The 144,179-nt window shown below is 43.2% G+C and overlaps 5 protein-coding genes across 12 annotated transcripts in view; 2 read left to right on the forward strand and 3 right to left on the reverse strand.

The window, feature by feature from the left end:
- Positions 1-6,886, forward strand: part of si:dkey-21e13.3 (uncharacterized protein LOC100150043 homolog) — a 7,282-nt gene extending 396 nt beyond the window's left edge. The window contains exons 1-5 of one of the 2 annotated variants that reach the window (XM_064321039.1): positions 1-160; positions 2,722-2,826; positions 3,876-3,911; positions 4,141-4,715; positions 5,437-6,886. The exon at positions 1-160 is cut by the window's left edge and continues 396 nt beyond it. In XM_064321039.1, coding sequence (XP_064177109.1) covers positions 4,505-4,715; positions 5,437-5,909 — 684 coding nt within the window. In that variant the 5' untranslated portion in view covers positions 1-160; positions 2,722-2,826; positions 3,876-3,911; positions 4,141-4,504 and the 3' untranslated portion in view covers positions 5,910-6,886. Of the gene's footprint in view, positions 373-2,721; positions 2,827-3,875; positions 3,912-4,140; positions 4,716-5,436 lie in introns of both variants that reach the window. The other variant, XM_064321038.1, reaches the window with a different exon arrangement.
- A 741-nt stretch (positions 6,887-7,627) lies between these two features.
- On the reverse strand, positions 7,628-12,512 carry syt15 (synaptotagmin XV). The gene is made up of 7 exons (XM_064321037.1): positions 12,274-12,512; positions 11,466-11,590; positions 10,861-11,153; positions 10,294-10,464; positions 9,601-9,712; positions 8,892-9,074; positions 7,628-7,825 (listed from the first exon to the last, which is right to left on the reverse strand). The coding sequence occupies exons 1-7, from the start codon at positions 12,486-12,488 to the stop codon at positions 7,677-7,679; spliced, it is 1,248 nt and encodes a 415-aa protein (XP_064177107.1). The 5' UTR covers positions 12,489-12,512; the 3' UTR covers positions 7,628-7,676.
- Positions 12,513-18,852: 6,340 nt separating this feature from the next.
- LOC135247514 (G protein-regulated inducer of neurite outgrowth 2) lies at positions 18,853-25,614 on the forward strand. Of its 4 annotated transcripts, none has more exons than XM_064321042.1 (3): positions 18,853-19,479; positions 22,126-23,537; positions 24,847-25,614. In XM_064321042.1, exon 2 carries the CDS (start codon positions 22,139-22,141, stop codon positions 23,531-23,533), a length of 1,395 nt encoding a protein of 464 aa, XP_064177112.1. In that variant the 5' UTR covers positions 18,853-19,479; positions 22,126-22,138; the 3' UTR covers positions 23,534-23,537; positions 24,847-25,614. The 4 variants fall into 4 exon arrangements, with proteins under 4 accessions (XP_064177112.1, XP_064177111.1, XP_064177113.1 ...); XM_064321041.1 differs by having other exon boundaries at positions 18,854-19,479; positions 22,129-23,537; XM_064321043.1 differs by lacking the exon at positions 18,853-19,479 and adding an exon at positions 19,571-19,808.
- A 715-nt stretch (positions 25,615-26,329) lies between these two features.
- Positions 26,330-31,644, reverse strand: timm23a (translocase of inner mitochondrial membrane 23 homolog a (yeast)). Its single transcript, XM_064321045.1, has 7 exons — positions 31,077-31,644; positions 30,570-30,628; positions 29,588-29,681; positions 29,112-29,196; positions 28,414-28,472; positions 27,372-27,482; positions 26,330-27,143 (listed from the first exon to the last, which is right to left on the reverse strand). The coding sequence occupies exons 1-7, from the start codon at positions 31,180-31,182 to the stop codon at positions 27,031-27,033; spliced, it is 627 nt and encodes a 208-aa protein (XP_064177115.1). The 5' UTR covers positions 31,183-31,644; the 3' UTR covers positions 26,330-27,030.
- An 11,365-nt stretch (positions 31,645-43,009) lies between these two features.
- On the reverse strand, positions 43,010-110,505 carry qki2 (QKI, KH domain containing, RNA binding 2). 4 transcript variants are annotated; one of them, XR_010328227.1, is made up of 8 exons: positions 109,693-110,504; positions 95,434-95,576; positions 79,469-79,585; positions 69,884-70,027; positions 55,317-55,404; positions 52,204-52,503; positions 49,605-50,781; positions 43,010-45,971 (listed from the first exon to the last, which is right to left on the reverse strand). XR_010328227.1 is itself a non-coding variant. In XM_064321047.1 (8 exons), exons 1-8 carry the CDS (start codon positions 109,832-109,834, stop codon positions 45,955-45,957), a joined length of 1,026 nt encoding a protein of 341 aa, XP_064177117.1. In that variant the 5' UTR covers positions 109,835-110,505; the 3' UTR covers positions 43,010-45,954. The 4 variants fall into 4 exon arrangements, 3 of the variants coding, with proteins under 3 accessions (XP_064177117.1, XP_064177116.1, XP_064177118.1); XM_064321047.1 differs by having other exon boundaries at positions 49,605-49,679; positions 109,693-110,505; XM_064321046.1 differs by having other exon boundaries at positions 49,605-49,682; positions 109,693-110,505.
- Between the last annotated feature and the right edge of the window lie 33,674 nt (positions 110,506-144,179).

A 144,179-nucleotide genomic window follows, 5' to 3' on the forward strand; every position in this document is an offset into this window, starting at 1 on the left:
TGAAGAGCTTTGAGGAGATTTAGGATTTGGAGTGTATTAGCGAAGATTGAGGGAGAGGGAGAATCTGCAGGAGGGAGTCGCAAAAGAAAGAAAGAAAGCAAAAAAAAACAATGCACATGAAAAAGAAAGAGGGACAGCGTGAGAACAAAGGAACAAAGAGGTAAGGGAGATATACGTGAATAAAATATATCAATGCTGTAGAGCGATAGCAAAAGAATGAGTGTAAAGTGGATCGGCAGAAACTGGGTCGAAGGAGATACTGTTACTGAGTAGAACGTGGGGGGTTCTGAGAGTCTGCTGGATCAAAATGCCACTCATCCCCCTCTCCGGGACACAACACACCAACGGGGAGCCTGGTGACAACAGCCATGGGTGAGTTGAAGACCCTCCCCCTGTTTCTCTGTTCCGCCGGTGGCTCGAAAATTTCTGCTGAACCTGCGGGGTGAAGAACTAGTCAATGGGGAGCACACCCCTGTAACGAAGCGCGTCAGTTTGGCTTTTCCAGTTTATGCTCAAGGCTGTCATGTCTTTCTGAGTGTGTGCACGCGCTGTTTGGCATAAACGTCTGGGACCGTTGCCAAGGCAGTGGTTCTTGTGACGGGGAGGGCACTGAGTTTGCTGTACACGTGATAACAGAAGATCAGGAGCAGGAGCCGCCCTGACACGCAGGTGCGCCCGTGCGTGTGCGCACGTACGCCTCGCAGGCAGATGCAGAGACTGGCAATCTGCGTCTCTGAAACGGGAACTGCTGGCAGCGAGACAACGTGCAAGTGCCAATCACACTGAAAAAAAACAACAACAATAGCTAATAAATACGATGCATTAAGGATTATTTGATGGGCTGTTCTGTCTTTGCATACACTCTTCCCCATCCCCAACCTCATCAAAATATACAATAAATAAAGAGCACAAAATAGTCGTGATATCCAACGCAAATACGAAACCACAGTGACCCCTCACAGACCTGATTTCCTGGTACTTATGAGGGATTAGCTCAGTGTTTACTGGGTGCCAGGCATCTGTCAGGGGGACATATGCACATATGCTAAGCCCCCCTGTTAACTCTACAAGCTTTGTGTTTCCCTGATAATACCCCTCCTGTGTTAATAAAGGCCATGAACAGACTGAAGAAGCCAAAGGAAAATGTGCTGATGCAAGGGGGGTCTACAAAGCGCGGTGAAACGGAAATCTTGGAACTAGGATAGGACAGTAGAGCATCACAAATTAAAACAATAGATAACATTAGTGCTTTGTTTGTCACTGACTGGTATGAACCAATCAAAGACTTTGCCCTCTCTCTGTAGCAAAATGCTATTATTGGTGCAAGTCAATGTATCAGTGATAACACATGATAGCTCCTCCAATTTGATGACTGGTGAAGCCTCACAGTTACACTCTTTCCTGTCTGTTCACTAGTCACAATTCTGAGGTAATTTCAGGCATACGGTTGTTTACTTACTTAGCAGGCACCTTTATGCAGGGAATTTGACATTCCTTCAGCTGGACACTTCAGTGAGAAGAGCTAGAGGACAAGGTCCTGAATCTCTTACTGCACATGGCTGCAAGATATATGCTATGCCCTTCCTGAGATTTGAGCCTGCACCCCTCATATAGAGCATTGCTAATTTCTTGGCTGGAAACACATCTCTATAAATGTTCATTACAACATGTGTGAAATTATTTTAGTTGTTTGTACAGTACACCTAGAGCTCTGGTAAATATGAAGAGACCACATCACAGTTTCAGTTTCATAATTTATGTGACGCATCTGTGAAATGTAATTTTTTTTTGATATTTTTTTCATGAACTACTTACCACATTTCAATTTAACTAAACAAAAAAATGGTCATTCAGAAAATGCCAACTGGTCAAAATACTAAAAATACAGAGTTCTACAATACATTGAATAATGCAAACAAAACAAGTTTATACCCATAAATAAAGAATAAAAAAATGTCTTTGCTTAGGAAGGGTTCAACGTTCAATATTTGGTGGAGTAACCCAGATTCTTCTTTAAAAAAATAAAATTCCTGGACTGTATTTTCTAGTATTCTTCTCTATTGTATTCCTCACACTGTAAGGGTGAACTTAACATATTATGTCAATTACAGCAAGACACCATCAGAACTGAGGACTATATACTGCATTTGGATGGATGCACAGATTCAGACATTTGCTTGTGTACCAGGGCTGCCTGGCTTATTTTAAAATCCCAAACCAAAGTTATTTAATCCATTTGCCAATGGAGTTGAAATCATCAACAGTGAAAATGTATGCCAATGCCCACAACACTGTTTGTGCTGCAAAATTCCCACAAAAAATGACCAAAACTGCTTATTGGCTGCTTAAAGAAAACAAATTGCCAAGAAAAAACACAGATATGACCGTTTCACCTCAGAAATTAATCCGTCTCGCCCTTATAACTCAAAGTGGTTTATTTCATTATGTGAACATGATTATGAGTCAAAAGAAAAATTATATATATTATAAATGGCACTAAAAATTACATCAAAACGTCTATAAATACTGTGTCTGCTTTCAGAACATGGCAGAGCTAGCAGAACAAGAAGAGACACATGAACGCAGGCACACACATTTATATAGATATGTCGAGTGAAATTGTGTGTTCAGTATGTACAGTTCAGCTGTTTCATTACTTAGAGTTTGCGTGCAAAGGCTAAATGGGTGTCTTTGTCTGTCTTGTTTGTCTGTTTGTTAAAGACCCTTTCAGTGATGCTTTGGTGGCCATCAGCGTGAGCACAGAACTCATTGAAGAGGAGCTGAGGCCCCATTTGGACACTCTGCTGAGCGCTCTACAGGAAAAACGTGAGTGTCACATCCTGAGTGCTGCTTCATGCGTAAATGATCAGGCTTCAAAGCCTGTAAGTGTATCATGTGGTTCAGTTTTAGGCTTTGAAGCCAGAACTGCAGTAACCACATTGTTTTTCCTGTCATTTAAAGCTTTCGATTCATAATGACTATGAGCACCGTAGGGGTGTTTGCTACTGGGCCTCTTATGAAAAGCACCAGGCAATGATTTGACATAGTAAGTAATTTAGGAATAAACTAACAAGCCTGTTCCAATCACTTGAGTTTGTTTTAATCAGTAGAGCTCACTTGTTGGAGTAGAGAAAACAAAACATGCAATAGAAAAAGAGATTTATAAACAGGCTGCATCTTTTTACGCAAGAAACAGATCATGGGGAGATCCCTTCCCAGGGTGGTGTGCAATTAGATGCGGAAACACATGAATTAGAGTGTGTTAGTACTGGCTTGCAGAACCTCAGCCCTGAAGAACTATTTGAATGACTGAAGATTGTTTTCAGATGTCATATTCACCGACTCAATGTAAAAAGACCAATACAATTATGCAGTCACATGCAAAATGGTATGTGCACCTTCTGTAAATGTTGTCTCATTGATATTGCTAGATATGAACATGTGTGTGTGTAGACATACATTAAGATCACCCAGCTTCATGTTTTAAACTGTTAAATGAATTATTAACATAAAAATGTGCATTTAAATAGAAATTCAAAAAAATAATTATTTCAAAAAATTATAAGTACTCACTGATATAAAGATAAATTACACTGACTGGCATTCTAACTTCCATCATCTGACCTGCAAAAATGGGTCTGATTCATGAAAGGCTCTTGTCCTTTGCCTTTTATCCTTAAAAAGGTTGGCACCTTGACCAGGTTGTTATTGTACTCCAAGCTGACAGGGCCTAATTCAAAATGACTTCCCTCTCCTGTGTGTTGGGGGAAGCTTGTATGTCAGATTTGCACCCCATGCAATAAATTTCCCTACTGTATGCTTTTGATAGGACTAGCGGTCGAAGTAGTGGCTGGTTCCGTGGCTTGTCTCCACAGGGGAATCCTTTTTAGTTCTTTAAGGACCACTCTGTGGTAGGTGTGAAAAGTGTGAAACCTCCCTGATAGAACCATCTTTCCTGACAACAAATAAAAATAAAACCTTGAACTAGATAGGGTTCTGCTACAGAGACACAGAGGAACCTTCTGGAACCCTTCTGAGTGTGCAGTGTACAGCAGTGTACAGTATGAATTTAAAAGTGTGTACAAGAGAACAGATGTGTATGCTGGTGTCATCCGCATCTCATGGGCATGTTTTTCCCAGAGGAAGGGGCTGCCAGGCAGATCGCAGACAGTGGGATTCTGCCCTCACTGGCTCACATTCTGAGAAGGACCAACCTGAAGCTGAAGGCCATCCTGATAGTGTCCGAGCTGGCTGGAGATGGTGAGAGAGGGGGTCTAAGATGACGATGAGGGGCCGATATGCATATGTGTGTGTGTGTGTATGTTGTGTGTGTATGTGTGTGTGTGTGTGTATGTGTATCTATGTGTATTGGCCAGTATTGCTATTCTAAATATGGTCTCAAAAGGGAAGGGGTGAATGTCAGTGCTGTGGTGTTATATGTCCATAGTCCTCTCAACAGTTAGGGATGTGAAACATATCTTGCACTGATGCAGTGTGGTGTCAAATGCCATGTGCCACAGTTACGTTCATTCAGTGTGGCGAATGTGTCAGTGGTCTCTTGGCAGCGATCTGCTGTGCTGTGTTTCCAGCCTCAGAAAGGGGGCGCTGTGTGGAAGCAGGCCTGGGCACCGCCCTGCTGTCCCTGTTGATTAGCACAGACCAGGACCTGCTGCTGCACACCTGCCGGGCCATCGGCAGGATCTGCTACGATAACAGTGAGTCTGTCAGTGCCCAGGAACTCATTGGATTTTTTTTCAGGTTCATCCAGTTTGGAACGGCCAATCACAACAGCTTAGCCCATTCTATTAATACAACCCCTCCATTAATTCTTCTCACTCTGCTGTCTAAAGACTGGGCGAGTCACTAATGTGCATCGAGGGAAGTGGTGGTGGTAACCTGTCGAGTGAAATCGCCCCTCCCTGCGAGAAGGTGCAGCCAATTTTCAATTATGCACTGCCCAATTGAGCTGCCAGCCACAGTTGGCACTGGCCTGCCACATTGGGTGAAAATGGCATGTCTTGGAGAATGATCTTCTGGTCTTTTAGGCTAGATTCTGAAACAGTCTTAAAAGGAAAATAGATTGGAACTGGAGAATTTATCTAGAATTTAAGGAGCACACACCATGCATATGACCCTCACAAGGTTTATCAAAATGAAAACCAGCTCACCTTCCAATCTGGATGTCCTGCCCCTTAGGAAATGTGTAGTAATGGTATAAAAGGTGCGAGAGATTTATTTTTAAAGATGTTTTGGCACCAGTCTGTGATTGCACTTGGCTATTTTTGATCATCTTCCGGTGGTTTTTTCCATGAGATTTCAGCTAAACAGTAGGTGTGTACCTATGTCTTCGCAAGGCCCCGGGAGTAATCACATACCAAGCATACTTGTGCGATTGCTTCTGTCTGACCCTCCATCTCTCCTCTTTGACTGTCTCAGGCCTCCTGCAGGACCAGCTGATCCGGAATGGGGCCGTACCATCACTGGCGGCCATCTTGCAGAATTACTCCCAGAACGAGGCCCTGGTGAGCGCATGCCTGTTCGCCCTCTGCGGCCTGGCTGACATGAGCGAGGAGGACAGCTCGGGGCTGACCTGGGAGGAGCTGGGCCGCGTCAGCCAGGGGGAGCTGGCCTACCGGGGCGCCCACAGGCACCCCTTCGGCTTCTCCTCCAAGGTGACCGTGGTGAGGCTCATCCAGCGGTCGGGCAACCAGCACTTGGTCACGGTCGAGGTGGTGCACCGCTGCTCCCGGGCCCTGTGGGGCGCCTACGTCGCACAGCGGACCGGCAGGCGCTTCAGGCCTGCCCCGTTCGAGGCCTGTCCCCAGTTTCACCGGATCATAAAGTTCGGGGTCCGGAACGTTCCGAAAACCCAAAGCCTGAAGTCCAGGATGTTCCACACTTTCTTATGAAGCAGCACCGAAAGGCTGAGTGCCAGGTCACAGGAAGGGGTGGACCTGACAGGGGTAGTTGGAGGATTGGAGGGATGACTTCAAGGGGACAAGAGAACTACCCATCTTTTGATTTCTTTCCAGCCTGGATTTATCACAGTTCCAAATGATAGAAAAGCCATCAGAGAAAATTCAGTGTTTTGCAGTGTACCAACTATTCAATTTAACACCTCAGTAAGGAAAAAATAGGATGAACACTGGCATAAAACCCTAACCTAACACTATAACCTAAGGTTGTTTGCCTAGACTGTTCAGATACCATGAAAAGTAGATTCACCGGCTAGAAACAGATCCTACTGCAGGCTATGTAATTTTCCCATTCCAGTAAAGACATTGAGAGAAAAAAAAACAAACAATAAATTAAAGTGAATATAAAGGACAAAAGTGTTTGAGACAAAATTATGTCCTTGCCAAATGTAGGCCTGTTACAGTATAACACAATAATTTTAAATGTGCACTACCTGTATACAGCATTCGAGATTTGCTATCCATGTTCTGTATTAGCATCATGTGCCCATTAGCACCACCTATTGGGAAGTATTATTGATTACCGAGTACAACATCCTAGAGTGGAAAAGATTTTTCTCATCAGTTAAAGTTCTCATGTGCATCTTGACATCACGATGAATGGACATTTGTTTATTTTTATTATTTCCCTAGAACAGATTTCTGCTGGCTGTGTCAGGAGGCCTTTTCAAAGAAACGGTTTGCTTTCGATTTTGAGAAAGTTTTCGCAACTCTTTGCTGAAAGGGGATCCACACCCTACTCCAGTGCCAGTACCAAGTCTTGCATTGTAAATTAACTTGATTCATCAAGTTAAAATCGGGCAACCAAACTGTTTTCAAACTGTTACACAAGCTTATTAATAGTAATGCATTCATGTCCTTACTGAGGTCAGTAGAAATAATCACTTTATTCAATGAAAGTGTTTAATATTCATGTTTATAATAGTGTGTGCGGTTGTGTGTGTGCACATGCGTTTGTGTACTTACAAAGAACAATTAATGTATTGGTTCAAGGGGGTTGTTTTGTCTGCTTTTCCTCTCTGTAATGCACTGACCTGTTTAAGCAAACCCAGGGGAAATCAGAGCTTGTTCCCACATGTCATTAAGACAGGAGCATACAACTTTCCACCACCAGCTCCTTTGTGCCTGGTATACCAATAACCCTTTCAGACTGACCCACATTGCCACTGTTTGCTGTTTGCACAGCAGTGCTTTGTCCATGTGGAAATCACACTACAGGTTATTACTGTGACATGAGTTGAGAGTGGAATATCAGTTAGTTTTGAAATAGTCACAGAATCCTCTGCTCATTAGTGGATTTCATGAGCACTGAGGGACTGGGAACAGCCAATGGAAAATGAGCATTCATGTAAATAAAGAAGCTGTTTTATACCATGATACTGGGTTTAACCACAAGACTCCTAGCAGACACATTGGGTCAATTACAGTGTGCTTAGCTGGAGTTGAAACCTCAGGTTTAAACCTGAAGACCACAGAACTGCATTACAACTGGAACAGGTATCCAAAGCTGTGGAATAAGGATCAACTGTTCCAGTTGTAATTCAGTTCTGTGGTCCAGAGGTTTAAACCTGAGGTTTAAACTCCAGCTAAGCGCACTGCAATTGACCCATTAAATTCCCATTTGATTTATGGCGAGTAAGCACTGTGTTTCAGCCGGGCAGTAGCCTACGCTGTGTTCCATCTCATTTGCCGGGCCCTTGGTCAGGGCGGGACTTGCGATTCAGATACACGCCCAAGGCAGTGCCATTGCTTGACCAGCTCCTGGGGCTTGTTGACCATCTCATCCCAGTGGTCCAGTTCCCGGCCACGGGCATACATGAAGGGTCCAATCACCACCTGACCAAGGGATCCTAAATGGGAAAGAAACAACAGAGGTCAGAGGTCAAAGGTCAACTGTTATTCAGACAACAGCTCTGTGCTTGAATGCTGATGCTCTGATGGATGCCTATCAACATGACCCTGTGAGCAAAAATGATGGAATGCTGAAAATTGACTATTAGGCTTACAATTAATCCTGAAGCCATTTTTGTATTTTTTTTCTTATAATTAACAAGCTTTCCAAATGTTAACAGTAATCACCCCCGAGTTGCTGAATACATTCGCTCCTTTTTTATTTGGTTCATAAAATAAATGAATTCATTAATTTGCATTTCTGATTTTCTAACTAATTTGCATTTCTTGCAAATGTATTTCTGCTTTGCACAGAATAATTTTGAAATTTCCTGAAAAGTGTGCATCCTACAGCCTCTTTTTTTCCACTCTGCAGCCCTCTAGGTGATTAGCACAGTGACCACAGTGGAGGAATGCACTATATACACAGCTGGTGCAGGCAGACTGCAGACACCTTGGAGTGCACCAGGGAGAGAGATGGCCGCTACAGCCAATTGCTGCATGTGCTGACTAGCAGTGCTGATGGCCACAGGTGCCACTTGCAAGGTTAGGATTCAGCTTCTGATCGCTAGATAAGCTATAGTTCTGAGAACGGCTGCTTTAGCTGGGGACACCAACCAACAACATAATATTACTTGGTTCATGGAAATAGTGATTCAATAAGCAAGCTATGAGAAAGGATATTGAAACATGGGGCCCTATTTTAATGACAGCAGTAGTGCAAATGTGCATGGGCGCAAGTGGAATTGCTGATTTCTGCCTGTGCAAATGCAGTACTTTTAGGCAGATCTGTGGCCTGCAATAAACACATTTGAGTCCACATGGGTTGGGAGGCACAATATGGGGCATTTGAAAACATTCAATGCTATGAAAGTTTTATTTTGAATAATTTGTTTGCACCTAAATCAGGCAATCACAATACTGTCTTGGCACATGTCAAATTGTCAAAGGTATGCATTTGTTCAATAACAGTTTGCATTAGTGATGGGCAGGCTGGTGATGAACATTTTGAGGAGCGATGCTCACGTGGGTCTCCTGGTGTGGTCTGGAGCAGCTCCAGGCAGAGGCAGGACTCATCCAGTTGTGGGGGGCGGAGCCTGAAGATCAGACGCTTGTTGAAGGTGGGGTTGGCCCCGCCCCTCACCACTGCTGACTTCTTACTCTTCACAACCTGAGTGTGGAGCTGTAGGGTGACCTGGACGCACACACCTGTCCCAACACATGGCCAGCATTCAGAAGCCACAACCACCCAACAGCACTGTTACCAGAAGTGTGTGTGTATGTAAGTGAGAGACAGAGAGAGAGAGAGAGAGAGAGTGTGTGTGTTTTCATGCAAGAAGGTGTGCAAATGTGAGTAGCAGAGGCTAATGGCTATGCGCCATTTGTTCTGGAAGGATTCCTACCAAATGACTCTTTTATCCTGTTCTGTAAGTACTGATTGTGTGTGAAACAATACAATTCATACAGTATGCTATTTCAGATCATTAGTCATCAGCCACTTTTGATTCAGAAGAGATCCTTGTGCATGTAGTGGTTTATACGTGCAATTATGGAGGTTATTTAACAGGCAGGGCATTTTTCTGCCCCAATACAATGATTGCTTTTAAAAATAAAATGAAAAACTTTTGTACAGCTAAGCTCTCAAATTGCCAGGGAGGGGGTGATTTTCAGAAATTTATTGGGTTGAGGTACGTTGTGCTACCTTTTCCCATAGAGCCCCGTGCCTGCTGCCTACCTGCATCTGAGGAAGTCTGCAGCCCGCGTGCCCTCAGCACTACCACTGTGAGGCGCTGCAGAGGCACACTGTAGTTAAGAGACACCTGGAGGTCACCATGCTGTGAGCCAAACTGAAGGAGAGACAGAGTAAGAAATGTCAAGAGAGGGAATGAAAATAAGAGGAAAACGGTTTTGCTTATTCTGTCATACTGAAGTGGTTGAAACAGAGCTACACAGCTGTCGAGGAAAAAAGTATAATGAGAGATAGAGAGAGCTAGAAAGGATAAAAGGCTCCCCTGTCACTATGTGGAGCATACCCACCCATGAACTCATGAACACGCAGGCAGGCACACACACACAGGCACGCATGCATGCATGCATGCACGCACGCACATGCACATGCATAATGTAAATGCCAATGCTAGGCTATAGGAAGGGTATTATTATTAGTGTTAATTTCTGATGTGGGCACCATCATTCGCTGTTTTATTTCTATAGGCTTCTCCTGCCTATAGTTGACCACTCTTGGTAACTGGCATACCTGAACTTTACCTGACCGCTCTTGGTCATCTCACTATGAGAATACATACATACGTGAGATAACCAAGCGTTAGTTGGCATCTCGCTAAGATGATATACCTGGTCGCTCCTGGTCATCTCTCATAGATAATACAACTGCCTGTTATTGGCCATGTTCTTTATGGGACAATACCTGTCCATTGTCTGTCTCCAGATCTCTCCACACCACCATCCCCTCTGCCCCCTCAAGGTCCAGCTCTCTCAGGGGAAACAGAGCCCTGCCCTCCAGCTGGTGTTTCTTCTGCCGGTCAACACTGAACACCGACAGGGACAGAGCGGCCTGAGCCAGGCTCTTACTGGACACCTGCAGAGAGAGAGAGAAAAATAGAGAGTGAGAGGGATGGAGAGAGAAAGGGGGATGTACAGACAGACAAAAGAAAAATAATTCCTGTACCTACTTGATTATGAATGATTATTTGTGATCATTTCTAACTACCCCTTCCCTAATAATATTAAATGAGCGGGCACCGTGGGTGCTATACTATATGATATTAATTAGGTAATATTTTTCAGAATTGTTTTTGAAAATGAAACTTAATTGTTTCACTGATTATTTATTTATTTATTTACCATTTTCTGGAGAGGTCGTCTGAGCAAGACAGAGAATGAGAAAGTAAGTACTACTTGTGCAGTGCATATGTGTTCGATAAAGTGATCACCTGACCACTCCCCCATTCACCACGGGGCCCTCACTGAGCACCTGGAAGATGAAGCTGTCGTTGAACTGCGGGTTCCGTCCCTTGCGCCGGGCCTTGGCCTGCCGACGGCGGCGGTCGTCGGGGAGAAGCTGCAGTTTGACCAGCGCGGCGCTGGACCGGCAGTGTGGCGGTAGGCTGGTGGCGTGGAGCGGGGACACCAGGAGCTCCTCCCTGTCCTGCCGGTACTGCACGCTGAACTGCAGGCGCGGCGTGCTGCCACAGGGGGGCGCCCAGTCACCCGGCTCCTCTGGGATGCGGTACAGGTCCGGCCTCAGACAACCCAGGGGGAAGGAAGCTCCAAGAGAGAGGGGGACAGTGAAGTAGGGATGGAGAATGCAAGAGAGGAAAGGAAGCATAAAATTATTACAGAAGGAGCATTAGTAAAGGAAAGAGAAAAGATGGGGGGAAGAAGGACAGCAGGAAGGAGGTGAAGAGAGAGGCAGAGAAAGACTGTTAAAATTAGGATTTTATGCCTCACTTCAAATGTGACAATAAGTTTGATGGCAATCATTTTCAGAACAAGGTAAATAGCCCTGCATTCTTCCAGGGTCAGAGGCAGACACAAGTGATTACCCAGCCTGGTATTCATCTTTTCCCCGAAGGATACCTCCAATGCTCAGGGATCCACGATGGCAGGCCATGGCTTGCTGGCCTTCCTCTTCCTCCTCTTCCAGGCTGTCATGGGGCCTGGTACTGTGGCGTGGGGGTAGGAAGAAGGGGATGTCCCCTGGTCTGCAAAGGATTTAAACACAGACACCCAGTCAGTGGCCACCGGCACATTCCACATTTTAACACCTGGATGTGGTACATGACCCTGTATTCACAGCTGTCACATAGTTTAGTTATAACTGAATGCTGATGCAATGGAGCATCTGCAAAGCTGATAATTATGCTTTATGGAAGTTCTCTAAGTGGGCCATGTGTTAACCAGAGGACTTCTTCATTGACAGGGCATCTGTAACATTCACCAGATGTCACAGAACATTGACACAAGCTGAATCTGCTCCAGGCTTTTAATTCAGCCCTAACTGAAGATAGATAAGATCTCTGAATATTTCAGTATTTCACTGAGATCACTCTTACTTTATTTTACTTTTACCACTAATTAAACACTTGTAAATTAACCAAGAACAAATTAAAAAGAAAGAAAATGTTATTCAAAACTGGACATAGAATGTTTTTAATATCTAATGTTTAATAATTAATATTCATGGTTGACTATGTGCAACATATGTTTTGGAAGGGTGGCTGCTGGAACAGAATACCACATAAAATCTCATATTTAATTGGCCATGTTGAATTTACCACCAGACTTTAAGAGAGTCACTTTTTATAAAAACGAAAGGAAAGATTCATTTGCAAGGACTCCTGGATGAGGATGGAGGAAAAGGTGAAGACAAGGCCAGGAAACATACCTGTAACCAGAGGAATTCACTCCCACAAGGACTGGAGAGGTGCATGCCGGGAGAATTGGAATGCAGGGGAACAGGTCCCGATACTGACCCTGAACGTATCTCCTCTTAAAAAGGAAGTAGGCAGCAGCTCCAATCAGCAGTAAGAATAGCACTCCTGCAGCCACACCCCCAACCACAGCCCACACCATCACTGTGAGATGGCACAGAGAGATCATGAATCATAAATCAGTCATTCAAATTTGATCTATGGTTTAACAGTTTTTTTAAATGTATACATATGAAGATAAATAGAAATAGAAATACTGTCTATACAAATGACTGATTTATTGAGTGATTGATTGAGTGGCTCTGTCCTTACTCCCAAGGATCCATATCGGAAGCTGTACCAAAGACTCAAATGGCTTGACAGAAACAAAAAGGCTATGTTGCAGGGGCACAGTGTGTCGCACCCAGCCAAGAGTGGGATGTTTTTGAGGCAATCTGATTTTACAGTTGCATTACACGCTGAATTAATTTCTCCCAGAAGTGTTTTAGGCTCCCAGAAGCAACCAGATGTTACCAATAAGAGAGACACTTATCCAGTGAGTACTAGCTCTCTCTTGTAGAACATTTGGCTGTGGAATGAAAAATAGTTACTGGGTGAGCTGTCGGATGAGTGAACACACATTTCTGTGAGTGCAGGCAGCACATACGTAACTAGAGAAGTGCAATTGGAAACACCATTTTGAGTTGAGAAGTAAGAAGCAAGAAAGTTGGTGTCTTTGAGTCTTTAAGTATTCTCTGTTGAAAATGCCTGTTGCTTCATTTACCGGAAGAAATAATCTGAATCGAGCATCTTTCCATTTCTGAGAAATCTGAGTTTTCATTGTGCGATACACTGGTTCCCCTTTGTAGCTGGTGAAATAATAAGCTTGGCTGAAATGGATGAGCTTAACTGGCAAGAATCATTCATGGGTCCAATAGATCTGCTGTAGATGTGCAACTGTGTTAATACATTTTTGGAAGCAGAAATAAATCCAGTTTTAACACATAATAACATTTGTATGATATACTTATTGTCCATTTTCCATGGATATGATCATGCAAGACTTGAACACTGAATAAATGAATGCTATAAATGAGAGAGTACAAAAACTGATATGTTTAGAACTACACCCTGTCATTTCATCATTATCAATAAGCAATAAGGTCATCTAACACTGAAATTTAAATGAGACTAAAATACCATAATAGCAGTAGTTTAACATAATATTGAAATAATACAAGAATAAAATATACCAGTGAAAACAACACAGTTCATTCATTATTAAAAACTGTCAGTGATTTGGGAGTTTTATGTCAATAGGCACTGAGTATTTCAGTAAGGAAGACCATCTGGGGGTCAAATTATTTTAAGAACATCATTTAATTGAAAAAAATAAAAGTAAAAATCAGGTAGCACACCCTCACATCTAAAATAAAAATTATAGTCTGCTTCAGTGTTCATTAAAGTAACTGATGAACAGTGAGCCTGTTTAATAATGCAAATTATCTGACAATGTACTTCCTCTGTAATGAACACACAAGAATTAATAGAAACATTATGACTTTTCTGCAATGCCAGAGCAACGTTTTTGGTAGCCTTTCATTTAGCTAGGTGGACTTATATTGCAGTCTGATAGCATTCAATTGCATTATCAAAATGTTCTCATTGGGTCTCAGTCATAAAACGTGTACAATCACATTTCATAGTAATCAGTGTGTAAGAAGGTTTTTTCTAACATTTCGGCATTCATCATTTTTATTATCTGCATTTGTCCATGGCTGTTTCCTTATGCTAATCACATGAACAGGATTGTGCATAAAATTTACAAACAGCCAGCATTCATCATCTCATACACCTGGGATATGAACAGAAACAAAGGTCTGCATATGTGTCATGAATCCTATATTGGGTTTTCGTGGGAACATTTTTAAGAACAGAAGTAAGAATAATTTAAGAAAGGTTTTGTGAATGAGGCTCATTGCTACAATTTTTTGTCATTTGGCCTACGGAGTAATGCAGTGAGTGACTAGCTTTAGACATGCTAACTTTATATTTAATCATACGCTGTATATGCTCATACTTAATGAGGGGGCCATCAAAAATGCATGTGTTTGTATACAGTAAGCTCCACAGCATTTGGGACAAAGACATATTTTCTTTTTGATTTGGCTCCTTACTCCACAATTTAAAATTTAGAAACTAACATGTGGTTTAAGTGGAGATTCTCAGCTTTTAATAAAGGGCATTTGTATACATTTTGGTTTTATCATGTAGACATTATAGCATTTACACATAGTGCCCCATTTCAGGGCACAATAATGTCTGGCATATATTAATGCTATGTAAATGAAAGTAGTCATATTTGGTATTTTGTTGCATATTCTTTGCAGGCAATGACTGATCGAAGTCTGTGAACCATAGACATCACCAGGTGGTGAATATCTTCTCTGGTGAAACTCTGCCAGGTCTGTCTTCAGCTTTTGCTTATTTTGTGGGCTAGGTACCTTAAGTTTTCTCTTCAACATATGAAAGGCATGTTAAATTGAATTCAGATCAGGTTAACAAGAGAATCCTTGTTTTTGGCTTTGAAAAACTCATTTTTTGCTTGAGCAGTGTTAGGGATCGTTGTCTTGCAATAGGATGAAGTGTCATCCAATGAGTTTGGAGGGATTGGTTTGAACTTGAGCAGTATACGATGCTTCTGTAAACTTCAGAATTAATTCTGCTGCTGCTATGAGCAGTTACATCTTCAGTGAAGGCAAGTCAGCCTGTGGCAGCCGTACATGTCCAAACCATAACACTCCCACTGCCATATTTCACAGAGAAGGGGGGTGCTTTGGATCTCAATTCCTTTTTGCCTCCACACTTTGCTTTTGCCATCACTGTGATACAAGTGAATCTTAATGTCATCTGTCCACAATACATTTCCCTTCAGGCTCTTTTAGGTGCTTCTTAGCAAACTGTAACCTAGCCACCCTGTTTTTGCGGATAACTAGTGGCTTGCTTTTTGTAGTGTAGCCTCTGTAGTGCTGTTTGTGAAGTCTTCTGACAGCAGTTGCAGACACATCCACGCCTGCCTCCTGAAGGGTGTTTCTGATTTGTTGGCCAGGTGTTTGGGGTTTTTGTTCATTATGGTGAGAATTCTTTGATCATCAACTGGAGAGGCTGTCCTTGGCCAACCAGACCATTTGTGATTACTGAGCTCATCACTGATTACTGTGATTTCTTTCTTCTTACTGATGTTTCAAATAGTTGATTTTTTAACCTAATGTTTGACATATATCTAACAAGTCTTTAGCATATTTTCTTTTCGTATTTCTCAGCGTCATGACGGCTTCCCTGACTTTCATTAGTTCAACACTGGTCCTCAGACACCAATAACTGACTCCAAAGGCAATTAAAAGCCTAGAACAGAGGCAATGAGGGCTGTATCTGTTTTTGGTTTTCATTCCAACTTCTGGTCTTAATTACTTAATTAGCCCTAACATTTATGCCATCTTATATTTTAGCTACATTTCTTGATACGCACGTGAATGACAACCAAAGACTCTTGTGCCCCTTTATAAAATGTTTTACTATGATCTAATCTGTGAGTTAAATAGTGTTTATGTATACAGCCAATTAGGTCTTTTATCCAGGATAAATGGTGGAAACAAAAACCTGCATACACAACGGCCCTCCAGGACTGGAATTCCCAACCTATGGCCTAGAATCAAGACTAGATATTTAAAGATCTTTCATACCTACACAGAGGACGCAACTGAACACACCTGACTAATCAGGAACACCCGTGAAGTCATTTGTCCCAAATATTATGGTGCGCTATAATGGGGTAACTACTGTAAAAACTTCTACATGATGAAACCAAAATGTATAAAAATTAAATGTCCATTAATTTATTATGTGTAAATTTTTTATTGTAAATAAATTAAAGAAGCCATAGCTTATAAAATGATTTTGGAAAAACATTTTTTGGTCCCACATGTATATGTGCATGCACACACACACACACACACACACACACACAGATAGGTCAGCTTCAATTCAATGTTGTTCCAAATAGCAGGCAACAAACTTTTGAAAGCTATTATGCCATAAAAAGGTTGATCCCACAAAAAGAGGCACACACTGATGAACATGAATGAATAAAGGAGAAGGAACTTGCAGTAGGATGTGCAAACTGCTACTGTATAACAGGGGGAGGGTATCCACATTGAGTTCACTGCTGGAAAGAATACATTTTTAAGCTAAAGTGCGAAAAGGGTGTAAAACAGTGCAAATACTCTAGTCTTTGTGAGGACATTATCTTCGCTCTAAAAGAGAACATTGATAAGAAATTTGGTGACACTGCGAGACAAGATTACACACTTAATAGGCACCCGAAATACATGTTTGTCCAGTGAGTTTGACGCCTCGGCACCTTTGTGCTTCTTTCAGAACACTCAACATACTGATACTCAACAGAGACCATTTGAACTGAACGGAATATGGCAGTGGTGTCATGGTTGCATAGATTTGTATGTGCGGCTCTGGACTGACCTGCCATGGGGGGGGGGGGCTGGGCTACACCTTTTCTCGTCTTCCCACCGACAGCGTCGCTCAAAGAGGTGTAGCCTCTCTCCTGTCCCCCTGTCCTCTCCGTGCTCCGCCCTGTCCTCCTGTCCCAGTCACGTTGAGCTGATTCGGGCAGCTCGCCGCCTGCTCCCCGTGGCACAGTAACGCCTAATTTCCTCGTGACCGCAGCGCGTTCCCCTGTTAATGAACACTGAACCATGAGGTGGGCTACTGGGGTTTTTCTGACGTTTTAGTGTGTGTTGCCTCCCCACCACCCCACCCATCCACCTGCTGTCAATTCCACCTGTGCCTTTCCCACCAGACAGCGGCCTCCTAGGCCTCACCTGGTGATAACGAGCTCGCCTACTGGCCATACCAGTCTCAGACCATCGAGTGGGGGGCTGGGAGGAACTGGGCATCATAGGTGGGGTAAATACAGAGGGGTATGCACTTATTGTACAATAAAGCAGTGTGCTTAAATGAGGCTGTAATTATAACATAGTCTGTGATAGCCCTTCTTCAGCCAAAGAGAGCTTTTTCTGGTAACAGCAGTCTGAAGGCATGCTCTTCAAAAGTCTCAGCTGACAGGAATTCCCTGGCTGTGTTGTCAGTTTTGGATGGAATCCATTTGCCTATGAGTTACTTGTTTCAATAATTGTTGTTGACTATTGTGCTCACAAACAAAATAGTAATAGTAATATATTTTTTAAAATGTATTTGTTATGACAAAGCGGTAAAGAAGCGTAAGTATGACCATTAATTCCCTGAAAAATCATGACACCAATGAAAATTGAAATGCTTTTGTGCACGTTTATGTTAGTTTGATATTGTTCTTGATATTGATATTGTTCATACTTATCTTTATTAATTGTGATAAAATATGAATTCCTGCTATCAAAACTAGCAAAGCTTTGAGCTAATTTTGAGCACCATTGTTTTGCTTAATGCCCTTGTGCCTGTAGAATATTTATATCAATATTTTTACACGAATATGTATGTATATATATATTTCTATATACACAGCTGTACAAAATTATCTAGCTGACTGAAATCCTGCCTTCCTGGGTGTGAATAATGTCCTGGCTCATCGCACAACGTCGACTCCTCTGGTTGATCAGGAACCGGCAGCCTGCGTCAACTAGGCATGGGCAGCATGTTGATGAGCACACAGACCAGCTGGTGAGTTGTGGAGCAAAAAAGAAGTAATTGATGCTCCTTTTTGGATTTTGGATTTGACTGGAAACAGTTACAGTGCTAGGACAGACCTACATTTTTAATCAGAACTGGGGAAAAAGAGAAAACTTATTGAATAGGCATGAGCAAAAATGAAGGAAACACATTACATGACACACACCTTACAGCTGCCACTGTTACTGTAGGTGAATGTTGCAGTAATTGGCCAATCAGGAGACCTGCTCAACCCTCCACCTATATCCCCCCATGGGAGCTGTTTCTATAACAGAACCTCATTTACCCTCACCGTTGAGCCAGAATCTGCCCCCTGCAGACCTGTGTGAACTGAGAGGGAGGCAGGTGTGGGTGTGTAATGCTCTTTTAATGACATGGACTATACACAATATGCTCATTAGCATGTGTGTTTACAGTATGTAAGTGACTTAAATGACACAATTAAAACTATAATGACTGATTATACAGGCATTGAAAGGGCTAGCTGCACACGCATACACACACACACACACATACAAATAACTATTCCCACACATTTCAAAAGGGAATTAATAGGAACCAAACACAGTTAATTTCCTGGAGCCCCTGCAGGCAAAATATCAAACAAGTTATTAATCCGCACACACAGATGAAAGCCCTTCCCACACACACTCGAATGACGCATGTGTTGGCATAGACGCTGCCAGGATTGATTTCAAGTGCGACGCAGCTGACATTTTTAGCCTTGAATGCTGGTCACCCTGCACCGGTTTGTGACAACGGCGAATTTTGATCCCTGTCATCACAAAGTCACGTTCATGGTCACTTCCCCGGCCACCGTGCCTTCGCCATGCAGCTATGTTAAAAGTTGACACACAACAAAACAATTGGTGAAAATTCATCAGGTTGCCATCGAGCATTACTGTTTCCATAGCAACCAGGAGAGAAAATGATTGAGAGCGGTCGAGAGGGAGAGGCATGGAAAGAGAGAGTGAGAAAAATGGAGCGATAGAGAGAGAAGAGTATGCGGGGGAGGCTGTGTTGGACAGGAACGACCACTTTTTCATTCCCCAGCTCATCCATTCAATGTTTTTCCCCTCCTTTGGCAGCGTGCATGTTCGGAAGAAAGGAGTGGGAGTGAAGACGAGACTGACGACAGCCGTCGACGATGACATAGCATGCCAGGCATCTCCTCGCTACGGCTTTGCCCGCCCACCTCCGTCGCCTACCCGAGCCACACACCAACACGCCCTGAATCCCACCTCCACAGACACACTCCCTCCCTCCCTGCCTCCTCTCCCTCCCACCCTCTCTCTCCCTCCCTCTCTCTCTCTCTCTCTCTCTCTCGGGGACGTGAAGGTCTGCTGCAGAACCTCCGCTCTGTAATCAGATGAGAGACGCCGATAATCCTGAGACCAACTTCCTCTCGTCCGCCGCTAGCCGAGCGCTTCGAGACCGAGGTGGGCAGGGACGGGCGTCGCCGGGGGCTGAGGGAGGGCTGGGGCTGGGGCTGGGGCTGGGGGTGGGGGTGGGGAGGGATTTGCCACCACAGGTTGTTTGGAGGGAGAGGTTCTCTGTCTCTTTCAAGTGGGATCTCAAGGGAATGAGTGAAGTCTGATACCTGGAGAGAGAGAGATGAAAGGAGGGAGGGCTAAAAAGGCAGATAAACACAAGAAAGGGCAGGGGGAGCGACAAAATCAAAGTGAGAGATGCAGAAGGGAAACTGAAAGAGGAAGGGAAAGAGGAGGAGAAAGGGAGAGAAAGAGCCTATCCCTGACTCACACTTAAGGTAAGGAGGATTAAAATGTTTGGCCTTCGTAATCAAATTGTTTTATGCCTAAACACAGACACACGCTTGGCAGGGCTTCACATCAATGCTGGGGGTGGGGGGGGGGTGGGGTATGGCTGTGGTGGGTGATGCAAAGAGGAGTAGAGTGTGTCATTTTTAGCACACAGGCCTGTGCGATCTGGCTCCTTTATCTGGGAGCTGATTCAAATGCTGCACTGAAGCCACACTTAGAGGTGTTACTTTTACTGTTTCACATGCGGCAAAACTTGTGCTGTGATGCGCACATTTTTAAAAAGCAAAATACTTTGCTGTAAACAAACACATTTGCGCAAAAAAATGCAATAAGTTATTTTTATAAAATTGCTCTCAGTTGCTAGGTTTTTTTAAATTGAGGTGCTCATGGCTCTTTATGTGCTTTGTTATTGTCTTGTGTTCTGTTTATGAGGTGTGTTCCTCTTTGCACAAATACAGTAGTGTGACTGCTATTCCATGTGTTCTGGGGCTCTGAGACAGAACAAACATGTATCATTGCCTAAATTAATATCTCAAGGGTCTTTTTTTGTATTTTTTTGTATTTGTGTGAGAGCCTTGCTTGTATTTGAGGTGTTTTTTGGCATTTGGGGAAACCCCGCTTGCCTCCCACTCCTTCTGAGGAAGTACTGACAGCTTTGTCACTCCGCCTATGAGACGCTAAGAACCTGCAAAGCTGAAATGTGCACTTAAATAAATATGACATCCACCTGATTCTCCTGTAATCGTGTGGCTCAGCACGCATCAATCTGATCTGGTCAGTGTAATGTGGACAGCATGCAGGACCGTTGATTTCCATCCATAGTGAGAGGTACAGGCTGTAGGCTGTGCCAGGGAATTGAGATTAACCCATGATATTAATTGCAGCCGTTGAATGGATAATACGTTTGTGAGAAAATAGATTAGAGTGGATTAAACCTGTGAGGAAAATAAACTTTGAGATGATAAGATATGAAGGAGTGTGGAGGATGAGAAATGAGAAGGCTCTGCCCGAGTCCTGCAAACAGCCTCCTGTTCCAGTAATGCGGGAGATATTAAGAAATTGGAATACACAACACACAGAAAATATTTGTTTTTGAGAACACGCCACACAGTCCAAACTGGATGTCACTTCTTCCACTGTACAGAGCAGCGGTTCTCGAACCATGGGTCCGGACCCGGTGGTGAATTGTTTAAGTGGCTCAGATGGGCTGTGAGATGCAGGTTGTGCACACTATAAACACCCTTCTAGACATTCATTCTCAGGACTGTTCAGAGACCTTCTCAGGAGCAGGTGCTCAAAGTCAGAAAATGGCACACCAACCTATAAAAGCTGTTTTACAATGGCCCAGTTATTGTGCATATATATTTTATCAAAATGAATGAATGAAAATTAGTGACAGCAACAATAATAATACAAATGTTATTTTTTATCAAATCAAAGGGGCACATTGGTCACTTGGGGAAAAAGGGGCAGGTGTTTGGGCACCCAGAGACCCTCCCCCCCCTATGTACCAGTACTTATCAAACTGCCTGAGTGAACAAGTGTATAACGTGCTTTACAAATATTACAGCTGTTTTATTTCCATATTTGAACATAGACAACACAAGAGTGATGTTAAACAAAAAAGACAAATCCTCCATATCCATACATTTCCAGATGGATTATCACCCAGTGGCAAGTCTAAGGGTATAGATATGGGTATAGAAAAGGTAAACCTTAGCTGCGGAAGAGGGAATTCAGGAATTTAGGAGGAAAATAATCTTTTACAAAGGGAAGCCTATTGGTATATTTGACACTTCATTTCCTTTTGGAATGAATGACGATTTTCATTTCTTTATATTTTGATTCTTCATTAAGTCGACACACCAAACCAATTATTTATGATAATATTTTGAGAGGATTAAAAATATGCTTCCACTAAAGAGTAGGTGAAACAAATTTTGCTGCATTTTGGTTGCCGTAAAAGCCTTTGATTTATAGTTGCTGTTGTGATGATCTGATTAGTGTTACTTTCTTTAGTTACAGTGAAAATTGTTGTTTGTTAGGTTAGCATTATGATTTATTGATTATTAATGGTGATATCATATTTTTGTATTCCTGAGTGTTACTCTGATGTTCTCTACTTCTGTCCGTCTCTCTAGGTAACAGCGACTGCTAAGTGATTGTAATGTAAATGTAGTGTAATTTACTGTAGTAGCCAGCCAAACTCCTGCTACACAAATGTTGTAGGAGGTGAGTGAGCAGATGTGGAGTGTCATTTTGTTCTGAGCGAGCTGGTAACCCTCCTGTCTGACACTTTCTTAGCAGCCTCATCGCCATGGCTGATACCAAGCCACCTGCGTCTGAACGCTTTTCCCCGTGCGGCCATCTTGGCTCTGGTGGGGCCATTGCTGATGACGACGATGATCTCGGGGTCCCGATTTTTCACCTTTCGAAGAGCCTGACGGACGTGGCGACAGACCCCCGAGACGGGGAGGAGGCGGCGAGGTGCAGGCCGGACCTGAGGAAGAGTGCCAGCAGCGCCGTGTGCCCGCAAGAGGCCCCCGAAACGCCGTGGACCCCAGAGCTAGCCTACCGGGGCGTCGCAGGGACACCGCCCCTGGGAAGCGCACCCATGTCCACAGCTGCTGCGAATCACCTCCGGCCATGCAAGGGGAGGGGCCTAGTGCCCGGTGGGCACCTCCCACAGACGGCATCCTCCAGCAGGGACCTCAGGGGAGAGCGGCAGGACCAGGCCCTGCAGAGGAGCCACTCGGTCTGCCTCCACGCAGCCAGAGAGGCCCGCAGCAGGGGGCTGGGCTCCTGCAGCGAGGCTGGCTTGACCTGCTCCGGGACAGGCTGCCGCTTCAGGCGAGTCCCAGGCTGCTACTCGCTGGGGTGCCGTCAGGCCGCAAGCGCGCTGCACGCCGACGCCATGCCCCCCTGCATGGGGGGCAGCTACTGGAGCCCCACGGCGCCGCGTGGGGGGGTATGGATCTGCACCCCCAGCCCAAACAACTCCCCAAGGGACAGCCGGAGACATATCTGCAGGGCGGCCTTCGTCGGAAACGCAGCCAGCGACCAGGGGCCAGAGCTTCCCTGCCACCCTACGCCGTCAGCCGTGGACGCAGGAAGCGGTGGCGAGGCGGCGCTGCCCCACGGCATGACGCTCAGCTTTCCCCGGCTCACCGCCTCCGTCAGCGACACGCGGCTGGACTCCAGACACCACGTGGCGGCAAGGTGCTGCGGTGTGGCCTCCCCCAGCGCGTCCGCGGTACGCCGCTCGACCGAGGGGGGCCGGACGTCCAGGGAAGCGGCGACCATGACCTCCCGTCTGGAGCTGAGAGACGCGGGGGTCCAGACGGGCCCCCCGGAATCCCCATCGCTCCACGTGTTCCCCAAAGTCAGCCTGGCGGGGGAAGACGGCGAGGCGGGCGTGGCCGAGGAGGGGCCGGGGGCGGGGCAGACCTCGCCGGTGAAGGAAGTGCTGTGGGACGCGGAGGGCATGACGTGGGAGGTGTACGGGGCCGCCGTGGACCCCCAGGAGCTGGGCGTGGCCATCCAGAGACACCTGGAGCTGCAGATAAAGGAGGTGGCTGCCAGCCGGGCCTTGAAGCTCTCCCAGCGGGATGCAGGGAGATCCCAGCATGGCGGCCATCGTAAGAAGAAGAGCATGATAGCGTTGCTAAGGAAACCCATATGCTGCATCCGCCCCAGAACAACAGGGGACTGATGGGGTAATAACAACTACACCCGCCTGCACCTTACAATGCTGTCTGTACAATTACATTACCCCTTTAAGATGGGGATTACAATTATGCGATTAGAATTTTCTTAACTGAACATTCTAATGCTGATGTACTAATCAATGTAATTGAAAGCAAGGGAGTTCCAGACCACTGACTTCAAATGCTGACATAAAAATTTTTTAAAACATTCCAAAAAACCTACTCTTCAAATGGTTTATTAAATTTATACCATTGTCATACAGACTGTACCATTATAATAAACAGGAGGGAAAGGCCACATTTTAAAATATTTGTAGACAATTTAAATGCACTTTTGTAATACTATGTATCCCTTATAGATTTTATATCCTCTTGAGAACCAGCAGAAAAGAAGTTTAAGTTTAATTTTTTTTTTTTTACACAATACAAGTGTCTTGGATGACAAAAAAGGCAGTGAGAATATTTTCAAAAATATTATTCATTTTATTTTTACTGAATGTCCCCTGCAGTGTGGGTTTCAGCACAGTATAATACATGGTCCTTGATATTAAGAACAGGGACTCATGTCCCCTACAGGGTACAAGAATAAATTGCCGGGTCGTTAATAGTGTACTTTATAATGACGCTTTTCTTTTTTTCATAATGGTACAAATCTGGTGTTTTCTGTTTGTTAAACCAGTGGTTCTCGACGTGGCCCCAGGCCACCAGTGTATGCTGCTGTTTTTTTGTTGCAGTCAATCTCATGATCAATTAAAACCCTTGTTGAAACTACCTCATAATTTCTCCTTAACACAAATGGCTTGATTTCAGAGAGCAGGCATCCACACTTTCAGTAATTCAGAGCCCACTGATTTCACCTGTCTACATTTGAATCAAAGAAATATTCTAAAGGGATCATTTGCGGTATTGCACATTAAAGAAAATAAAAGCAACAGCTGAACTGAATGATTACGAGTACTTGGATATTAAAATGGGACTTTTATTCTTCATGGCAGACATAGATATTTCTGATATTCTGTGGCCTTAAGAGGATAAAACATAATTCAACAGTCAGCAGTGTTGAATCGAGAACAGCGAACAGCTTGTTATAATTCAGGGAGTTGCAGCTGTCATTGGAACAAAAACCAACACAGACTACAGAGCTCCACGGCCAAGTCTGAGAATCCCTGTATTAAACAATTGCCTGTTATTGTTACCTCAGGCTTACAAATGTCACAGCTCCAGCTGCCGGCAGTTGAAATGACAATAGCTTGAGGAGAATGATAATACACATTTATGATTACTCATGTGCGTTGGTGTGTACTGTCTCTTTTCCAAGGTCAGCTTTAAACCTGCATCCACTGGAACTCCCCATGGCCGCCTAGCCTGTTCTGAATGGATGCCACCAATGGATCGGCAGGCAAAATGATGCCACGATCACGTAAGCGATGGAACGCATTATGACGTCACGTTGTACTTTCACACAGCCTCGTTTTATTGCGAAACGAAACGACGGAATCTCGACCTACCGATCGCCGCCCCTCTCAAGTCCCGCTCTTTTGCCGCAACGCCTGCACCTCTCGTTCGAATCTGTGGCTTGCGCGGGTTTCAACAGACTGCATCGATGTTGGATTTCAGACGGGCGAGTACCATTAACACTCATGACTCAAGAATGTATAAAAATGTGCGCACACAGGCTATTCTGAGGATGGTTGGAATCATTCCGAGAAGTGTTTTGTCGAGAGACGGAATTATGGTTTCAAATGTCATCGTAAAAAGTGCAGTGGACTTTCATTGCATTATACCATTAAAGCATTTAATTTATTCCACCTGTTTTAAGCTCACTTCAATTTTGTTTAAGTGACTAATTTGAAAAGGAGTAAGTGTCTCATCCTTTGTGTCAAAGCCCTACTGAAAATGGTGTTTCCAAGCCTCATAGCCATTAATGTCCTCTGTTAAAATTCAACTGTCCAATCCACTCTAAGTGAATTGTGATCTGCAGCAGGGTATAAGTGTTAAAAATGGACTGTGTTACTTTTGTCATGAAGAGATTCTTTTTTTTTTTTTTAAAACCGTGTGCCAACCAATAAAAAATTATTTTGCTTGATGCGGCATGTTTCATGTGTGCTCATTAGAAATATAAAAGCCACTCCAACCAACCCGTTAGAACGGTGACAGACAGTTTCAACACTGTTCTGAGTGGGCTGGGGGGCAGCAGAGTTTAATAGGATTCTTACTGGAGAGGACCCACATGTACACGTGCATAGGCTTTCTTTGTCAGTGATAAGTCAGATCCCTTTCTGGGGGTTAAACATTACATGGTGTATGGCAATATGTGAGCGGCAAAATACACACATACATGTTACTGCTGGTCTTAAAATATAAACAATGTGCCCATCAATGTCTTTCCTCACGCAGCGGCCAAAAAGCTTGCACCGAACCACTTAGTGGAAAAAAAAGAAAAATCACATAAAAAATCCTATAATTTTGATACTTATGATGAGTCACCATCATTTAACAAAAGATACACTGAAAACCCACTTTATTCAGATGTGTTTCGTTTTAGACTGGGTGCCTGAAATTCACAGTCGCATTTATGTTTCCTTTCACAGTGAAACGGTAAAATTCATTTTACCAAAAAGAAAGAAAAAAAAAAAGCTATAATTACATTTTTAAAGGTTTACCACTGTCCATTACTTTTTAGGATTAATATATTTACAAGGGTTCTCAATGCCTGTGGAAATCCTGATTTTTGATGCGGATTATTATTAATATCATGTTATCCAAAGCCTGTTTGGACTAAGCTTCCAGACACTGTTCAGAACATTGTCCAACGTACTGTTATTTTTATTTAACTGCAGTACACACAGTCAAGGTGACAACATAATGCACAAAGATGATGGACCAGTTACGTCTGAAAGATATCACACCACACTGCAGTCTGTGACGTCACCAGCGATCTTCACCGTAAGGCTTTTTGTGTGCAGCGCAGACTGCGGTCTAACAGTCGTTCACCCACCGGCATGTGCCGCGTTCCACGTCTTGATGCAGGCGCAGATCTGGATCGCTTTCATCGCAACTACCATAAATACTGCACAAGTTACATGGACCTCTGTGTCTGTTGTCACGGCAACCGTGAGAACAGTTCCAATCTGCCACCGATCTCCGATTGGACATTTTTAAACGTCACTTCTTTCCTCCAAACAACAAAAACTTTTGACCTTCATCCGTAAAAAGAAAAAAAAAACAAAAAAACGCACTGACGCGGTGTAGAATTCACATATGGATTTGCACGCTTAAATTAAAACCGGTAAAAACAGACTTGTCCCAAAATCCATAGGCTGATTTCATTTCACAGCTAATACTGCCCCTGAGCTGAAGTGTTGGGTTTCCTAGGGTCCATTCATGCTCCATGGTGCGGGCACAGAGCTAGCGTGGTGAGTGTGCAAGGGATAAGTTCCAGTCATGTTCTCTGAACGTCGGTCGGCCGGCCAGTCCTCCAACGTCCCAGCATGCCGAGTTTTCAGAAGTGGTTGGCCGAACCTCCCGTCAGGTGGTCCCAGTTGTTGTAGACGGCGTACGCTCCCGACAGCGCCAGGCCCACCAGGCCTCCCCTGGCCACGCCCCGCAGGCCACCTGCGGAGATCGAAACAGGGTGAAATTCGGGGAGCAGGCTCGTCGTTTATGCGCAAACCGCCGAGTCGGCGACAGAACGGAGTTTCGAGATTATCGCCGGATTCTCTCGTGCGCTATATTTGACTTTTCTGAATTCCCGCGGAGTTTCTCTGAGAGCGGGGAGCCGCGCGCCGTCGCTGTCTCTAGTCCGCGCGTGTGTTCCGGCCCGTCCCCTCCGCCGCCGCTCACCTGTGGACTTGTACAGCATGCCCGTCAGCGTCCCCGCCGCCACCGTGTTGATGTCGTCCTCCGCCCCCCTGGCCTTCTCGATCACGACGCCGAATGTGCTATACAGCAGGGCTGCACACACACCACACAACACCCACAACAACACCACACACCACCCACACACGACACACACACACACACACCCCACACAACACACAAGACCAACACCACAACAACACAACCACACACATCACACACACACACACACACACATACAGACCACACACACACACACACACACACACAGACCACACACACACACACACACACACATTATTCTAGGTGCACCCTCAGGAAGAGCATTGTAGGAGCACCGAACATGAGGGCCAGCTACCACACACCACAGCTTAAGGTAATATGAAATGACCATACCCAACAAGATGTCTACAAAATCATTTCAGTGACTGAAGAAAGTATTTCTGACAGGATACCGGTATTTTGGGGCCCAATAAAATGCTGGAAAGGGGTATATATATATCTCTGAGTGTTTCTCTCTGATGTTTGTGGATTCTGCATGCAGTTGACACTAAGACTTCAGCTCAAAATGTATACAATTACACAGTACAGTCCTTACACTACATTCACAATATGAATGAGGCACCAGTTAGGTAATTTGTCTATTAAAGGGTATTTGCCCACACAACGCGTATGCGTTCGCCCTGTGCACACATAGACGGCAAAAGCATTTTGGCTGAGGATGACAGGTTACCTATGCTGTCATGCTCTGTAAGTGATGCTTACAAAAAGTTATTTCTGCATTCACTATCAACAAGCCTAAAACTTTATTTTTACTACTACTACCACTATTATAATAATTATTATTATTCTTATTATTATTACTAATAATATTACATGATACATTTCAACTTAGCAAATGGTGCCCCCACAGTTACACTCAACTGCACAATTCTGGTACAAAGACACAACGCCAAACATATGACTACCACATCAATGACTACCTGTTGCAGGTGAGCTTTGCATTGCAGAAGGCAAGGATACTCACCCAAAGAGCCCAGTGTGTTTGCCCATGATGCTCCTTGTCGCGTCACCATGTTAAGGATCCTGAGAAATGGAGATAAAAGTCACTCTCAGCAACAGTGCAGACAGAATTCATCCTGACTGACACACACACACACAGCAGTGCAGACAGAATTCAGTCTGACAGACACACACACACACACACACACACACACACACACATTTCCCAGAGGTGTTGGTGGGAGGTCTTAAATATTCATCTCCCTTGCAGGTTACAACTCAACTCCCTTGAGCACCACTGTAAAATAAGCAACTTCCTGGATGTTACTATGTTCAGAAAACAGAATAAAAAACCCTGGTACAGCTGGTGAAGATTAAAGAAAACATATTTGTTGGCTTGTGCTTGTTACCGTCATTTAAGACGCTGCACGTGCTTGCGACAGACTGTGATTGACACTGATCCAGGTAGGTCAATAGCGAAGCAGAGAGTTTTCCCCAACTTGTCCAAGGAAATTAATCAATTATTCACTTTTTAATATTATTTTACCTGGTATCTGAACAGAGACATTCATTCCAAAAAATATTTTTCCCGTTAGTACAATGTGATAATGTTCCAAGTCGCCCTTAAAGTGGATCAGTCATACCCCCCTGATTTTGTCCCGTATAAAACAGCAACATCAGCTGTGGCTGCTTCCATCCGGCTATGCGGTGATCGCCACTTACTGCACATTGCGTGGTTTGGCCCAGGTCATGTCCCTGGTCTCCTTCAAGCCCATGCGAAGTCCATTGACTGCACCAAACGCAGCACCTGTGGAGGCAGGTCACATTAAACTAGATTACTTCCCCGCCTCACATGAGTAAAACTATATTATGCTTAAAACGCATTCAAAAAATTGAAATATAACAAAAACGTACACTGTTCCGGACATATATTACTATACAACAGAGTAACACATACAGGAGGTTGGCTATCAGATATGTATTCTAAACAGACGTTCTGAAATGTTTTAATTTGAAGATTTCCTAAAAAATGTAATCCTCCGTAACCCACAAAAGAACTAACCAAAAGAAAATGTAGACAATGATGCAAGCTTTGAACGGCCATCGAAACAGTGCATCTCTGGGCAAATGGGACGCCTAAAATGACATGAACAGTGAACAAGGAAAAAGGAGGGGGGGGGGTGGTTTGTGGTGCTCACCAGTGATGCAGCACCCCCCAATAGTGAAGAAGGCCAGTTCAAATCGGCCGCGGGTCTTGCTGGCGCCGGTGGGCAGGATGAACTCTTCGGTGTCCTGTGAGCAACGTACAGGCGGGATGCCAAAATCACATCATGCGTCTGTTCTCTTTCGTTTCCAACTGGAGACTAACCACCGGCATGCCCGTTTGTGCGCATGACATTGTATCGAAGACAACCCCTCCATACTGGAACGCGATAGCCCGTCTGGTTGATCACTCCTAGTTCCAACTCTGTAGGTACCCCAAGCCAGTTTCTGGTCTTCTGCAGCCCCCTCTTAGCTCATAGGCCAGAGTAGCATTCAAGCGGCAGTGTTTTGCCGAGGGTGCTGATGGGAGGTGAAGTGCAGAACTCATCAAGCAGACTCGAGAAAATCTCAAACTTTGGACTTCATCACCCAGCATGTCCACTGTGCAATGCTTTATGGCACACTGCCTTTTGAATACTGCCTTGCTACATGTTTCAGCAGGCTTGTAATTTTTTCCCTGGTTGACCACTTAAACACTTCAGCCAATCCCAATGAACAGGGACGGTTGTGAGACTGGCACATTTTCTTTATATGATAATTAAGCAATCTCATGATGTTGCCACAGTATTGATTTCATCGCTCTGTATTACCAAGTGTCTGACTTGTAACAAGTACACGTTCCCACTATGAGTCTCTCCTACATTACACATGAATTTATTATAACACACAATATAAGCACATTACCACGTGTTTATATTACTCGTAGGTCCTGCCATAGTCAATGGAAGAAATTATTCGACACTGCATAAATTGATCGGCGGTCGAGATAGAGACGACCCTGACAAAAATCACAAGGTCGTCAGGCTGACCAACTTGATGGTGTCAACAATTAAAGTGCAAGCAAAAGGCTCAAAAGACTGCCAAAACATGCTGCCAAAGACTGTACAGAAGGTACGGCGCTCATGGATTCAAGCTTACCTGGACCAGGTAACGAGGATCCACATTGAGGTAGGGGGAAAGAGGGCTCATTCCAGTTACTGGGAGGAAACATGATTTTACAAATGACTACCATTAGTAGCAGACACTCACGTACGCTCGAAAGCTGTACAATGGAAACAAATAGTTTAAAACAGAACGTAACACGGCCAGTTAAAATGTAAAGTGTGGGTAACAAGCTGTGGTCTCACACCACTGCCGACAGTAGAATGTTCCGGCTGACCACAGTAACGATAACGCGAAAAGAATGGATTCGAGCTTTTCAAGGAAGGAAAAACATTACCTGTGATACTGTACTTAAGAGTCCAAACACATACATAGTTGTTCAATATATTTGGTTCAATGGCGTTTGTGATACAATGACCAATAATACCCGCTTATCTGAGGTGGTATACGAATAATGGTGGTTAGTTCCATACGTTAACTAGCCAGCAGCTAACGTCAGCACCGATCTTCAAAGATAGCGAACACCCACTGTATATAACTTACATGGCACCCCGGCGAGCTCAGAGTGAGAATATTCGGGGGACGCGCCCCCCAATAGGCTCCCGAATCCACCTTTGTACCCGCTTGATCCTGGTCCGTTGTTGTCCATTTTTAAAAAAATACAGCCCAAAGAAAGTAACACGTTTTCTGAACAATGACAAAATAAGCAGAATACTAGCTAGCTCCCGCGTTAGCTAGCCTAAATTAGCCGAGCCGGCTTAGAGGTTTGACAGGTTGACTAACTTAGACCTATCCCTCAGTTAGTTATGTCTGGTTACTGGTAAATACTCAGCTACGTATTAGCCCTCTTCATTAAAAATAATGTCTTCGAAAACACTCAATCAGTGTTCATTGACTCATGTCATTCTTTACAGTACAGTAAATTACTCCCTGCTTTCTCTCGCTGACCTCCACCAGAGATACTAGATAAAAATGGGCTAAGAAACCACGCTGTGCCGCAAAGCAAGTACTGCATCAACAATTACGTAACCCAAATTAACTTTCTGTACTTTGACATAATGATCATGATAATTTACTCAGCACCAATAGGTTTCAGTTTAGACTAATAGCTGGGTATGTATATTTCCGACGATTCCAAAAGGAAATTTTGAAGTCAAACGATATTGTATGAATAGCGTTACTTAAATGTATTCACGACAGTAGCTACGACAAGCATGTACTTGACAAAAGATGGTGGTAGAAATGAAAAGATACACATGTTATAAGACAATGGGAAACGCACGTTGTTGTCGGCAAAGTCAGATATTATTTTACGATTTAAATCTGCATTGCACCACTTATGCGACAACCTCTACGTACATAGTAAAAGTCTGACTAGATACCAACCCATTCTGGTAGCCTACAGATCAAGGCGGAATTTTTAACCTCCTTTCACTGAACACCCAGTGAACGGTAGGCTAGATAAATGGCTGGTATAAAAAAAAATGACATGGTAAAATATGTATGTGTGTTCCACAAGATGGCAGCAAAACCCAGGATACCACTGGATCCATGCACCCAAGCCATGGTGTGTACTGTATGTCCCAAGTAATTTGGAGGTGAAAACAAATTTTTAAAATTGTTTGCATCCCATTAAATATGTAATGTCATAACTAAAAAAGACATCCAAGAGTTTATTTTTCTCAAATGTATTTGTGCAAATATGTGACTTGCTTTCTAGGCTATCCTGTGACTCCTAGGAGTGACCATAAAACACAGAATCCCCTGTCTCCCTTCACAAGACCAGAGTGGTAAAGGACAATTACTGGACAACTTACACCTCTTTTCATCTATTTGATTCCCACTAGAAGCCTTGCGTGTCTTGTATATATAGCGGCATTTCGGTTTTTTTTATATGCAATAAGTGTCTGTACTTCTGTTTTTCCAATGTTTGTAATGGTTTCTCTGCTCAATCATGTGGATTTAGCAATGTGGCTATAGCTAGTTGACTGTCGAATTACAGAATGGAAGCTGGTGTTTTTCTTAGGAAGGTTTTCAGTCTCTTTTGAATTACTGTAAAGTGCCTTTGGGTCTTTGAAAAAGAAAATATAAATAAGAATGAATGAAGAGGCAGTGGCTGGTAGCATGTACTTCAGTAACAGCATGTTTGTTTGCTGTCCTATGAATTAGCAGAGGATACCGCAGTGATGAAACCAACCAATGAACACAGCCAGGCATTCCAAATCTTGAGAAAGGAGGAAGTCTGGTGAAGATTAATTGGAAAATGGGTAAGATAGTTAAAGAACTGAAAGACAAGCTATGTGCCAAGACAGCTTTCATTTTCAAAGCACAGCAAAGCTTTCTTTCTCTCCCTTCAGCATGAAAGCACTCAGGCCACTTAAGGTTCATGGGAGATGGGCGATGGAGGAATTTGCTTCTGGGGGCCAGGAAAACAAAAGCCTTATTTAAATTCAGGTACTGTAGCTAGGGTTTGGACCTCGATGTGGAGAAATAAAGTTTACCATTGTTGTCAAGCTCACAGGCTGGGACTTCCTGGCATCCTCACTAAATCGCCCATGCTTTCTGTGGGAGCAGAAACAGCTCACTGTTCTTCAACAAAAAGGGTATTGAGGCAGAGGAAGATGGCCTCTGCAGGCCTGCTGAATGCTAACTTTAACCAAGCCAACAGAGCTTTGCCCACTAAGAAAATGGCTGCTCTGGTGGGAAACAGCATTGATGTCATCATGGGTCATTATTTGTTAATTTTTTTTGTAGCTTTTTTCCCCGTTTCATTTATGTCAATTATATTGAACTTCATGGTCCTCCCCTCCCCCATCCTTGACAAAAAAGAAAAACAACCTTAGTGTGGCACGGTCTCCATGGAGATGTGACAACAAAACTTGTCAGCGGGACGAGATGGGGGTGGCTTCTGTTCTCTTTTAAAGAGATCTTATGGAAGATGAAAGGAGGAGTGATTCAGCAGGGTTCTGAAGCCCCCTTCACCCCCTTTACCTTCCTCCCCTCCTTCATTTCTTTTGGAGAAAAAAATAAAGTCTTGATTCAGTCTTTATCGGGAGACATTTGCTGTGCATTGACTCCAAGAGTCACTCTGTGATTCTCTTAAAGTCATAAAGTCCCTAATAATTAAAGGGGTGTTACACAGTAAAATGACCAGTGTTAATTGAACTCTAACAGACAGCGTTAGTTCAACTCTTATTCAATAACATTTGGGCCCCCATCTGGAATGTGGGTCCAAATGTTATTTGTTAAGAGTTGAATTAACACTGGACATTTTACTGCGTATGGGTTGCCTTTGGTTGGGAATGGTAATGCCTTTAGAATAAAACCAATGAATAGCCAGCATTAACTGCATGAGGTTCTGATGGGCTACACGAGGCCCTGTCACAATTTGTCATTTTCATTGCTGGCACTACAACCACCATTTTTCTTCTGAATGAAATGCAAAGTTGGATCTCTTGCCACTAAGACACATCCACACTTGTCAACTGCTACTAGAATATTTATGATATGAAAACACCTTCCAGTACTACCAGGAACTGTCTGCCAAGTTTTATTTTTATTTATTTATTTATTTATTTATTTATTTATTTATTTATTTATTTAACAAAACAAGCCAGAATTTCCACTCGACTCTCCCTTTTATTAGCTGATTTCTGTGTTTCATATTTCTATGCAAATGAAGTGATATCCCAGCTAGCCAAATGTCGTTTTATAAAACTTTTATGTCATGGAAATTTGTGACTTTTTGCAAACAGATTGCAAACAGATAAAAAGAGTGACTTGAACCTTTTTTTTCTTTTACTATGTGGCACAGAAGTTGTGGTTCAGGGATGGAAAAAAAAAACATTGTAAAAAACATTGCTAAAATGTTATTCCCCTTTACTTTACACAACCATATTGAAGTGCTTTAAAAAGTAGCAAAAAGGTTTTATGCTAGCTGGGAGTTATTTTAATGAGGTACATTTTAGATCATAAAATGTAATGATCTCCAACCCCCTTTACACTCATCTATGCATTTGGAATCCTGCATAGTCCTACCTATGTATTTTTGGGCAGTAATTAAAATGGTGGATGAGAAGTTTGATATAGGTGTGTCCTTGATTGCGCAAGTTGGGGAAGTGTGAAATGTAAAATAGAAGTATGCTTGCCAAAAAATCAATGCTGGCCAACACTGGCTAAATCATGGTAGAACCAATCAGATGTCATGTCTCAGGACGAATCCTGAGCACCAATGAAAAAACAGGATAAAATCAGACTAGTCATAAACGTGAAACAGGTATGAGCAACTCTGGAATATAGTTAATATAATATGAAATGGAAATAACTTAAGTGTGGTTGCCAGTAATGTGATTAGTACTCAAGAGAAACCTTATGATTCTCCCTCTGATTGGCTGTCAAGATGTTCTAGCATTAATAAAATGTCGTGAATGTTTGTGCAATAACAGGCAGTTGTAAACAACCATTTCCAGGTATCAGCTTGAAATATTACTCAACTAACCTCCATGATTAGCCAAGCTGCATAGATGGGAAGGATTTAAATCAAGCATGACTGGAATAGGTATTATGGTTTTAAACCTTCCCATCAGATTCTTATGGCAATAGATTTGATTCATTGTATTACAGAAACCCATTTGATGAATTCACATTATGTATTTTGTGTCATCGCTCAACACACATGTTCCACATGTTACTGTTAAGACAATCTTCTTGTTTTTTTTTTTTTCTAAAGCATATAACTTTGGCTCTTTGTATGCCATTAAAAATAAATGCATTACTCACTGCACACATAGAATCAAAGAACAGTTTTTTTTGTGAATATTGGTTAAAAATGTGCTTATTTGGATAAACCTCATGGCGTCAGGATGAATCCGGCCCGCACCATTGCCAACTGTGTTCGGTACCTCCATGGGGCTATGCGCAACTGGCTAGTACATCACCCAGGAAATGGGCTCAGGTTTAGTCGAATAGGGTTCTGCGTTCACTATCTAGCGGCCCCTGTCGGTCGACTGGGCGCCTTTTAGAGTGCAGTCAAAGCCGACTGTAAAAGGTCTTCCTCCGACCCTGTGTGAAAGATTTCAAATGTATATTTTGTCCAGGTCCGAGACTGGCACATGACACAAGTGTTGAGACTGGTTTGGATTTAGTTTTATTTGTCTTGACGTTGACTTACAATTAAATACAAGTGTTAGTTATTACTTCACACAGCTTGATGAGGATAGAAATACGCCTGTGAACTATATGAACTATGTACCGTATGTGAATAATTATATTTAATCTTGTTTGAATCATTATTTGGAATAAAGGAAATAAGAAATCAAAGAAGCTGGATGCTCTTTGTGGATAGTTGTATTGTCTGTCCTTAATCTAAAGCCTGATGATGTATTCATCTATCTGAAATCTGTTGCTCCTGTCTTGAAAATAACCTACTGACCATGTGTTCCCATGTGTGCGGCTTTGGCTTTGGATTTCAAACATTTATGCTATTCTCCGACATGTTCATGCACACCCAAGTGACACAACACTGTAATAATTGCTTAGGTGCAAAATTTACATTTTCAAGGGCAAACATCTACAATTCTATGATTTAGCTACTGAGTGTACAATTAGATGTTGAGTGTAGATTGGATTGTATCTATGGAGAAATGTGTCATTGAACAGTTATCTGCTGGTGATAGTAGAACAGATTATATCTTTTCCCTTATCTTTCGGGCAATAAATAGACACAGTCTGGGAAAAATGTTTTTGCTTCAGCTTAACTTCACACGCCCTTTTGACTTGTCTAGTACAGTACAGTATGTGCATGATATGACATGCCCGTCAGACAGTCAGAAGGTGTACTGTATGTTTTCATTATGTATCCAAATGAGAAATGATTCGATAAACGGTGTGAAATGAGGTAAGATTTCAATTACTCACATCATGGCCCTCCCACAAGAGGGTGAATTACATTATGGAAAATACTGGTGGCACTCACAGACAAGGAAAACGCCAACGCCAGAGCTCCTCTTAGCTTTGTCAAGTCTGAGCCCTGTTTATTTTGGTGAAAGCAAACCTGCTGTTAAGTGTCCAAATTATTATCCTTTGCCTTCAGAGCTCAGCGCTGACTCCCGTACATGGTGAGAACAGGAAAGAACTCGTTTTAGCCACAGAGACTCCATTCTTAGAAGCCTCTCTCCACCAAGGATTTAGACAGGTGTCAAGTTCTGTTCTGAACCCATAGAGACATCGTACTGATTGCATGCATTTACTGATGGACAGTGTGGCGAAGGCCAGTCATTGTGTGTCGGTGTATGCATGTGTGTGTGCGTGTGTGTGCGCGTGTGAATGTGCGTGAGTGTGTGTGTGGGTGTGTGTGTGCGAGTGTGTGTGTGTTTGCGTGTGTATGCGCATGTGTGTGGGTGTGCACATGTGAGTGTGTGTATGTGTGTGTGTGTATGTGTGTGTGTGTGCGTGTGTATATGCGTGTGTGTGGGTGTGCGTACGTGTGTGTATGTGTGTGCGTGTGTACGTGCGTGTGTACGTGCGTGTGTGTGCGCGTGAGAGTGTGCGTGTGTCTGTGTGTGTTGGTGTGCCTGCGCGAGTGTGTGCGAATGTGTGTGTGGGTGTGCGCGTGCGAGTGTGTGTGTGTGTGTGTGTGTGTGTGTATGCGCATGTGTGTGGGTGTGCGCGTTTGAGTGACAGAGAGAGGTGGAGCTGCTGATCTCAGTGGAATCTGCTCACTCCTCCTGGCTGCTCGGCCTACGCTGTTGCCGTTGGAATTTTAAAGTAATGATCTTGGCTCCAGCCAGCGTCCACCGGCTGCCGCTTCGCCGCGTTCCTCCGCCCACAGGCACACGGGCGGAGCCTGGTGCAGCCAGAGCTGGAGCCCAACCATCTCGCAGCCCCAGAGAAAAAGCAGGAAGTACAGAGGGAGGACGGAGAAAGAGAGAGGGTGGACACAGTGTGGTTTTGTTCTGATAGAAAAGAGGTCGGGAGGGAAGCATTGATCTAATGGCTTAAAATGCATTGGCCACATTCGATGAGCCCTGTTATGGAAATAAAGGCCATGCCAACCCTTTAATACGTAAAGGACAATACAGGGGGGGGGGTGTCAGGCCTGGTTAAACATAAGGGGGCAGAGGTGAAAAGTTTAAAAGGGGAAGGCTCCAGGGTTAAAGAGCAGAAAATTGAAGGTTAATAGAAGGTTTAGATGTGTAAAGGAGGGTTAAAGGTTAAAAGTCTATCAATCACAGAAAGCTGTTTTCATCCATATTTTTATTCTGCTCACCAACATTTATGTCATCTATTAAAATTGAGGAAAATACCACTTGATGAGCAATTTTTTTGGTGACCATATCTAAAATGATAATTAAACCAAATGATCTGCAACAACAATAACTTGTCTATTTTATTTGTCAATGTTGCTGATGGTAATATGAGACAATGAAATTACAATCCATATTTTATTGATTGCAACCTAAAAAATGACTACAATAAATGGAGGATACAGTTGTTAAAATACATCTATGCGCATGTGTGTGTGTGTGTGTGTGTATGTACATGCGCGCACATGTGTGCGTATGTCTGTGTGTGTTCGTATGTTTTAGTAATAAAAATAGAAGTAGTATAGTTAATAAAAAATATTTGCCAGGCCAACTTTATAACATCTTTTTGCTCCTAACGGCGACCTTGGAATTGAGCTTGGAAGTACTGCTGGACTCATACTCCCTCCCTCACTAAAATGGTCGACCAGATTTCACTTTCATGGCATTGGTTATAATGGAATCCCTACTTAAACATTATGACTATACATTATCAGGTTAGATAGTGTTCAGGCAGAATCTGCATGATAAACAAGCTAGTGTGAGTTATTATTATTTTTTTATGTAATTTTTATAGGAATTACAATTTAAAATGCAAATATTTGATTCTGCTCTAATGGTGTTTACAGGTGTTCACCCTTTTTCTAGCGGAGCTTCAACATCAGTATACCTAATTTGCAAAGCAGTCATTAGTAAATGTTATGCTTTGAGGCGGCTTATGTTCACGTGATACTGTGAACATCGGATAGAAGACAGCACCACATATTGCTCTGCGTCTGTAACACCTCCGCAGAGAACGGGAAGGAAACAGACCGAGCGGCTGCCCACACTTGAGCTCCAAGGATGTCCCCAAGCAGGACCCTGAGTCCTTCAGCGCTGACATCGAGACGGACGACGCCTCACAAGACGGACGCCGCTGGCGGCGGGCGCTGGTTGACTTGTAAAGGCATCATAGCTCCAGCAGGTTTAAGTTATATTTGGTCCTTATCTTGTTCTGTGCTGAATTTGTAATGGTGCTGCAGGAGAGAGAGACATACCGCAGCCTGCTCCTCAGTCTGTGCTATACTTAAACTTCACTTGACTAGGTTTTACTGACAAAGAGTGAGCCAATGCCATTTCCAACCAAGTTTTACCAAGTTTCAAGTCTCAGTTAGCCTTTTCATCACCCTGTTTTGTGACCCAGTTTGCGATTACAAATTATTCTAGTGATTTTAACATTTATTGATACATTTATTGAACATTTAAAGCAACTTCACGCATAGCTGCAGAAGACATCTTTTTGTGTCATATTTTTAAAAATGATAATCAAGTGTTGTTTCCTGGGTATGATCCAGGCCAGCTGAGGAATCCGCTGCACAGCTACTCACTATAGCAAGGGGAAATAAATCTTGACTCATACTTGATGAATCCCATCCATTGAAATGTGATACTGTCTGGCTTGAGTTTTTTTTTTTTTTTACTGTCTATTAAGGGGGACATTATTAAATGTATTTCTGCATTACATGTATGCCTTTGCAATACAAAACAAACACAAATCATAAATTATTCAGAATCTGAATATGAATTTGTATTTAACAGAATATGAGACAGAAGGCCTACTCTGCTCCGAGCAGTGGGGAACGGCGTTTGATTATAACAGTTGAAGTGGCTTGCAGTAAGGGATTCTGGAGGGCAGGACGAAAGCATTTTCCAGAACAATCCGCAGTGTGAGAGTGATTGAAATACGCTCGCTGTCGGTCTCTGTCTCCTGCAGCCCTGCAGATTTCATTTTCCATTTTTCCATTTCCCCTCAGTAAGACTCAAGGCTGCACCATTTTAATCTTCAATTTGAAAGCGTACTTTTGGTTAACGGCATCTTCGTCATTACTCCTAGAGGCCCCGCTTTCAAACAGCGCAAATGCTACATGGTTACCACGGCAACGCAAGATTCGATTTTTCCCCCAGAAAGCTACCGAGTTGGGGCCTGTGATTTGCCTAATCCATGCAGCAGGGGCAACTATGAAACTCCTGCTCCTGCTATCGTGAATGCAATCCTTTCTGTGCTTGTAGATAGAAATAAGAAAGAGAGGAAGAAGAAAGATCTGAAGAAGAGCATGTGTGAGAATGTTAATACCATTTAAAGTGATTTAAAACATTTTTTTTTCTTTTGGGTCAAACTTTCCAAAAATCTCTGAGACAGAGCTGTGTTGGAAAAATCAGTTTTTCCCCTGAATTCCAGTGCAGGGGAGGGAGGATAAGGCTGGAATTGCAGAGTGGAATTTGGAAGCTGTCTTGTGTATAAAAATAAATATTTTAAAAATCCAGTATAATATTTTCATTTGTTTCTTTCTTTCATATCATAAAAATAACTGCTTTTTTGCTGTTCAAACTACTATAAATGGCTTCTTTTAAAAAGGTGAAAAATGGTGTATTTTGGCAGGAACTGCCTTCTACCAAGTGACTTCTTCAGTTCATTATTTTTATGGTTTGAAAGCTTAAGCACAGTACAGACACTTCATCACCACATCCTGCCACTCTCAGCCCCTAATGAAAGAGACAAACAATTTGACGTATTGCACTGATACCCTTGGTTTGATCTGCATCCTCTTAATTCAGTGAGGTTTCTGTCAAGAACATTTTCTGTTTAAAAAAATTAAATATAAAACAAAAACAACCCAAAAAGGCAAAGATGGAAAGTGCCAGCTGATAAGAAAAATAAGGTTTTTCCGCTTCTAAACCTATATTGCGGACGTAGGAATTAAGTATCAAATTCTGCAGGTGAGGAGATAAAGGTTTCAAATGTGCAGAAACCAGGTGGCTAAAAGTTATCTCCCACACAGTTCTTCCTTGCGGCATCAGTGACGGCGACACATTTACATTCCTGTACCCTAACGATCCGAAGCACTTAACGCATCACACATCATTGTGGGAAGGAACGGGGCAGGTCCAGAACACCAGACTGAAATAGAAAGAAAGAAAAAAAAAAAACTACTGCGGCTCAGAACCTTCCCCATTCCTTCCCACATCTGTTCAGTACAAAACAGAGATTCTCCTGAGGAGAAATGTGAATATTTATGGCCATCTCCTCCTGCCCAGCTCTCCAGAGTCTCCTGCCCTCTGAACAGATGGGGAAAAAAATACATATATGAGGGAGTATACAAAGAACAATGAAACACAGCATCCAGAGAGGGAGCGGGTGTGACTCCCGTTCAGAAAGACATCTGACCGCACAGCGCTTGGCTGTACAGTGTCTGTGGTTGTCAGGCCTTCATTTGCTAGCTGTCTTGGTGTCACTGACTTTACAGCGGTCAAAGCAGCATTCCTTAACCCTAGTCCTGGAAGACTGTAAGGTATGATGGTTATTGTTTTAGACTTTAGTCCAGAGTAAAGTACTTCTGTAATAAACTGCTTTAATTGTTCAATTAAACGCTGATTAGAAATGAAATGAAACCACCAGACACCCGTGACTCCAGAAACCAGGTGTGAGAACCACAACTTTACGGTTTGCTTCACGTGTGACCATATTTTACTTGTTAAAGTATTTCAAATAAATATAACCCAGTTATGATAATATTTACATCAAAATATCTTTTGTAGGAAGTGAAAAATCTCTGCTCATGCTCCCTCCCTTGGTCTAATTGTTTCCCTCCCCTCATACATACTGGAGTTGAAGCTTCCTTAATGATCCAGCAGTATCTGAACCATCTTAAACAGTACAATACTGGCCACAGCATTTCACAGGGAGGGAAGGGGGTTGCCCTCCACCTCTTAGTTCAGTAGCGCCCCCTCTGGATAACCAGGCACTTGCGATGTTAGGCCTGAACCAGGTGCCTTAGTTCTGGCCCACTGCATTCTAAAAAGGAGGACAAGATGGAAAGTTTTATGAGTTCAAAAGGATGCTTACAATAACATGCGTTCTCCTGAATTAACGTAAGATGCTACAGCAACTGAACAGAACCGCAGGTGGGGGAAAAATCGGTAAAACTCAAAACAATTTCATACCTTGATCACTAGTTCCCAAAAGATGTAATATTTTGTGGTATTGGGACAATCACTTCCCAATGAATTCATTAAAGATTTCCTCCTTTCATTGAAGGATGTGTTATACTATTAGTAAGCGTGAATTTAGCTTGAAGACACATTAAAAAGCTATAGATGAAGCACAAAAGTTAGTTCAATTCATTTTGTTTTACTACCCTTTTAATATTTTGCTATTGCTCTTCAGTACATACAGAGTGTTATGTTTTTCCTCAGCATTCTAAAAAGTTAAAGCCTTTCACAATTTTTGCTTTTTTAAACAACCAAAGCAGACACTAGAAACAATGAGGGGTTAAAGAAACAAGATCATGTCCATTGTTAGTACAATTGCAATGTAACATTTATTAAAATAATACTAAAGGTTAATAACACTTTACAATAAAAAGGCCTCAAAATGCAAGCGACAAACAGTATAAACTAAACTAAAAAAAAAAAGAATTAAAAAGTTCACCACAGTCGAGGCACCTCAGATCGTTCTATGAAAAACTAGAAATAACTTTAAAATATGTATCTAATTATTGGTTATTATTAAATTGTATGGCCTGTAAAAAAGATGGTAAAGTGTTTGAAGATGAATCTCGGTATTCAGCTAGACAAACCAAATACCCATTACAAGCAGAGTGACTTTAGAAGAGTTTTAAAGTATTCAATGGATTAATGCCAAACCAAACACTTTCTCTGGATTTTCTTTTTCAGAGAACCACTGTAGGTGCTCCTGAACAAAGTCAGTCCGTAAATAAGGGATTTTCAACCAGTGTCCAGGCCCTTCATGTTCTCAATGCACCGATGCAACAGTTCCACTGTGCAGTGCTTACATACTGGACTACCATGAGCTAAATGACAACTTGTTGCCCAAGCCAGATATTTTCAATGAAGTGTTTTCAGGGGTTTTCAAACACAGGCCCAAAACCCCTACACAGATTAAAAACACAGGCTGAAAACCCCTGCACAGATTGAAAACACAGGTTGAAAACCCCTGCATTAAATCATTAATTATAACAAGGTTCAATTCAGGCACAGGTCTTGAGAGCAAAGTACTGCAAAGTAAAGCCAATCACCTCTTACAGAATAAACCTCCACATTTGCACGTGAATTTACATTTGCACTTGAGCAATAATTTTTGTTTGTTATTCTAATTTGTTCAAATCTGGAAAAATGTTCATTAATGTTATTTATTACATACATACAAAATTAGATAGAAAAATACATTATAAACTTGTAACAACAGCTGTGAATACATCCATGTAATCCTGTAGGCAATTATCTGGATAATTGATATTGTTAATACAAAGCTTGAGCAGTTATAACATAGGGACAGACTACCATGTAAGAACAGAATTTACCCACACACACACACACGCGCGCACACATACGCACACAGACTGCAAAAAAAGAGAAATAAAAAAAAAAACACCTTGAAACACAAACAAAAACAAAGAACATTATACTGCCATAACAAACAGATCTCTAAAATAATACTGAGGACCCAATGAGTAGTGAGATTTTAAAGATGCCAACAAGCTCATTGGACATGATAGTCTCACACATTAACAAATATCTTAAACTTTAAAATAATATGCGGTCTTTGCGAATAACATTTCCCCCAGCCTATACTATTCCAGGGTCTTCCCCAAAAGAACTGAGATGGCACACATCTATACTGTCACAAAAAACCTTCCAAAACATCTAATATGACACTGCATCATTGGAACTGCGAAGATATAAAACAGGAAGACACGTTTATGGCAAGGAATCTAAGCATTACAGGCCAATCGGTTGCATAGTAATAAAATATGGGTACAAGAACTGAGAAAACTACTGTAAAGCGCCACAATTTCTCCCCTTAAAAAATAATGCAAAAGTATTTTTTTTTTTTACTGTATGCACTTTTGTTTCAATACTGTACTATATGTATGTAGTATGGCATCATGTAGAAATGAGCATGAAACAACAGTGTATAATTGGCATATTTTGTAACAAAAAGTTTTTTTTTTTTTTTTTTTCTTTTCAAAATATGTACCAAATAATCATTCAAAATACACCCCTAACAGCTTGCATTTTGACATACGTTTCATATGGTTTTGGGGGCACGGCTCCCCATGAGATGGCTGTTCAGAGAACTCACAGGAACCCACCTAGAGTATAATATGTGGCCCAAAAGCCACCTGCATCTGCTGGCAAAACACCCCAAAGCCTCCTCCACACAGGCAAGGGGCGGTCCTCAGTGGGGGACATAACATATCTATGCAAAACAACTAGATCTCTAAATATCCTAAAATACCAAAAGTTTGTAACACACACACACACACAAATGCAAAAACCAGAAAAAAAATCTATTTTTTTTTTATTAGAGAACTGTCACAGGTTCAGGACTGCTCTGTATCCAATTGTCGGGAAGACAAAAAAGATAACGCCGTGGAGCTAGTGGGAGATGAAGTCCAAAACAAAGGGTTATAATTGACCACGCAGACTACAAGCTCTGGACTTCACCTCCCATAAGCCCCAATGTTACGATGCTCTGATATTCGAGCGTACCTGTTTTCCGGTGTGTAGCTGCAAGTGGAATGCTAATCTGCCTCACTAACAGCGCAGGTACACCGAGACAGATTAATTAAATCCACAGTTGCAAGCAAAGTGCCTCTTCCCTGACACAGAGGTGAGTGAGCTTGCGCCACTCCCAGTCCCTCTTCCAGTTCAGTGGAGCTTCAGTAATTCAAAGAGTCCCATAGAGTTTAGATGCAATGGTGTAATCATACTGCTCCGTGATTCTCCGTATGATTACACAAAGGTTGGCAAAAAAACAAAAAACAAAAAACCAAAACACAAAAAGGCAACTTTTGCTCTTGGCTTCATTTTTTTCCTCAGTCTTTAGTGTAAGCAGCCAGAGTCATATTTGCATGTCTTAGGCTTTGAGAGATTTATATATATATATTTTTTTTTTTTTCACTCATTCACTGTTTCGTGTGTAAGGCGATGGTGTAGAATGCATTAACTGTCACGTGCAGTCAGACAGCTGGCCGATGGCACGCACAGACTCAATGACCGTGAGTAAAGAAAGGCACTTCAATTTCTTTCCAAACACTGTAAATGTTTAACAAAAAAAAAAAAAAAAGGCCATTTTGGTCGTCAATACCTCTTCAGTCCCATAAAAAGAACCAGTTTGTATTTAAACTAAAGGGTTTGTTCTTTGTTTACAATAATTGTAAATATAAAAGGCTTACAATGACATTTGAGAATATATATCTTCCTGTTTGGCAGCACCCTTGAATCATAAAAATTGTCAACTTATTAGTTTTTCTGAGTTTCATTTTTCCACGTGTCTCAATATTTATCTACAATTTTGATACACATAAAGCAGAGAGGAAAGCATGGCTTCGTTTTTAATGTCCTTGATGATGCAAGGCAGTGTTCCTAAAAAGAAATGTTGCTAAGTAATGGGACGACTGACGCATGCACCTTTGCTGTCACTCAGTGTACAGGGTCCTTCTGTCCCCACGTAGCCCCACCCCAACCCTCTTTAACCCCACCCCCACTCACCTTTAGTCCCACCCACGCACATTAACCCACAGTCCTTCAGCCCTGCCTGAACCCCGCCTCTTGTGTCGGCCTCCCAATTAGCCTGCTTGCCAGACTTCCACACACTCAAAATATTTCACAAGCTGGGAATCAATTTGGCAAATGGCCTTAAATGACCAAAAGACTCACACATGACACTTGCTCATTACTGCAACAGTACATTCAGGTTTGAGTGGGGGCTGTGTTCACCTATGTGTATGCATGTGTGTGTGTGTGTGCGTGTGTGTGTGTGTGTGTGTGTGGGAAAGGGGCGTTGGACCTTATTATTGCTGTATAACTATTCAGTGCAGAATCAGAGCCACGGTCACCTGACCGGAGATGGCTGCAGGGAGGGGGAGGGGGAAGGGGAGGGGATGGCGGTGCTGTCGAGTCATCGTCGTGTCGCTTTGTTAGGTGAAAAGCTGGGCCCGTGCTCGCCGCGACCGCGAGACAGGCAAGCGTAGACGTTTGCCAGAGAGCTGGTCAGCAGGCAGGCATTGGTCAGGTCATCATTGGGTGCAGGAGTTCAGAGGTCAGAAGGTCAAAGGTTAGTTGCCTGTGGCGGCTGGGTGGTTAGAAAAGAGACAGACAAAAAATAAAATAAATGAAAATAAAAGAGAAAAAGGGGGAAGATAGAGAAACAAAAGAAAAAAGATAGAGAGGAGATTAGTTTCAGCTAGTGACGGCTAAATGACATCATGACAAAAAAAACTAATCAGCTAAACCACTAAGAATACTGGCAGACTATTCCCCATGACCTACACAATAACATCATGAGGGCTTCATGATTTCACAAACAGACCCATCCCCACCAGTAAGATGTTAAAAAAGCAGAAAATAAAATGAAATTTCTAGAATGATTTAATGGTTAGTAGCAGTCAATGGAGAACATCTGGAAATATGGAGACCAATTAAAAAGCAATAATTTAAAGAGAGTTTTGACAGAAATCAGTCAGCATCGTTACCATTCCCTGACTGCTATTAAGCATTAGAGCTCTTTTCAAATGCAAGCATTAAAAGCCTCTAATAGTGATGAACGCATACACTGATGAGATGTTAAGAGATATGGACTTAAAAGGAAATTAGAAATTTAAGATGACAACTCAGAACCGTATGGGTAATTTATGGGCCGAACAAGGGTTTGTTGTTTTTTTAAACTCAATAAAACTTTATTGCTTTTCAGGTATTTTGTGTTCTACTTTACATCAACATGAAAATATTGGCCTCATAATACAAAGAAACAATAATCATTATATTTAGCAATTCTGGAATCAATGTGAAGCTATAAAAATGCTAAACTACTTCAGCAAAAAAAAAATTCCACGTTGAAAAGAACAGACAATTCACAGGACATGGACAATACAAAATTCACTTTCATATAAACACTGAAAGGTCTTATACTGTATAAATCCCTATAAAGTATATCAAAAAATATAGAAATGTTCTATATGGTACTGTAATATTTTTGTTCTTTCCTACAAAGAACCCAGGGATACCATCTATTTCTTTGCAAAGACATTTGACATTTCATTTACATTTCTGCTTTATAATTTTTTAATGTACACACATATTTTATATATTTTTTTTTAAAGAATCCACTAGTAAAAACTATGTTCTTCTGCAAAAATCAAGAGCAAACACAACAATACCACAAAGGAAGGTATACTTAAAATGAAAAGTTCTCGTGTGGAATATCTTAAATCACGCTGATCTTTGCTCATCAACACAGCGCATCAAATTGGTTCCGCCCACTTCACAGTGGTCAGTTTAGAGACTCCTCTGTGCAGCTTTATTGTGTGCATATGTAAGTATATAAAATTCATGAGGTTTGTACATTTTCTCGCACATAATTGGCAGTATAAGGCAGAAGAGATTACCTTTATTTCCCCAAATCAGTGCAACTCCATGCAGTGATGCTCTACTTTCTTTAAATTGTTAAAATTACTATTGTAAAAGTCAGTTTTCAAGTTATAGCAGCTACAAAATATACTGCTTTCTGATCCACTGACATGGATGAACTCAGAATAGAACAGAAAAAAATGTGTCCCTCTCATATTTAGACAAATTACAGAAATGAGTGATGCTTATGCCAGTTTGTGCAGCCCTGTATGCTATAGCATACAGACATACAGACAGCTTTGTCCTCCTTCATATAGATACTATTTCTTCATAGGCACAAATGGTGTCAGGTCATAGAAACGCCCCAAATATCCACCTATATCCACTTTCTTTTTACTGAGTGTGGTTAGAGGAAGATTACATTGATGGAAAATAATCTCCACTTAACAAAAAATAAATAAAAGAAAAAAAAACATTTGGTAATACAACTGTTCTTTGAACTGTAAAGAATGTAGATGCATGTCCTTCAGCCCAGACAACGAGAGACACCCGTTTGATGCTAGTGGTGTTTTGAGTATGTTTGTGTGTATGTATGTGTGTGTGTGTGTATGTGTGTGTGTGTGTACAGTATGTATGTATAATTGTTTTTGCGTGTGTGTGCATGTGTGTGTTTTTGTGTGTGTGTGTATGTATGCCTGTGTTCATTTACTTTTTATGAGCAGACATTGCAGTAATGTGTGCAAATTCGCCTGCAAAAAAATTGGAAGCACAAAATAAAGCATGAAATGTTTTCGAGGTTAACTCAAGGTTAAATCTTAGCACTTTGCAAAGAGTGTATTGTTCTCACCGTGTATACCTGTGTGACAGGCCTTAATTCTGGTGCTAAATACTAATGTTGAATTTCCCTTCAGCCCAGTTCAATTGGAAATGAGATATTATAAATGCTCCTTACTACTGTGCTGTATTAGGTAAACTGGAAGCACGGTGACTCAATGTGAAATGTGATTATGTTCGAATACAAATACTTCTGCACCTCTTTCGACCAGTGTAACATCTGTTGTTGCCGGCTCACAAAATACCAAAATACACAAGCCAACAAAGCAGAGGTCCAAAGCTGTCAAACCAACACCCTGGAGTAAAGCAAATGTACTAAATGACAAATAAAAAAACAAGGCATTTTCCTGAAAATAAATCAGGACTTTGAATAAGCTGATGGCTCACGGGGCAGACTGCATGTGTTTCTGCGTGTGTGTGTGAGTGTTCTGTGCGCTTTGGGGGGGGGGGGGGGTCTTGTTATTCCTTAGTTCTTGGCAGCTCTACAGCTAATATGTCTGTCCTATGAAAAATTATCAGTAGGTGGTCATTCCCAGTTTTACCTCAAAAAACAACAAACAGGCAAACAAAACATGTTTTCTGAAATTCTCAGTTTAGAAGGTACAGAGCATGGGAAGTGTTCCGGCAGTTAAAATGGCTGCCGGAGAAAATGACATGATAATTAGAATACTTTGAGCACGTGGGCACAAGGGGCCTTTGGGCAAAACTGGCAGATGCACTCAAAACTGGCAGATGAACTCTATGCTTAACTACAGCAAAACCAATCGCATGCTTTCTGTCCACTGTAACAGTGTCGGTGTTTTTGTGGACCGCGTATGTGGACAGGTCTCTGAACGTGTTTCACGGATCTCTGCTCAACGCATTAAGTGAGGAGTTGCTCCTTGGTGGCTTATCGTTTTTCAACAGAAAAATGTGTTACTGCCTTGTCTGCGTGCCTTCTCTCCAGAACTATTGGTCCCTGCGGAACACAGGGAGTGTGCCATATATGCGTATCAGTTTTCACAAATGACTTGAAAGCTGGAGTCTCAAAAGTGGACCAAGGATACTCGCATGGGTGAGAATAGAGGAAAAGGTTTTGGGACTTTTGTACCTGTCCCGAAAGAGGGTGCCCAGCCGGATCCATAAAGAAGTAATATAGCCCAGGAGTACAACCCATTTGATTCACCCATGTGCCTACACATAAATGTTTGTGCCCTCACAAGTTGATTGTGATTTGACAGATCAATCAATTTCCCCAACTGCGGTCCATCCCACCCCCCCCGCCCCCCCCAACTGTGAGAATGGGCTGAACCAAATTTTGGGCCTGTGTCACAGTAGCAAAGATCCTATCTCGCAAGTCGACATGGTCCCCATCTCCCAAAAAAAACAAAAAAAAAACAAGGAATCACACCTTCCCCGAGCGACTGTGTGTCATGCACAGGGTCTGAGCGTGCTCACAAGGCGGGGCCTTGCGGCGAGCAGACGCCTCCCGAGCGGTGGCGAGTGCAGTGAGCGGCAGTATGGGATGCTGGGGGTCTAAACTAACCTCTGTCGGCGGTCATTATCCTTTGGTAAGGATGCACGCGCATGTCGTGCCTCCGAACCTTAGCTGCCACCGCACCTGCTTGAATTGCAACGACACCAGAGCACAGTTAGAAGACTTATCCCGTATACAGGCAGTGTAAGAAAGACAGTAGTTTCCTTTTTTTTCGTAATGACAATACAAAAAAAAAAACGACTTAAGGCATCTACACATCATTTAAATTACAAAAAAAAAACTTCAAAATAAGGCACAATGCATTTTTAAAGAGAGTATGTACAGAGTTTTTAACACCGCGGCAGTCCGCTGCCACTGAACTGTCAGTAAACCCAGACGGGGTCCGCGTGACTCCCCTGAACGGGTTTGCTGGCAGCATGCAGGCTTTACTAATCACGTAATCAAAGCACACTCAGGAATGGTTTAACCTTCTCCCCCCCCCCCCCCCGCTGGTTCAAATGGTTTCCCCCAGACAAACCTTCAAATATGGATATATAATACTGATCAGACTCGGACCAAGCTCAAAGTTTAAAACTTAAAACTTTAACTGCAATAAATTAAGTGATTAGTAAATGAAGACAGTATTTTTTGTTTTACATCAGATCGAGAAGGCATTGAACATGTAAATATACGGTAAAATATGAAATCCAAAATGAATGACACATATCTTCAATATACGAAGAACTATATACTCTATAGTAACAAATACTGAATATCAATTTTAATCACTTTAAAATGTAATACGATTTCATGCATGCATTGTAGAACAATTTTACAAACGCTACACATCATATAGAATACATGTAATAATCTACAATAGTACTCATTACTGATTACTTCCTTATTATATAAGAAAACTTTTGGATTTCATATTTTAACACACAATCACATACACACAAGATACAAAAATCTGTGTACAGTGCACTCACTTGCCCACATGCAAACAAACACACACCCACACACACATACAAACACCTAACAATATCTCTGGGATACACTTCCAGGGTGGACATCAGTAGCAAAAAACCGTCTGTCTGACTGCGTGAGCTGAATACACACACACACACACACACACACACAGACACACTGCAACTCTGTGAAACAAAACAGGGGTTAGCACATAGATTAGCGCGCAGGTGGGATGCCGGTCTTGAGCGCGTTTAGCCTTTGGTGGGGAAAGCCATACCTGAAGGGTAAAGGAAGGGAAGGCCAGTTAGACTCCGGGGCGTCCGTTCCGCGCGGTAAAAACACACACAACTTCTCCTTGCGCAGACTCCGCCCCCGTGACCCCAGGTTGACCCCTCCGCATCGCCCCATCCCGCTCCAGAAAAGCCGTCCTGAGAGAACGCCCTCCCACGGGGAGCGCTAACTCCGGGCTACGCGGCTTTTATCTCTCTCTCTCCCCCCCCTTTCTGCTCTCTCTCTCCTGTCTCTGTCTCCTTTAAACTGGGCAAACGACCCACACACAGGACCAAATCACATACTAATCAGAATGAACTTATTCAAAAGGTACAAGAGACACAAAGGGGAAAGCCTACTCGAGTCTCTTTATTTGGCGCACTGGGGTCCGTGTGCTTTTCCCAAAGAGAAGGGCTCAGGGAGTACACAGTGACGGGGAGTGCAATCCGGTTCTTTCAGCTCAGCTATCACGACTGAAAAAAACACGCTGTCCACGTCTCAAAAGTCCTAACACATCCTAAATACGAATCGTATCTGCGCCATTATAAACCAGACTAAATTCCCCTTTTTCGTCGTCTTAGTACACAAACGCGCCCCACTGTATTACATGAATTATATCCATTATATTCTATTCATTCCATTCTCTGGAGAAGGAAAAAAACCCATACTCCTTACTGAGCCTTCTCGTGTTCAGTTAGCTATTCGACAAATAATTCTGTCGTTGTATTCATTTTTAAATTATTTTTATTATTATACAGTGAGGTGTCTTTACAAGTACCACGTGCAGGGTCAAACCGCCTCAGCAGAGCTAAAGGAACTTACATTGAATGAAAGTTTGTTGCCTTTCGCCTTCTGAGATAACTTATTATTTAAGCTTCTTTGCCTTTGTCATTTTCGAAAGGCCTGTTTCAACAGTAAACCCATGTCCCCCGGCCAGCCGGCGCTTCGTTTCACACTGAAATCCGCCATTTGGGCTCAGACGTGGTCTAGCTGGAGGACAGCAGAACTAACGCGGCAGATGCGGGGGCCTTGTGGACCGGGAGAAGCCGCCGCTGCGCTGTGAGATGCGCACTAGGGTCCATTTTGTGTCTCCCACAGCCATAGTCACTTTAAAAATGTATTCTGGCCAACTACAAAGCATAGGTTTCCTACGGAAAAGATGTAGTAACAACCTCAATGTTAAAGGAAAACTAAAGAACATTCTGGAAGGCTAGGTGGTCTTTTTGTAACATTTGCTTGCCAGGTGCCTTTACCCATAGGGATGTACGTTACATTTCTAAATCATATGTATCCCTACAGCTTTTGAGGGGTCAAAGGGTCACACTGAAGGGGTACAGCCTCGTTATGACAAGCCTCGCCTCCTCCCTACCGCCCAACATTGCTCACTCTCCCTGCTAATACACAGGGCCCCTAAGTTTCGGTGGCTTACCTAACACCCCGGTGGAGTCGATGGGGTACTCCAGAATGGAAGTGGCGGGGGCCAGCGTGTAGGGGTACTCGTAGGGTGCGTAGATGAGCCCGGACTCGGGTCCCTGGGGGACGAGGGTGGCCCCCGGGTGGGGTGCCCCGCTGGGCATGAGCGCCGAGGTCTGGATCTGTCGGATCAGGGGCATCAGGGTGGGGCCGGCCGAGGTCGGGGTGCGGAGGGTGGCCCCAGACATCACTTGGCCGGGGCCTGTGATCATGCGGGGGGCCTGGGCAGTGGCTGCCAGAGAGAAGGTGAGTGCGGCTACAGGGAGAGAGAGAGAGAGAGAGAGAGAGAGAGAAGGAGGGAGGGAGAGAAGGAGAAAGGGGGAGAGAGAGGGAGAAAGGAAGAGAGAGCGGTAGAGACAGAAACAGAGAGAAAGAGAGAGAGAGGGAGGGAGAGAAGGAGAAAGGGAGAGAGAGGGAGAAAGGAAGAGAGGTAGAGACAGAAACAGAGAGAGAGAGAGAGAGAAACAAATCAGAAATACCAAGTACCAAAGGACGAAATAAAGTTTTAAACCCCCTTACTCTTGCAATACAACAAGTCACAGGGACTACACTGTGGTGCACTGCATTGTGTGCAGTTCCTGTCTGAGCTGCGTTACACATACACCAGTCATAACACTAGCCACAGTGACACAATACACAGACACATTCACTGAACTCGCCAAACTCTGTTTGTGAATAGTCATTGTGAGCCAAAGCTGCGGAAAAGCGTTGATTGAATGCAAGGGCGACTAACAATAGAAGGAACGAGGCGCACAGCCGCTCCACCTACGGCAAACTTGGGTGTTGTATGTCAGGCCCAGACGGGACCGCGCGGAATGTGTTAATGGCATGTTGGGAGCACACTAAACATGCACTTTGGGGGTAAAGGTCACGAAATCGGACAGAAATAGATCGGGGGAAGGAGGGGGGTGTAAAGTCACGGCTGTTTTTGGAGGTCACGTGACCTCTCGTCTGTTCCAGCTTCAGGGCAGGCTGCGTACCAGGAAAGGACTTGCTGTATGACAGCTGCAGACTCACCGCGGGCGCCCAGGCTGAAATATTTTTGCGCAAGGTCATCGTTAGTCTTTCTGTTTCAAATTGATTTTTGAATATTAAGACAAAATTCTAATCTGCAGTGAACACAATGAGTAATAGAATTCTAAACTTTTAATGTACATTGATTCATTAATATATAATATCTAATATCTCTTGGTTGTCAGCATGGGAATTTTAAGTTCCACTGTCAAGCAAAAGACCTGCATTGCCAATTCTAATTGCAATTTTTATCTAAGACCTAATTATCATAGTAAGTGATCATTCTCACAAATGGTGAACTCAATGTAATGAAGGCAGCATGCAAAGGGGAAGTGAAGCACTGTTAAAGGAGAAGTGATGCGCTTGCCAATGTGACTCGTTTCAGGCAGTTTGTGAAATTTAATACGTTTGGTTTGGTAATACTCGTTTGAGCGTTCTGAGGCAATGCAAAAAGGCCCTCCTTGAGTCTTCCCCACCACGACTCATTGTTGAGCTCATTGACATTCAGTTGTCTAGCAACAAGAATACGCTGAGCAGCTGAGACTAACCAACCAAGTGACATCACAACCTAGCTTGCTCCAAGATGGCAGCGTGCTAATGCTAGTTGCAGTTAAAAAAGCAAACTTCAGCAAACTTTATTTTTTACCAGCAAATACAGGTCAATTTCAGATTTGAATGTAGGGCCATATTTTATCTAAGATAAAGAGCAAATGAACCAGAGTCACATTTACCAAGTGATTCACATCCCCCCTTTGCCAACACTACTGGAAAACAGAAGCAGGTCATAATGATGTACAGTAGGCTGCAGAGGCTGCTGCATGTGAACATGCTGGATGGGCAGGGCTGATGGTAAACGTAGTGCTATACGGTCACGGGCCGAGAGGCCCTGTCATTTGGAATGGTATTACAGCAGTAACTGACTGGAGCTCACTGCCCCCAGCTACAAGGGCATCTCACCCGATACGAAGAAGGGAACTGTTTTCCAAAAAAATCCACATAGTATTTATGAGAACATGTAAGTAAAGAGTGTACAGCTGTTGTATGACAATTTATTGTATGACCAGGCTGCATACTTGTATGGATGTGCTGTGTAATTGCTTCACATTCAACAATCATATTCATAATGTCTGGAACGATGTCCATTTTTACCACGCCAGCATGTCAGGGGTTTGCAGAGAAATTTTGTAATTATATCTTTTTGTTGATTGTTAATAGCAGAATGGTGAAGCTAATTGGAAATTTCAAAAGGAAAAGTATATTCTGGAGAAAGCTAATTTTACATTAAATTTTTCCAACTGTTTATGCACTGCAATCAAAAACTGTAGACACAAAATTCAAAAGCGAAGACTCTGGCGAAACTATTAGGCAAAACCAGAAGGCAAAACTGTTCCTGCAAAATTATGAATGATTTTCACTCGCTTTCATATTGAAATTCCAGATCATGTTTTGTCAAAACACATCACACATTTCGCAAAGTTTATGTAGAAAACCTATGTTTCCAACTGTCAGCAGTGCCTGGAAACAAAATGAATTTCAATAATTACCTGTGCAAACATATTTTCATCATTCAGCTGTCAGAATCTTGTAAATATTTTCACATTTTTATATAAAAATTATTTTTTTTAAATCCTTGTGCAGATAAATACTACTTATTTGGGGTACAAGCTTATTTTAGTTTTTTAAAACCTTCACAGAAAGTATTAATGGGAGCATGAATATTATATTAGCAGGAAAAGCCACCTGGCAGCCCAACATACATACTGGTCAGATGATAATACTGATTCCAACAAAAGGAAAAATATTATGACTAAAACAATTTTCTAGTCATAAAAGATCACAGAATGCAATGGGTTAACGCTGCCCCAGGAACTCTCAAGGATGAGAATATTACGTATTTACTGTGGCTGGCATGGAGCCCCAAGGGACCTAGCCATGGGAGTAGAGCATCATAAGACGGGGTTGTCTGGGCAAGCTGTAGGGTAACATGTCTCCCCGTTGCATGCTGGGACTGCCTCGCTGCACCGCAGGGGTGCTCCGTGCTGGCGTAATCCTTACGCGACTTGACGTTGGCGTCTCTGTATGTGCCGTTGAGGATGGCCAGCTCCATCAGCTGCATCTTCTTCAGGCTGTCCTCTCCCTCCGCCTGCCGAAGAAACAAAGAGGGAAGCGTCACCGCGAGCGTCGCCTTTCCACGCCAACGGTTTTCACAGTGTCACTGTCTCACGGCGTGAATCCACCCGCGCCCCCCCAAACCCACCCCTCCCCCGTGTGTTGCCACCCTGCTGAAGTCCTTTCCATATTACAGCGGCGGAAGTCTACTGGGCCTAACAGCCTTGGAGAGCAGCCTGTCGACTCACCCCTCCAACCGCCCCTTCAACGACGTGCGTGCCGGACAATTCAAGCGTGAACGTGCGACACGACGGCCGTGACAGTCGTAACGAGACCAGAGGTGAAACGCTACCAGATTAATGGAACTTCGTGGAGAAACCCACAGGCCTGAAATCCACAGTAAGGGAAACTCTGTGGGGTTTCACCAGCTTCTCCGTACAGGGAAGAGGTGACAATCTTAATGAGGCACTGCAATAGGCCTGCGTTTTTCATCCACGCGCCAAAAGCAGCAATTAACCTTCGACCCGCGGAAAGGCACCTGGATTCTGGGCAAACTTTTAATTTGGCTGGCGCTGAAAATATGAGATAAGTAGAAGAGAAATAATTGCCGGATAAAAGGTCCGATATTTTTGCAGACAGCAACAGGGGACTCTTGTGCAAAGGCGCCGGGCCCCCATGCCCCAGAAGCGGTTAATTTAAATTCGGGGAAGAGGTCAAAGCTGAAAAGCTCCCACGGTTTCCTGCCTTCGCTGACACAGGCGAAAAAAAGAAGGCCGTGCTTTGGAACACCCAATCTATAGCCAGACAGCCACAAAAAAAATCACTTTGTTCCCATTACCTCTGACCTTGTTTCTTTCCCTCTTTTTTTTGCAACAAATTGGATTTCCTCCACGAGGGTAGCATTGCGTAAGGTTCTCTCCAAAACTCATGATTTGGGGTGGGGGGGTGGGGGGGGGTGGATAGCGTGATGCAAAGTCAGATGAGCAACAAAACGGCAGAATCTTGTCACAGTGAGACCTTTCACCTGATAAATGCCCCCCCACCCTCAACCTAATTTTGGAACGCAAACAGGAAAGCAGCTCCTGTAACAATCGTTGACGACCAGCTCGCTTGGAAGTGGATCGGTCAACATGGTCCAGATAGCTTTTTTTTTTTTTAGAAAAATGGCGTCGCGAGATGAGGGACTCTGACTGGGCGGGGCTGAGGGACGGGGCTGAGTGACAGCCTGTTAAGTGACACGTCACAGCTCTCCGGCTCTTTGAGCTCGGGTGGTGGGCGGTGGCTGGAGGGCGAAGGGCGGAGGCAGCACTCGGCAGCCCGGGTCAGAGTCTCGCGTTTCACGCCCGTTAGCCGCTGGCCCGTGATTTACGCCCCCCTCTCCTCAAACAAGCCCGCACTGCTGAATACACCCAGCCCAGGGTTAAAGAAACAGATCGCATGTCTTTCTGTGGCCTGTCCCACCATTCCGCAACCACCCCTCCCCTCCTCCAGTCCACCTCTTTCTCTCTCTGCCCCTCTCCCTCTGCCTCGCTGCTCTCTCTGCAGTTCCCACTCACCCCCCCCTTCTCTCTCTCCCTCTCTCTCTCTCGCATATACCCGGCACCAGCCTTTCACCTCTTTTATTCCTTTTTCCTCTAATCTGCACATATTTTCTGAAGATTTTTCATTTGAAGTCTTCATAAAACTTTATCGTTAAAAATGATAAATACTTTATCTTTAAAAATTATATTAACACAACCATGCAGAAATTATGACTAAATCATAACAACTTACATAAAGTTATTAAATGAATAATGATAAGCACTGTGCACTAATGACACAACAGCGTAATGTCTTATGATAGCGTTGGGTATAGGGAGGTTTTAATGGTCATATATCCTTACGACGGTGCTTGTGATGCGTTATGTCGTACTTATAAACGCTACATAGGACCCACAAACAGTCAAACCATATTTTTCGCCCGTCCTCTCTTCTTACTCGGCCCTCCTGTTACACTGAAACTTTTGCCACCTCTCACCCCATTCCCTATCTCTCCCCCCAAACTCTCTCTCCTCCCCCGGCCAACTATCTCTCCTTCGCTCCTTCCCTCCTCCCCCTCACAACGCTCAGCGTTACGGTGGCAGAGAAACACGAGCCCGGGTGCAAAGGCGCAGGACGTCCGTGCTTAGCGGAGTAGCCTATCAGCCGAAGTGGCCGGATGAGCCTCGGTCAGATAATAATACGGTCAGGGCGAGACCGCGTGGTGCTGTCTGCAGGGCGGCTCACACTTCCTGCTGCATATGAACGCTCCTGGAATCCTCTCAGCTTTCTCCCTATTTGACTAAAGTGAAAATGTGCAGGAGGACGATGAGCTGTCCTTTCTAACTGAATACACATACACGCTACATGGCTAAACGTATGTGGGTATGTGGACACCTGACATCTTATCCAAAATTATAGGCATTAATATAGAGTTGGTTTGCAGCTATAACAACCTCATCTCTTTCCACTGAGTCAGAAGAGCATTAGTGAGGTTGGGCACTGATTGGGCGATTAGGCCTGGCTCGTAGTTGGCTGTCCAATTGATCCCAAAGGTTTTGGATGGGGTTGCGGTCAGGGCTCTGTGCAGGCCAGTCAAGTTCTTCCACACCGTTCTTTGACAAAACCATTTCTATATGGACCTTGATGTGTGACCGTGATTTTCCTTCACTGGAACTAAGGGGCCTAGCCAAAACCATGAAAACAGCCCCAAACCAAGGGGTGTCCAGATACTTTTAGTCATGTATGTGTATATATATATACACAGATTAGCCACACCACTTCAATGATTTCAGTGTAATGTCAAGTCAACTCCCGCTCCACAGTGTGTCACATAAAGGTGCAGAGTCAGTCAGACTATTCCCTGAGTGCACTGTACATATACCTACAATCACTTTAAAACCTATTCATGTGTATCGCCACCTTCTGCCTGAATATAAAGTAGCCTTATAAAAGCTGCAGCCAACAGGCTGTAAAATAAATTACTTCTGTCCTAATGGGTTCAAGCCCGACCCGAACTTGGTCGGCTGAAAGCTGGCTAAGGGCCTTGTAATGGTCCATTTTCACTGGAGAGTGAAGTAAAAGCAGTGTCTCTCCTTGGGCACCGCAAGGACAATTAGCTGAGCGTACGCTACTGGCTTTTCTGTCAGTGTCCTGCCATGTTAAAAACTTTTTAAAAAAGACACTGACTATTAGTGAATAAGGGCAGTTCACATTCCAACGCCCTCATAAAAAAACAGTTGACGAGATATTTTAAATCTAAATTTGTCCGAAATGATCAATCTCAAAGTGCATTTTTGCCACTTGAATTTAGTAGTAGGCCTGAGTCCATTTGAGCTCCTTGTACTGCTGTAAAAGCCTGCCCGCCCTTGACTGCATTCACCATCTCTCCCTTCACTTTCACACTTCCTTTCCCTCTGCTCTTTCTCGTTCACTCCCTTTCTCTGGATTCCGCTCCCCTGTATCTGCTCTGATAGACTCCATATCTCCCCACTCGTCTCCAGTGCTCTGTCCTTCACTCTTTCTGTCCGCCTCCCGCTCCACGCTCTACCTCTTCCCCAACTCCTCTTCCCCGAACCTCTTCTCGCCCCGGTTGCTATCTCTCCCACACTCTAATCTCCACCTTTCTCCCAAATACTCCCCACTCTGTTTCACGTGTGCCATTTCGAGTTCAAATTTCAGCGTTCATTGGGGGCTGCTCTCTGTTTGAGAAACACACAGGCCATGACCCCAGAACCCAGTCTTATAAACGTAACACCAAACACGTAGCTCACTTATGAGCCGGCATGTTTCCTTCATTAGTAACGCCACATCTCACGTTTTCCTGGTGACAAAAAAACAAACAAACAAGCAAACAAGTAACTGATCGATCAAACGAACCACCACAGAAAAAAAAACGAAAACTCTCAAAAATGTGGTGCCGATCCACAGTACTGAAGCTTCGATACATCAGGCATGAAATATGACCACTTCTCTCCAGCAAAAAAAACAATAATGCAGTCAGCTGGAAATGAACAGTCAAATCACGCTGAGACATCAATGAGCCGAGTGGAAGAAAGAAAGAGCCAGGCGCTCTGCGGCGGTGGTCCTGCAGAAAACGAGCTGAAGCTCAGGTCAGGCCAGGCAGCGAGTGGAACCGTCTTTATTATGTCAGGACCTGCAGAGAAAAAAGGGCCTCACGCTGGGAAGTACTATTAGGGTGAACCTTGCAGCATAAGGACTGCTTCCCTTCTCTGTACGAACTAGTGACTTTGCACCCTACCTGGAATGGTGTACAGTTACATTCTACTGGTCCAGATTAAGGCATCTGCACACTGCCTGCATGTTTATGTGCTCATATCCTATAGCTCCAGAGTGAAGCATCTGCACACTGCCTGCATCTCTGTGTGCTGATATACTACAGGTCCAGAGTAAAGCATCTGCACACTGCCTGCATGTTTATGTGCTCATATCCTATAGCTCCAGAGTGAAGCATCTGCACACTGCCTGCATCTCTGTGTGCTGATATACTACAGGTCCAGAGTAAAGCATCTGCACACTGTCTACATATGTATGTGCTCATATCCTATAGCTCCAGAGTATAGCATCTGCACACTGTCTACATATGTATGTGCTCATATCCTATAGCTCCAGAGTAAAGCATCTGCACACTGTCTACATATGTATGTGCTCATATCCTATAGCTCCAGAGTAAAGCATCTGCACACTGTCTACATATGTATGTGCTCATATCCTACAGGTCCAGAGTAAAGCATCTGCACACTGTCTGCATCTGAGCGTGCTCACATGCTGCCAGCCCAGAGCTGGGCAGCACTGGGACTGCAGCTTCACCGCAGGCCACACTGCTGCCAAGGCCTCACCAACTGGCTGCACCTGCAGCATTAATATGCATGCACAGCTATCCTGGGAGAACGCTTCCGGTGGCTGGACAAACTAATGCTGGCCATTTGCAATTCTGCTCCGGAGAAGGCAGTGTGGTCCAATTCTCCAGTTAACGACCAATATTTTACCCTTAATAATGAAAGTGAATGTTAAAAAGCAGGAAAACCTCGACGAACATTAAGATAGTAAGATACTGTAAAAACTCCAGGGAGTAAAACTGGACAGTGAGTAATTGTGGGAACAGCTTGAGTGAGTCAGTGCTGTACAAGAACAGTGGGGAGTGTGTAGTGTGGTGAGCGTGCAAGGTGTGTGCGTGTGTGTGTGTGTGTGTGATGTATGTGTGTATGTGCAAATGTTTGCGTGTCAGCGTGTGTGTGTGTCTGGGCTGGGTTCAAGCTGAACAAAGCACACTTGTGAAAAGTTTACAGAAACTCTGATGAAAAAAGCTAAAAGCAATTCTCTCTCTCTCTCTCTCCAAGTCACACACACATGTCTCACAGTTAATCAGTGTCAATCTCGGAAGTGCATTTCTGTTTGTTTCTTCAAGGGAATACTCCTCTAAGGATTCCATTTCTCTAACAGCTTCAAGATACATCTGCTTTCCAAAACTTTTCAGTTCAGGAAGAGAGAGGCACATTGACTTCAATGAGCAACACATGCTCAGAAACATTAAGACACACATGCATTAAATACAGACAACCACTGCCTGTCAGTTTCCCCAAATAAATATTTTTGAAGATACTAAACCCTGTGGTGGTGGAAGTGTGGGGAAGCCCCCATCAAAAAAACCCCCCAAAAAACTCTATCTTCTCCCAAAACCACCAAGGGTAGACCTAGCAATGAAAAAGACTAAATGAGGCCCAAAATGAGAATGAAAGGAGGAAGAAAAGGAAGTAGAAAGTAGAGCGTCGGAATGAGAGAATATGGAGGATGTCCAGGCCTGGCATGTCCGTCCCATTGTTGGCCCGGGCCAGATTAATGCGGGAGAGCGAGCCGATGTAACCGCAGCCAGAGCACTGCCCTGTCACTGGGGATTTACCTCTCCACTATTTATCCTGCGCCGCGAAACGAGCCACCGCGGCGTGCTATTCCGCAGAACGCACTCCGCCAGGTGCAGGGACCGTCCGCAAGTATGTGCGCGTACACACACACGAGCAGAGACGCATGCACGCACGCACACACACGAGCAGAGACGCATGCACGCACGCACACACACGAGCAGAGACACACGCACGCACGCACACACCACACACACACGCACACACGAGCAGAGACGCATGCACGCACGCACGCACACACACACACACGCACACACGAGCAGAGACGCATGCACGCACACACACACACACGAGCAGAGACGCACGCACGCACGCACACACACACGAGCAGAGACGCATGCACGCACGCACACGCACACACGAGCAGAGACGCATGCACGCACGCACACACACACGAGCAGAGACGCATGCACGCACACACACACACGAGCAGAGACGCATGCACGCACACACACACACACGCACACACACGAGCAGAGACGCATGCACGCACGCACACACACACACACGAGCAGAGACGCATGCACACACACACACACACAAACGCTCATCAAGTGTTCATCTGTTTTAGATGGACCCCGCAGGAAAAACAGACTTCACAGCTTGAGACCTGCAGTATCACACTTCACATTTATTTAACGTTCTGAGAGCATTTAGAGAGCGTTCTACTCCTCGCCCCCTCTGCTCTATTTGACCCAATCTGAGATTCACACAAAGTGAAATATGCTTTCTGCTCACCTTTTATACAGGGAACGCTATCTTAGCATGACGCTTTTAGCTATTCAAACACACACCTTTAATTCCAGCACCAGCCTGACATGTAATGACTGTGTAAGAGATCACTTTGCTTAATTTCATCATTCACCGTCAAGGTCAAAATACACCGCGGCTGGATTTAATGTAGGCCATGGCTTGGGAGGATTGCCTCAACCAATTTATAGCAGAGTGCACTTAGAGCCAGCACCTCTACCGCTAAGATTTTCAATGTGATAACCACATATCGACAACCTTTATGTCTTCTTATTTCAAGTTAACACAGCGAAACGTGTGCCAAGGTTAAAAACAAAATAAGCGTTGGCTAAGAGGCTCTTAGAAAAGTTAACGGCTCAGGTTGAGGAAAAGTACTTAAACAACACCAATGCAATTACTGCTTTAGAAAGGGGAAGTCAGAGAAGAGGCAAAAATGGAGGAGGAGGGACACAGTTTCATAACAATACATTCTAAAATACAATACTATATATTCAATTGCAATATTAAGGATATTAAGACAAGAGAAGGTGAAGTACTATATCAATGACAAATACTTAATGACATATATCCAAGAGCACCCATTGGAACTATGGGAGATTATAAACCTCCAACAATTATTAGTCCACATGCCATCTCTAGAAACTATAGATATAATGTCGGTCTTCTGACAAGGGATAATCCTGATCCAGGAAACCACAGGGCTATTAGTTTAACCTGAACCCCCCCATAATACTTAGGAATCTATCCCTCAGGACGTCTGAATCATTCCTGGAAAAACTAACACCATCGCTAAGACTGCTTTCCCCAAGGGAGATCACATGCGATGCCTCCCTGGCCATGCCACAAAAGCCACGGTCTCAAATTAAATTATGAGAGCGCATGACTTCAAAACAGCGTTTGACAGAGGACCGCCGGAGTGACGTGTCACAGTGAAATCAGCAGAAATGAGAAAAGCGGATTTAAAAATACAGAGTAACAGCTGGTATTGTATTCGTGCAGGATGCTGTGTGAGTTAGACTGGAACCAATAGTTTTCATAAGAGTTTCTAAACTTTTACAGAATACTTTCACTTTCTAGCAAGTTCAGAAAAGTTTGGACACTACTAAATAGTTCAAGAATACAAAAATTGGGCAGACACCCAGAGAATTAAATCATACTGTAACAAAAAGTTCTCCAAGTGAATAATATCATTTTAAGAGAAGGTTATTTAATGGCAGGAGCTAAATAAGAATGTTAAGTAATATGGTGTAATAGTATCTTATGTCTATTCGCGCTCAACACCACAGACGTCTTCATCAGTCCACACTTACTGTAAGAATACCGTGTCCAATTGAAGGCAGCACACTATAAGGATATAGCACATCTCTGTAAAACATGCATAGAAAGGAAAATTAAACTGTTTCCACGTATCAACCATAGACATCACACTCTCGTTTATCTCCAGTCTCAACAAAATGAGACTACGGGGGATTTGATTGAGTTTCTTTTTAAAAGGATTAATAAAATTGATTACAGAAGTTTCTCTGAGGCTTAGGTCTGTCAGCAGAATAAAGGGGGGGACGTTATCAATTAATTCCACATTCGACGTTGCGCTGTCACTGGGAAATATGTTACAGTGCTGATGCATGTAATAATGACATTATGCACAGCACAAGCTGTGGGACCCTCGGGGAATTCAAGACCAGGCGCAGCGCTAGATGTTTTCTAGACCGGGGGGTGTCGGGTTCCCGTCCTTGAGGGTTGGGGGTGTCTGCTGGTTCTTTTTTTTTTCCCGGTGCGTTTCAGTCCCGGTGATTTACTGCCCTTTGATTGGCCGGAGTCCACGGGGCGCTGTTCGTTTCCGCGGCCTGCCCCGGCCGCTGTTCGAAAGGAAGCCCGCGGACACTGCGGCCCTCGAGGGCCCCGGTCAGAGCCCAAACGGCCAAAACGGCCTCTTTGAGTCATAAAGCGCGCCCGCGTTACTGCGCTCTCGCGTTCCGACGCGCCGCGTCTGCTGAATTTTAACAGCCTCCTTGGGTTCTGCGTGGGTATCGCTCCGGCCATTCTGAGAAATAAATATATAAACGGATGCAGAAATTACAGCAGACGTCACGCCGGGACTGCAGCCTTGGGTTCTGCTGCGCGGCTGCGGCAATACAATGTTATTATCCCGAACGTAACCTCCCAATAACTGCCGCCACAAATCTCCAGCAACTACCGCTGCTTGCGCAAACAAGTATTCCCGGTGTAATTGCTAATATTAACACGGCACCTTGGCGCATGATTTATCCTTAATCCACGGCTTCCTCTGTGTTCGCCGCTGCTGGGCCGCTCAGGATTAATGCAACTCTGAAAACGTCGTAAAGCATCTTTATTCTTCTGTCAGAGATCAGCTGCGCCTTGCTGTTCTCTCTCTCTCTCTCTCTCTCCATTTCCCCCACTCTGTCTCTATCTCTCTCGCTCTGTCTCTCTCACTCGCACTCTGTCTGTCTGTCTCTCCCTCTCTGCGCCCCAGCTCGGGTGTTAGTCAATCCCAACGTTGCCGCTTTGTTGCAGCAGCGTTGTTGTAACGTTACGGGTTTCCTCCGGGGAATCTGTGAGCAGAGAAACGTGTTTGCGGCAGGGCTGTTGGGGACCCGAACAGATGGAAAGTGACACGAGCCAGTGAGCTGCAACTCTTATCCATTCTCTCCGTCCCTCTGATTGATGGACGAAGCCGAACGCGATGACAATCGGCATTACTTTCTCATCCACCAGAACTGCAGTACATGCTGTACTGAGGCGTTGTGAACCCTAGGATGGGTGAAGTTACCACGGGCTGCCCAGACATCTAGAGGGGTGGAAATCTTGGCTGAGAGATGCTCTGACATATACGGACAAGGTTAACCCAAATATAGCTCAGGTTTTATGCCCTGGCAACGTCCTAGTCGGCTCAAAAACTTTGCACTGCCCGACCAAAAGTATCTGGGTTTTCACCCGAACGCCTAGACGACGTTTCATCGACATTTCAACATAAAAAATGTTCACTGGGAACAACCAAGAAACCCCCTCCCACCCGCCCAAAGGGATCACAGAGCTTCTCCACCCTAGCTCCCCAGTGGTGGAACAAACTCCTCGTCCCTCTCCGAACCTCCCCCTCACTACCCATCTTCCGCCGTGGCCTGAAGACTCATCTCTTCAGCCTATACCTAGACTAACCACCACCACGCTGTATATTTCACTCTAAATCTCCCCCCCCCTATTTTTTCATGACACTTGTTACATGTTGCCCTATCCCAGCACTTTTTGGAAATTTGTATTTGTCCTAATACTGTAGCTTATTCTTCTGCCTAGTTGGCTTTGCAGAGGTTAGGTCTGAATAATGTTCACTGTGTGAACTAAACTGTGTTCTTGGCTAGAAATAGCTGTACAAAATAAGTATTGTACCTTACTGAACCTGTGTTTAGCAGTTGTCTATGACCATGAAATGCACTTTTGTACGTCGCTTTGGATAAAAGCGTCTGCCAAATAAATGTAATGTAATGTAATGATGCCATGCCAGATGAGTCAGAACATTCCGGTTACACTTCCATGAAGAGTTACGGAGAAAGATTGAGAGAAAGAAAGGGAAGATACGCACTGAGAAGAGAAAACCGGCTGATGAAAGCCGAACTTAAAGGCGAGCGGCGGTTCTGTCAGTAGAGGATAACCATCGCGACACCGTTTCTCCTGGGGGGTGGAGGTGTTTGTTCAGACCGTTCAGACTCTGGTTTGGGAGCGTGCTCAGCCCCCCCCGTGTCCCACGGGAGCACGCGAAGCCACTGCCTGCCACCAGCCACCCACCCCCCCTCATCCCCTGTTTAAATCTCCCTTTATCTCCTTGGCCTGACAATCACAGCTGCCGCTGTCCGTCAGGCCCCCGGGCACGCGGCCAGTCACTGCTGTGGCTTGCGCATGGGCCAGCGGTGGAGGGGGGGGTAATTATAGCACCCCCCCCCCCCTCCTCGCCGGGTGCTCCGCAAGGTTGATGGAGCCACTGGTGGTGGTAGGGCAGGGGTCAAGGAGACGCTGGGGAACCAATGGGAGCAGCTGTAGTAGCCGTAGACCTGCCTCTGGGGGTTTGAGTTTCTTAACCACTCTGCCTTTGCCTTTTGCCACGGCGTGAAAATGTGCTGCGACTTCCTGGAAAAACTCCACTTGGCTGTGTGGCTATTACCCTCAAATAATTATTAGTTTTGAATCTAGGAAAGGCTACTCAAATAACGCTAAAAATATAGTTATCCAATGACCACTGCATTTTCTTTTGTCTGTTAGTTTTTTTTTGGGACTTTTTGCTTACTATAAATCTCAACCAGGGATGGTGTGTACACACTAGTACGTCTTTTTGTCTTTGAGAGAGGATTTCAAATTTTGTGCTAGTAATCATTTAGACTCCATCGTAACGGGATCTTTCATCCTTCAAATGGCGCTCGCTCATTCACATTCATGCGCTCACGCTAGCAGGTTTTGAGAGGAAACGTCTGTCACGCGCGTTCTGCGGGACCCGCATGACAAACGGCAGCCGAGGGGAGCGTCGCTCCGCGTCTGCGCACGCGGTCAGACGGGCCCGCTCTACGAGGGGACGCCTGCTCCTCTCGCGGCTGGCGGCAGGTAGCCCGACTCTCCTCATTCACACACCGCCGGCCGCAGCCAGCCAAGCGTGCAGAAGTGGGAGGGGCAAGTGAGGCTGGATAAGGCCGGGGGCGGGGCTTCGGGTTAGGGGCGGCGCAAGGTCCAACAATTTATAAAAATGGGGTATCTGATTAAATGTATTGTGGCAGATGATCTGCTCATGTGTACATCATAGGAAAGAACTGTCATAAACAGAAAAAGTTTTCAAGTGTGTGAAAAGATTTGTCAGCTGTATTTGTGCACAACTGACGCGGGAGACAACTGACAGACTCTCGAGAAAACCTGAATCATTCGTCTTGGGGCACGTAAGGAGAGAGGCCCAACATGCAGTGGTGAAAGTCTCCACCGCACGCTTACACAGAACAGTGTCCCTAACCTTAACCCTAACAACCAGCTCCCACAGCTAGAGGACGCTTACAAAGCTAAATGCACACACACTGATCCTCTCTAAATAGAACACAGAAAAATAAGTTTACACAGGCACACGTACACACACACATACACTCAAACGAGAACGAAGCAAAATGAAGACTTACAGATGCTCTTTACCTCTGAAGGGAAACGTAGCGAAATGAACATTTACACACTTCCACCCCTTCTGAAAGGAGCAAAGTAAAATGTATAACACACACCCTCCGAGCAGAACACATCCACAGGAACATTTACATACCCATGCTATCTGAATGGAGCTCTCTCTCTCTCTCTCACACACACCTACTCTCTCTCGCTCCCCAATGGGAACACAGCCAAAAGAACATTTACACACTCATCTCCTCTGAATGGAAGCACAGTCAAATGTCACTTGACTTTGTTCAATCTAAATGCGAATCCCAACACTGATTACTCTCCACCCCCTCAGGGGAGTTAAAACAGCATTTGTACGCCTTTTTTTTCCCTTTTCACAAAGAACAAAGTCTCCTGCTTCTTTTCTAAGTGTATGTGAGCGCTGGAGGCAAACAAGATAACGATTATGCATTCTCAAATGCTAATCAACGCGTGGAAGAAAGAATACTCAAACGGCAAACGACCCGGCGTTGGCTCTGGACTTCCTGGAAAGGAAAGGACAGGGCTGTCAGTCACGACAGTGGCCAGAGGGGGGAATTCCCCAGAGCTGTTACCATGGCAGCCTAGTAGGACGGTAGCACATTTCCTCTGGTACCCAGAGGGATGTTACCATGGCAGCCCAGCGTGATGTTATCATCCTCGCTCAGTTACCCGTGGCGTTACCATGGGATGGTGGTCTTCTGTGGCAGGAGAGAAGACTCGGATGCTCTCTGCTGGGTCACTTTCCTCATTGCCCTACTCATATGAAAACACTGGGAGAGGTCGATTATACTGTGAATGTATATATGGCCTCTAAACTATAACTCAGGTGCACAGCTTTGGAGTCGTACACCATTCACAGAATAGGCCCTATCTTAGGCCTTAGGACATGATATTAAACTTGTCATACATTTTCCAGACACTCAGTATTTTACTGCATTTATAGAGAGAATCTATGATAATTACATTTGGACTTTCAAGAAATTTTGTTTCGTGTGAACTCATCATCACAGTTATTCTGGACAGTAAAGCCTCAGAGAATAAAATAATCTCAGATTATGGAAACCTAATTGTTGATGTGACAGCACAAAAGACTGAAACCATCATTATTATTGCGTTAGCTGTTCCACGTGCACACCGACTGTGACTTTTTTTTCTTTCCTCCAGCTCATTTTAAGGGCTTTAACTGGTTTCTCTTCGCCCGCTGTCACGCAATTAAGCCGCCGGGTTAATTACCATTCAGAGCCCAGCTCGACGGAGACGGCAAACCTTTCGACGATCCCGGCCGATCCTTCCGGGGCCCGACCCGATCGCGTCCCGTGCTCTACATTAATTCATGAGCGCCGCTAATTAAATCAATGATATCAGCCGCACCGGTCATGCTAATTGTATTAGAGCTCGTGTCAGCGCATGACGGCTTTTAAAGCCTAATTTAAACTCTTCACCTCTCCTGCAGTCAAGCGATGGCAGGAAGTCACGTTCCTCTGGCGAGGGGTGTATGTATATACGTGTACTTGTGTGGTGTGTACAGACTGAACCCGTGTTAGATCTTATGTGATTAAATGGCATTCCGCAGGACCACTCAACCACACTCAGTCCCCACTTTATCCACTAACTGACCCACTTACTGAGATGGTCCAAAGCACGGTCTGAATTAGACCGATTATGATTTTAAAACGGCTTCGCCGCAACTTTCAGAGAACTGCCCCGAGCTGCGCTCGCCTGTCTGCGGTAAAATCTGGAGGGGACAAACGAAAAAATCAGTGCTAATAAAAGTAAATGGCCTTCACTTTCCTGGAGGACTTATATTCAAGCATGTTTCAAATAAATTTCACTTTGCAAAATTTCAAACCTGGTTTAAAAGTGATCTTTGCAAAATAGCGAAATTCTTAAAAATATTTGAATGCGCCTCAAATACAGTGTAACACGTGTTTATTTTAAAATGAATTCAGCAGTTTAAATACTCTGAATTAGAAAAAGCTGTACTTCAAATACACGCCCTGAAAAAGCGTCTGACCCTGGTCATTCATACGCACACACAAACAAACACACGTACGCGATACGCGCACGTACACAAAAAGTTCACGCTATTGACTATGCGCTACGGCAACGCGTCGAGCTGATAAAGGCTCCGGTATTGACCGGTTTTAATTAAGTGTCAGGGCTGCTATTCACCGAGTCGCCGGCTGAGTCCCGCGATTGACATTCGGTGGTAACGCACGCCGCTCCCACAATGATAATTGGATTTAAAGGGCAGCTACTCCGCAACAGATTTCTCTAATGTAGCTGTAACAAACAACGCATAATAAATAATAACCCACCGCGTGTCTTATTCGTTTCAGCAGGCTATGTCAGCAGGCTATTCGTTATTATTGCTATATTTTTTGATTTTGTTTATGCAAGTTGAGACCAGTCTGTACAGACCAATTTGTTCTTTAGTTTGTCTGTCCTTTATCCGACCCACCCCCCATCCCACCGCCACCCTCCCAGCCACAGTTAGTCATTCACACTCTTCATATCAGCGCACCAGTAATCACAGCACAAGTGAAATTTTGGCTCTCTGATTGGGTGGGAGCCACAGGTGGGAGTGGCCGTCGTCGAAGCCAGGGGCACCGCCAAGATGGCAGAACTCACCGCCGGCACCAGCAGCTTGCGGACCTCCTCCACGGCCCGCTTCAGCTTGATCTCGGCCCGGTTCTGGGAGTCCTCCACCGTGATCAGGACATGCAGGTCTTCGTTCAGGTGCTCCCAGTTGGGCTTCCCCCGATTTTGCTCCTCCTTGAGATAGCAAAAGACAACAATAAAATGACCAGTTAATGACCATTAACAAGTGTGCTGGCATAAGGCATCCAACACTTTAGACACAGCTGAATATTTTTTTGTTAAGCTATGTGGTTCTGTCACAATGTTATGGCACTATACTGCCAACCGTGCCTATTTTCCCTGACATGCTCTAGGATTAGCGCTACCTTCCTTAGCGGCTAACATTAGCCGCTCCTTTGACTGGCTGAGACACACACGCGCGCGCATGCTGAAGCCCAGCAGCGGTAAAGGCTGGTTCGGATTGGTGTCAATCAGACGGAAGCGCAGTGGCCTTGGCTTCTTCTTACACCTGCTGTGGTAGAAATTCACACCCTGTTCCTAAAAACCCATTGAACGCCATTTCTCAGCAGGAGAAGCCGGATTGGGTGCTCACAGCAGGGCGTGTCGGCCAATGGGGAGCTTCCCTCGCGGTGAGTGAGTGAGACGGACAAAACTTCGCTAACGGGAGGGCACCGCCGAGTGTCTCCGGTGCAGAAGCGAGTCTCCAGCGCTAGATGGCGCGGTAGAAGATCTTCCTCGCCTGCCAGTCCTGTTGCTTCATCAAGGTTTCCACTCAAACTGTGTCCACATTTTCATGACTTTTCAATGCTCTTTAAAGGATAAGCATTAGACTTCCCAAGGATTTTTTTTTGTTGGCGCAGCAGAAAATGTTAAATTGGGCAACTTTGAAGATGTTTTTTTGAGGGGCGGGGGTGGTGGTGTATGGGACTGGAAAACTTTGAGACACCTTAGTTTAATAGTATTTTGTTTCAGCAAGGACACACAGTTGCAGATGTACTTGGCAGTGAATGCGTGCCTCGATGATTTTGGCAGTGGGCTTAATGCGCAAGCCAGAAAGTTGGCCAATTTGTTAGCGACGTCAGCTCACTGAAAACGCTGGTCTTCATATTAAATGACATCAAGCTAGTGAGCTGGCAAGGAAGATGGATGTTTGTTTGCTAAAAATGATAATGGTCCATATGTACTGATTTATTTATTTAATATTACATTTTTAGGATCACAATATTTTCAAGCTTTCAAGAATGATGAGACCCCTGTATTTTTCCCAGTGTATTTTTGATAGAAGAAAACTGATTTGAGTACAGTGCTGGGAGTTGCACACTCCAGCTGGCTTCCGCTCGATGGAAGTGAAGACAGGCGAATACACAACATGCTTAACCACCTTCTGGAACAAGAAGTAACAACCAAACCAACTAGAACTAAAAGGCAAGAAGACTTGACTGAGTAAACGGATATAAAATAAATGAACAGGCATATAAAAAAATAATTTAAAAGAGATACAGTGCCAAGACACGCAACAGATATAATAATAATTTGAAATGAACAAATATGTTACAGAAAATATTACTGTTACATTGATTCAGGTTGGTTCTGAAGGAAATCGTGCGATTTATCTTTTTAAATGGGAGACTACAGCGGTGTAGTCGCAGTAGTTGTGTCTGACTCCTGGTTGGGACTGGTTCCCAGGCCAAATGGAGTCATTCTAAACTGTGCAACACAGCAGATCGATAGCCCTGTTGGAAAATGTCACAACTTTTTTGGCCATGTCCCATAGAGAAGCATGTAGCTTACTGCAGAGGGGAAAGGGGAGACAGAGAAAGACAAATAGTGGGAATAGAGGAGAGAAAGAGAGAGAGAGAGAGAACTTGGCAGATTCAGAATACAACACAATGCATCATGGGAGAAAGATCTCACACCCAAACACACCCGGCATCGCTTCATTTTAAATAAATAATGTCGCATAAACAAAAATCACCGTTTGATTGTACAGCAATCACATATGCAAAATAGTCTTTCTTCCCCCACTTCTGGAAATGGATAAAATTATGGCTATCTAGAAGGGCAAATTTTCACAATTGTGCTTGCTGATTTTCAAACAAAAGCTCCTGCATCTACGTCTACTCGTGCCACATGACTAATCAGTCAAGGTACTGATGAAAACACCACGCTGCATACAAAAAAGCACAGCCAGTCCCAAGAAATACCATTCCAGACCAGCCAGGGGAAGAACATATTGGACAGCTTTTATTTTAATGTGCTTCTCATTCTATTAAAGTGCTTGTTTACACCATATCTCTGTCAGCATAAACACTAGCTCTTAATGGACAAATGCTAGCATCTGTACTTCGGTTTAATTCCAGTCCCTTAATATGTTGCTGCCAACTGCACGTCATTCACCAATGACAAAAAATGCAGATGAAAAATGTTTGCTTTCCGTCATTTGAATACATTAAGAACACTGAAGGATGAATGTTAATGCACTCTTGATAATGTAAAATTAATGTTGTTGCTAATGCTCTGGTCTAATATTCTGGGTCTGGCTAGGCTATATGTTTTACAAAAAGACCCTGTAGCATGTTAGATCCTGTAGCACTTCAGAATTTTTCCAAAAGCATTAGTCCACTTTTACGAGTGGGTTTCTGGAGTGTTTTTGCGAAAGCAGGTAAAAGCTCTGTCGTTTAAGCACGCCCAGCCTGTTTTTGCGCCCTTTAAACATATTCATTTGTTAAAGCGTAAATAATTATATTAATCCATAAATGCAACCCAGTTAGCTTATATAAGGTTTTGGTGGGAATGCTGTACTTAGTAACGGATATATCTTTCAAGGTTAAAGAGCCTGTGCATTACAAGTGTGACAAACACAAAATGCAAACACAAAACGCAACCTTTTTTTGTTTGAAAAACAAACACAGTGGCATATAAATGTACACTGAAACGGCAGAAGTGCTCACTTGACAACACAAAGGCTCCTTTCAAAATCTCCTTCAAACTCTGAAGTCCAGATATTAATAGTAACTTTTTCCATTCATGTTTCACCATGTACTTGCAAAGATGAATATACAGCCTGTCAGTCAGGTAAACAAAAAAAAGCAAAACAACATGGCTACCACGGGGGCGACGGCTGTGACGGCGATGACTCGGGCGACATTCTTCCCACCAGGGATCGGAACGGCAGCAGTAATGAGAGGGATTTACTCCTTCTCCGAGCTAGCTCCTGGGCCCTCTCCGCTAGGTTCCGTTCCAGCCAGAATTTTGATCAGATAAGGCCGCTGTAAACATGTGTTTAAATGCTTCCATCGCTCCGAACTTGAATGGACTTAACAGAAAGACGGATTGGGCTCACTTCCACTCGCTGTTTATTTTCTACAGTTCAAGTTTCCAGAACCAGGAGCCTTTTGTTCAGAATGCCGCTGTGATTCTGCATGTCTTACCAATGACTGGATCTAAGGGTATTATTTCCCATATCACCAATCAACCCAACAATCAAGCAATATTCACGTCTGTTTCAAGGCTTTCCCTCCCACAGAAATCATTATATACAAGTGATTACAAATCTGGGCCTCACTTTCCAATAGCAGTAGCCAGGAATTCATTTCATTACCTTGGGTGGTGGAGGAGGGGGGGCGGGGGGGATTGTGGGTAGATGTTTATTGCAATAATCATCTTCTGTGTGAGTTCAAGATCAAGTTCTGCACATTTTAAGCATATCTCTGGGTGGGCGGTTTCAAACCCCAAAAGACCCCCGCCCCCCCCATTATCTCCATTCCTGCCCTATTAAGTTGGAACTTTAGGCTGAAAGATACTGTAGTTCCTATGGCTTCGATTTTGGCCATTTCGCAAATCCCGTTATGCAAATGTGGTGCCCTTTATTGTGCCGCTATTTCCCCAGTCACTCAGCTATGCGTTTGTAAATTTAATTACATAAATTCTGTGTGTTGACTATGTGTTGACTGCTTTCCTTGTTACATTTCGGTGTTAGTTTGACACTGCATTAGTCTACAGAAATACACAGTGGGTGGCCTTGTAATCATAATTCTAGACTATGTGTGTTTGAGGGGTTGCTGGGTGGCTCATCCTGTTAAGTCATTGGTGTCATGCATGGATAAGGCCTGCAGCCTGGGATTGAATCTCAACCACCCCAGTGCTGACTGTGGCCAGTAGGGGTGACGTAGCACAGGGTTAGGGATGGTTTGGTCTGCCAGGATCCGCAGCTAACTGCTCATTAGTGGTCTAGTACCACTAGGCAATCGGGTGCTGGCAGTCCGCTCGCTAAAGCTGCAAATGAAGTGTCTTCCTCAGACTCATGTCTGTGCGAGCTTGACTAACGTGAAAAACAAGCAGCTGGGGACAGTCTCGGAGGAGAGCGCATGTTTGTCTAAACTCTGCTGCGTCAGCTGAGGATATCGTAGCACAAGCGCGGCTGGGTATCTCTGGGCATTCCAAATCAGGGAAGATGTGGGGGGGGGGGTGTTTCCACATTCTTTTGTGTAGGAAGCATCTGAGAAGCATTTGTTTCCCTCCAAGCGGCTTCGATAAAAGCGGCAAACTTGACGACTCAAAACAGGTTTACGAAAAACCACCCGCTCATAACATCTGCGTTGTAACGTCACACGTAAAGCTGCAAGTGGCTGCAGCACCTAATCCACCTTTTGGGAAATGAGACCGTGGCTGAATATTCATTCTTCGCACTTCGGATCGGAGGGCTCGACTGCCCTCAGAGTGCAATTAGGACTAATTAACAGCTTGCTGCGCCCTGGGGTCTTGCGTTTATGGCTGGAAGGAAGCACCGCCCCCTTCCCAGGGGTGAGTTTGGCAATACTCCGTCATAAGCCCCGTCTCCTGCTGCGCTCGCTCACATGGACTCTGTATTTACCCCGCGCTCCGGCACGGCACAGACCATAATCACTTACCATGAGTTCATTCCCCTTTCTTTTGCAATCTGAGCAAAGGTAATGCTTCACCCTCTGAGAGAAAGTGAATGGGCGGAATAATAATAATTTTCTTCCAGACGGAAAACCTTGTAGCTGAAACATTGGAGCAGGGGGAAAGAACGCCCGGGGAAACTAGTTCCGCGGCTTTGCCTTTTCTCCTTTTCTGGAGGATTTGCCTTCTGGAACCTGCCTTCTGCCACGAGGAGAGGGGAACGCAGTGCTACCGAGCCAGAAGAGGCGATACAATGTGGCACGCACAATACCTCTAGTTCATTCACCTTTCATATTAACTGCACGTAGTATCCCAGAATGCAGCACAGACATCTGAATTTGGTTGTGTAAAAAACACTCACTTGACAGCATATTTCAACGAGAACAAGCTGACCACCCCATCTTGGCTTATAGTCGACTGTCTCCTGCTTCATGATAAAGTACGTCTGAAACTGCTGTAATAAGTAATAGACCTCCAGTAACAATACGACACTGACTGCAAAATTGTACAAAGGAGACTCACTGGATTTTCAAATGAGACTTACCTCTTTAGAATGAGAGCCAAGAAATACCAACAAATTCCAATGACACAAAATTGTGTGTGCAGCATACACTGCTCCCAGACCCCCAGAAGCACTCAACTGTAGCACACACACTTCAGGAGGTCCATTCAGGCCTGAGAAACGTCTGTGGTGTAGAACTAGAAGGAATTTCCTTCCTAATTTGTGTTGTAATCGGCTTTGAGCGCAGAGAGCCTACTGCACATCAAAGCTCCCTTGAGAGGACGTTTCTTTTGTTAAAGGACTCGCCTGCACTACGGCATGAAATTCCATCCGGGAGGAGGCAAACTGTGTGGTCACACACGCACATACACAAATGCACACACACACATACGTGCATACACACACATACGCACGCACGCACGCACACATACACATACGCAAGCACACATGCACGCGCGCACACACCATGCATCGACACGCACGCACACGCACATAAACAGATACACAAAATAAATAACCTCATGCTTTGGCCATTTCTGTGTAGATTTCCTTTTTTCATGTGTGTGGGTGGGGGGGGGGGTTAATCTGTTGAGATTGGGTGGGGTAGGCTATGGGTTAGAATATGTTACACCCTGATGACTATAGCTGCTGATGACCTCTTCAGGACTGAGAAAACATCAGGCTTTCTTTGGTAATACTGCGTGAGCTGGGGCACGTCTGATGGAACGATAGCGTAAAACACTGGCGGAAACACATTTAACAGAGCTAGCAGAACGAAACAGCCACCAACAGCAATCCAACAGAAGACCCCAAAATGAAAAGCCCACACCTTGGTGGGACAGTAGAGCCAGGACACTGGATGCGCATGTGTGCTTCAGAAAGACAAAACTGTGCTGCAGTTCTGGGAAGCGATAAAGTGCACCACACCCCCCACCATGCTTTGCAGTGTGCGCAGTGAGGTAAGGGGGAGGGGGGAGGGGGTGTTTCTAAAAACAGTCCTCAGTCCCGGGGCAGACCCTGTGCCAGGCATGGGACGGCCAAAGAAAATGTTTGGACACCTGCGGGGTATTTCCATCAACTATTTTGGCCAAAGGCTTCATGCGGCACAGAGACAAGGCCGTCTTCACCTTGGGGGACAGCAGATGCATAATGCTGTGTGGTACGTGTGTATGTGTGTGTCTGCGTGTGGTACGTGTGTATGTGTGCGTATGCGTGTGGTACGTGTGTATGTGTGCGTCTGCGTGTGGTACGTGTGTATGTGTGCGTATGCGTGTGGTACGTGTGTATGTGTGTCTGCGTGTGGTACGTGTGTATGTGTGTGTCTGCGTGTGGTATGTGTGTATGTGTGCGTCTGCGTGTGGTACGTGTGTATGTGTGTGTCTGCGTGTGGTACGTGTGTATGTGTGTGTCTGCGTGTGGTACGTGTGTATGTGTGTCTGCGTGTGGTACGTGTGTATGTGTGCGTCTGCGTGTGGTACGTGTGTATGTGTGTGTCTGCGTGTGGTACGTGTGTATGTGTGCGTCTGCGTGTGGTACGTGTGTATGTGTGTGTCTGCGTGTGGTACGTGTGTATGTGTGTCTGCGTGTGGTACGTGTGTATGTGTGCATCTGTGTGCGGTACGTGTGTATGTGTGCGTCTGCGTGTGGTACGTGTGTATGTGTGCGTATGCGTGTGGTACGTGTGTATGTGTGTCTGCGTGTGGTACGTGTGTATGTGTGTGTCTGCGTGTGGTACGTGTGTATGTGTGTCTGCGTGTGGTACGTGTGTATGTGTGTCTGCATGTGGTACGTGTGTATGTGTGTCTGCGTGTGGTACGTGTGTATGTGTGCGTATGCGTGTGGTACGTGTGTATGTGTGTCTGCGTGTGGTACGTGTGTATGTGTGTGTCTGTGTGTGGTACGTGTGTATGTGTGCGTATGCGTGTGGTACGTGTGTATGTGTGCGTCTGTGCGTGGTACGTGTGTATGTGTGTCTGCGTGTGGTACGTGTGTATGTGTGCGTATGCGTGTGGTACGTGTGTATGTGTGCGTCTGTGCGTGGTACGTGTGTATGTGTGTGTCTGCGTGTGGTACGTGTGTATGTGTGTGTCTCCGTGTGGTACGTGTGTATGTGTGTGTCTGCGTGTGGTACGTGTGTATGTGTGTCTGCGTGTGGTACGTGTGTATGTGTGCGTCTGCGTGTGGTACGTGTGTATGTGTGTGTCAGCGTGTGGTACGTGTGTATGTGTGTGTCTGCGTGTGGTACGTTTGTATGAGTGCGTCTGCGTGTGGTACATGTGTATGTGTGCGTATGCGTGTGGTACGTGTGTATGTGTGTGTCTGCGTGTGGTACGTGTGTATGTGTGCGTCTGCGTGTGGTACATGTGTGTGTGTGCGTATGCGTGTGGTACGTGTGTATGTGTGTGTCTGCGTGTGGTACGTGTGTATGTGTGTGTCTGCGTGTGGTACGTGTGTATGTGTGTCTGCATGTGGTACGTGTGTATGTGTGCGTCTGCGTGTGGTATGTTTGTATGTGTATGTCTGTGTGTGGTACGAGTGTATATGTGTGCGTGTAGGTTAGAATTATTTAAATACTTATAAATAATGTAATTAAGCTCTTCTGATCCAGTGAAATTCCGGTGTCGCCATGAAAACCAGAAGTCGTATATAGAGGTAAGCTTAACGGCGATAATGCAGGGAAATCAAATAATGCTATTTCAAAATTTTATGTTATTTTGTTAAAAAAAAAAAAAAAAAAAATCATTTAGTAAATAACAGGCTTGTCTGTTATTCTCAGTATATTCACAGTATATTTCACAATGTTTTATTTTGTGTGAGCGAAGGCTTTTTGTGCTGAAGGGGGAGAGCCTGTTAATCTGCTGTAACTTACATAGTGAATCACAGTAAAAGCTTTATTTCAAGCTAAAAAACTTTTAGGCTACAGTAGCCCAGGCCTACCATATTGTTTATCGGCAGATCATTACATACAGTAAGAATTCCTTTCATCATTCTGATGATGATCTTTATGTCTGTGCACTCTCTTTAGTCTCCTTATTCTATTACATTCATGACTGTAAGTAAATAAAGGGCTTCGAATAGCTTGCGTGATTCTTCATTCAAGTGACCTCACAAGCTGAGGCACTTGGTCTCAGTGCAGTAATGCATCTTTCTGTCTGGACTGAATCCTGAGCTTGTCTGTGGCCAGGAAGCCCATGGGAGGATCCATCATTTCCCCTGTTATCGCCTTGGGGAGGGAGCGTGGTGGTAAGCAGGATATTCCCAGCCTCAGTGCAGACACGTCTCCTGTGGCGTCTTCAATCTGTGAGCCAATTGCATAGCCCTTGCAGAGCTGTTCAGCCCTCTGACACAGTAACTATGACAAAGTACAAGTAAGACGTGGAACATTCTGGTCTCACTTTGGCACCCTCTTGAATTGAGGAATTGAGAAAGCTGAAGCAAGAATGTTGATAAGAAAAGTACTGTAGGTGGATCAGAAGTCAAAGAGTAAAAATACCATTCGTATCAGAAACGTAAACGGCTCTCAAACTGAAAACATGTCATATTTCTCTGTGTCGTGTAGCAGCTGAGGCATTTCAGCCTGTAATATGCTTTGGAGAGGCCAACAGAAATGGCAAGTAGACCTCCAGAAACAACAAAAGGGAGATTTCCTCAATTTCTTCCACAGATATTAAACCTCCCAGGATTTATCATTAGGCAAATTTCCTCCAGTTATTAGAAGAAATAAGGACCTCTATTGATGTTCTTTGATTTTACAGCTGAATCTTGAATCTTCTAAACGATATAACAATAATACTTCCTTATATGTAGGCCTATGCAATCTCTGTTAACATATATATTTTTTTTAATGTACCAAATCTATTATTTGAGAAACACTTACAAATGTTATGTCCACTTGCATATAGCCAATATTCTGCATAAAATGTAGGGAATATTTCACAGTGTAATATATCCCAGGAGAACTGTATTTTTTTACACAAATCAAAGATATACACTCCATATTTTTTATGTAGATACTTCAATAGATATGACTTTTGAAAGGAATGTTTTGGAGCCTTGAAGCTGTGTGGTATCAGCACGGTCCCACAGTTCAAACAGACCCAGAAATATTCATTGAAAGAACAGAAGAGAGCAGAGGCTCAGTTGGTTCGGTGCTCCCGCCTGTTTGCGGCAGGCGACCTCTGACCTCTCACCTTTTTCTTGTCCCTCATGGAGCCCTTCCCTCGCACCATGATTTTGCACCCGGTCTCCGCCTCCAGCTGCTTCGCCGTCAGTCCCCGAGGCCCGAGGATCCTCCCCACGAAATTAAACTGGGAACACACAGACGCAAAGACACACAGTTCAGCACAGAGAGCTCACCGCAAAAAGCCCTCCACCGTGCAGGCAGCGGTCGCACCCTGCCTACACCTGCTCCTCCACACATCTGTTACATCGTCCTGCTGACAATATAACATGCTGTACTTTACCTTGCTTATCACTTGCATTGTGACATTTTGCTGTAACGGCTCTTGTTAATCGCCAAGGATAGAGAACAAAAAAGAAAATGGACGCCACGGATGCTTTTATAAAGCCAACAGGATGTTAGGAAAATAATTAGAAATGAATGTTCCATTAAGTTGGGAAAAAACAGATCCAATTTTGCTTTGGAAAGGTGATATCTTGACCAACAACCCTACTCAGTCACACCCCATAACCTGCTAGCATTTAATTCATCATTGCTTTAATGGTTTCACTCAAGAGACGTGTTTTAGGCAGGGCCTGCCCTTCCAGCTATCAAAATTCACCAGTACAATTTCAGACATGATGTGCCTTTTAAGACCAGGAGATTTCCCTTCGGGCTTTTCTGAAAAGCTACCTTGGGTATGATTGATAACCAGCTATCTTGCTGACCAATGTTGCTCACTTGTTGTTGAATGGCCTTGATTAGCTGAAATGATATTTCAAATCATGGTGATTTCATCACTATATTGAACTGGGACTGCAGGAAAATTGCATAGTAGTTTTCCCCATTATGATTTCTTCTTCTCTGCGGTCACTCGCCATTTGGCATGTCATCATGCCACGGTTTTGTAACAGTATGACAACCATTCAGAAAAAAAAAAATCTGGAACTACAGTCCTCGAGGTTACAAGTTCATGCCATAATAATTCCGTTTTTTACACATCATATTTGTGTGTGCAGTTGAATACTTCCCAAGGAAATTGAGATGAAGCACTTTGATCAGGGGAACAATGGCAATGCCCCAACTGGGAATTAAACCCGCAGTTTCAATTTAGCCTAGCATCCTGACCCTTACACTACATGGCCATTCATAACCATCTGGCAGAATAACAACCGCCCGGATAAACAGTTATCCAGTACCTTAATGAAAACTGAACAAAATAATAACCTTTCAAAAAATAATAACCACATGGTAAAATAACCGCACAGAAAAAGGAGGGAAAGACATCTAGCAAAAGCAAGAAACGAGAGATGGCCGGCCAGAAAAACACAAAAACAGGCAGAAAATCAGACAGAAATCAGCGTCAGCTTGATGAATAGCACAATAGCTGCCCACACAATAAATTAGCCTACCTAAAGCACAATGAACCACCCCGAACCATGATTACAGTTATGTTTATGAGTATAGCATAATACCCAGCCAGCATTTAAATAAGTCTTGAAGTAACAACATTATTTGTTAAAAGAGTTTTTAAAACACAAAGGCTTCGCTCAACTGTCAAATATCAAATGCTATTGATGGCACTCTTTAAAACAGTGAATAACTATACCCAAACAAAAATGCAATAGTCTGCAGTAGTTACTGTTTGTTTATTGTAACTGTGTGAGGAGGTAATGGCTCACTAATGGCTCAAATTGTCTCATTGTATCCGGTAGCACAAACAGAATACCACTTGATTGAAGTACAGTTCATCCACTGAATATGGAACACACATAAGTTAAAGTCATATTCCAGTTTTTGAAATGAAAATAATGAAGTTTTGACTTCATTTAAAGCAGTGAATCATCCATTATTTTAGAAATGAGGTGAAAAAAAAATATTTTTGGAGCAGCAGGCTAGTTGGAAGGTGCTTTGACTTGCAGTTTTGAATCTGCTCTGATTTTTCAGTTAATTTCTATGCAATGATTTCTGTCTGCTTTTAGAAAAAATAAGCTGCATACATTCACTGGAGATCGCCAAACAAAATCGCATGATTCGCACACGAAGCTGGATCAGGTATTCTGGGGAAAAAAACTGCCATTTCAAGATGGGTTTGGCCTCTATCCGGAAATACTATATACCAGGGCTGCCCAACCCTGTTCCTGGAGATCTACCATGCTGTAGGTTTTCACTCCAACCCCAACAAAGCGCACCTCATTCAACACCTAGTGATCTCGTCAAGCTGCTAATTAGTAGAATCAGGTGCGCTAAATTAGGGTTGAAACGAAAAACCACAGGACCCTCTGTAGAATACTTCAATAAACAACGTTATTACATGGATGTACAAAGCATGATAAGCACTGGCATTTTGGCCCAAGCCTTCTTCAGTGTGCTGAACATGCAGAAAATTCTGAAAGGGTCCAAACCCACATGAACCATTTACATTACATGACATTTATTTGGCAGACGCTTTTATCCAAAGCGACGTACAAAAGTGCATTTAAATTGATCACCCATACTCATTCCATGTGACACTGACTGACAACCTGGAACACATCAGCACTTTAGGCAGGTCAAGTAGATAAAATTTTTCAATTAATCAATTTTACAATTTACATATCATCCCTTTTAAGCGGCAGCAATAATGCTATCAAAACGCATATGCGTGTGTGAATACTATTTGACTCAAAAATGATAAAATTATGAAAATGAACTCAAAGATAAAAAACTGTATGATTAAAAAGTGGAACCCTAATGATACTTTCAATGCTTTCCAAACCTTAAGTGCGCCATTTTTAGAGCGTACATTAAAATACGTTCCATTAACATGCTCCGTGCACGTATCAACAGACTGAAATGTAAAATAATTAGAAATGCTGAAATGCAAATTCCAAAATGGATGCGTCCTTCTGAATAAAAGGTCGATTCTGAAAGGAAAAAGGCCCTACTAACAGTAAATAATATTTTGTGCGTACACGCCATGTCAGTACCTTTCAGAATACAGAACGTGTAGCGCCGTGCAGCTCTGCTCAAACAGGGCTTCACGGCATGCCGTAGCTGACATCGGCACTATGTTGTCTCAGGCCCTTTAGGGGTAAACACGGAAAAACCGTGTTTATCTGCACCCCCCTCCCCCCCTCGCCGCTAATGTAAAACTCATCTTGTCATTTTACGCCAATATGTCTCCCGAGGTGGGGGGGGGGGTGGAGGGGGGGGATTTAGAGGAACTGGCTGAAGAAGGGACGGTCTACACGGCGACGGCGCTCGGCTTCGAAGAGAACGCTCGCCGTTCCGCGCCGTTGCAGCGGGGGGCCGTTCGCCTGCGTTCAAAGGGTAATTTTCCCATCAGATTCGCTCCTGTGTCAGACCGACATTAGCCCGCGTCGTTAGCGGTTCGACTGTCATTCATTCCGCATAACCGCCTACACCGGCAAAAGAGCCACACGGGTCCCACGGTCCACAGCACTCAGAGAATCTGCACTTAGCCTCCGCGCTTAGAGCAACACGATGCTGTATGTAAACAAGGTCAATGCATCTGACACATTCAAAACGCATAAGCACGCTGACTGAATTTTCTAACGACTGCATTTTTGTAAGAGCAATGTTTGCCATTAAAATTCTTTTTAATTGTTGCACTGTTTGCTGATTTCATTTCTTGCTTCTTAAAGCGTAGCGCCGTGTACTAAAAGCACTGATACATGTGCGGACTCAATAAAAGTTTCCTTCGGGGTGGACGACTGCAGAAAAGTCTGACGCAAACTTCGTAGATCATGTAGGTGTATCAGCTTATGCGAGCGACGCGTAAATGCACGCATGCGATACCCGTGTAACCACGCGGACATTCGATGTTTGTGTGCCGAGTTTAAACAGTCAGTGAAGAGCAACAATACCTTCAGCACAGCACTTCTGCTAAGCCTCGGCAGACAAACATAAACTTCTTTCTACACAAATCTGCATCCGTGGCACGTCAGCAGAACAGATAAACGAAACTGGGAGGAAAGCGTGCAGGCCAGAATTATCACATCCAATTCACCACCCAACTCAGCAGAGCAGGTATTGCTGAGCCTGAGATTCGGAAGTGTATTTCAAACTAAAGGCTGCATTTACTGAAGGACATTTACAGTTACTCTCACATATCACAGCAGATGTGCACAAACATATCTCTCTCGCTCTCTCTATCACACTCACACACACACACACACACACACACACACACACACACACAAACACTCTCTGATTTGATAAAATGCCCCAGCACTGGAGAAAATGCACAGAGTGGATAGGATTCTCAACAATGAAATGAGTAAATGACAGTAACTATAACTCACACGGCAATAAATGTAACCTATAATATATTACAGCCTGCAACCTATAATTAAATTAGTAAATTTGAAAGCTGACATCCACCCTGCAATGTTCTCCTGCCTGATGGCTAAAGCTAAGTGGGGCTTCTGTAAGTGGTGGTGCTGTGTCTGTAGGGGGCAGTCTTCCCACTGGACCCCCCCCCCCCAAAAAAAAAAAACAAAAAAAACACAAAAAAACAAAAATATATATATGTTTTAAATTAAAATTAATTAATAAAAGATTTCACAATGCAGTGATAGGGACACTGTGCTGTGGGACATCAAACTGTGATCTTGAAAAGACTTATCACAAAGCAATGGGGTCTGGCACACAAAAATTCAGAATGTGGCCGTCGAATCCTTCACTCAGCATATTTAGATAATTAATGTCTTACTATCCAATTCATGGGATTTTGGGGTGAGTGTTCTGGCTTGAAATATGTTCGGCTGGGTATGCCATGCTGTAAACCTCTGAGATCCATGGGAGTTGCAATAGAAATGAGAACCATTATTATTCCAAGTTTCCCAGCGTGTGTATGTCACACACCGGTGTGACACCCCAGGGAGGGAGATGCGGCAGTTCCAGGAAACACCGCAGTTTGCCGCATGGAGAGAGAGAGAGCGCGCACCCGCACCAACACAAAATGAAATAAACACCTTCACCCTTCCCCTCATGGGTTCCTGGCAAAAACGATAAACTGAAACCAACTAAAACAATAAAGACAAAACAAAGTAAAACCCAGCGACAGCTTTTCAGCTCGCTGCTCGGATCCGCTGGCCAACTTTTCAGCTGCCAGGTTCGTTTATTTTTTTTTGTGCGCAGATAAACGAAACTGAAAGAACCGCTCTCTAGGTGTGTGCTCCCGGTCTCGGCCCCGAGCTGCGGAGAGAAACACACCATTAAGCACCTGGGCTCAAATCTGCTTCACCGCCGGACCGAACGCCACAGCGCCCCAGTGCACAAATGTTTAAGTTACCTTTATTGTGATCGATAGGTAACGTCGCTGGCTCAGATTCTACAGCAATGTTAGCCCTTTGGCCCCATCTCTCTTCAACAGCAATTGCAAGGCTGAGGTGGTATTTTGAGCTTTACAATCTCTGATCAATCTATGTTTATGCACATTTGCTAACACGATTTACAGTCTCTTGTCACAAATAGCCAAATCCTTTGTTTTCCGTTCCCCCATTTTGAGGGCCATGCACCGTGGTATAAGTATTAGAGTGCAACTTAAACTTTGTGAGTCAACATGTAAAATGACCTCAGGTGACTCCTCCAGCCAAACATCCAGGTTCCTGGCAAAAAAGTCTTGGTACTTGTTGGAGTTCATGATTCCAGTGACCTCCCAAGAGCCACAAGAACAGTAGAAGCAAAACAACCCCATAAAGTCAAAGATCCATCACCGTATTTCACCGTAGCCAAGGAATCCTTTCCAATATAAGCAACCTTCACTGATGCTGGTGTGCACAGCTAATAGCTTCAATGCTGACCTTTTCAAATGGATGTGCGTTGGTCTTGATAAATAAAGTGGAAACTGGTAACAGCAAGCAAGCCAACAGTTACAATATCATACTTGCAACAGTGTCAGCTTGATGTCCATGAATGACTGTATAGAGAGTAGCTAGTCTAGTTATAGCTTGACTAGGTTTGTAGTTTAGCCTCTGTTTTGAATATAATTCAGTAACTGGCTAGATAGCTGTCCATGATAACAAACATGCTGTGAGACCATTCTCACTTAAAACCAAACAGAATTTTAATATTAGGTAACCCTGCTGAGGTACTAGAAATATGCGTTTGTTGCTAAGTGGTATGACGTATGGGATATTTGATGTAATACTTAATGTTTCCCTCGCAATGGGGTCTCATATTTTGAAACGCAAGTTGCCACTTCAATTGACAGAGGTAGTAAATTTGCCTTGGGCAATTTCCCGCAGTGCAGGGCATTCAAACTGCATAGTGCTCAGACCCTCAGACATTATCCCACTGATACCACGGCTCACCAACAAAAAGCATAATTCCAGTAATACTGTGTGATAAATTAATAAATGGAGCCACGTTTCAACACATAGCTGTACGTGCATAGCCATTATGAAAAAATAATGATTGAGTAGGCACGTATCTGACGAGCAGTCGACCAGCCTATTACTCCTACCCATCCCTAGTAAATACATAGTGTCAGAGTAAACCATGCTGTTTTAGGTTATATTTGCTGTCAGGTCATTAATGAGCCTTTAAAAAGTATTTTTCCACATTTTGTTTCTTCATATTCCAGAATCTGATACAGTGTCTCGAAGCCATTGCTGTGAAGCCTGCACTTGTGTAAGCAGCACATCCCTCTGATGCACTCCAATCCATAACTCAGTAAATCGTCTACACACCACAGGCCACACGGTTCTACTCTAGCGTCAGAAATAACCGACACGTTACCTGACAAAATCTGTAGCCTGTGGGCAACTGGTTTGTTGCTGGCTTAAACCTACATTTCCCATAGTGCACCACTACTTTGAATCCCTTGTCATGGTCTGCTAATGACGCGGCCTGACCTTGAACCTGCACACACTGGAGAGCAGGCATTAGCTCCAGTGAGCATTTCACTTCAGCTCTCACATGAAGACTAAATAAATATGTGGTTTTGAGTCACCCTGCAAATCTTAAAATCTATTTTAAAAACGCAGAGCACATTTAAAAACGCAAACGCACATTTCCTGAGGTGTACACAACAGGTTATTTATGACGTGTTTGGTTGGCAGTGAAGCTGGCGTGCTGAACAAGCAAAAGGAGACACGCTTGTTTTAGTGGTTTTGCTGGCGGCCATAGCGTCAGACACTGAACCACATTACGAGAGTAAATACTGCGACCCCTATAACCTCTGCCCTCCCTGCACCACCCCCGTCAGAGAAAAAGACTAAATTTACTTTAAACCAGCCCAATACATGTGATACAGCGCAGAAACTAACTTTCAAACTAAATAAACTGTGGTTCCATTTCGGTGAAGCTACACCTCCCTTCCCATGAGGAAAACAGCACCTCCCTTCCCATGGGGAAAACAGCACCTCCCTACCCATGAGGAAAACAGCACCTCCCTTCCCATGAGGAAAACAGCACCTCCCTTCCCATGAGGAAAACAGCACCTCCCTTCCTATGAGGAAAACAGCACCTCCCTACACATGGGGAAAACAGCACCTCCCTACACATGAGGAAAACAGCACCTCCCTTCCCATGAGGAAAACAGCACCTCCCTACACGTGGCTCCGGGGCCTGTGCGAGCGTAATACCTCATCTGAACCTAAACAGAACTGACCAAAATAAAGCTTCATGTCTCACAAGTCAAGCAGCTCTGGAAACTGATATTTGATTCCCTTCATGATTCAACAGCCTGACACATGCACACGCTCGTCAATCTCAGTCATGCATGCGGGTTCAAGAGCAGCAAACGCATTTTGTTTCTAACTTCATAACAATGCTTTCATTAGCACGACATTACCACTTTATAAAGCAGTAGCATTAAAGCAGGAAAATAACAAATTTGGAGCCTGAAAATATTTTCGGGGGGGGGGGGAATATAAGTAACAAGATTAACTGAACATAAATATAAATAATACAGCACCCTTTTTTGTACTATTGCAATCTTTTTTTTTAAACTTAGAAACTGAAGTGCAAAAAATGTTTATGGTGAGTAAAGATGATAAACAATGAATAACGTTAAAGGGCATACTTTTTCTTAATATGAAATTACATCCTATGAAAAATGGGGATATAAAATAGAGTAAAATTATGCCTGAAATAAAAGGCCTGGTCAACAAGTGAAATTTAACTTTAAGGTCCAAGGTCTATGTAAGACATAAGTGGTTAATAAACACAATGTAATAGCTAGCTATGGCAAGAAGTTACTCATAGTTACAGGAGATAATTATTGTTTTTCAGCAGTAAAATGGCTCCTAACTTACAATGTTTCAGAGGACAGGTTTGGAGCATCGCGTGATGCCTCAGCGACTGACATAATGCTAATTGGTCTATCCCAGTTAAGATAGGCAAGTTACTCATAACAGTCACTTGTAACAGTCTCAGTGGGAAATCACTACATGATAACTGTGGTGATTTTTTAAGAACTACACTGTTCAGCAATAGCGCTGGCTCGAAACTCGAGGGCTCGCTGTCCCAGTCGAGCCAGTGCCCAGTTATGGTAAATGGACTGCATTTATATAGCGCTTTTATCCAAAGCACTTTACAATTGATGCCTCTCATTCGCCAGAGCAGTTGGGGATTAGGTGTCTTGCTCAAGGACACACGCCCAGGGCAGGGTTTGAACCGGCAACCCTCCGACTGCCAGACACTCGGTCTTACCTCCTGAGCTATGTCGCCCCATATTACAGGAGTGTTATTACAGGAGTGTGTTACATTTATGTACTCAGCAGACTTTCTTTTACAGAGTGATATACAATACACTGAGTAACTCCAAAACAGCTAATACAAAAATGCTACGCCTCCAGAGGCCGTACGTGTGTAAATTACCCGATTACTCTCCAAAAAGTTATGTTCAACCTTATATTTGTTTGGGACTATTTCCTATAACGCTTGCAACCTGAGACTGCTGGGCAAGGAAAAAAGCACTGCCACAAAACAAAAGTGGATATTTATGCATGTAATTGTGAGCAAACACCATAAAATTCAGGTATTGATATGTATAGCCTCTGGAAATATAACATTGCTCTACAAGCTGCTTTGAAGTTAACCAAAGTGCATTATTGTGCTTTATACCTCAAACCCCTTAATGCCGTTGTACCGTGTATCGTAAAGCTGGTAGGTCGTCAGAAACTTCTGGAAGTTTGTAAAATATCCTTCATTGCACAAAAAAACCATCTGGGCCTAATGAAAAACAAATTATATATTTTCAAAAACTTCAGAAAGTGAACTATCCCTTTAAAGTCCAGAGTAAACAAGCGATGACTTTAAATGGGAAGGGAGAGTCTGGTGTTTTAAAGAACCCAGGTTGCAGTTTAAAAATATTTATTTTCAGTATGCACTTTCAAACACGTCTTTTCAATGCTCCTTATTACTGTCCCTGTCGCAGCAGATGGGGTTTCTTATCGGCAGTTGGAAGAAAAGGGCTACATGGCATGATTTGGGGCTGCAGTTCAAAGACAGGCAGGTAGGTTTGAAGCTGGGACGTTGGACAGAGAGGCTAGCAGACAGGAGCACATACGCGCTGTGTTTTTGGGCCCTCCGGCCCCCCTTCGTTGCTCTTTAAACTATTTACCCTTATCTGTCAGAGGGGTTGAGTGATAAAGCTGGACAGCTGTTTCTCATTCAGAGTCACAATGCATTCTCTTCCTTTTAAAGCCCACAGCCTCACCAGCACACAACGCGGGCCACCAGCAGGTGCTAGGGGTCACGCAAACCTGCCCGTGGTATATTTAGCTCTGATCTAGTATGTTCCTGCGCCAGTGCAGCGTGTGTGTGTGGGGGCGCGTGCGTGTTTGTGTGTGCTCTGCGCATGTGGGTGTGTGTGCGCACGTGTGTGTAAGCGTGTGTATGTGCGTGCGTTGTGCGTTGTGCATGAGTGTGCAAGCACCCCTTTGCCCGTGTGTCGCAGTCTGAATGTCTTCTCAATGATGCGCTGATAAATTGTCTAACGGTCTTCATAACCTCCAAGGTCGCTCCCCTCTCCTCGCTCCTGCCCTGACGTTGCCTGTCTGCCTTCATGTCCGTGGGAACCTGACCAAAGCATAGTGAAAGAGAGAGTGTGTAAAAGAAACCCAAGACCCTGCTCTCAAGGCTCCGGACAGAATCCTTGTGCCCTTCCACTCAGGTCCTGGTGTAAGAAATTATGTCAAAATGGCCAACTAACTGTAAGTGAATTTCCCAGCCCTCATTCCTGAATAAGACACTTAAACTGAGCGAATCTCCCAGCCATCATTCCTGAATAAGACACTCAAACTGAGCGAATCTCCCAGCCGTGATTCCTGAATAAGACACTCAAACTGAGTGAATCTCCCAGCCATCATTCCTGAATAAGACACTCAAACTGAGCGAATCTCCCAGCCATCATTCCTGAATAAGACACTCAAACTGAGCGAATCTCCCAGCCGTGATTCCTGAATAAGACCCTCAAACTGAGCGAATCTCCCAGCCCTCATTCCTGAATAAGACACTCAAACTGAGCGAATCTCCCAGCCCTCATTCCTGAATAAGACACTCAAACTGAGCGAATCTCCCAGCCCTCCTTCCTGAACAAGACACTCAAACTGAGCGAATCTCCCAGCCCTCCTTCCTGAACAAGACACTCAAACTGAGCGAATCTCCCAGCCCTCATTCCTGAATAAGACACTCAAACTGAGTGAATCTCCCAACCACCATTCCTGAATAAGACACTCAAACTGAGCGATTCTCCCAGCCTTCATTCCAGATTAAGGCGAACGCATCACGGCGTGAGAGGTCTCCGCTCCCCGATTCGCGACGCTGGGCAGAGAGAAAGCAGAGAGACAGATGGAGAGCAAATCGGTGGCAGCTCATGCGCAAAATCTAGGTTAATTCTCCTGACCCGAATGAAAATTAATAGAGGATGTTAAAAAAAAAAAAAAAAAAGAAATGAATATTTGAAAACTTGCAAACCACGGCGATCCCGCTGTAAGGCGGACGCCACTACGCTGTTTGCCAAGAGTGCGTGATAGATCTTAATTATACCTTCTTTAAACTGCAACAAAGCGGAGAGCAAGACCTAATTGCGGTCAAGAGTGAAAGTAAGCAAGGCGGTCTGCGAATGCCGCAGAGGTATCTTATTATGAAGATAAATGCCTGAGAGCGGGTAATAGGAAAATTAATCATTCCATGGATTCTAACACCGCTCATCCTTAACTTCTTCTCAAGACGTCTTTTGTTTTCATTACTGTTGAAGACAAGGGCTCGGGCGAAGGCACAAAATGTAGGCTATTTGGTACCGTCTCCGTAGTTATGCTCTTCGGAGGATTTTGAAAAGTTTCCACGGTTTTTCTTCAATGCATCAGTACTTTTTTGTCAATAGCTGATTATGGCAAGATGAAGCAGGTCAGCTATGACTGATTGTTTTTTTTACTTCTAATGAAGCCAATGAAGATGAGACAAAAACTATAATTGATGACTGAAATCAAAAGTTTGTTCCCTGTCACTCTAAACACCCCCCAATCTCCCCCCCACCCTACCAATCCTCTCCTACTTCTCTGCACCTTCTACCCAGGAGATGGCTTTAAAATTGCCTTGGTGCAGCTTATTTACTGAGAGAGAATCAACCCAGTCCCGCAATGCATCAGCGGCAATAGCGAAGGCAGCAGCAACCACAGCGAGGATGAATGCTGATATCTGCTGCTCATCATCATGCTTGTCGTTAGCGCTTCGGAAGAGAACAGCGACAGTGACGGGCGTACATCACAGACACAAAATGATGAATGGCAACCTCCGCCACATCCCCCGCCCCCTTTCTCCCCCCGCCCCCGAACAGGAATGGGGCGTGGAATCGGAAGCGCAGACGGCGGTCGGCCTGCAAATGAAACTATCAACAGATTTAGACCCCCCGCGGACAGCCGCATTCAAAAGGCCGCAGAGAAAGAACGTCGCATGGGGAGATGTTTTCTGTGCGATTCTATTGGCCGGTTCCCCCGGCGCCGTTACCATGGCCGGTAAATCGGATCCTGGGTGGGCCTGGCAGAGGGCCGCGCTGCCACAATGCATTCGCCACGGCGAGCTCGTTCGCAAGCTGCACCGCGTCTGGCTCGGAAGCTTCCGGAGCCCTGGCCTCGTAGGGGAGCGTGTGTCACATTCATCACAGCAGAAAAAGGCCCGCAGGAAAAGGGCCATGTGTACAGATCCCCCCACCCTTCTCATTCGCCTAACACCATCCAACCCAACCCCCCCCCCCTTTTCATTCTGCCATAACACCATCCAACCCAACCCCCCCCCCCCACCCCTGCCCTGATCATATCAATTCTGCATGCTGTGATTCTTCACACAAATAACCAAACGAGCCCCTGCTGCAGCACTGTCGAGTCCTGAGGGTTTTCCGCCATGTTATCTCACTGATTCTGCTGCCAGGAAATCCTGCGTCCGTTCATTTTCTCTCTTCAGTGCTGAAGAAAGGCCTTCTCCTTCTTCAGGGAGGGGGATTCAGACAAGTTTTTTTTAATGTGGCAGAAAATACTGAACAATAATGTCAAGAAAGTACAACCATGTGACACAGGGAGGATGCGGCCAAGCAACTGCGTTGCCGCAGCGTTGATTCCCGAGGGACGAAGTGGCGCGCCCTCGGAACAAAGCGTGTTAGCCCCCCCCTGGTTTGTGATGCGTCTCAGCGTACATGGGGGATCACGTGGGATTGTGCGTCCCTTAGCGTCCACTGAGCACAGAGAGACGAACGTCGCGCAAACCAAGGGGACGGCTGCGTGTACTTCACAGAATGTCTGAACTTACCTTATCTGTCTCGTTCCCATCTATTAACTCCGCCCCCCTGACGATGATCTCATCTGACCTTCAGAGCTGTGAGAGCCCCTGCAAGAACACCTCGCCCCCCTCCGGCATTCCTTCGTTTCTCTGCACGGGTTTGCCTGACTCCAGGCAGCGAGTTTGGCCGGTGCTCATTAACCGTACCGCTGGCCCCGGCTGGTGTCGGAGCCCGTGTCGCTATCTCGCGGGACGTGCGCGGCGCCAGTCTCCAGCCACGTGGCCCCGCGAGTCGCTCGGGGTAAAGCCGTCGGCTGAACCCACCCCCCTCCCTCACCCCCCCTCGCCTCCCCATCCCCCCCACCGTGCCGTAGGTCTCCGAGCTGAGCGTGTCTCTCATTACCAGGGCCTGGTTACTGTCCCCAACGCGGTCTGCACCTTAATGAGGGCATTAGCGGGGTCCATCTGTGTGGCGCATGATTCATTTGCTTTGTATCGGCCTTCATTTTAGGGTCTCTCACTTGGCTTGGATTAGAAATGTGAACAGCCCATCTTCTATTTATATGTATTTACAGAGTAGGATTTTTGACTGAAGCAATCGCTGCCTCACCCAAGCGCACAGCAGCAGTGGTCTGGGTTCGACGTTTGTCCATAACTTTCACTTCCAGTTGCGACATCAACTGCAAATGTGAGGCTTGCTGTTCACAGTCAACGACGAGGACAAATGTTGATTGGATCCAGAACTGCCTCACACATGGGATTCAAACCTGCAACATTCTGGCTATAAGCCCTGCTCCTCCAAGCTCTACTTTCCACAGAGCTCTCTTTGTTCATCCACTGGAGGATTGAAGCCTGCACAGACAGAGGTTGAAACGGACCCAAAAATTTCAGCACGACCCGACATGAGCCTGTGTTCTTTTCAGCCCGAGCCCAATCAGAGGCCTGTGTGTTTCAGCATTTTGAAATCCTGACCCAATTTGAACCCAACTTTAATGAGCGCATCAGTAGAACAAGCAACCAGTTTTTCACATTTATGGTTACTACTGTAATTAATTTAGCTATTTGACCCCAACCTCACAGTTTGCAATCATTCTACTCCACCATTGTTCGGGCTAGTTTTTGACAGTGACATTACATGGACAACACTGATCCCATTATGTCTTGTGTAAAGCAAATATAGCATTTCATAGTAAGAACATCATACTGACAGTCTAAGATGGTGGTAGTAGTGTGATGGTGTGGGGATGCTTTGCTGCCTCAGGACAACTTGCCATTATTGAAGAAACTATTAATTCAGCCCTGTACCAAAATATTCCAGTAATCTTTCTGTGAGCTGAAGCTGAAGCATAACTGGGTCAGCTTCTGCTCACAGATCCAAAACACAAAAGCAAGTCCAAATCTGGATAGCTGAAAAGAAACAAAATTATCATTTTGGAGTGGCCTAGTCAAAATCCTGACTTAAACCCATAAGAGATACTATAACAGGACCTGAAACGAGCAGTTCATGCTCAAAAACCTACCAATTTGTCCAAATTAAAGTAGTTCTGCAAAGAATAGTGGTATAAAATGCCTCTATAGCGATGTGAAAGACTGATATCAAATTATAGGAAGCAATTGGTGGTGCAAACACCTATTAACTTTAAGGGGGCAATTACTTCTTCACATGGGTGATATGGGTGTTTGATAACTTTTTTCATTCAACAAATGAATTACTCAGGTTCCCTTTGTCTAGTATTGCATTTTGTCTAAAGATCTGAAACCATTCCGTTTGGCAAATATGCAATGATAAAGGAAATAAAGGAAATAAGGATGGCGGAACATACTTTTTCACGACACCATACTCCCTTGACAATAACATTCTTCTTAGCAGTTCGGAGGCATCCTTTCCATCACACACATAGCTGATTTTAAACTAGCTTGCCCACAACTGGCATCCGGCTTGTGAGGTGCTCCGTGCTCAAAATTTAAAGGGTCCGACCCGAACCGTGCCCAATATATAAAATGACAGAAACAGGACCGGAACCGACCCAAACTGTGGGCTTCTGGCCGGGTTTCATCGGGGCTCGGGTGAAAATTACAAGCTATAAGATAAGACATCACAGGAAATACACGCTATCTGCACCATCACACTGTCGACCAAGACGCTGAAAGGTTCTGAAATATAATGTATAAAGCTAATATCATGGAAGTGACGGGGTGGACACAGGGTAGAATGATTTGTTGCAGCAATGTAATTTCCTTTCAGCCTCTCAGCCGGTGTGAGTAATTCCAGACGTTGCATAATTTGCCCTTGGCATGGGTGCCCTGTCTGCAAAACCAATTAATAACGTGATGCAAATCTAGACGTCTATAATGAAGCAAACTCCTAATCCTATTGTCTTTATTAATGGGCCCAATTTAATTGGGATCAATCTGCTATTGGCTCATATTGTACCGATGGCGAAACTCACTTCGCGACAGGCGATCAGAATGTAATCACCTAGCAGACCATGGGGGAAAAAGAGGGAAACAATTTGTAGCTTGTAGTCACGTGTGATATACATCGCCTACGACCACAGCGGTCTGAAAGCGGCAGGCATTAAGAGAAATCCATATCCTTTCCGCAGCGAAATCCAGTCATTTGAATTTGCGGAGGAAAAAAAATAGATGGAACACGAGCGCGATGGAATCCCTCGCGCACAGGCCCGCGCTCAAAAACACGAGAGCGCCAGCGTGCGCGAAGCCAGCCCGGGTTCGAGCGATGGCGCTGCTGAACGAGACGGCGGCGTCATGCGGGCGGCCGGGAGGAGCGCTTAGTTACGCGCGTCAGCTCGCGCGGCTAATAGACATGGCGCGCACGTCGCGCGGCAGCAAGCGGCTGCCGTGAACGCTCTGCGGCTGCGGACCGCGCTGCGCGTGCGCCTGCGCTGATGTATGAACTGCGCGTCGGACTGGAGTCGGAGGGGCCTGATTTCCCAACAGACCTCCCGGACCCCGGTCGCCGTCGGAGCAGCCCCGCGAAAGCAGGGTGCATCCACTTTGCCCGACCCCTCCCCCACCCCCCGCCCCCCGTTCTGACATCCACGGAAACCCGGCGAGGTAATTTCCATTCCATTACTCTCCCCCCAGGCTCCGGGAAAAAGCCAGGGAACAGAAAACAGCATTCTTTAAATATTCGATTACTTCTCTGCTGACGAATCTACCTTTGCGTCTAACCCGGCGCCGGCGGCGTTTCTTTCTCTCTCTCTCTTCCCTGTGACACGGCGGCGACCGCAGGGCACTACTCACGTCGGGGAACTCCTTCACGGGCACGTAGAGCTTCTCCTGCAGCTGCGCCACGGGGCCCACGGCGTCCGGCAGCTCCGAGCTCCGCCTCTCCGTGCTGCCGTTCATCGTGTCGTTGTACATGTCCTTCCGTACCCGCCCGATTTCTGAGGGAGAGGAGGAAAGGAGGAGAAGAGGCGGCCCGTCACAAAAAAAGCACTGCCTTGCCGAAAACCTGCGTCGATGCCGGACGACATTCAAAAAAAAAAAAAAAAAGATTCCTGTTTGTTTTGTTAAGTGCGCCATTTGACCTGCTTTCGCAGTCGGCGTACCTGCTGAGGAGTTACCGAACCAGAGCGGCCCGTAACACTCTCGACCGAAACCAGAGAATACCGATTTATTTTTCGCTCCCGTGAAACCGACTTAATTCTCAAGACACGCTGTTGGGCGAGTCAGGTGCACAGATAATTTTAAAAATAAACACAAAAAAAAATGAGTGGGTAATAGTAACAGTCTGGCACCAGCACGCTGTTTGCAGCACACTGACACGGAGGGTATATTTATCCTTAGGGTATATCTGAGGTAAACCTCCAGCATCAAAGCTTAAACAGAAGGCTTATCATAAACTTAATATAACCTCAATAAACCCAGTATTGCCTGAGGGTCTTTTGTAGAGTTCTTTCAAATCCCAGCTTAATACAGGCACGGTAAACTATCTCAAATCTCAGCTCCTTCAGGGCCCTGCTTCTCCACACACTCCTGAGAATCATCTGTGCAGACATATGCTGGCTGCTCGGCCGAACGGTGCAGAGTTAGCACTGCAATATTACAGCGGCTTCGCACACCTACACATCCAATTGTACACACTTTAAATCATGCCCCCGTGCGTGCATACACACACACGCACAGTAACCCAAATGCATACACACACACACACACGCACACTAATCCAAATGCATATACACACACACGCACACTAATCCAAATGCATATACACACACACACGCAAACAAACAAACACACACACATACGCACACACAGAGTGCTTCCACACAAGGCGAAGGGAACTCAGACTGAGGACAATAACATAACCATAGTGATAATGATCTGTCATTTAGTATCAGCAGTCACACCGGAAAAGGTTTTTTTTTTTTTTTTGATTCGACACACCACTGGCTAATCAATTCTTTTCAAGTGCTCCATCTCAGCCTGGAAGTGTAAATTATTTTTTTTCCCCCAAACAGAACTGATTGGGTTCACACACTGGAGTGCTGCTGTATGAAACCGTCCGTAAATATACTGCCCGCAACGGCCACTACCATCATTCCGAGTCAGTTCGTCTGTGCACGTGCGTGTATTTGTGTGTGGCTGTGCGTGTACGTGTGAGTTTGTGTTTGTGCATGTGTATGGGCCTGCGTGTATGTGTATGTGTATGTGTGAGTGTGTAATTATCTCATTTTCTCAGTATTCATTGGCAAACGAGCCTCTGCTTCCCTAAAGGGAAGATGTGTACAGGACATAAATGCTGCGTGGCGCTCACACAGGAAAGCATCGGGGGTGCTTCGCTAAACCGCAATCCAAATCCCAAGGCCACTTTCAATATTCAAAATGTCAATATTCGAAAAAGCCCACTGGTACCTGGTCTCTGAGAACTGAAGAAATATAAAAACTACTCAACTCATAAAACTGCCACAACACAAACAAAACTGATTATGCTCACTTATATAGCTCTTGGCATGAACTTCAGGTCAGGGCAAAGAAAACAATGACCCGACAATCTCTTGTTGTCATGTCAACCTCACGTACAACAAAATGAGCGATTGTATTTACACTGGAGGGATGTTAAAAGTTAGCCTTATAGCATATCAATCCTTAAGGGCCATCTTAGCAAACTACACAAACAACAGATGTGTCAGACATTAGCCTAAATGTAGCCAATTCGTTCGAAGTTGCTGAATATTGTCGCAGTGCACTGTTGTGCTCTGTCCACCAGTTCTGCAGAACTTCAGCATGGGAAACGGTGTTTTCCTGCTTGAATCGATTCCCAAGTGAACAGCCCAGAGCTCAACGTATATGAAGAATTCAACGTGACACTGCGTTGCTCTGCACATTGGCAGGTCGAGTGAACTACGGTGACAGTTGAAATAACACAAAGGACTTCAAGCAAATTCAAAAACCACGCCACCTTACCCCGTAAGTGAAACTGTCCAATAGAGCTACAGTGAGCATCTGTATGCTCTGCTGGTACATGCATTTCTAAATGCAAGAACGTAAGTAAATGCACCTGTAAGCAGCATGAATCTTCAAACCCAGTGGCCAACACAGGCAGACCCGGCTACCATTCTGCCTTTAACATACTTTATACACCCAGCCACTAGGGAGCAGTACATTGATACCTCCACATCCACAGCTTTCAGAAAGCACACCCTAAGGATACAAGCACCTCCTGCGTCTTTCGCAACATCAAACCAGCGTTTCCGACATCACCCTGCAAAGTTTTCCGAAACAAATTTAGCAGAGCCAGAAAACTTCCAGAAAGAAGGGGTGCACTCTCATCGAGATACGTCTGCTGTATCCATAAAAGCAGACGTATGTGTCGAACAAAGAACGCGGTTTGAATGTCACCTTTCAGGGCGAAATAAAAAAAGGGCCCTTCGTCAGTTGGTTAGATGTGAAGCCCGCCGCGGCGAGAACATGAATCCCACTCCCACTCGTTCTGCGAGGCGAGCCAAGTTCATTCAGCGAGACGGTCGAGCTCCCAGGCTAACAGCGATCTCACCAGCTCCTGGATGACTGGGGCCAGGGCTCCTTCAGGGCTTTATGAACAAAGTCAGTACTAAGAGTACAGACGCACACAAAAAAAAAACACTCAGGGAGGGAAATAAATGGGCTCGCACAGGGAGATGAATATTGGGCCTGGTTCCTTTTGCGTTCCCGAAGAACCAAAGACAGACCAAAAGAATGTCTGTGCAGGCAGTCCCCTAGAGGAAGAACCTGCCTGAGCAGATGCACAAAGAGACAGAGGAGCAATGTACATTCATAGAGGCCCTTCCCTTTTAAAGGGGGGGGGGGAAGGGTTATTCCGAGGCTGCCACAGTCTGGAAGATCAGACGGGCACCTGACTGGCTGAGAGCTCTCTCTCCCTCCCTCCCTCCCTCCCTCAGGAGCACAGTCAGCAGGGAGGGCCGCTCAATTACGCCTGTTTGTTTAGAGAACACCTCTTATTACACCATGACGTACGATAGCCGCTCAAAGAGTCTGCAAAGAGCACCGACTAGTCCTACAGACCTACAACCCCAACCCTACTCACTTTTCCCTGTCTCAATCTAACTAAAATGCAGTCACTCATCTCCTTGTTATCTACAGTGCAGTTGCTTATCTGTGTTCTAACTACAGTGCAGTCACTCATCTCCTTGTTAACTACAGTGCAGTGACTTATCTGTGATCTAACTACAGTGATCAGTCATCTCCTTGTTAACTTCAGTGCAGTGACTTATCTGTGATCTAACTACAGTGATCAGTCATCTCCTTGTTAACTTCAGTGCAGTGACTTATCTGTCTTCTAACTAGTGCAGTCACTCATCTCCTTGTTAACTACAGTGCAATTGCTCATCTGTGTTCTAACTACAGTGCAGTCACTCATCTCCTTGTTAACTACAGTGCAGTGACTTATCTGTGATCTAACTACAGTGATCAGTCATCTCCTTGTTAACTTCAGTGCAGTGACTTATCTGTGATCTAACTACAGTGATCAGTCATCTCCTTGTTAACTTCAGTGCAGTGACTTATCTGTGATCTAACTACAGTGATTAGTCACCTCGTTAACTACAGTGCAGTTGCTTATCTGTTTTCTAATTATAGTGCAGTCACTCATCTCCTTGTTAATTACAGTGCACTTGCTTATCTGTGTTCTAATTATAGTGCAGTCACTCAGCTGCCCTTTAACCACAGTGAAGTGGCCTATCTCCATTGAAACTGCTTCAAGGGCAGTCGTCAGCAGCTCATCTCAGGGACGACTGCAGTACTGTGGCAACAGTGTAATTCCATTGTGCTGACTTGCTGTCATTCTTTCAGATAACTGTAAGATATTCTTACCCTATTTCTCTGTCCCCTTGGGCTCTCCCACACAAAGACACCGAAAAACAAACAGGAAGCAGGCAGGCATTATGTTTGGCTGTATAGAAATGACCTGGTATCACATTTTGATAGTGCCTCCGCAGGACAGCCAGAATGATGGCGGGCTCTTTGATGGGTGACCCATACTGCTCCCCCCCCCTTCCCCCTGCCCACACACACACACCCACACAGGAGGGTCTAGCCCGCTATAAATCTCTAATATTCTCTGCACCACTTTTCCCAATGTAGTCTAGTTTATTGAAGAAGTGATGTGCCTTATTTTCAATTTTACACACACAAATGCTTGTGGGCCTTCAAATCAATACATATCTACACCACATAATTCAACCCCAAATATCTGACAAACAAGAGGTCCCCCAGCATAGTGTAGTTGAGGTTAGTGTCTGATAATGCATAATATATAGCCTAATAATAATCAGGTGATGTCATGTATAAAGGAAGATGGATACTGTGTATAGCAAACAGATACGTATAAATACATAAAAACACAACAGAAAGGTAAAATATCACCATAATATGGATGCAGTTAATTTATAGACTAATTATAATAGCTAAGTCCTTGAATGTAACTCACAGTTGCCTTGGAATCAGGAAACGGTCACATCGACAAAATCTGTCGCATTGGACACCTGCTGTCCAAGAAGGCCTTTACAGTAAATGACGATAAACATAAAATCCATATAGAGTGAGAATCTTCCCTTCTGTGTTTATATGTTCAGCCGGGGGGGAGGGAGGCCGGGTCTCAAACAGCGTGACCATCTGGATATCCTCTTTTGATTTTTACCTAAATTAGAACTGTTTCCCGGTTAAGTTCTCATGAAAAGCACCATTCACTTCTCCTTGCTAAGTGCACAGCGAATCAGTCCTGTGGTGATAATACTTATGCGGTTAGCTTGGGGGACCAAACCCAAAAATACTTGCGCGTTAAAAAACCATCTGAGGGGATGTAACCTTGCTTGCAAGTGCCTACAGTGTGTCGTCATCGTAGACCGTATTGGCAAGATGTTAATCGTCTCATCCCATTAATTCTTTTCCCCAGTCAGATCCGAGAATACTGCCCCAAACCTCAATGTAATTCAGCAAATACCTATTTAAAAGAATAGCCACCCCCTACCCAGCTAAATTAAAGTCAACAATCTTGTGATGTTTATCATTATAAATGATAATGATTGCGACACAGAGTGGGGAGTCAGGCATTATACAGAGCTAAAATAATTGCTGAGCTCTGATCACAAATGTGAAATTATAATCATCCCTGTGATTGGGATTGAAGGGAGAAATGCTCTTTCCTGACCACCAATGTCCAATCACAGGGGGTGCTGGTGTGGATGGGGAGGGGGGGCAGTTGCACTGGCCACAAGATACATTTAAAACATTCGCTGTGGTAATTAATTTAAGTGCGCGGCATATGAGTAGTCTCCCCCCGAAACAACGGTGACACTGTGTACATACAGCTCAGGGAAAAGACAGGTGAAACTGGCGAAAGAATAATAAACCTAGGTCCTTGCGAAACAATGTGTAGCCTACGCTCCATGCACCGAGCGCTGAGGCACCCATGCCCACCTACAAGGACTGGATTTTCAGTTACTGCTTTGCTTTTATTAGCCGCACCACTGCTACAGCAAGCGTCTCGCTATCGCTACCACTTTTGTCTACTTTCGCTATATTGACCTAGATATTTAGCAGATGAGTATTTCAACTAACAAGGAAGTAACTGTGAACAAGGAAGTGGATAAATTTGTTGCTATGATAACCGTCACCAACGTTTCAGCTCATCAGCTTGTTCATCGCATTTCATGGACAAAATCACAATTGGAGAGCTACAGATTATTCCCTTGAAAACTTTTAATTCTAGGCTACAGTGAAGTGAACTTCTTTTGCAAATACACAGTATCATTTTGAACTGCATTTGCATTATGATAAGCTAAAAACTTGATGGGGAAAATAAACAATTAAAAAACTTTTTTGGCGGGGGCAAATCTAAATAAAGTTAATCATGAGTAACACTGCTTTTAGGGGTGGACAATACGGCTTTAAAAAATCGTATAATGATATAGACAGGGTATAGTGATATGCATGCTTTTAATACTAAGCATTCAAGGAAGCATAACAATGTAGCATACGTTTGTAACACAAAATGCAATAGGCCAAGGAACATAACAGAAGAAAGCAAAGTGTCACTGCTTGTTGTCTCTATTTCTTTGTTTAAACCCGGTGTGTCAAATCAAAACTGAATTTGAAAAATGTCAAATTTTAGGACCTGTATCTATTACTCTCGTGGTGTACAAAACCTCCAAAATTTAACATGGAAAATTGAAGAAAAATAAAACAAACATAATCACATCAGTGTTGGCCTGCTAGCTAAGTTAGCTAACATTCAAGCATCAGTGCCAGCAATATTTGCAAATACAGCTAGCATAAAGTTATCATCATACCTCCTAGGCCTACAGGGTACTGGAGGCTTAATATTGAAAGCTTCTGACTCCAACAGAGCCTGAGCTTTTTTTTGCCTCCTTATGAGCATATGCTTCACAGATGACAGGCGACTGATGTCTGTAACCTTTACAGCCACTGAAATTCTGTTACACTAACTGAGCATGAATTATTTTATTACAACATCAGTGTGGAAACACAATGAACGGCAAGTATAAATTATACCAAATGAAATAACACGGTAAGAACATCTGATGATAACAGGTCATTGAGCCCACTTAGACTTCTCCTGAATGCCACAAAGCTTTATGCTTCACGTGCGGGCATAGAGGGCAGAGAAAGGATCGACAGTGAGCACCGACTGTTCCGCCATGTTTGTCAAGCCGGACGCAGTCCCCTACTGAAATAAGGGAGTTCTGCAGGTACACGGTGAGTCAATGCGGGGGGGGTGGGGGGGTTGTATTTGAGGGAGACAGCTTTCATACTCTGTACTTTCACGTGGGCTGTGATGGATATGTCTGCTGACAGCCAATTGGGGGGCTTCTAGAAAGTCTGCGCTTGTGTCGAATCTATGTCTCCGCCTGCGCTGTCAAATAGCACATCCCAAGGGGCTTTTCTGACTCCGTGTTCTGCTAATTGCGGTTAACAAATAACCCTCTCATTAGGGTCGTCTCCTCTCCCCTCATTATCTGACAGCTGTTGCGGCGGTTGTGAAAGAGGCTCCGCCGCGTAGCTCGCAGATGGCGATGGGCCTGAGCGTCCTGGGGAGCCGCGTGGTCACGGGGGCTCTGCAGGTTCGGTTCAGAGGAATCTGCTGTCTGGTCTGACCGGAGAAAGGACAAAAGGCAAAAGCCTTACCAGGAAAACCTCTCCAAAACATTGGGTATGCAAAATTCCAGTAATTTTCTAATTGGTACATTTTCCATTGGATTTAGCAGGAATTTGTGCAGGAATTGTTAGGGAAAATAGAGTTTTTTTTTTCCATATTCTACATTGATTGCTTTTTCCAACCTTAGCAGCCGCAGCGTATTAATACTCCCTGTTCCGAGCTCAGTTTCTCTTTAAACTCACAGATTTTGATAAAAACATCACTTCCTCCTCTGTGTCGCAGTCTAGCTGTGTGGCAGGCTCCTCTGCGCTTGGTTCAGACGGTTTTGGGTCAGCCCACAGAGCTACCGGTCCCTGTGCTCGGCTGTGATGGAGGCTGTCGTACACCTGTATAAGGGCATCGCTGTAGGGAGGAGGCTGACGCTGGAATCCGCAGGAACACCGAGGCAGCAGCAGGAAGGCGCTAAGCTAACTTCAGCAGATGAGATACCACTATTAGAGAATGGTTTAAAGATTAGGAATCACAGTAATCACAGTAATCTTAAAGGTGAACCTGGTCCAAATTGAGAACGCAGTGCTGAATACTCAGAATACATTTGCAGGATTTTTAAAAAAAACTGGAGACAGAATTTCCATGCAAAATTGCAAAACGTACTGGACCAACTTATAATTGTTAGCTTATTTTGAAGAGCTGATCATCCACTGGTGCCCAAATGCTTTCAGTGCATTAACACCGGACTGCCCACTACATACAAGCTACTCAACAATATTTACTGCATTAACGTGCGGTGACCCAACGCTGCTACCTGCATCAACCCAAGCACCTATGAACTGCTCGCTGAAATCCAGTGCGGCTCACCAATCTGAACACCCGTACCGGTATTTACCCAAGCTGACCACACTCCCAAAATCTGTAACCATGCAAACCATGTCCTCTCTGTGGAACGGGACACTTCCTGTCTCCCAAACTAGGTCCTACATCTCCTCCCACTGTGGGGCGTCTCCGACGGAATACTTTCCATCTGCACCAATCCAGCACTGCCGCAGGTGCGCCATTCCATCGCCGCAAACGGCGACAATTAAAACAGAAGCACGTTACTGATTTATCCGTTCGTTTGATATCCCTCAGAGCTGGCGCAGCAAGAAAGCGCGCCACAGTCTGAAAGAGAAAAACGCCACTTTGGAGATTCGCGTATGATCAATGGAGCACTCCTGCACGGGCAAGCCGGCAGTATTTCATCCCAGCCGAAGGCGGAACAAGAGCTGAGGTCTGCAAATCCGAGCGTGATTTAGAGCCGGGCGTTACCGGAAAATAAAGCCACAATAACGCTTCTTCGGCGTCTCGGTAGGAACCGGCGGTGAAATTTGACCGCGCGCGGGGATCCGGCCTCAGTCTCGGTCTCGTTCGGTCGCGAAGGAGATCGCATGTATCCTTTTTTTCCCGCCGTTTCCGCGGGTTTTCGGAGCGGTCGATTGCGTACGCGGGCCCACCCGTCGGGCGCTTTGCTCAGAGAGATCGCCGCGGCGTCCCTGCGTGGGGTTCTGGGAAGGGCGCGGTCTAGCGCCCGTCTGCAGCCGGATGGTGATTCTCTACACTCCTGCAGGCCGCCAGCTGGGCTGCGCCGCCGCCGCGCTGGAGGACTGCAGGCCTGCCGCAGCTGCCGCGGGCAGACCTTCAGGGCCCTCTGGTCCGCTGGAGCCGCCATTGTACAACGAGCCTGAGACGAGCGCGCCCCTAATATTAACCAAATCTGGCTCCACCCTAACTGACTCGCTCTCTCTTCCTCTCGCCCTGACTAGATATCAAAAACTCGCCGATGTTATATCAGATCTGTTTGGGAAACAAAAAAAGCCAATCCACAAGCCATATGTTATTCTGAACCATGGGCCACATTGGCCAAAAAAAAAGTTCTTAAGCAGGATACACTACCAGAGAGTCCCTGGGGAAACAAAGACAGGCAGAGATAGGTTCCCATGAGGAGACGGAGGGGACACAACTTTACTTTACAGACTTTACACATACTGGGAGGGTGTGTTTTTTGGAGGTAAACTTTCAACTAGTTTGCTATTTGTTACATTTTTCCTAACCTGCAAAATGCACTTAAATATTAGCGATATCCATTTTTTAACAAAAACTGTCCAATGCTCAACCAGAAAGATCACAAACTCATAGAAACTGAAAGCCACCACAGTCTCACTGGGAGGGGGCCAAGAATCCCATTAGCTGCTCAGTGCATCACTGCTTGTGACAGCCCGGGGCACACCAAGTCACCGCTCCGCAAAGGCACGCACAAAAGAAAAAGAGAAAAGAGAGAGAGAGAGAAAGGGAGAGAGAGAATGAGGGAATACATAAAGGAAGGAGAGGGGTGCACAGCAGTATTGACTGAAAGTGTGCGTCTGTGTGTAGAGACAGCTAGAGGCACCCCATTTGTACGTTAAATGCCGAAGGTCTAAGGCAATGTTTTTTTATTTTATTTTTCTATATTTACTTTTACTGTTATTTTTACACATTAATTAGGTGGAAGCGTTTGACGGACACTATAAGGACATCAGAGGCCATTACTGTAATCGCCAACACCACATGCAAATAATCAGGCCAGTTTTTTTATGATCACCTGTTATTACAAGAGATTAGCCGTGGCTACTGTTGCACTTGTGTTTTTACTTTCTTGGCATCACATTGTGTTCCATTATTTCAGTAAGCACATTCTTTGGAGAAACACAAATGTATGCCTGTCATGCTAAGCTCAGCTGAGTTGAGCTGAACTGAATGGACAGAGAGAAAGAAAGAGAGAGAGAGAGAGAGAGCTAGAGAGAGACAGAGAGAGAGAGCTAGAGAGAGAGAGGGGGAGAGAGAGAGAGAGAGAGAGAGAGAGAGCTAGAGAGAGAGGGGGAGAGAGAGAGAGAGAGAGAGAGAGAGAGAGAGAGAGAGACAGTAATGACAGGGCTGTACAGACCTGGGTAATGGGGGGTAGAGCGCTCAGCAGTCTAAACCAGCAGAGCTACTGAACCGGCAGGTCTCCGCAGGGCTCTATACAGCAAAGCCAATTTCTTTCCCAGTATTTCAGGAAAATAGAAGGACATTATTAAACAGTACAGGCTCAGGACATTGTTAGAATCTGTGCCTGGCCCCACAATGAAGTCAAGACCTGGCCAAAATAAATTCATTACTAAATGACTTGTTTCCTCAATGTTTTGTCACCGTGCCCTGATCCAGCGCAGATACACTTAATACCCCCGGCTTCCAGAAGATTGCTCTTTAGGCAGAGTCTGTAAATGCGTGCGTCTCGCTGTTAAACTGTCAGCTCCTCATTGTGAAATATTACTTGCTTAGAAGCAATCGGAGGGGAAAAAAATCATTTGGGACACGAGCAAACGTCAGTAGGATGAGAAAAAATTGGAGGCAACGTACTTCAGCGTTCACTGTCCCAGAGGTTTATATTTAACAGGACAAATGCAGTAATGTTTGGTATCAGCAGTTTAAGTACGTGAATGCAGCTATAAATATATTTAACATAGTCTGTTGTTTATTTAGGTTTTGTTTTTCCTGTTATATTAAGTTTGGACAACAGTACTTTATGCATTCATTTTAACAGCATGTTTGATTTCATAATAGCATAACCATCTGGCTCTATCCTGGCCTAAACAATTACCTCTCTTGCTCTCTCTTTCTCTCCCTCTCTCTCTCTCTCTGGCTCTCACTGTCTCTTTGAGCAGATATCAAAATCACGGTGATGACACATCAATTTTTTCATAAACAATCCAATCCATAGACTCATCTCAGATATTAGCCTATTGAATTTTTTTTAGCCTGTGCCACTTTTGCATTTTAACTGTATATAAAACTGATATATTATTTCCATTTCCCATGGTTATAGGCCCATTCTTTTGTACACTGTAATTTCTGCAAACCATATAGTGATTCGCACATAAAGTAATTTCCTTTCAATGCAATTTGAAGAGAAGTGGTGGAAATATTTCATCTGTGGTGTAGAGATCTGGGCTGAGATGTGCAACTTGCAGCTCGGTGTTAGAAGTGAAACCAGTGCGTTCTAGGTAAAGGCACATCCTTGGTGAGTCCCCTCATCCCACTATAAGACAAAATTAGCAGACAAATGTTGCTCTACCGCATTTTCTTCACGGTTAGAAGGTCAGAAATTCTACGATACACAAGGTGAGGTAACAGGTACTTTCAAAGACACAGAAAAACACATGCTCTGGTGCTTCTTACGCCCTCAAGACTATGTTTAGACAGGAGACAACAGCAAAAAAAAAGGGGAAATGAAAGTGCTGGCTTTGGTCAAGTTATTTATAATTTTGCCTTACATACACTTCCACACTTCCAAATAGACTATACACTAAACACACTACAGGCAGACAAACTGCATCATGCCATGACTCTCAGCTCAAAGACAATAACACATTCACCCTAATCAGAATCCATCAGCTGTATTAAATGCTTGGAAAAACTTAAATCTGTGTGTGCATACAGTCTGTGATACTGTAATGATGCGTACAAAGTATGTGTCTAAGTGTGTATGTTTTCTCTGTCTGTGCTTCAGTGTGTAATGTAGCCTATTTATTTATGAGAGTGAGTGTGTGTGTGCACATGTGCATAATTGTGAGCATTTCCACAGCGTCATGGGCCACTCGCCATCTACACTGCTGCAACCAATAAGGAGCGGAGATCATCCCCCCCCCCCACCAACCGCGGCTCTTTGCACAGATAATCCACTCTGCGTGAGGGGAAGTGGCAAACTCCGCCCGTCTTTTCACAAGCAGCTGTGTCCAGGTCATGCACTGGCACAGTGGCCTTCAGTAAGACAAAACCCCACAGTAACTAACAAAGAGACTAAACATACATGTGAACACTTGTTCATGCCATACCAGCCAGTGAGGCCCTGAGAGAGTGGAGGTCACTTTAGCCAAAGCAAGCTTATGGGAGGGCCAGGACGGGCACTGGCCTGAACTCACCAGAGCCTGTGTGTTTTATTTGCAAGCCAGAGTTAAGGACAAATGTTGATTTTTATCCAGTCCCAGGCGAGGAGAATTATTATACACTGTTATGATTATTATTAAACAATCAATACATACTTTGTTAAGGCACACTTAAAATTATTGCGTCATGTTCACAGTTTTCACAAGTTTAAATAACATCATAAAACATAGGTTATGGGAGAAGAGGTTTGCATTGATACATGTACACATATAAACAGAGAGAGAGAGAGAGAGAAAGATGGTGGCCATGTAGTCACTCCTAAAAAATCTTTCTGCCCATACCAGAGTGGATCACTCTCTTTTCTAACATACAACCCTTTCACTTGCGTCAATGGCGGCTGACTAAAGCCTCCAACTGCAGCTATTTGAAAACGCACTATTTAGAGCGATTAGGTAGCGGAATGTCAGTAACAGGAGGGTCAATTTATGGGGACACAATCAGATCGTTTGTGGTGAGTTAGCCTGTCAGGTCCTTGACTAACGCGCTTATTGAATAAACACAAGTTTATGTGCGTTCGCTGTAATATTGAAGTGATGTCACTTGCAGTGAATAAAGCCCTAACAGAAAATTAAATACTCTACATTCCAATGCAGATCATTCAGAACCTAAAAGGTCCCTGTACAGAAAATCGTTAAGAGCCTGTTGTCACTCAACCAATCTCAATCAGCATGATTTCCTATTGCCTGGATCCCCTATTGCTCAATTCCGCATAACTTCCAATATAATTTTTAGAGATTAGCCTACTTTATAGTTAGAAACAGTGTTTTATTTTTTAAGGATTAAACACAAAATGGATTTCATTTTCCTCTTTCAGACATGTAGGGTACACCTGATAAAAACAATCGATATAACCTCGCTTTTCAAAGGTCAGAGATAAAAGAAATCCTTTCAGCAAAAGCTGTTGGCCCAAAGACAACTCTTGCGTATTATGTCGAACAACATTTTGTTTTTTCTTCCACAAAGTGAAAACACCCTTTTCGCGTTGTTTTTGTAGTCCATTTGGCAGCCTATACTGAAGCACCCACCTGTTTGTCTCCTCTACGTAAATTTAACCTCTAGCTCTTAAAATAGGTCTCCAGGACTGTTGTAACGAATCCATAAGCATTTTAAACCTACAAAATCTCATGGAGATTACACACATTGTTGTGTTGTTTTTAAACAAACTCTTCGTATTTGTAACAACAAATATAACATTGCGAAGTAGCGGTACCCTAAGCCTTATTAAAGCGGATGCGAAGAAGAGAACGTAATGTTTAAATAGGCTACGTTACATTATCCCAACATATCATAAGCAAACTTATCACTATTATTGTATTTTGAAGCCAAGCCTAATTGTTAAAGCAAGAAGGTTATACTGTGCTCTCCGTGATGGGCCAATAGGTGGAATTTGTAGCTTATTTAACTTAACATATTTCTTAATAACAATAGCCATTGTTTTCAGCGGGAGAAAAACAGCAGAAGGGGAAATACAAACCTTTCATTAAAAAAACATTTGTCATGTTTCGGTTGAGTTTGGACCGAACGCAGCTAACGTTACCATTCCAAGCAGAACACATTACCAAACTGAGGCTCAAAAACCTGTAGCCTACGTCCAGATGGTTAGGTATAGCCTACATGCCATTTTATAGGAACGTGAATGCCAGTCTAACGGCTATCTAGGAGACTCTGTTTCTCTCATATTGCTGTCCAAACAAAGTGTGATTGTTGCCAGCAAGTGACACAATATTGTACATAAATCTGCTCTGTGGCTACATAAATCTCAGATTATTTACGCTAAAGCTTGGTCCCACTTAGTCCAGACCCTCCACGAGTTTGAATGCATTAACCAACTACTTTGCGTCCCAGATATGAGAACAGCATATTTTCACATATCGATCACATTTTACCTTCGTCCAACAGCCGCTCTAGGTGGTTGAAAATGCCGCAAAAGTTGGGCAGACTGCTCATCAGTTTTTTGTCGTTCATCAACTGCATGAGATATTCTGGCGTCGGCTTCGGCTTCTCTTTCGGTTCCATTTCCCCAACCATATTCCAAAATAAGTTCAGCAACCCGGAGTGAAAATCGACGAATACAAATTAAGCAAAAATCTAAAACGTATAAAAATCTATAGATTATGTTTTACAAGTTTGAAAGTTCATGCGAATCGTTTTTTTAATGCCGCCCCTGTCCGTCCTGTCTCATCCACGCCGAGGCAGCGAGTTTTCTCACCCCGGCTGACTGTTCCAACCAATGCGTTTATCACAACGCAATTCCGCTTCTCATGTATTTCCACAGATAATATATTTCACGATGAAAGCAAGACAAAGTAAAAAGGAGGGTAGAAGTTCCCTTTCTGCTATGTTTGCCGTTTACATTCCATAAGTTATCCAACGCTGTCAGGCTACTCAAAAATGAAGAGTATCCTAAACTCCCGCATAACAGCAAACGTTCGCGAAAGGTTTTACTCCCAGCACTCCTGTTCTCTCCCTCTTAGCACGGTGTTTGAACGCCAGACTTTTCCTGTGTCCGGCAGACCCTTGCAGTAAGTGTTCAAAAGAGTGTGTGGTTGAGTGAAGCTGTGCGAGTGTATGCGTGTATACCCTCCCTAAAACGACGAGCACTATCTTCGGTCTCGTTCTCAGTAACGGCTCTTCATTGAAGCTGGCGTTCCGGTCTCCAGCCACTCGGCTCGCAGTCACATGACGATCAGACCTCACAGCGGAGCCCTCGTGCGCGTTCCTGAGCAGAGTGTGGGTGGAGGAACCCGGAGTGGCGTGAATAAATAATCTAGGAAAAAAAGCCCTTAACATTTTGGCCAGACAGATTTGGGAGTTTGAAAAACACATTAAAGCTCAACGTACCACAGTCTTATAAAGTAGCCGGTACAAACTGTTTACTGAGATACCTTTTCCGAAATTCAAGGCTATTGTGTTCATAACGACCAGATTATTTAGAATTAGCCTACAAATTTAAACTAGATTTTTGTGGTATGAAAGGAAAAGGGGGGAGCTGAAAGAACGTTTTTTTTTTTTGTCAAAGAACTGGTGCATTTGGACTGCATCTATTAGGCTATATGCACTCTATTAATCAGACCTTAGCCTACATCTCATCTCAGCTATCAAAATATGAAAAAAACAGAAAAAAAGTTAAGCTATTTTCTTGTTCTTTATACTATTTGTCCACTTTTCTCTTTTTCACAAAGGGACATTTAATGGATTCCTTTTTCACAATTTGTTATTTAGGATTAAATGTTTGCCTACATATTTCAATATCAAATGCTAAATTCCACTATTTAGAGAGCAAGGCATTATGTCACAGAGTGGTGTCAGCTAGCTTGCAATATTTATCTAAATGTTGACAGCACAGTCTGAGGGTTAATTCAGTAACAGTTTAGTTCTAAATTGCAATCACACATGATCTATACCTTCATGAAAAACAACACCAAGTACAACTAAACCCTTCTGAAAGGAATATATTGCATCGCTGAATATGATATAGCTTTCAAGGTATCTGTGCCAGTAAAGAGTTATTGATTAATGTAGGTAGTAAAGACAGACCTACAAGCTTATGTGAAGTTGCAGAGATGAAAAAAAAAAACAAAAAACATTTTGACTCTCAAATGCTGCCACCATGTCACATTTGGACTTGACAAAAATGGCAAAGGTGTGTTTGAATAGATGCTGCTGAACCTACATATTGCAATTGAACTTCATACATAATATTGCATAATATTTGCATTGTAAGTTATCAAAAATGTTATCAAAATTCGTAAAAATACAGAGACACTAATTATGACAAATGACACGCAAACAACATGGGCTCGTGTATCCTCCTTTTAGTCATATCCAATATAAATTTAATTCTCTGCCCTTGGTAGTGTAAAGCACAATGCCCCAAAAATGGACCGTGTGTAAGCTTATTCCGCTGTACTTAAAATATTTAGCTCGCTTTGTAATAATTAATAGCTAATTTGCTAAAATAATAACTTCCTGCTGACAGAAATATGTGCTGCCCTGTTGTAGTGTATCGTCTCAGTCACAGTACAAAAGCAATTGAAATTGAATGTAAAGTGCACAAAGTACTCAAATTTGCCACCACTCGTGTTATTTGGAGATCAGCAAAAAGTAGCGTTCAAAACATATTGTGCCAAGTGAGGGGGACCTTCAGAGTTTCAGAGCACATAATTTCTCATTTTTTCCCTTCCGTACCTTTTTTAATGGTGGTCATTTGTTTATCTTTTCATTGATGTATGCCTCTTTCATGGGGTTTTTAGTCACTCTCATCTAGAGTTCTTTGGGCACCATCAGTTCAATCATTACTATGGTAACAAATCTATCATGTATTGGATTTTTGTCACAGGGACCCTGAAATGATTGCGGGAGATTATTCCATTATTAATAACTGATGTGCGACTTAAGCAAAGAAAAACTCAGTAGAATGCACAATTTAAAGCCCTTTAGGCAACACCAAGAATGTACACTTCTTTCATTACAATAGAAGCTGAGTTTATATAAATGTAATAGACCATGTTATTACCGGTATAGTGCACTATAAATATATAATAACAACACGTTATTTGTTTAAATGAATGCGCAAAGGCCTTCCATGCATATTGTGTTGAAATGGTTCAGTTAGAGTATATATAAAATATGTTATTTTCTAGTTTGATTACAAACTCACATTATCTGTGAGTGCAAAGTTTTCAGCCTTGCAATATTCTGGCTATGTACTCAAAAATATCAGCTGCAATGTCTGTCCAATGCAATTCCAACTTTTCGTAACATATATTAATAAATCTATAAGGCTTTAAGCACAAGATGATGTATATCTAACAAAAATCTTTTATTTCTTTCTAGAAAATCCAGTCCAGAAAAAGAGTTGGCAAAAGAGAGGCTGATGGCAGCCGAAGAACAGGAAGGCTGTGTCCTGTGAGTTTTTTCCAGCACCTTCCTATGTGTTTGTGAGCCAAGAGCCTTTCTCATGCAGATTGAGTAAGACACAGCGCTCTGTCCTTCTTGGCTGGAGACAGAGGGGTGGGGATGGCCTCGCTATTTATGAGCTCCAGCCTCCCACCACCCCCACCACCCCCCTCCCTCCGCTCCACCCCCTCTGTGACAGCACTGTTGTTGAATGTGGAGGAATTACGTTTAATGAATGCATGCCTGCACACATGGGCTTAGAAACTAGGCAAGGGGAAAGAACTCTCTCTGTCTCTCTCCCCCCTCTTTCTCTCTTTCTCGCTCCCTTTCTCTCTCCCCAGTTGCCTGTATCCCCCAGTATCTCCTCTAACTCTTATCATTTCCCATTCCTCTTGGTTTCTCACTCTTTCTCTGTTACTAATTCACACTCACTCTCTCTTTGTCCATCTCCCTGTATCTCTCTTATTCACTCTTATTTACCACCTTTCTCTCACTCCTTCAGCATTTGACTCACTTATTCCCTTTCTCCCCCACTTGAAAGTCACCATTTCACTGTAATGGCATTCAGGCCCATTTGCTATCATGTCCAAAATAAAAGTAGCCCATAACCTGATGAAACCTGATCATGGGTCAAGGGAGGGGGGTTTGAATGGTGGGAGGATTGTCAGGCCCTCACCATGGCAACAGCCCCTGTAGAACACCCATTAAAACTCAGTATTGTTGGTAAACAAACTAAATGTTATTTGCAAGTCCCTAGCAAGGAGACTAAGAAAGGGCAGAATGTCAAGTCTCCAAAAATAAAGAATGATTCAGCCTGTATATCGAATGATACTTATGTCTTTGGATTCACAATTCTCTGTCCCACCACAGAATTTCCCCCAGCATTTCTCAACTAAGGAGGCACAATGTGCCACACAGTACGGCACATGTTAACTACGCCTGCATCTGAATGAGTTTTAAAATTTCATTAATTTATTTTTGGGAGAGGAGGAAGCAGAAGCGCTGTATGTCAGGAGTCTGCTGGGCCTGACGGGCCGTTGACATGAAAGCAGGACTCGTGTTAGTTTCAGCATCAGAGGATTGGAATGCAGGCTATTTAACACGGGAGTCGCACAATCCAGGGCCAGGGCGGCCCTCAGCCGCGCTTCCACTAAATAAAGAGAGAAGTAATTAACAGTGTGCTGAGAGGACAGACACATTTCATTAGAGCTCCTGCAGAACAGAGAATGGGTGGGGGGGGGGGGGGATTCAGAGTGGATCAATGACACAGAAACAACCTCATAACACATTCTCTACCCTGGTTCAATAGCGCTTGCTCATTTTTATTTTATTTTTTTTGCTAAACTTTCGTTTGCTAATTGTTTCGTTATTCATCTGAATGCTCCAGGAAACACACTTTTAAGTGTGTGGTGTTAAATGTAATCTCAACTGAATTTGAAAAAAGAAAGAAAGAACAAAAAAGAAAAGAGGGGGAGAACTTATCTGATTCAGAGGATCAGCTGAAAATCAAAGGCCTTCTTTCCCTTCCAAAGAGATTGAGATGGTTAGTGCAGAAAATTCAGGGGTTGTGCCATTCAAGGTAGTTATGAATTAAATCTGGTGCAGCAATTTTACTCAAATTATATAGAATCATGGTTGTTGACAAAAGCTCCTTAAATGTCAAGACAATCGGAGCGGATGTCAGGTTATGCCGAAGAAATTGACCAAATTTCTACTTTAATTCAATGTGCCTGAAGTATACATTTTTCATAATTTTAAAATAATTTCATGAATAGTTACATAATTACAGTACAGTTATTAGGGCATTTAATGGCAGCATTCCTCAAGTTTTAAAACTTTACCATCATCTTCAGTAAACTTAAATTAAATAGCTAGCTTGATTACATTAGCTGAGTGCAATGCTGGCATCATAATCTGGAGAACAAAATCATTTTTTTGCAAGCATTAAATGTTTCTAAGATGCAAAATGCAATGTCAAATTGACCTGTTGCCAAAAACAAATGCTACCACCTTGGCTAGTTGCAGGTTTCAGATGTTTCTAAGAAGCAAAATGTGACACGGTAGAAATGTTCAAACCCACACATGTCATATTTTACTGCAGTAAGTAGGAAACAAGACCAGGTCAAAACCTAGTATATGGCTGGACCGGCCGACCAATGGTGTAACGTCATAACTCGGCCGACCAATGGTGCAACTTCATCACTCAGTGACTCAGTCACAAACATTCACGTTTCTAGGGCTGGTCCCGATATTGCGGTCCAGCCAAAAATTATCTCACACCAGTGCACACTAGGGGGTCTTTCTAAGGAGAAAATCATCAGTGGAAGTGGCTTAGCTGTGGTCAGCCAGACGTGTAGAGGAATTTACACATCCTCCAGTTGCATCTTTGAATGATGTAATTGCCCTGTAGAAGCTAAATGCGTTGGTCGCAGTGCGGCACACATTTTTGCAATGTGGGTGGATACTGCAATATGAACTCTGTATTGTCATGTGACTCATGCTGTGGCAGTGTGTCTTAATGCGGCTCTTGTGTTATATCCTGTCATATTTCAGCTATTGAAGTATTTGGTGTTTTGGTTTTTTTCTCACCGGCTCTGGCTCATGTACCATGTGCTATGGCCCCGTGTTATAATGTTACACCGTTTTAGCAATGCCGTACTCCTGTGGGGGGGGGGGGGCTGAGTGGTTGTGAGAGGGGGATTTCATGGCTGTAAAGTCCAGCCACTATTTTCAGTAATGTCACTGTGCCGCAAACTGGGAGACAAGGGTCCAGTTCCTGGCTCCCTGTAAGCTATTTGTTCACATCTTGAAACACTCCTATTCCTTCCCACTGCCCTGTCAACACAATAATTTATTAGTAACCAAAATGCACATATACGGAATATTACACAATGTACTGTATATGTGTATGTATGTGTATGTGTGTGTCTGCAAACTAGTGTGTGTCTTCATATTTATTCATGTACAATACACTGTATGATGGTACACCTCTCTGGATTGGGTTATTGTGGACTTTTGATCAACTTTGGGGGGGGGGGGTTGTACTGAGTATACAGTATATCGCTCTGTCTACTAGTGACTTTGATCTGCATGTGCAGAGCTGGAACGACAGCAGATCTAAATGTTTAATAAGATTTGTATGAATTACAAAACAATCGAGCCTCTGTTCCAATCACACACAGTAAGTGGTGAGCCATGTATGGGGGTCATGTGTCCTTTAATGTAATCTCTATGCATTAGCATTAGCTTCACTCGTTGAGTTTTGAAGTAGCCTGCAAAGGAGAGAGAGTGGGCAAATGAGTGTGTGAGAATGTGAGGGGGCTGGTTCATGAATGAGTGAGCGAATGATGGCTCGATGGAGTAAATTAGTCCATGAGAGAGAATATCATGAAGTGAGACCCGGAATGAGTGAATGACTGTATTGCAGTTTGAATTAATGAGGAAGTGAATCAGTGAGTCAAGGAACCTGTCAGGGAGTGGGGTCATGAACGAATGCTCCGGTGAATGATCCAGCCTAACAGATGATTAGGCTGGCAGAGAGGGAGAGAGAGTGTGTCAGCATGGGTGCACAATTGAGTGTAGACAATAATAAGTGAGTGAATGAATGACTGCAACGATTAAAGGAAATTCTGAGTTAGTAAAGAACAAAATGTGTCATTGTCTGAGTGAGTGAGTTGCCTGAACTCCAGTGAATTTAATCTGGACATAGCTCACAGTTAAACGCTCACTGTCCATCACCATTGGTTATGTACATAATGTGTAATTTATTACTCTCTTCTAATTTATAATTGATAGATGCTATGAGTTAAAGATAGCAAATTAGCTCATTAAATGATTAATTGCATTGCACCACATCACCTGCCTGTTTGAACGTTAAATAAGTTTGTGCAAATTTATGCAATTTATGCCATTTGGCAGCCGTCCTTTGTCATACAGTTGGCAGTAAAATTGTGTGCTGTGCGTGTCTGTTATATGTGTGTGGGTGTATGAACAGATGGTAAAAAGGGATTTTTTTTGTACCGGAAAATGATGCTGTATGTAAAATATATTTTAAAAACTGCTCCTCTCCTGCTCGGCGACAGTTCAGCCACAGAAATCATTCTCTCTTTCCTTCTCACCACATTCTTGGTCGTAGCTATTACCATAAGGTAATGTATCTCCAGTACATATGACGCATTTATAAAGATGAACAAAAAAGCAATTTACTACAAACAGCAAAAGTAATGGGAGTATTCTATGCTCAAAAATGGGAAAATTATGTGTGTGTGTATGTGTGTGTACGTGTGGTAACACCCTGTTAGAGGTCAGAGTTTATGGAGAGGGTCATTGCTCATTTGGGCTGGTTGCTGGCCACCGTCATGTCTACCAGGAGCAGAATGACACAGTCAGTTAGCATGTTTCGATTACAGGGTTATCCCCTCAGTCCTTAAACAGGAGTATAGAGGGAAAGATACCCCACAAAAGAAAAAACTAAAGAGTGAATAAAACTGAACCAGATCTGTTCAATAGTGTTGTACTGCTGCAGAGTAGGATTAGTAGCAGTTTGCAGGTTTCTTTGCACATGCTTTCAATTGCCAGCACAGTGAGTACAGTAGTCTTTTTGAGTTTCTGTGGGACTGGGACTCTCTTGTTGATCTCCACTCTGTCATGAAAAAAATGACATCATCTCTCGACCGAGCTGGTAGGAGGGTGGCTGATGGCCACTAATTAAGACATTCACCTTCACATGACCAGCCTATATGGGACTGAAAGGAACCTGTTCATCCCTGTCTACGTCCTTCCATCTATTCAAAATATGCACATTTGTGAGCATGCATGTGTGTGCCCATGTTTTTATGTGAGTGTGTATGTGCATGTGTATGCACGCACATGTATTTGTGTGAGTGTGTGTGCACACATTAGGACACCGCAAAGAGAGCCTACAAGACAAGTTACAACAAGTGGTAAAACTGGGTTGCAAAAACACTTCATAGCTCCTTCTCACCCTCTCCCTCCCTTTCTTTCGCTCCCTCCATCTAACATACTCTCGTTCTTTTTCTCACCACGGCATTGCTATTTCTCAACAGAGACCCCAGGGACAAAACCAGCACTCTAAATATGTAACGTCACTGAAATAACTGTTCTGCAGATCAGTTATACACAGTGAACATGTACAAGAAAACATGTGTGATGTGATTTCCTCATACACGTGGTTCACGTTTAGTTTGAAGTTCACTACCTGTCTAAGGGAGCTTGCCAAGACAGATGCATTTCTTCTTGAGTTATCAGTCTGAAAACATGGGAAACACTATTATTGCACAGACAAAGATCACAATGTTACTATCATGGAGTAACATTGCATCCACAAAGATGGCAGGTTGTAGTAAAATAGCCTGTGGTTTCATTACAGTCGATGGCACCTTCCTCACTGTCCCACTATGGCCACCCGTATTTCGCCCCTTCCGACTGATCACTGAGCTCAGTGTGAGCTCATTCTCATCTGTTAGCATTCCATACTGTGCTATGCTTCATAGCTGCCACAAGCCTTTCAGACCCACTCACAGACTGTCTCCAAAAATTGCACACGCTGTTCGACTCTAGTGGGGGGCCAAACATGACAATCAATTCTGAATTGTCGCAGGCAAATTTTGGTTGGGGGGCCTGCAAGACCATCATTTTCATTTGATGCAATTTCCTGTTCATTACAGACATAAATGCAGAACGGCAAACAGTCTTACCTGTACACTGCTCATTGCCTATTTAGATTTAGAACTTGAATTTCCATGGTTTCGTAAGCTCACAGAGCACGAAAGCTCAACTGAAGGTGAACACTTGGTGGTTAAATCTGGACCACACTGCCCCTTCGCAGAGCTCAGCTACCTTTTAACCATAACGCTGATTGATTTGGGCTAATGTTAGAGGGGGTAGCGATACCCCCTTGGCCCTTTGAAGAGCCTCCTGTCACTCGTTGATCTTCTCCTCCTGCTGATCTGTTGGCATTTCGGCTCCTCTTCGGTCTCTCCAGGAGGGCTTTCCTTCATTTAAATCCAACCATTAAAATCCAAAGCCAGGATTCATTCTGTTAACTCCTCCCTACCTCCATGTCTATAGCAAATGAAGAAAATGCTCCGTGTTTTTTTTTTAAATATATGTGTGATTTTACACACACTCTCAGACAAAAGTATGTTCTACACATCCTCCATTTTTACACAGCCCAGTAGATCAGATCTTATGCAAATAGTGCTGTTCTGTACACCGTGTTCCAAGGGGTCATAAGTAGCTCTTAAACCTGTAAGACCCTGTGCGTTCCGCAGTCATGTGCAAAGTTTGGAGAAGGTGAGTTGGATTACGGTAAGAATAGCCCCTTATTAAAAAGGCTGTGAAATCCAGTGTGGCGATGTCCTGCATCGGTCCAGCCTGGACTCAGATGGTGCAGCCGCGGTGCGCTGTGCAGCAGGTCAGCTTTAATCAGTGCCCCGCAGAGCTGATGGACAGCAAGTCTGTGACTTCACCAGAGTGCCCCTCTGTGCATAAGTGATCACACACTCCCACGCACACACAGACACACACACACACAGACTAACACATGCACACACACACACACACACACACAAACAGACACACTCACACATACACACAGGCACACAAACACACAAACACACACACACATGCACACGAACACACAAATACACACACACATGCACACCTACACACACACATGCACACACATACGAAACAACACACACGCACACACACAAACACACACATACACATGGACCAACACACGAGTGTACACACACACACACACGCACACAATCACACACAGTCATGCACGCACACATTGCACCTGACCAACTTCTGTATCTCTGTAATCAGATCATAATAAGAAGAGTTCAGGTTTATGCCTTGATATTTTTTAGTTCTGCTTCTATGGGAATACTGTCTTAGCATTACCTTGTATGAACTGGTATCGGGCAAGGGAAAGCAAATTGACTTTACGACTCCATTCAAAATAGATTTTATGTTTGGTCCAGCATTGTTATCTTCACACACATATCTCCTTCATTCAAATATGTTATGAGCATATTGCTTTTACAAAATCTATTTTTTTGGCTCGAAAATGAAAATGCAACATTCTGTCTCATGCCAGCACTTTGTTAGTAGTACTGGGTGCCAGTGCTCCATGGCCAAAAGAAATCAATGTCTTCATAATTTGAACTATTGTACCTTTTTTACATTCCAGACTGTTTGTGCCTGCGCTATTCCGCTTTATTTGTTTGAATTTGGCAGAACCTCCGTGGTTTTGTGTTGGTCAAGCACAACCCGCTGTGAATTTCTGTTGAAACAGCTGCCTGGCCTGCAAACACAGACCACCAACCGTGTCCACGGAAACATGCTTTCACACAAGGGCACGTGTGTGAAGAGTGTACTAAATAGAGCTGATGGCGTAAAAACAATCTCCTTGCAATGTGTGATGTACCTTAGAGTCGTAAGCGGCTCTGTCTCCAGGGCTTCAAGTCTCGGTGTTTGATGATGATGTCACAAAGGGTCAGCATACAGGACGCTTGCATCTGATTTGCTGTCCAGGTCCTTGCTGCTCGGCTATGTCACTGCAGGGTCTGAGGCCTCTGGTACCTTTTCAGCCTCTCTCTCAGCTATTCTATGATTATGACCACAATACTGGAGATCGCCAGAGATACATTCTTGTGTCAGGATTCATCAGGGACTAACTGAGAACAAGATTATTAAAAAATCTAATACCAGAAGTGGGTCAGTGCCATGTCTTGGGTGCACCCAAGAATTGGCAACACTGACTCACTCTTTACTCAAACTAGATACTGGATATTACATGCTATGCAGCATACAATAAACCCATTCATTTCACATTGTGTGGCAGGTTATAATTTTGCAGATGATTACATATGCGATTGCTAAATTATTATTTGGGTAACACTTTTATCCTGTACTCATATACTGGTACATAAAAGTACAATCAATTTTCATGGAATGTAAATCCAGTGGTGGTTTTCCATAATGTGAGCACAGGGGGGCAAAGAGACCAAGGGAGAAGAAAACCATATGTGACACCTTCTTATCATGTCCTTGACATGACCTACAATGTGAATAGATGGGTGATGCATAAATCCCTTATCATATTCAAATCAAGTACAGTAATGAAAAAAATCTAAGAGTGGTTGTCTGCAAAACAGAGATACCTTAAAATGCCATATGTCATACAGGTACATATACAAATCTTATATCTCAGCAAAATATATCTAAGATGGGAATACCTTTACAATGATTGGAATCAGGCATGTGGTCTAAGCAGGAAATGTGTTGAAGTCTCCCCTGTAGATTCCACTGTCAGTGGGCTGATGACCTGCTAATGACTACATTTCATGTTTTTAAACACGTCAACCTTACCTTCAATAAGGGTAAAATAAAGGATGTTAAAAGGCTAACAAAAAGCAGTGGTATGGCACCGTTACTGGAGACAATATGAGAAATATACAAGAATTTGTTTGCACACATGCAGCTGAGTAGTTGTTCCACACGATGACATACGTCACTATCAATGTTTCGTTATTGACGTGAGGTTACATCCTGCTAGAGCATTTTCTCATTCATAAACATTGGACTTTTTTGCATTACTATGACCACTTGTATTGCAGTCAGATCATCTACCCTTTTACATTTTTGTACTGCTCACAGTATGCCACTTACAGTAATTCTCAACATGAAACAATGGTGCTAAAAATACAACAAGCTCCCCTGTGGTTTAACATTGATGGAACATTATCACTTTCATAAATCAAGATTCTTTTTCCCATCAAGCTATACCATTGCACTCTAAAATTATCATTTGTCATTATGTTGCTATTGAAGACGTCTAAAAAACAGAGATCCAATTGTAGTCAGTTTAGTGTAACATTGCCTACTCAGAAAATGGCAACACTGCTACCATAACTTGCATAATTAATGAGAAGATGCTGTACAGTCAGTGCATCCACCTCTTAAAAATAATATTTTAAACTATTCATTTCCACAGTGAAAAAAATATATATATTCCCTTCCTTTCATTAAACTAGAACCATTGCAGTTATCAGTGTACCTAGATGAATTGTGGTAGGCTACATGTACACTACTTTTGTAAGGATTATGCAGAGGCTGACACTGAAGATGCACAGACATTGCAATGCTAAACCTTCATTACTCTAAAGCAAGGGCAGTGTAGCACAAGGGATGGGGTACTGGTATTGAAACTCAAAGGGTGTGTGTTTGATTACCAGCTGCCATTGTGCCCTTCAGCAATGCAGTTTACCTCAGCCACTTCAGTAAATATCTGGTCATATCCATGAATTTTATGTAAAAATATGTGCAGTCTTTGTAATTATCTCTGCATAACAGCATCTGCTAAATGCCAAAATGTAATGTAGAAGGAAAAGGCATTTATACTACAGCCCTGATAATATAACTGTGCTACAGCCCTGACTATGAGACTGTACTACAGCCCTGACTATAATACTGTACTATACCCCTGATTATGACACTGTACTACACCCCTGATTATGACACTGTACTACAGTCTGGATTATGAGACTGTACCATACCCCTGATTATGAGACTGTACTCCAGCCCTGATTATGAGACTGTATTCCAGCCCTGATTATGAGACTGTACTCCAGCTCTGATTATGAGACTGTACTACAGCCCTGACTATGAGACTGTACTACAGTCCTGACTATGAGACTGTACTACAGTCCTGATTATGAGACTAAAACAGAACACAGGGTTTTTAGGTAAATTTTTTCTAACAGGTAAGCAACTAAAATAAAATGATATAGGCATGTCCAATAAAGAAGATACAGTAATTATGAGAAATAGAGTTACAGGGAATTGAATGTAATAAGTTCAACAATATGTACTTTTAAAATGGACTTAAATGTAGAAATAGCCCATGCAGGCCAGTTATTTTCTGGGAAAGTGTTGCATAATTTAAAAGTCCACACAGAGAAAGCTGGATCTCCCTTTGTTTCAAGCTGGGCTATTTGAATGCAAAGACACTTATTTGTTGATCCGAGAGCTCATGTAGCTCCATATGGAATCTATAGTGCAGATATTTATTCAGGGGCAAAACAATGCAATGTCTTAAAATGTAATCAAGAAATTGAATAATCAGTATTCAATGGAATTTAAACAGAAGGTGATGTGTTTATGGTTGACTAAGTGAGAGATTGCCAGTAAAGCAGATGGAACTTCACACCTGACAAGCTAAGTGTAAGCTTAGTATGACTGGAAGGCATGCCCGTTTTTAAACCTGCACAGGGTCAGAACCTAACAATCCCAATAACTGGAAGTGTGATAGGCTCTGTGTCATTATGTGATTAATGAGTTTTCAATGAGACAGCAATCTTAGAGTCTAATATTACTTTCCTTGGTTGTGGCTGCACTGTCATAATTCTTTCTGGCCTCAATATATCAAAGAAATATAATTTATTTCACAGTGGGCAGGCTTCTTGTGATCATGTCACAGAAAAGGAACTTGTCAGTTATCACTGCTAGGTAATTTAAGGTGTTACAATAGTAAAGGGTCTTTCTTCTTCATAATTGAAGTAGGTCTTTGAATTGCAAAGTTTGAATTCCTCCAGTCTCCGAGCCACTGTTCCAGAACAAAGCCAGTATAAAGAATTCCACAGGCATTAATTCAGACTGAAATTGCACAAAATTATTATGGTCAATCAGAGTACCCTTAGACTGTGTCATTTAGAATATAGCCTCTCACATCTAGGATGACATGATTTACAAAAAGACAACAACATAACAATGTTAAGGGGAAAATGGCACTGAGTCTAATTGGTTGGGAGTGGGCATAGGAAGAACAAAAGTTTGAACGATGATGAGAAGAGACTTGTTCTCACAACTTTATGATGTAGGAACAAATGGCAGAACTAATAAATCAGTAGTTTAGTTGAATTGAATGTTAGTCCACAAACAACCAAAAATACGTTTGGTAAGACTGCTGAACAGCTTAAGAAAAATTTGTAAATGTTTATCCTAAATCAGTCCTTTCACATATTATAGAAATGTTTTGTAATTCACATACATGCCTCTTTTATGTATTTTTATAATGAATAAGGATTTTGGAACTAATATTGTACCTCCACACTATAATGTGGATGATTATCAAATTACCAAAATACCAAAATACCCTTTTCAAGTCAAATACAGCTTTGCCTGTGGGGGTTCTTAGCAACACTAGAGCAAAATGTTATTGCACATCTTTACGGGGAATCATTTAAAGAGTATATTTCTGGGGCAAGTGCATCTCCAGATAGAAAACCAGATAGATCTTCAGGACCATCGGCAACCTCACCTACAGGCATGCACACCCAGGTTTAATTAATAATCAGCCTAGGTGTTTCTAAGTGTCTTTTATAAATGCACAGCCTGCTCTACCTTTGCTACACGTGAGCTACATTGATCTTAATTGTACGTTAGCCGCACAACCCTCAAAACAACAGCAACGAGAGAAAAAAGGTTTTGAATCTTCCAAACGATTTAAGCAATTGCTTCAATAATGTTTCAATGTTTCGATGCTCCATCCATTATTAAGCTGCATCATGATAAAAGTGTTGAAATGCTGGTAGAATACATAAATCTGAAAAATACTTCCTCAGATAGCACTTTAATAAAGCGGCTTTTTTGTGAAACAGTATTTAATATGGGTAATTCTTTAATATATTATACAAATTCATAAGAAGCATATTGGCCAAAATGCAATATCTGAAATGCTATAGGCAACACTCAGTGTAGCGTAGTGAGAAGTGTCTACAGCAAGAGAAGTCGGCCATGCATTTAGCTTGCAGGCGCTGGCTAACTAAATTGAACAAAATTAAACCTCATATTTTTTGTTGACCACCCAGTGTGGTAGCAATACCTCTCAATGTGGCTTTGCTCCACCCATGGCCATGCAGAGGTGTTTTGAGGGGCAGGTGCTCAAAGTAAGAAAAGGGCACACATAAACCCTTAAAAATGTTTTACAACACCCAGTTATTGCACGGAATATATTTTATCAATGAATATGAATGACATAAATAATAATAATAATAATCATCATCATCATCATCATCATCATCATAATAATAATAATAAAATACAAATATACACAAATGGAGACTTGGGGCAGAAGGGGCAGGTGCTCGGCACCCGCAGCCTCCCCCTCTGTATGTGCCTGGCCCCACCTCCACCCCCTCCCTCCCCCTGTCACCTCAGGGCTGCGAGCCATGGCAGTTGAACAGTCTTGGAGTCGCTCCCTACCTAGAATGACAGAAAACCAGGTCCCCGCGTGAGGCTGTCGCTTTCCGAGGCAGCGAAAGATTGATGAACACAAGTTTGGACAACGATCCGGCAGCGAGGGGAAGCGAGGACATCACCCTGTCCACCCCCACACCCAGGCAATGCAGGGTGACGTTGGTTTCTTCGCTAGGTTGGATGTGAATGTAAATCACAGAGAGCGTAGCAACAATGTGATGATTTCACCTAGTGTAAAACAAGGGAATATACCATTTGTGGGGTGAAGGGGGGAGGGGTTATAATGACTACCTGCTAAAACAAAACCATGAGTGACGTACATATAGTGTGGTTCAGTGTGGAAGGAACTACAATGATTTATAAGTCTCTGATTTGTTTGAACCAATCAGAAGAATTTGCTCCCCATTACAAAACACAATGGTGTTTACATCTGAATTGAATATATGCTTGATCCAACCCTTTTGGGCTTCTTAAAGTCTCAATCTCTAAACAATGCATTAATTACATTGGTCCAAAATAAAAGTTACATAGGACTGTAATTGTAAACTACACATAGAATCTCTAGTAAAGAGCAAGAACATAAAGCCTATGCATTAAAGAAACAGAATCTATTTAAGAGCTAGATTTACTACAATGTTTAAAATTAAATTTAAAGTAACGGACAAAAATTCATCTAAATGAACATTAACATAATTATAAAAACATTCCAAGATTCAGTTGAGAAGTGACAGTTGGCTTGAATGGAATCAAAGCAGGGAAGGAAAATATAATGTTAGGTTTGAACTGTTGCCATGGAGATTAATTATCCTCAGCTCAAAAGTGCCGGTATAGAGACTCAACCAAGTCTAGAGAATGGAAAATCAAAAAGTGACCTCATATTACACCCAGCTTGCTGGTATGTGTGGAAGATAACACATACCAGGAGAGACCCATCCACTTTTTGACAGAAGAGGAATCTGTCATGGTAGCCAAATCACACTTGTGAACAATTCATAGTTCAGTAATTTTAGGTAAATTTAGGTAATTCAGATCGCTACTGCATTAATATTGTCAGCTTTCCCAAAGGCTAAGTCAATTTGTATTTTATCATCTTAGCATGTAGAAGTATGAGAAACTAATTTGGCTTACTCTAAATAAGGCTAATCAAAAAAGGACTTTCAGCTACATTAAATATGTTGCGAAACTATACTCCATCCTTAGTATTGTGATTTATTTTAATTCCTGGGGAGATACATTTCATTTCATACAAGTGAATCTGGACCTCAACCTCCTGATTATCAATTGAATGTACAAAGGGCCACTTTCCAGCACTTGATCGACCTTTTGACATCAGTCAAACTAAGAAATAGATGTTAATTGGTAATTCTTGTTTCATATTAATCTCCTCTTTCATTGTGGCAATGTTTAATGCTGCTGTTAATTCAACTCAAATAGATAACATTTGGTCCCCATCAGGACAAAATATTACCTGTTAGAGTTGAATTAACCTTGTTAGAGTTGAAATAACACTGGATATTTTACTGTATAGAGGTAATTTAATTCTGATCACCCAGCCACCCAATTAAACGTACCATAGAAATTCTATAGCAGAAATCATGTTATCACCCTTTTTCAACAAATTTAATTAGAGGAGAAGTCAGGAAGGTCTTGTTGTCTGAGAATGAGTTCGAAATAGGCTATCCTACATCATTCTCTTTACATTTCATAGGGTATACAATCCCATGCATTCCCTACTTGCCACAGTTCCCCAGGGCATCACTCTGAACAGTGCTGATGTTCTAATTTTGCGGGATATGTGGTGCAGAGCAGACAAGTTAACTCCGTGCTCCTCTGGTTTCAGTGAAATTAGTGGGCCCTCCTGGAGCACCAAGTGCAGTGTGGCATAACAAATACTCAAACAAAAACCTAGGTTTTATATTCGGATATCTAGTGCCAAAAAGCATAGGATCACACTCCTTTTCAGGTTACATTGGAAAACCCAGATTAAAGACCCTAAATGAAATAGCAATGTGTTTGGACAGGGCCCTCCGTACCTGATACCTACAACCAATGAAAATCGGAAACACTTGACAACTTAAAATAAATAAGAACAGATATAAGGACAGATGTATACCTGACCTGATAAAGAACTGAGGGTTGAAACATTGCATATGCAGTTCAATAAATGGAAGCATTGAAAATTGGTTTGTGGGGTTTTCCTTCTTTTTACATTAGAATTCCCCTACAACTCCAGCACCTATAAAAAGACGTGTGTATGTTTTTTTTCTTCCTACTTTGGAGCGTAATATAAAGAATATAAATAACATAAAGAACAGAAGGAAATAAATACATCATTGTTAAGCTTTTGGCCAATACACCCTTAATGGCATGATCACAAAGGATTCAATACAGTGGTTCATATTTTATTCTGCTGTTGGAAAAGATTCTGCTCATTATGTCACCAATAGTGACATAAATGTCAACTATTTCTTGATCAAGAAACCCGGAGAAAGCCCAGAATGCTCTGCAATTTCAACAGATCGCCTAGAGGGTCTCCAGTCAGCACAATCAACTTCATTTGCATCATCAGTTCAAATGAATATTAATATTTTTTCTTTCAACATACTGAAATGATTATGCAGGCGTTAGTTTTTTATAAGCTAAAGATCTTGCGTATACATTCCAGTAGAAGTGAAATTTAAGAAGAACATTAAAAAAAAAAAATTGAGAACACAAATCAATGTTAAAAATGTACGATTATGAATGAAAAGGTAGCAGAAAACATACATCTGACTGATTACCAGAAAGCATCGCCTGTGGCTTTACACAGATTTTTACCTCAATTATTGTAACACACCTAAAAATGAAAGGGTCAAACTGATGAGAACTAAGGGAGAACTAGTTTTTATAAAGAAGGGGAAAAATCAGTCGTTACAGATTCATTTTAATCTACCAAAGAAATACTATCAGAACTGAACATTTTAAAAAGGCCAAATATTATATGATCTCCCAAAGAAGTCAGCAAAACAGATATTAATAAACAGGTACTAGTAATAAATCTTGGTAACATCTTCCTTGAATAAGTTCTGCATAGTATATACCTTCCACTGCAAAAACTGCATCAAGGAATTGGAAGCAAATTTACTAATTAGAATCTTGTCCAGGCTTTTTGGCAGTGAGGTCCACTGAAACAAGTATCTTGCTGACCTTGTCCTATTTGTTGGATTGTACAGAAATGTGACTGGTTTAAATTGATGCTAAACATGTAAAAAATGAATAAATAAATAAAGGTACAGAAGCTCAGAATTTGTGTAAAATTAAGTCCCGGAGACACCCTACAATTCAAAGTTGAGAGCCCAGGAACTGAACCCTGAAAGATTCCCTTTAACAAGAAATGCTGGTTCTTCTGCTTAGTGAGTCCTGTTGTTTACATGTGTTCAGACAGTATGTCACAGTTGGTAACTTTCCCAGCTTACCTTGTACAATCCTGTGCTTGGTCATATGCTTTAAAGACAGACACCATTTTCAGATGATTAGTTAATTATGCAGACCTAATGTGTGTAGTTTTTGTAATGCTGTACTCTGTCAGAGTAGTATAATGGTTTGACAAATGGTCTAGTAAACTCCTACAGGATATGGGGGCCTGTTAGGTAAATAAGTAATTATGTTATAATAGGAAACATAATTTTAGCACCTTTTCCGACAGCATCATTTGCATTGCACAGTCTGTCTATACCAGCTCAAATGCATGGGCAGCAGCTGTGGAATGTATCCTGGTTGACCTTTTGATATACTCACAGCCAGGTAAAGCTACATTAACTACATCTTTATATGTAATGTGTTAATGCTGTTGGATGCTCACACCCATGCAGTTTAGGTACTGGAATCTCACATGTTAAAGAGAAAAGCACTAATGATGGGATCAACGTTGTCCTTTACGTGTTGATGGTAAGATATGCGTGGACTTTTATCTTAGTTCAGCACCTCAACAAAATGGAACATGCTGATGCTCAATTTTAAGTAACAACCAAAAACAACATAGCTAACAAATGACATAATAGACAACGTAAGATGTGAAATTACGAAAATGAGAAAATGACAGTGTTTGATGACCTCAATGGCCCATTCAGCCAGTCCTGGCTTGTCATTTTACACATTACCTAGAGAGTATTCAGCACTGTCAGATCTGCTCTTGAAAACCCCAACAGTCATTTTCCTCCTATACAACTGGTAAGCTAGTCAATGCACTTACAAGTCTCTGTGTGGAAAGAATACTTTTTGATTTGAGCACAGAATATACTTTTGACTCATTTGAACATCTGTGTGTGAAGCAATTCAATAGATGTGCTAAGGTAAATGGTAAATACTGTCTGTTACAATGACCATGCTCATGTCGGTGGGAAAGTCACCCAAGGACAGCGATGCATCTGCACAGGTAAGCAGAGTCCACTTGGCGAATTATGGCTTGACTGGCTCCTTTACGGGCGGGTACTCATGGACAGCATATAAGAACCACTGCCAGAGAGTTGACATAAAGGCCATTAAGAACTCCAGGAGCCAAACACTTCAGGAGAAAAGCAGACCCCTGCCATCACTGCACTCGACAGATTTCTGGCATCCAGGGAACTGGTGCCGTTCTCGGTCGGTACCATAGCACCAATTGAACTGGGGGGGGGGGGCGGGCGGTGGGTGTCAAGAGGGGGGTACCAGCACACGTGCTCCAAGTCCCTCATAGACAATTGTTTGGCTGTGCATCCCCCGACCCTCCCCACCACACGGACTCCTGTCCAGTCTGAACAACATCACCATTCTCCAACAAAGGCACAAAGGGACAAATGTTTTTCCAGAACGGAGAGAGAGAGCCTCTGTGTGTGCATGTCTGTGTGTGGGGTTCAGCTGTCGCGTGGGATGGAGTGGGGGTTATGGGGGGGTTAGGATGCGGAGGCATTCAGCAACATAAACAACAAAACTTCCCTGTTTTGCCATCTTGACATTTCTTGTCTGGCGGGGGTCGTGGTGATGCAATGTCTTTTGCCAACTTTGTGTTAATTGGCTGTTGTCATGTACTGAACCTCATTTTTTCTCCAAACTATACCCAGCTGTTCTGTGAGATCAACAGGGAGAAAACTGTGTGCTGTAAGATCGCTTACACAAATATGTGGTTGAGCGAAAATGAATTCTCACTAAAGTCCACCCCCAGTGCATATTCGCCCATCACATTCCCTTGACCAGTAACAATGGACAAGTGTGTCCACTGAGTTGGTCAGGAGACAACAGCAAGCCTGTCGGCCCAACAGTGGTGCTGAGATTGGGGGGGGTGGGGTGGGTTGGGACGAGTGCGCTATCGTCAGTCTGACCGATCACCCGCCTGGTATTGTGGGCATCCGAGGGTGGGGTAGCCATTGTCCTCTCTTCCCCGCGAACAATGGCACCGTTTCTGCAAACATACATTCTCCAGGAACAGGTCAGGCACTGTGCTGAGGGTTAGACTGCACCAAGGAGATCCAAAGGGACAAAAGGTTCTTTCACCAGTGGTGCAGTCAGATGAAGCAACGCTCTGTTACATCCACATTTTTCCCTCCTCCCGGTGCCTGAATCACAATGGTGTGATGCAGGTGGGTCTGAGATGCAGTAATGTGGTTTGCCGCTATGGGTATCCACTATAGGAATGGTCATTAGCCACCACAAGAATAATCATTGATTGACCGCATTATGAATGTTTGCCTTCATACAGTGTTATCAAGTTAATTGAATGTGGTGATGATATGCCCACAGAATCACAGTGTCTCCTGCTGCCATATAGTAGCATAGCTAACTGCAACAACCTAGCTAAGAATCAAACTTAACTTCAACATCGCCTGTGAATCCCTCAATGAAACTGTGGTTTGGTGCCCTTGTTATTTTACCACAACCTTTGCCACTAATCAATAAATGGGCATTAATGCATTGCCACCAGAATCAGAAGGTATTTTTCATGTATACAATTCACAACAAGTCAAGGTCAAGTCATTCTGCTCTTTGGTTCAGAGTCAACAGTTCAAAAAGACGTCAGAAAACAAAAATACCCACCTCTAAGTAGTCAAAACATTGAGTCATCCCATAATGAACGAGGACCAGTCAACAAGTGCCAGCAAGTGAGAAAAGCTGCGCTGCTTGGCCATTTTTAAAGATACCCGCGGGCTTCCTGCAGGTATGCAGCCTGTTAAAAATAACAGCCTACCTTTCGTAGCCACCTGTCAGAGGTCACATCCAATCACAAGCAATATTTCCTACCTGACACATTCACCAGGGCCACGGTGGCTACGGACACACTAGCTCACACTGGTTCTATTAGCTTAACCCCTGACAATTAAACAAGAAGCAGCTCTGATATAAAAAAAGAAAGATAATTGTGTTTTCAGCTGCGTGAAAAGCTCACATATAATTGATCTTGTTTTGGTGGAAACAATGCCACATGTAATATTCTTGCCTGAATCTATATGTGGGCCTCAATTAAGTATCGTTAATGACATTGTCCCACTCACACACTGACAGAACGTGTCGTTACGTCTCCCTAAAATTCAGTGAGTGCCTTTTTTTATCACACCAGAAAGACAAAAAGAAAGGTCTGATAAGTAGAAACCCCTGAACGGTACCTTCTTCTTCTTCTTCTTCTTCTTCTTCTTCTTTTTATTCTTCTTCTTAGAGCTAAACCTGGTGAGACAACATTTTCCTGGCGAAAGGGTTTTAGCCTGCCCTGTATGCTTGGAGAAGCGACAGGGAGCTCGGAAGAGACTCGTCTGACTCATGCCACATGGCTGTTTGGCTCAAACTGCTGTGTTGCCGTCTGTTCCGCACAGAATGGTCTATCAGGTACATGCTGTGATCGTACGATTGTGGCACCTTCAGCCATGTGTCCTGTGTCCGATTTAGAAGTGTTTGTGAGATACACTACATGGCCAAAAGTATGTGGACACCTGACATTCTCATCGAAAATTAAGAGCATTAATCAGAAGTTTGTCCACCCTTTGCAGTTATAATGACCTATACTCTTCTGGGAAGGCTTTATACTAGATGTTGGTACATTGCTGCAGGGATTTGCTACCAATCAGCCAGAAGAGCATTACTGAGATTGGGCACTGATTAGGCGATTAGGCCTGGCTCGCAGTTGGCTTTCCAATTGATCCCAAAGGCGTTGGATGGGGTTGAGGTCAGGGCTCTATGCAGGCCAGTCAGGTTCTTCCACACCGTTCTTGACAAAACCATTTCTATAATGGACCTCACTGTGTGCACAGGGGGCATTGTCATGCTGAAACAGGAAAGGACCTTCCCCAAACTGTTGGTGAAGCACATAATCATCTAGAATGTGATTGTATGCTGTATCATTAAAATTTGCCTTCACTGGAGCTTAGAGGCCTAGCTTAAATAATGAAAAACAGCCCCAGACCAAGGGCTGTCCAGATATTTTGGCTATATAGTGTAATTCAGCCTTCATACATTGCCTGCATTTCTTTCAGTATCATAAGTTAAAAGCACAATAACTATACTAACACTGCTGTTCAGATGAGTTGTGAGTCTCATTTTAGATTTTTCTTATTATTCTTTTCTTGGTTAGATTTTTTTTTTTTTTTTTGAGGGCCATATTGCATCAAAATATTTCCACCCTTTTCACTGCTATTGATTTGTTCAAGAAAATAAATATTAAGTACCCTGTTTAAATGTCCTGTTTTCCTCTTCTCTCCTATCTTCTTTGTACATATCAGGTGTGTGTGCATTCATAAGTGTGAAGACAGAACTGTTTTGGTTGTTGATGTCACAAGGGATTCTGTAAAATAGCTGGTTTCTAAGGTGAGCTACACCCTTGTGGTCACATCAGGAGTCCAGGATCAGAGGCTCTGAGAGATTTAATCCAACTCTGATCTTTTTAAAATATTTGGACAGCATCCTGGATTTTTGTAAGAATCTGCCTGGTGGTGCATACCAAGTCTGTGGCCACACTGCTTCTCCCTAACTTTTTCAGAAAGAAAATATGACTTAACATTTATATTATATAGGTGGCATATTTGTGCAATTAGACTTTAATGACATTACATCTCTCATATAACTGCTACTGTATGTAAGTATGGCCAAAATAACTTCAGTGAGGAGTAATTCTGCAGTCAAGAAAATTATACATTTTATCTTAGTAACTTAACGTAGACCAAATATTTATTCTTACCACAGATTCAGTTCTGTTGGATGGTCTGAGTTGATCTGTGAGTGAGAGTTTGTGTGTGTGTATGTGCGCGTGTGTAGTTGGGTGTGGGGGGATGGTGTTCTATTATTGTGCTTATTTGCTATCTGTATTCCTGAGCTGAACTTCTGATTGCATATTTCAATTGCCTGTTTATGAAGCACTGACATTTGCCCAAGCTGCATCTCCAATAAAAAAGGTTTCTTGCGCCTTAAGATATGCACATACAATTGATTCGGTCTTACTGGAAGTAGTGAAATCGAGAAAAGGTGTTTTTGGATTCTGTGATGAAACTTGGCTAATTTACAGCAGGGACCTCTTTTGTCCACAGAATGACCTGAATTCTTCACAATATGGATTTAACAACATACTGGAAACCTTCCATAGGGATTTTGGTCCATTCTGACTAGATACATTCACATTTTTTCTATGAATTTTTAAGCCACACATTCATGCTGCAAACGTCGTGCTCCACTTCATCCTGAAGGTGCTATATTGAATTGAGAACTGGGGGCTGTGTAGGCCATTGGAAGTCACTGGCATGTTTGTGGAATCAGCTTGAGATGATGTGTGCTTTGTGACATGGCGCATTTCTCTGTTGGAAGTAGGCATTTGAAACAGGGTAGACTTTGGCCATTAAGGGACGCAAAGTTTAGTTAGGCTGTGCCAGTCAAATGATGCTCAGTTGGTATTAAGGGACCTGATGTGAAGCAAAAAAACATTCCTCACACCATTATACCACCATCAGCAGCCTGCACTGTTGACAGATGGTAGCACGGATCCACAAATTCTTACTGCAAAGAGAATTTCTGACCCTACCATCAGCGTGTCATACCAGTAATCAAGACTCAACAGACCAGGCAACATTTGTCTACAATAATCCAGTTTTGGTGATCATGTGCATACTGCAGCCTCATCTTCCAGTTCTTAGCTGCCAGGAATGGAACCCTGGGTGTGGTCTTCTGCTGGTGTAGCCCATCCGCTTTAAGGTTTGACATGTTGTGTGCTCAGAGGTGACTTCTGCGCACCACTGCTGTTGTAACAGCTGTTATTTCAGCTTTTGCGGCCTTTCTGTTAGCCTGAACAAGTTTGCCTATTCTCCTCTGACCTCTCTCATTAACAAAGTGTTCTGTCCCAAAGATGGTCCACTCAGTGAACATTTTTGTCTATCCCAACATTCTCTGTAAACTCTACAAAATGGTGTCCTTGAAAATCCCAGTAGAACAGCTGGAACCGTCACGTCTGACACGGTCAAAGTCGCTTAGATCATGCTTCGAACACCCATTCTAATGTTTACTCTAGCAACATATGAACCTCTTCACCGTGCCTGCATCCTTTACATAATTGAATTGCAGCCACATGATTCGCTGTTTGGAGGGGGAGGCTTATACACAAACATAATCACATCTTCCTTTCTATCTCTATCCATTTTATTACAGTCATGGGAGCTCACATGTAAAAATATTCTGACAACTCAGAAAGCAGTGAGGAAATAAGTCTTTGCAGCAGCTCGAATTGAAGCGTTGGACTTAGTGTGCGCATCTTTCTCTAACTACCGATGCTGCGTTATCGCCCAGGAGCCGGCCGGCCGGAGCTTGGCCTCATCACAGCTTCCAGCTGTAAATGGGATAATGAAGTATCCTTTCACTGTCATTCTGCCACCGTAATGCCCTCTGAGAAGCTCTAAGCGACGTTCACATCACACACTGTTCCCATACTAGCGCAATCGTGCTCCAGCACACCTGCCAGAAAGAAAATTCTACCCCGTGACTGGCCCTGTATTTATTTATTTTTCTTGGGGGGAAGGGGGGGGGGTTGCTTCCAATGCTGATAATCATTTCCGATCATGCAGAATGAAAACACCACGTAATTGAAGGCAGGCTGTGGTGGGGATGAACTTAAAGCCACATCTCTCCCTCTCCCTCTCTGTCTGCTCTCTGTACTTCTTTCCATAACAGGCTCTTATGAAACACACGCTCGCTCTTAGAACTGGCTTTAAGGGAAGTACCGTAAGATACAGCAAAACCTTGAACACAGGTTTCAGGCAGAACTGTGACTTGGGGCCAGGCTATTTATCTCTTGCATAATGCGCATGCAATGGGTGAATATCTATGTAAATAAAACTCAGACCATAACTCATCTCAAAAATACAATTGCAGGGCTCTCTCGCTCTCTCTCTCTCTCTCTCTCTCACTCACCTTTGAAGTATGTGGTACTAGCTGTCACTTTCTTTTTTTAGTCTAATGTCTGGCAGCTAAGCTTTGTGGGCTTCATTGGCTACCTGTCAGAGTTTACATGCGCCTGACAAATTCTATGTATAGTATATGAAGACAAGCCTAGGTACTGAGTCCATGGTTCAGTGAATTCTTTATGTACATATCTATTTTTATTATTTAAAGAAAAATGATAAATAAAAAACATGAGCATGACTTAGGGAATAACAAAACAAATTCAAATTCCCTTGGCTGTGTCCCCTTTTAAAATTAGACTCAGTGATATGATGCCTTACCCAGTTTAGACTGTTGTATTTAGACCATGGAATTCAAGGGCAACTGACTGTTGTAAGCTGGAAAAATTATGTCATTATTGACTACATATAATCTAAAGCATAGATTTCAATTTTTTGGTCTTAGTTATATTCATGGTAATAAACAATCATTTATTTTTTGTGACTATCAGTTTAGTTTCCAACTAAAACTTCTCCTTTCTTCCCTGTCATTATCATCCTTTACTCTTTCTCTTCTCTCTGCTGCTCTATGCCCTGAACCTACCAAAGAAAACACAACACAGTAGATTTTACAGGGTTAAATTCTGACGTTTTAGGTGAATCTGAGTATTAATGAGCACACATCCACAGTAATACTATAAGCATGTTGATTTCAGAACTCCGAATGATTTATATATTGTAGCGACTCCCTCTTATAGTTCAAATACTTGTTGCTGCTAGGCCTGTTTAATGTTGCACATGTTTGCAGGGTCCATCTGTCAATCAACCTGCTGTCTGCCAGCCATGGGAGGCCTGGGGATGTTTGTGTGCCAGGGGTGATTGTGGTTGGTTGGGCTTCCAGGGGGTGGGGGTGGAGGGGGGGGGGTGTAGGGTGGGAAGCAGGCAGAAATCTAATAGTGTACTGTTGCAGTGCTTCTGGGATTTTTGTCGGTTTTTCTGCGGGGGCTTTGGAGTGCCGCTGTGTCTGCTGTACCTTTGTTTTTCGATTGTGTCTAATTTGGCATGTGCCACGGCCCACGGTAGCTTAATTGCCAAAAACATGTTTTTGTATGAAAAACGTTCCGCTGATAACTATGAGATGGCAGCCATAGCAACTACTGGTTCAGTATTAGGACGGTAAGCATAGGATCAACAGGGACATAGGTAACTTACTGGTAATTGTCTCATGCAAATATTTGAATGAAAAAAAAAAAGATCTGCAAGATGCACTGGATAAGGGATCTTGCTGAGCAGATTAATTTAATGTTGTACATTTCTACCCGGAAATGGAAAGCAGTGAGCGAAAGAGTGGATATTATAATGTAATGTGGATGATTGCTTCTTTCACACATCATACATTCAGTGCATAGAACATTTGGGTAGTAATTTTGTGTTTTTAACATTCAAACTGTCAGATGATGACGTGAGTTGAATTTCAGAGTAGTGCTGGGATGTAAAATGCTGCTGCTTGTCGCCAGAGTGGAGAATGTACACTTTCTTGACTTGAGCACACCTTGCTCTTTTTATCAGCAAACCTGAGATAAAATACCTCAAAATATTTATTTTATTTAGAAGGAAATATTAGTATTTGTGTACTTCTTTATTTTCTGCGTGTGTACATATATGTCTGTATTTGTGCGCTTTGGCCTTTACAGTATATTAAATACATGATGTGACATATGGTGAAAGGAAATACTGGAGTATTTCAGCTTAGAAGAAAGGGAGCTTTGGTAATATTGCATTGACATTACAGTGTAACAATGTTGTAATTACCTTGGGAACTTGTGTGTAACAACACATTGCCACAATCAGTAGAATTTGCACTGCAAATTGTTTTTATTTGCTTTTGGCTGCTGAGAAATTGCAGGGCTGTGATATTTTGTAATTTATGCTAAGTGTGCCATGGTTGAAAAAAGGTTTGAAAACAATTTTTGACCTGTCAAATTATGGGCTTCTAATGTTGTTATTTACACACAATTAAAGCTCCTCTTATCATAATTTGAAACTATTTTCACCCATTTGTGCATTAAAAATGTAAACTAGAGGGAGAAACCTTTTCTGAGGTGAAGCATCATTATTTGAATGATCATTTTTCCCCTTGTTTTAAACCTTTCACAGGGAGAACCAGAATACTGCACTTTCATCACTTTGGGCCAATAGAAAAAACAATGGACTGTAAATCAAATAATAAACAAAATATCTTTAATATGGCGAGAGGCTACTTGTTTAATAGGCTAGTTTAATTAATAGACTACTCGTTAGGCTACTTTATTGCATTATTTTATTCTTTTCAAATATTTTTAAATAGTTTTATGTGGGGAAACCTACAGTGATATTTTACAGCAAATGTGCAGAAACAACCTCTTTAATTTCATAATTCTTCATAATTAAACTCTCATCTGAGAGTTTCTGTCAGATATACTAAGAATGTAGTGTAAGTGGAATTCCAGTTCAAATATTTTTGTCCACCTGGGGGCTTGTGGTTAACCAGATCGAATTAGCCTTGTCAAGTGCACGCAAGGAAGTACCTATCCAAGATAAACATGTACACAAGATGAATCTGAATACCTGCTTAGAAAACATACGTGACTTTGCCTTAGCAAAAAATGCTTAAGCAGGTAGGTACATAAATCTGCCAAACCTCAAATGGGCCCTGTGTGGGTTTTATGGCTTAATGGTTCTATCATTTGAAGCAGAGATGTCAGCAGAGTGCGACTGGTTGAGCTGGCTTAGCTAATGCTAATTCCCATAAAGATCGATACTCGCTGTATTTTAACTTACTGTATTAAAAAAAAGCTGTAAAAGCTACGACAACAGCATGCTATCCATTCAGATGTTTTTTGCCAATGCCAGTTCACATCTGTTTTTACCAGCAGGATTAAGCATGATTTTAACTTGTTATATGAGAAAGGATCTGTGTTAATGCCATAACACTGCAAAACGGCCATGTGTATGTCAGAAAATCCCTCTGTTCAGTTCAGCTTTATCAATGAATGTTTTTAGAATCAAAATGAATTCACCCTTCATGATTCCACTAACAAAAGCACTTAGACACGTGGATGGAAATAAAACTTTTCTACTAGCGATGCCTTATCTTATCACTGGTGTGCGTGGCTGGAACACTCAACTGAACTGACCGTAGCATCCCATTCTAATGAAAGGTCAAAGTGCTGCAGAAGGAGGGTGCAGAAAGTACTGAAAATGGGGGTGACTGTAATTTTTGCACCTATATTTTTTAACAAGTGAGCAAGTGTATTTGTATGAAATAATTTGCCATTTATGAGCATGCAGTATAGCTCATTACCTGTATTGTTCATTTTATACAGCCTTTTGTACTTATCTTTATGGAGGGCACCACTGTATATATTAATTTTACAGCAGTTTGTATCTAGATTTACATAAATGACCCTGTTTAAACCCGTAATTTTGACAATTTATAAATAAAGTTTCGAAATTTATGAATAAATAAAGCATAATTTATCTCATACACTTGATGTAAATGGAGCTTTGAATGAGGAGTGCCATTCAAGTGTGCCATTCAAAGCTTTTTTGTGGCACAATTAACGCAATTAAGAGTAATTTGGCTGTATCACTCTGTGGCTGTGCTGTGCAAGCAGCTGGGTGTTTCAAAATTTCCCTTTACAAAGTGTCTGCTTACCTCTGCCAGGAACATTATATGATCTTGAAACGCACAGTAGGAGCTGTGGATCCACAGCGAGTTCAATAAAGACAGAAATGGCAATGGTATTGGGTGGTGGTGGGGGTAGGGGGGTGGTTATGCCTCAGTTTCCTCCAAAATTATGGCCTGTCACCTACTAGGAGTTTCAGAGTAGCTCCACGCACAAGTAACAATCTGATTAAGACAGCTTTTTTGGGGTCATTTTAGCCTGTCGCTCCAAATGATCCCAAATCGTATTCACCCATGTGTGGGGTGGAACGTGTTGCGCAAAGTGAACCATCCATTCACAAAAGGGGTGAGGGGGCTAAAGGGAGAGGAACATTTGAATATGAACCTCCACATGGACTGACTACAAAAGAAAGCAGAGAACAAAACTCTTCTGGTCATTCATTCTCTCTGTTCTGCCTGCAGCCTCGCACCCTAGCAATCCCCCCCCCCCCCCACATACCCCCTATTTCCGTATCTCTGGCTCTCTCTCTGTGCCTCCATTCCTGGAACAAGTACTGTTTAACCACCCCACCCCAAAAACAGGATCACACCACCCAGATTTTACATTCTTAAAAATCTCTCTCTGTCTCTTTTTCTGTCCTTGACTCACTTTCTTGCACACCCTTTTATATCCAGAAGTTATACACACTTTTATGTTTCCCCCCTAAAATTCATTTAGCCTTCTACAACAACAACAACAACAAAATAATAATAATAATAATAATAATAATAATAATAATAATAATAATAATAATCTTTTCCATGCTCTACTTTGTTTTAAGTATATTCTGAGCCACAGAAATCTTGAACTTTCCATCTCAGATTGTCAAGCATCAAACTCTTCCTTTTTCTGGAGGCAGAAATTTGAAAGGTGGGGAACTCATTTATAATTAATAGAGAACAGCCAGTGGCATCTACTTTTAATAATTACTGAGAGAGAGAGAAAGAGAGAGGGGGGGGACCTATGTGTGTCTTTTTTTGTTTGTGAATGTATGTATGTGTGTGTACATGTGAAATGAAACAATAATAAAAACTTGCAGAGAATAAATAAATCACTGCTAAATTAAGTTCTCTGTGTCAATGGCACTATGTAATAATCTGCAAAGACATTGTAGCAATTCATTTTTTTCTTTCTTAATGTAAAAAGAAAAGGAAAAAGCAAGAATAAAGAAGAACACTGAGCGTAAGAGAACACTTGATGTGCTCAAACAGGAAACAAGACAAAATCCTTAAAAAGTGAAAGCAAATTAGGCCTGTCAGAGGTCCTGTGCCATTCTCTCATTGGCTGATATCTCTCTATTTAGTTAGGCTTCAATCTTTTGTTTTTATGCATTTTATCTGGAAAAAATTGGAATTATAGGATTGTACATCCATCACACCAACCTCTGTGTGCGTGTGTGTGTGTGTGTGTGTGTGTGTGCGTGTGTGTGTGTGTGAGAGAGAGAGAGAGAGAGAGAGAGAGAGAGAACCTACGTTTCTGTTGTTTGTGTGTGAGTGTGTGTGCATGCACCTGTGTCTATGTGTACTCTTCACTCCCAAACAGAGCCCAGTCTGCCTCTGCACTTAAGAAGCACTGAACCTTCTGCTCCACCTGCTGGAAAAAACAGACCATTGCATGCTAATGCTTACCAAGGCTCCCAGATCACTGATGGATTAATACATTCCGAACTATTAGCTGGGCCTCCCAGTTTTGTATCATCTGCAAATTTGACTAATGTACTTTCTATGTCCTGGTCAAGGTCATTGATATAAATGAGGAAGAACAGTGGTCACAGCACCGATCCTTTTGGGACTCCACTTCCCACAGTTCCCTGCTCAGATAAGATCCCTTCTACTACTCTTTGTGTTCACTGGAGCCAGTTCCGAACCCACTCTGAAATACCTCCTCTAATTCCTACTGTCTTCATTTTGCCAACAAGTCTCTGTGGTACCTTATCAAATGCATTTTGGAAATCTAAGTATATAATATCATAAGACTTGTTATAATCAAAACACTTGGTAGCTTCTTCAAAGAGATGATGAATTCTGATTCTAAATTGTACTGTGGAAAAAAGGTTGCATCGAGAGAAGAAATGCATGTGATAAGCGCATTTCATTGAAATTGCATCCTATGCCTAAAAACATAGAACTGTTTCACACAATATACATGGAGATAAATTAAATTAACTAACTTGCAGGAACAAGAAGATAGCTCTATGTGAGCCAGCTTCCCTTTGATAGTTGGGCTGTGCGTTGTTATATGTAAAATGTTTAAAATGAAACATGAAATGTAGAGAAAACCATTTTAATATATGAGACAATTTATGTACATGTAGGCATATATGTATATGTATGTATAGTTCTTTTCTTTTGACAGACGTGTGGACAGAAGGCCCAGTGAAAAGTTTCGAGTGTGCAGCTGCCATTTCACTGTAGGATTTGAGAGGGGTCCAATATGGTTCTCCAGACATGGTGACAAGCCTTTGGGCATCCCAGCATGTGTGACTGCTGGTCCTGTGCACACCGAGGAGAGTGAATCAACATCACTTCATGAAGAGCAGGCTGGCACATCAGCTCAGAGTTCCCTCGCCATTGAAGGCCATAGGTGCATGTCAACAGAGAGTTGTGGAGAGCTGAAGTGGAAAAATGTCAACATTTCAGGTACTCTACTACAACCGTAAATGAGAAGGTCCTTAGAATGGAAACTGGCCTCCCAGACTGAACCATCTTCAACTTAGTAGTTGGATATGTGAACAGATTTGAGGAGTCCATTGTTTATTATGTTGGATGGAAAGTAGAATCCTTGTCACTTGAAGACCTGTGCTTCCAGACTCTCGTGGAGCTCTGTCAAAATTACACCAAATTGCTCTTTCAGTGTAGCTCCAATGCTATGACAAATACAGTATTCACATTCATCTATGTGCTTCACGAGTTGCTGTACAATGATGTCATGACCACTATGCCAAGTAGGGAGAAGAACCAAGCAAGCTTGCCATAGTCATTCCAGAAGTTTTGCAATTGCAGAATGGTCATAGATTGCACTGGCATTGAAATAGCTACTCCAGCCTCCATGGAGCTTCAAAAACTAACCTACTCCTCATACAGAGAAATGAATTCATTTAAAATTCTGTTAGGGGTTGGGTTCAATATAGCAACCTGTTAGCAACTTACTTTTTTAAATCATGTATCGGCTTCAAAATTCACAGTTGAGATATTAATATTGTAATTTTTGTTGTAGAACAAAACGTGAAACTCTCTCAAGCTTATGTTAACCACAGACCTTATTTTCTGCAGAAATTGAAATCCCGACGAGAAAAAAATCATTGGAAATCTGCCGAGGGAACCCATGGTGGAAGAAACACCTGGGTTGGCCGACGAAAAGACGTCATCACTGTAACACTCTATTTGGCATGCAGGACTGCTCAGAACAAGCTTCCAGAAATAGAAAGTGGAGAGAAGACTGGGGGGGGGGGGGAGCACAAGCAAGCTGCTGATTGTGCAATGAGAAGCTGTAAGTTATCGATGTTTGGAATGAAAATCAAATTTTCACCCTAATCTTTGCATTGTTATTTTTATGATCTGAGACCTTTGGCAATTTTTAAAAACCGATTTTCACCAATCTCTTAGTATTAAAAATAAACACTGATAAATTGTATTTTATTTTATTTTTTAAATAAAATGGAAAACAATCATGGTCATAAGCAATCTCAAAGTTACAATTATGTAGGTGTGTTCTCCTCTCTCTCTCTCTCTCTCTCTCTGAAACCTCCTGATGACATTTTTGGGTGACTGCAGAAATGGAGCGGACAGATTTTTGGGCTAAATTAAATAACCCTCGATTCTTAGTGTGACTGATATTTGAGTTATTCTAAGTGTGTCTTTTCCTTCTCTCTCTCTCTCTCTCTCTCTCTCTCTCTCTCTCACACACTTTTCTGAAGGAAATAGCAGGACAGGGTATAAAAAATGGAGAGTGAATAAGAAAAAGGGAGAGGGACACAACCCAAACATTAATCACTCAGAGAAGAAAAGGAAGCCTGTTGCTTCCTCTCCATTTCTGTAGAAAAATCATCCAAAATGAGACAGAATGACAGTGAAAACCGCATTTGCTCTGTGGGCTCTGTGGGTTGCTGACTGCTTGAATGTGTGAGTCGATTGCAATGGATCTAACAGGCAGCAGAAAATCTCCAGTCTTCCTGACTTACACACTGAAATCAATACATTTTCCACCATAGACAGTCTCCCTACTGAGGATTACCAAGAAATAAATAACCCAGACAACAATAATATAACATTTCATAGCCTGTTTAAAAGTGAAAAGAGAAAACCTGTCTGAAAAAGTTGACAGCTAATTCTATAACTCACGCACTCAGCATCTGGGTAACAGTCAGTGGGGTCACTGGGTGCCAATCACACGGGTCCCTGAGTGACAATTTGCTCTGAGACTAATTAAACTCAGCTTACCGAATAACGATCTTCCTTTTACTGGGTAAATAGCCAGCTGAAATCCTGCAACAATCCCTGACATCAGAATGATAAAAAAAAAAAAAAAAAAAACACAAGGCCTGGATCAATACTTTTTATTACTTCCACAGGGCAGCCCTCTATAGAGTGCAGCTGCATTCCGGTGTTATCAGTCATGCAAAGGAAGTTTCTGTGTAGTGAGCATTAATTTACCTGACCAGGAATTGTTATTGACAATTTAGAGCAGTTGAATATTGGGGAACTGCAAGTCAAATGACAGGACTAACTTTCTGACAGGGTAACACGAAAATGTGGCATTGTATTTACTGGTTGAACACAACTTGCTTTTTAAAAAAAATTGAAGCAACTCCCAAATGCTTCACTTTTTTGTTATGAACACACATTTAGGATCAAAGATGTTATTTTTAATCCTGGTTTTAATGAGTGAACATGTACCAGGGCTTATATGAGGTAACATGTCAGGAGGTTTTCCAACATTGTATTTTTTGTTGTCATTGCTGCTGCCAGGTAGCAAGTAAATTATTTCTGAGGTGTCCATTTTCATAGGATGCTGATTTTTTTTTCATGGTATTATTTTAAATTCTACGGTTGGTTTCACTGACAGTTGAGAGAATATAGCCAGGATGCTATTGCAGTGTTGTAGGCAGTTATTTTTGCT

This window comes from Anguilla rostrata, chromosome 2, assembly GCF_018555375.3.
Source record: "Anguilla rostrata isolate EN2019 chromosome 2, ASM1855537v3, whole genome shotgun sequence".
Taxonomy (NCBI): Eukaryota; Metazoa; Chordata; class Actinopteri; order Anguilliformes; family Anguillidae; genus Anguilla; species Anguilla rostrata.

Coding starts and splice junctions, on each gene's coding strand:
- syt15 (XM_064321037.1), bottom strand. CDS start 12,488: ATGATCTCTCTGTGCCATCTCACAGTGATGGTGTGGGCTGTGGTTGGG. Junction 11,591..12,273: donor GTGAATTCCTCTGGTTACAG/GTATGTTTCCTG, acceptor AATCCTTTGCAG/ACCAGGGGACATCCCCTTCT. Junction 11,154..11,465: donor TGGATCCCTGAGCATTGGAG/GTATCCTTCGGG, acceptor TCTCTCTTGGAG/CTTCCTTCCCCCTGGGTTGT.
- LOC135247514 (XM_064321042.1), top strand. CDS start 22,139: ATGGCTGATACCAAGCCACCTGCGTCTGAACGCTTTTCCCCGTGCGGC.
- timm23a (XM_064321045.1), bottom strand. CDS start 31,182: ATGGACAACAACGGACCAGGATCAAGCGGGTACAAAGGTGGATTCGGG. Junction 30,629..31,076: donor TGAGCTCGCCGGGGTGCCAT/GTAAGTTATATA, acceptor GTTTCCTCCCAG/TAACTGGAATGAGCCCTCTT. Junction 28,473..29,111: donor GCCAAACCACGCAATGTGCA/GTAAGTGGCGAT, acceptor TCCATTTCTCAG/GATCCTTAACATGGTGACGC.
- qki2 (XM_064321046.1), bottom strand. CDS start 109,834: ATGGTTGGGGAAATGGAACCGAAAGAGAAGCCGAAGCCGACGCCAGAA. Junction 79,586..95,433: donor CCGTGAAGGAGTTCCCCGAC/GTGAGTAGTGCC, acceptor GTGTGTTCCCAG/TTTAATTTCGTGGGGAGGAT. Junction 70,028..79,468: donor CCATGAGGGACAAGAAAAAG/GTGAGAGGTCAG, acceptor TGCTATCTCAAG/GAGGAGCAAAATCGGGGGAA.